The sequence below is a fragment of the Salvelinus alpinus genome, chromosome 2, assembly GCF_045679555.1.
Source record: "Salvelinus alpinus chromosome 2, SLU_Salpinus.1, whole genome shotgun sequence".
NCBI classification, from domain to species: domain Eukaryota; kingdom Metazoa; phylum Chordata; class Actinopteri; order Salmoniformes; family Salmonidae; genus Salvelinus; species Salvelinus alpinus.
In genome coordinates this window covers 63,963,217-64,105,656 of record NC_092087.1, presented here as the reverse complement: position 1 = coordinate 64,105,656, position 142,440 = coordinate 63,963,217, and the positions used below count along the sequence as shown (strand labels likewise).

General features: G+C 42.8%; 8 protein-coding genes and 2 long non-coding RNA genes across 15 annotated transcripts in view; 5 read left to right on the top strand and 5 right to left on the bottom strand.

The window, feature by feature from the left end:
- The window catches only part of LOC139566490 (apoptosis-stimulating of p53 protein 2-like), a 50,136-nt gene extending 44 nt beyond the window's left edge, over positions 1–50,092 (top strand). Inside the window, exons 1-18 of one of the 3 annotated variants that reach the window (XM_071387766.1) lie at positions 1–554; positions 22,820–22,967; positions 23,513–23,626; positions 29,145–29,221; positions 29,324–29,425; positions 30,314–30,485; positions 31,079–31,260; positions 32,779–32,943; positions 33,592–33,805; positions 34,031–34,156; positions 34,553–34,668; positions 35,333–35,687; positions 35,961–36,718; positions 43,258–43,395; positions 43,934–44,067; positions 44,460–44,626; positions 44,858–45,057; positions 47,897–50,092. The exon at positions 1–554 is cut by the window's left edge and continues 44 nt beyond it. In XM_071387766.1, coding sequence (XP_071243867.1) covers positions 528–554; positions 22,820–22,967; positions 23,513–23,626; positions 29,145–29,221; positions 29,324–29,425; positions 30,314–30,485; positions 31,079–31,260; positions 32,779–32,943; positions 33,592–33,805; positions 34,031–34,156; positions 34,553–34,668; positions 35,333–35,687; positions 35,961–36,718; positions 43,258–43,395; positions 43,934–44,067; positions 44,460–44,626; positions 44,858–45,057; positions 47,897–47,938 — 3,237 coding nt within the window. In that variant the 5' untranslated portion in view covers positions 1–527 and the 3' untranslated portion in view covers positions 47,939–50,092. Of the gene's footprint in view, positions 555–6,720; positions 6,825–22,819; positions 22,968–23,512; positions 23,627–29,144; positions 29,222–29,323; positions 29,426–30,313; positions 30,486–31,078; positions 31,261–32,778; positions 32,944–33,591; positions 33,806–34,030; positions 34,157–34,546; positions 34,669–35,332; positions 35,688–35,960; positions 36,719–43,257; positions 43,396–43,933; positions 44,068–44,459; positions 44,627–44,857; positions 45,058–47,896 lie in introns of those variants that run through there. The other 2 variants (XM_071387756.1, XM_071387774.1) reach the window with 2 other exon arrangements.
- On the bottom strand, positions 50,093–60,207 carry gtpbp2b (GTP binding protein 2b). Its single transcript, XM_071387788.1, has 12 exons — positions 59,387–60,207; positions 58,852–58,878; positions 58,495–58,679; positions 58,173–58,284; positions 57,580–57,777; positions 57,148–57,322; positions 56,551–56,770; positions 55,545–55,680; positions 54,218–54,276; positions 53,639–53,810; positions 52,905–53,069; positions 50,093–52,294 (listed from the first exon to the last, which is right to left on the bottom strand). The coding sequence occupies exons 1-12, from the start codon at positions 59,600–59,602 to the stop codon at positions 52,100–52,102; spliced, it is 1,860 nt and encodes a 619-aa protein (XP_071243889.1). The 5' UTR covers positions 59,603–60,207; the 3' UTR covers positions 50,093–52,099.
- A 1,192-nt stretch (positions 60,208–61,399) lies between these two features.
- Positions 61,400–63,867, top strand: LOC139566489 (uncharacterized). Its single transcript, XR_011673122.1, has 2 exons — positions 61,400–61,740; positions 62,206–63,867. It is a non-coding gene; the product is annotated as an uncharacterized lncRNA (long non-coding RNA).
- Positions 63,868–65,495: 1,628 nt separating this feature from the next.
- Positions 65,496–94,598, bottom strand: LOC139566484 (zinc finger protein 271-like). 2 transcript variants are annotated; one of them, XM_071387731.1, is made up of 4 exons: positions 94,001–94,574; positions 66,467–66,663; positions 66,121–66,240; positions 65,496–65,847 (listed from the first exon to the last, which is right to left on the bottom strand). In XM_071387731.1, exons 1-4 carry the CDS (start codon positions 94,278–94,280, stop codon positions 65,761–65,763), a joined length of 684 nt encoding a protein of 227 aa, XP_071243832.1. In that variant the 5' UTR covers positions 94,281–94,574; the 3' UTR covers positions 65,496–65,760. The 2 variants fall into 2 exon arrangements, with proteins under 2 accessions (XP_071243832.1, XP_071243822.1); XM_071387721.1 differs by lacking the exons at positions 65,496–65,847; positions 66,121–66,240; positions 66,467–66,663 and adding an exon at positions 85,059–86,801 and having other exon boundaries at positions 94,001–94,598.
- A 2,719-nt stretch (positions 94,599–97,317) lies between these two features.
- Positions 97,318–101,159, top strand: rbbp9 (retinoblastoma binding protein 9). Its single transcript, XM_071387677.1, has 5 exons — positions 97,318–97,544; positions 99,140–99,182; positions 99,277–99,382; positions 99,484–99,569; positions 100,561–101,159. The coding sequence occupies exons 1-5, from the start codon at positions 97,449–97,451 to the stop codon at positions 100,782–100,784; spliced, it is 555 nt and encodes a 184-aa protein (XP_071243778.1). The 5' UTR covers positions 97,318–97,448; the 3' UTR covers positions 100,785–101,159.
- A 1,045-nt stretch (positions 101,160–102,204) lies between these two features.
- polr3f (polymerase (RNA) III (DNA directed) polypeptide F) lies at positions 102,205–107,827 on the bottom strand. The gene is made up of 9 exons (XM_071387666.1): positions 107,644–107,827; positions 107,065–107,182; positions 106,843–106,910; positions 106,676–106,743; positions 106,185–106,297; positions 105,863–106,006; positions 105,379–105,486; positions 104,776–104,967; positions 102,205–102,403 (listed from the first exon to the last, which is right to left on the bottom strand). The coding sequence occupies exons 1-9, from the start codon at positions 107,697–107,699 to the stop codon at positions 102,326–102,328; spliced, it is 945 nt and encodes a 314-aa protein (XP_071243767.1). The 5' UTR covers positions 107,700–107,827; the 3' UTR covers positions 102,205–102,325.
- Positions 107,828–107,900: 73 nt separating this feature from the next.
- Positions 107,901–121,817, top strand: dzank1 (double zinc ribbon and ankyrin repeat domains 1). Of its 2 annotated transcripts, none has more exons than XM_071387655.1 (21): positions 107,901–108,253; positions 108,359–108,475; positions 108,658–108,811; positions 109,072–109,201; positions 109,586–109,634; positions 110,122–110,228; positions 110,642–110,724; positions 110,844–110,961; positions 111,387–111,500; positions 111,760–111,852; positions 112,819–112,941; positions 113,202–113,366; positions 113,853–114,096; positions 114,707–114,810; positions 117,749–117,832; positions 118,062–118,170; positions 118,618–118,712; positions 119,156–119,239; positions 119,515–119,642; positions 119,931–120,005; positions 120,353–121,817. In XM_071387655.1, exons 2-21 carry the CDS (start codon positions 108,367–108,369, stop codon positions 120,519–120,521), a joined length of 2,337 nt encoding a protein of 778 aa, XP_071243756.1. In that variant the 5' UTR covers positions 107,901–108,253; positions 108,359–108,366; the 3' UTR covers positions 120,522–121,817. The 2 variants fall into 2 exon arrangements, with proteins under 2 accessions (XP_071243756.1, XP_071243746.1); XM_071387645.1 differs by having other exon boundaries at positions 107,902–108,253; positions 118,053–118,170.
- Positions 121,818–121,948: 131 nt separating this feature from the next.
- LOC139566451 (cysteine-rich protein 2-binding protein-like) lies at positions 121,949–129,568 on the bottom strand. The gene is made up of 10 exons (XM_071387632.1): positions 129,310–129,568; positions 128,862–128,983; positions 128,411–128,532; positions 127,985–128,166; positions 127,190–127,615; positions 126,179–126,777; positions 125,770–125,903; positions 125,076–125,251; positions 123,358–123,548; positions 121,949–122,486 (listed from the first exon to the last, which is right to left on the bottom strand). Exons 1-10 carry the CDS (start codon positions 129,566–129,568, stop codon positions 122,313–122,315), a joined length of 2,385 nt encoding a protein of 794 aa, XP_071243733.1. The 3' UTR covers positions 121,949–122,312.
- On the bottom strand, positions 129,030–131,250 carry pet117 (protein PET117 homolog, mitochondrial). 2 transcript variants are annotated; one of them, XM_071387697.1, is made up of 4 exons: positions 131,157–131,250; positions 130,673–130,903; positions 130,073–130,225; positions 129,030–129,595 (listed from the first exon to the last, which is right to left on the bottom strand). In XM_071387697.1, exons 2-4 carry the CDS (start codon positions 130,766–130,768, stop codon positions 129,590–129,592), a joined length of 255 nt encoding a protein of 84 aa, XP_071243798.1. In that variant the 5' UTR covers positions 130,769–130,903; positions 131,157–131,250; the 3' UTR covers positions 129,030–129,589. The 2 variants fall into 2 exon arrangements, with proteins under 2 accessions (XP_071243798.1, XP_071243788.1); XM_071387687.1 differs by lacking the exon at positions 131,157–131,250 and having other exon boundaries at positions 130,673–130,904.
- Positions 131,251–131,566: 316 nt separating this feature from the next.
- Positions 131,567–132,918, top strand: LOC139566483 (uncharacterized). Its single transcript, XR_011673121.1, has 5 exons — positions 131,567–131,797; positions 131,892–131,962; positions 132,210–132,377; positions 132,531–132,567; positions 132,793–132,918. It is a non-coding gene; the product is annotated as an uncharacterized lncRNA (long non-coding RNA).
- The last annotated feature ends 9,522 nt before the right edge of the window (positions 132,919–142,440 follow it).

Sequence of the window (142,440 nt, the reverse complement as noted above, 5' to 3'; positions counted from 1 at the left end):
GCAGATCGCGTCACTCGATTTTGGGTTGGGTTCCAGTCGTTTGTAAATTCAACTGATAGCTTTCCTAGTGGGCAAATGCCCGTAAAGATACACATTCGTCTAAAAATGTTAGTCTTTAATAGATAGATTAAATATGGATTGAAAATTGGATTTAACAGTGAACGTACAGTAGGCTATTTCTGCCGTTCTATTATTCATGGCTGCACATTTGTACAAAACCTTTGTTGGGCCAAATGGCCATGTCGATTAGGTGTCCACCGGACTAATCCTGAGAAATTATTTCAAGGTATAGATCGTTGTCATTGAGAAGGGCATTGTTACAATACCACTGCAACAGGTCTCCAGTAAAGACAACATCAATAATTGTGGTTTAGGAGAATGTAAATTAGAGAGGCGCTCGTGCGTATAATACACGGGGGCGACAGAAAAAAGGAATAAACTTGATCCGATGTCACTGCTCTGTTGGGTTATCGAATACGTGAGGGATTTGATATCCTCGAATCGAAGATAGGAGTAGCCAACGTTGCATGCGATACGGAGCCAATATGATGCCGGTGAGTTATTGTAACAGACTACATGTTCCTTTGATGTGCGTGTTACGATTAAGATTTTGATTAGACAAGTCAGAATTGTTTAGAATGTGCCCTCACTCTTTAGGCTATGTTTTATGTAGTTCCTCAGCCTATAGCATCTAGTTCTCTATTATATTGAGACAAAGGCAGGATCTCCACGCAAAATCGGAGTAGGTTTTTAGCACACTGACAATCAACATGTTGCTGGCAACAGTGGCATACAGTGTAAACAATAGCAGGTTCTGTAAATACTGTATATTTTTGTCATTTAGCAGACTTATGGGAGCAATTAGGGTTAAGTACCAAGGCAATGTCGACAGATTTTAGACCTAGTCATGTCAGGATTCGAACCAGCAACGTTTCGGCCACTATCCCAACGCGCTTAACCGCTAAGCTACCTGCCGCGCGTGTAGCCTTCAATGAATCACTGGCTGCATTAATGACTTTCAGTAAACCCAGTCTTCCAATCCAGGGTAATAATACAGGACATGATTGTTTGTAACCTTACGTTTGAATACCCCACATCTTGGCCAATTATGGGCTTCCTTGACCAGGGTGTTGTATACAACATTAGCGTGATTAACAATAGTGGAATCAGAGGTTTGCCTTCAAAATAAAAGTCCCCCATTGAAACGGATGAAAACCGATAAACATTGTGGAATCATGCCACAATTGTACTAGATACTGCTAAACAAAGATGGAGTGTTATATAAATTCAACAAAATACAATAACTAGTTAATTTGACACAAAAGTAAAAATCTGTTGAAATTACACTGCGGATGTATAGACTTCAGAATTGCACTGGGGGCATACATATATATTTTTTATTTAACCAGGCAAGTCAGTTAAGAACAAATTCTTATTTACAATAACGGCCTAGGAACAGTGGGTTAACCGCCTTGTTCAGGGGAAGAAAGACAGATTTTTACCTTGTCAGCTCAGGGATTCGATCTAGCAACCTTTCGGTTACTGGTCCAATGCACTAACCACTAGGCTACTTGCTGTAATGTTTGGATTCCAAAGCTATACGATACTACAGATAGCAAGTTAATTATCTCACATCTCGGAAAAGATGTGTAATGTTGTACTTATTGTTGACGAAATTCGTGCTAATGTTAAGTTTTTGAGTTTTTACCGCCCAATAGACTCTCATTCATTCCTTGACTGAGAGCGCTTCTTGTCCCAGAATCGCCCAGAATGCACCTCACGGCCCATTGATGTAGCATGGGCAACGTTTCCCATCTCAAAGTATATCTGCCGTTGCGAATGTCAAACTCCACTCTGTGAGGCACATCGATCTGCAGGTTAAGATTGTAGACTCCTAAATTGATAGTGCAGTTTGTTTAGGCAATTTTTACAGCAAACTAGCATCTTTATATGCTGATATTTCTTTGGTATTATTGTGTGTAGCTACGTTTGCTAGTTAGCTATCTAGCCAGACAGCCAGACCAATAGAGAGCATTGCATTATGGATTTTGTAAACGACTTGAGATGCAACAGATTTCCACAACGATTTTCATTATTGCTACCAACCTTATTATAATGCCAAAATTAGACAGTTGTTCACAAAAATATTGTTCTCACATATTCGTTTATTTAACACTGTAAATGTAAAGGAATGAGTGGTTTGGAGTGGATTTTTCCTTCCAATCTCACCAGTCAACCTACTGTATGTGTATTGAACATGTACAGCCTTACCTATGGATCCTGGGTTCATGAAATGGGGTTCCAGCCTACTCTGTGACACCCATAGATTACAATTATAAAGAGTTTGCACAAATATTAGTGTCGTAGCTCTTAGTGTGGGACTTTATTTTCTCTTGTTTCATCTGTTTGCGTCAGTTTCAGTGGCAGACTTTTATTTTGAAGGCGAACCACCGATTCCACTATTGTTGCTAATGTAGTTCAGAAATTCCGTGTGTTCTCTGAATGTCTAGCTATCAGGTTCTGCTTTCCTTAAATCATATCTCATGACATTTCAGAAATTTAAAGAATGGTTTAAAATCATGCAGCATGCATATGAGGTTAACTGCCAGTTAGGCTACTACACCTTATTTAGCCAGAAAAACTTCAATGGACCACACACAAGTAAAATCACAATTTAAAGGTTTGTGGTTGTCTGACACAAACTAAGTGTATTCTGTCCATACACAACATTGTTGGATGACATGGTGATAATGTTATTGACCATTGCCTTTTTGTGTATGGACAGAATAAAAAAATAAAAAAACAACAGCCTCCCGAGTGGCGCCGTAGTCTAAGACAGTGCTTGAGGGGTCACTACAGCCCCGGGCTGTGTCACAACCGGCCGTGACTGGGAGTCCCACAGGGTGGCGCACAATTGGCCCAGGTTAGGGGAGGATTTGGCTGGCCAGGATTTCCTTGTCCCATCGCGCTCTAGTGACTCCTTGTGGCGGGCCAGCGCCTGCAAGCTGACTTTGGTCTCCTGTTGGACGGTGTTTCCTCCAACACACTGGTGCGGCTGGCTTCTGGTTAAGTTAGCAGTGCGGCTTGGCAGGGTCATGTGTTGGAGGAAGCATGGCTCTCGACCATAGCCGCTCCCGAGTCTGTAGGGGAGTTGCAGCGATGGGACAAGACTGTAACTACCAATTGGGGATAAAAAAAGCACAAAAAAATGTAACTGTTTGTGCCCATTGGGAATAGCCTATTTCACTTATGGAAAGTCATAATTCATCATTACATGCTGACCACACCGCTCGCGTTGCAAAATAAATGTACACATGTTATTCAATCAATGCACCCACACTGCTCGCGCGTGCCAACGAGCGTCTGCGTTGGCAAGCGCTAAAATAGAAGTCAGTTCTATTTGTGACGCTGAACGCGGTGCAAGTCCTGTCTCTCCCATCTCCTCATTGGTTTATAGAAGCAGATACCCACGTGCCATCTCCTCATTGGTTATACCCACGTGGGTGATTTAAATACAAACTGAGGTCGGTCGTCGTCGTGGTTATACTATGGAAGTTAGATGCCAATCGCCATATAAAGTCCAAAGAAGAAAAATCCTGGAAGGAGGAGAGATGACTAGAAATGATTCGGCTGACCGTTTTATGAGTGGATTAATTGTCGGAGTAGAGGACGTTGTGCATTTCAGGTAAAATAGCAACTCAATGTTTATATCCCAGAACAAATTAGCTAGCAACAGCAAGCTAGCTAAATAGGACAAATTAGCTAGCAACTGCAATCAAGCTAGCTAAATTGCCCTAAATGTTTAATGTTTTTCGACCTGTTCCCAAATTAATATAATTGGTTCAGAGCTTGTTTTGATACTTCAACCTGCGTGTCGTGATCGCGTTTGGTGTGGGGGGACAAAATCAATTTGTGCACGATGGCGGACGTGCTCGCCTGGTTTGGGTATGGTGTTAGGCTTTGGTAATTGCGTTTGCAATGGCAAAATAGGGAATAACCTCCACAATCTTGAAGTTTAGCACAATCTGTCAGATTTCCTTCTGTTCAATTCTTATTCAATGAAAAAATCGGCGTTTAGGCCTACGCGTTTTTAGATCATTTATGTTATTAAAGCTACAATCCTTAGATGCTACATAATTTTAAAAAAACGTATATACGCATTGATTCTTATAAGTGATTAACTTATAAGTGATTAGTTCAACTGTCGTACCTCATCAGAATCATATAAGATTGTTTTACTCCAATGTTTGTAAAACACAAATGTGAACAAACACTGGATAGCCTCAACATGGTTAAAACTATCATTTTGATATCATGGGTAGTCAGTCCTTGAATCCATATCTCTGTCTATCATTTCTCCATGCCCATCTGTTAGCTTTTCACCGAAACAGAGACAGGGTGTCCGCTTTGTTATTGTTTCAACTACAGATTCTAGTTTTAAATGTAAAAAAAAAATATATATATATATATATATATATATATATATATATATATATATATATATATATATATATATATATATAAAAAGAAATGTAACAATAGTTTGACAAATCGTTAAGCTTTCAAATGATATCAAACTCAATTGTTGATATTTTTCAGTGATGAAGATATGGATGTCTCATGGTAAAGTATGCAAAAAGGGTCAATTTTGAGCGCCTCTATCTCCTGAATGTTTTGTCATACATGTCCAAAAAGTCACTTTTTGACCACTTCTACCGTGGGAAAACGTGAATGGAAGGTTTCGTTCAAATCAAAAGGAGTGCTGTCAAAAAGTGATTGAATTCATATCGAACATCCCAGCTTACAAAATGTAACCCTTATTGTTTTTTTTTATACAACGGGTGGTTCTAATCTTGAATGGTTATTGGTTAAAACCGCATTCCAGCCGGTGTCTATTTCACAAGTTACCACTGGCTAAATTATATGATATTAAAATGCCTATTTAGTCTGTTCCATCTGACTGCGCAATCCACTGTCTCATCTGCCCAGTCAGGCAATTTATTAACTTGATCTCACTTGGCATTGATACTGGAAAACTTGCCATTGACTCCAGGTAAATGCACATTGGAGTGCAAACTGTTTAGGTACAGAAGTGCAGATAATGCATACTTTGGTTGAGTGCACCCATTCATAGCAGTCTCAGGCCCTTACATCGGGAGTAGAATGTATACCATGCATAGTCATATGAGAGGTAGTGTGAGCCTCAAATCTTACCCCACACCCAGAGCGCGACTGCTGTAACCAGTAAATAAGAATGTGTTCTTAACCGACTTGCCTAGTTAAATAAAGGTAAAATAAATAAAAACACAACCACTCTTGGGTAAGAGACTTACAAGATCCTCTTTGTGTGCAGCAAGAAAGTGTGACAATACAGTTTTATAAACAAATTCAATGTGAAACAAAACACAAACTAATCTTCTTACAAATTTGAACAGGCTTTCCTGCATTGCACTAATCTGTGTCAGTCGTAACCTGGATAGGGTTCTATGTTTAGATTATCCATGAGGTGGGTGCAGGCTTCCCCACACAATGGGCACAATGGTATTCTATTATTAGCTGGTCTGCAGAATGGGAAATCAAGATATTATCTAAGCTCTTGAGTGTGTCACTTGTTTGGCTCTCTTGAGTTCCGGTGTTTCCAAGTGAGGATTTACTGTCCTTATAGACCTTGGACATGGTAGAGTACATGAGTATTACTGTGTAACAATATACCCTAGTGATGATGTGTAACTTAGAGCAAACATGTCATCCTCAACAACCACATCTAAACGTTTTCCCTTTTCTTGTTCAACCAGACACTGATCTTTAAAAATAATCTTGACTAATGAGTGGATGGCATATCTTGACGACAGTTTGAACGTAGTGAAGAAGAAGATTGTTGCCTTATCAGTTGTGTAATTTTGCTTGTTAAACATGGGTTGGAAAGTGGACACAAAACAAGAAGTACAGCTATTTGAAGAACAATGACCCTGCGTTGTTAAACTGTAATGATGGTGAGAAAAATATAATTCAGCATGTCTGTTTGTTCCTCTTGGGAGCCCTATAGTGTTGGCCCAACATCTTGTGTTTCTTTATATAGGTTGAGATCCTGGAAAATTAGTGTTAGCCCTGGTGGAACTCATAAATGTGGTGCTTAGGCTAAATCTATTTCAGGCTGTTCCATCATGTGGTTATGTGAACGGAGAATAGATTTTTACTCAACTTGCAAGGACCTCCTACCTACAAGTGATTATTTAGCATGGTCAGGGGTGATGCAGATAGGAGTAAATAATAGATTAGTTTATAGGCTAGACCTAACTTTGTTTTCTGGTTCCAAATATCATTGATTACCATTGTTAAACTCATCTCACGCCTGAGCTTACAGAGTGCCTTTGCAACTGTTACCACTGTGACCAGTAGCAACCACACAGACAGACACACACACACACACAATCTTTCTGCTGCTACATTTAGGCTATTCATAAATTCATTAGGCGATTATTCAAAAGTACTGCTCCGAGGCTGTGGTGGAGATTTACAATTAAATTTCCCATTGTCCCAAATGCCTATGTCAAAATGTAAACATTTGAGCGACTGGGTTGTGTTTGCTTTCACCCAGTACTGTTTTCCTGCTCCCAGAGTAACGCTCAGCACAGTGGGGGTTGGGAACGGGGGAGGGTTGCTACTGCTACGCTGATTCAATAGTAAAGTCACGTGAGCCTGGCCATATGGCCTGGGTCCAGGCCGCAGCTTAAAAACATTGGGAGCTGACCGGCGGTGGCGGCTCGCAAGCCTATCCCAATCTGTCAACATTTATTAAAGATCCACACAACCACAAGTCAAGGGTTTGTGCTAATATCTTTTTTAAAACATGGAATGGAGAAAATTATAGCGCTTTAACTGAAAAGGTCCCTGTTTCAAGAGGGAACACAACAGTTCTTTGAAGTTGGACTCCGTAGGATGGCTTTGCCCCGATGATGCATGTATCGACAGATGCTCATTTGTTGGATGCTGTTATTGGCATGAATAATTAATGACTCCAGTGGGTTGGATTACTCCTGTAGCTTGTAACTGCCGTCACAGCAAACTTAACTCTCTATTTCCAATTAATTAGCTTTCAATTTGTGTCCGTCATGGTATATCGACATTTCACTCAACCTGTTTAACCAAATGTAATGGTCAGTTGGTCCTATAACAACTTGTGTGTGTCATTTCAACTTGTTCTCTTTCCATGCCTAGCATTTTTAGCACCACGGCACAATAATTCACCAAGAATGAATGTCACAAAAAAGGTTATTTTGATTTCCTCAAGGCGTCTCATGCAAAGTTGTTTTTTGGGAAGAAATTTGCAGGCACAAGAAGGGCTTTGTCAGTAATTAGATTTTGGATTAAGACCACCATCCACGATTCATTTAGTCTATCCCTATCAACAGTGATTTATTCATGATTACATGATAAAATACACAACCTTTTAGGTGAAATTTGTTAAGAGAATGTCTTATAGATTCTCTAGTCCGAGTCATCGTGGTCAAATGCCCGAAGCCTATGTTTATGTCACCTAATATATATAATCATAGCACTTAGCTCATCACCTTATCCTCCACCATCCTCCTTATCCTCCACCAATTAGAATCCCTATTGCTAATGAGGTTTGTTCTCAGTCACACTGATGCGCAATTAATGAGAAGCTTAGCCTAACCGATCTCATTAGATGCACCACACTGTGAAACATTATTATTTATTTTTTTACCACAGACTAGACCTCGCAGGCCAATGTCTGATCGGAGTAGGGCTAAGTTGCCCCAGACACTCATCATGGGTCAGTTTTGCATTTTTAGGATTGGGGGAGGGGATGCTGATCCTAGATATGTACTTAGGGGAAACTTCACCCCCAAGCTGTCTGATCTGTCTGAATAGAAGGGCGATGTTGTGTTATTAGGGCTGCTCCCACATGCGACGTCAAAGTGCTCTGCCTTTCCCCTGTGTGAATCAGGGGAATTGTATTCAATCAAGCCGCCTGCCATACGTGTTAATATAGAATTTATCCATAGAATTAGAATGGATTGTTTTCAATTCTATCGTGGCTTTATTGATACAACTACTGCCTTATTCTGAAAACTGGAATTATCTGTATGTGGGGGCTACCTGGAATACAGTGTAACCTATAGGACAAATTCTCTCACAGGAAATAAAGTATTCTATTCTACTTCTGGTTCTCCAAGATATACAGTGGGGTCTAAAATTATTGACACCCTTGATAAAGTTTAGCAATAATGACTGTATAAAATAATTCGTACTAATACAATTGCTTAGAGAAAGAGATTTTGTTTAACAAGTCATATACTATTTTTAGGTAGGGGTCAAGTTTATTGACACCCCTAAAGATTCTTATAAATAAAAGTAGTCAAAAGTGTAGTATTTGGTCCCATATTCCTAGCACGCAATGACTACATCAAGCTCGTGACTACAAACATGTTGGATGCATTTGCAGTTTGTTTTGGTTGTGTTTCAGATTAGTTTGTGCCCAATAAATGAATGGTAAATCATGTATTGTCACTTTTATTATAAATAAGAATAGAATATGTTTCTAAACAATTCTGCATTAATGTGGATGCTACCATAATTATGGATAATCCTGAATAAATCATGAATAATGAGTGAGAAAATTAGAGGGGCTGGAGGCTGCATTTATTGTAGCTGGGGATTTTAACAAAGCAAATTTGAGATCAATGTTACCTAAATGTTATCTGCATATTGATTGCATGACACAAAGAGCTAATACTCTCAACCACTACCACTCTAACTTCCGCGATGCATACAAAGCCCTCCCCTGCCCTCCCTTCGGTAAATCCGACCACAACGCCATCTTGGTAGTTCCGGCTTATAGGTAGAAACTCAAACAGGATGTACCAGTGACGAGATCCATTCAATGCTGGTCTGACCAATCGGAAGCCACGCTCCAAGATTGTTTTGATCACGCGGACTGGAATATGTTCCAGTCAGCCTCAGAGAACAACATTGATCTATACACTATAAATAAGTGCATTGGTGATGTCGTACCCACTGTGACTGTTAAAACCTACCCTAACCAGAAACTGTGGATGGATGGCGGCATTCGCGAAAAACTGAAAGCGCGATCCACCGCATTTAACCATGGAAAGAGGGCTGGGGATATGGCTGAATATAAACAGTGTAGTTATTCCCTTTTGTAAGGCAATCAAACAAGCGAAATGCCGGTACAGGGTCAAGGTGGAGTCGCAATTCAACGGCTCAGTTATGAGACGTATGTGGCAGGGTCTACACGAAATCACGAACTACAAAAACAAAAACAGCCACGTCACGGATACCGACGTCACGTTTTCAGACAAACTAAACACCTTCTTTGCCCGCTTTGAGGATAATACAGTGCCACTGACATGGCTTGCTTACAAAGGCTGCCCCCCCCCCCCCCCCCCCCTATCTCTCTTTCTCAGTGGCTGACATGAGAAAGACATTTAAACTTGTTAACCCTCGCAAGGCTGCTGGCCCAGACGGCACCCCTAGCCGCGTCCTCAGAGCATGCGCAGACCAGCTGGCTGGTGTGTTTACGGACATATTTAATCGCTCCCTATCCCAATCTGTTGTGTCCATATGTTTCAAGATGGCTACCATTGTTCCTGTACCCAAGAAGGCAAAGATAACTGAACTAAATGACTACTGCCCCGAAGCCCTCACTTCTGTCATCATGAAGTGCTTTGAGAGGCTAGTCAAGGATCATATCACCGGCACCTTACCAGCTACCCCAGACCCACTTCAGTGGACTTTCTGATGGTCCGCCCCCAGGTGGTGAAGGTAGGAAACAACATCTCCACACTGACCCTCAACACTGGGGCCCCGGAAGGGTGTGTGCTCAACCCTCTCCTGTACTCCCGGTTCTCCCACGACTGCGTGGCCATGCACGCCTCTAACTCAATCATCAAGTTTGCAGACGACACAACAGTAGTGGACTTGATCACCAACAACGACGAGACAGCCTACAGGGAGGAGGTGGGGGCACTCGGAGTGTGGTTTCAGCAAAACACCCTCTCACTCAACGTCAACAAAACAAAGGAGATGATCGTGGACTTCAGGAAACAGCAGAGGGAGCACCCCCCTATCCACATCGAAGGGTCAGTAGTGGAGAAGGTGGAAAGTTTTATGTTCCTGGGCGTACATATCACAGACAAACTGAAATGGTCCACCCACACAGACAGTGTGGTGAAGAAGGCACAACAATGCCTCTTCAACCTCAGGCTGAAGAAATTTGGCTTGTCACCCAAAACCCTGACAAATTTTTACAGATGCACAATCAAGAGCATCCTGTCTGGCTGTAGCACAGCCTGGTATGGCAACTGCACCGCCCTCACCCGCAAGGCTCTCCAGAGGGTGGTGCTGTCTGCACAACGCATCACTGGGGGCAAACTACCTGCCCTCCATGACATCTACAGCACCCGATGTCACAGGAAGGCCAAAAAGATCATCAAGGACAACAACCACCCGAGCCACTGCATGTTCACACCGCTATCATCCAGAAGGCGAGGTCAGTACAGCTGCATCAAAGCTGGGACAGAGAGATTGAGAAACAGCTTCTATCTCAAGGCCATCTGACTGCTAAACAGCAATCACTAACTCAGAGAGGCTGCTGCCCATATTGTGACCCAATCACCGGACACGTTAACAAATGGATCACTAGTTACTTTAAACAATGCCACTTTAAATAATGCCGCTTTAATAATGTTTCATATCTTACATTACTCATATCACATGTATATACTGTATTTTATACCATCTACTGCACCTAGATTTGTGTGTATTACAGTAGAAGTCGGAAGTTTACATACACTTAGGTTGGAGTCATTAAAACTCGTTTTTCAACCACTCCACAAATTTCTTGTTATCAAACTATAGTTTTGGGAAGTCAGTTAGGACATCTACTTTGTGCATGACCCAAGTAATTTTTCCAACAATTGTTTACAGACAGATTATTTCACTTATAATTCTCTATCACAATTCCAGTGGTTCAGAAGTTTACATACACTCGGTTGACTGTGCCTTTAAATAGCTTGGAAAATTCCAGAAAAGGATGTCATGCCATTAGAAGCTTCTGATAGGCTAATTGACATCATTTGAGTCAATTGGAGCTGTACCCGTGTATGTATTTCAAGGCCTATCTTCAAATTCAGTGCCTCTTTGCTTGACATCATGGGGAAATCAAAAGAAATCAGCCAAGACCTCAGACTTTTTTTTTGTAGACCTCCACAAGTCTGGTTCATCCTTGGGAGCAATTTCCAAATGCCTGAAGGTACCACGTTCATCTGTACAAACAATAGTACGCAAGTATAAACACCATGGGACCAGGCAGCCGTCATACCGCTCAGGAAGGAGATGTGTTCTGTCTCCTAGACATGAAGGTACTTTGGTGCGAAAAGTGCAAATCTATCCCAGAACAACAGCAAAGGACCTTGTGAAGATGCTGGAGGACACAGGTACAAAAGTATCTATATCCACAGTAAAACGAGTCCTATATCGACATAACCTGAAAAGCAGCTCAGCAAGGAAGAAGCCACTGCTCCAAAACCGCCATAAAAATGCCAGACTACGGTTTGCAACTGTACATGGGGACAAATATCATACTTTTTGGAGAAATGTCCTCTGGTTTGATGAAACAAAAATAGAACTGTTTGGCCATAATTACCATCGTTATGTTTGGAGGAAAAAGGGGAGGCTTGCAAGCCAAAGAACACCATCCCAACCGTGAAGCACGGGTGTGGCAGCATCATGTTGTGGGGGTGCTTTGCTGCAGGAGGGACTGGTGCACTTCACAAAATGGATGGCATCATGAGGAAAGGAAAATTATGTGGATATATTGAAGCAACATCTCAAGACATCAGTCAGGAAGTTAAAGCTTGGTTGTAAATGGGTCTTCCAAATGGACAATGACCCCAAGTATACTTCCAAAGTTGTTGCAAAATGGCTTAAGGACAACAAAGTCAAGGTATTGGAGTGGCCATCACAAAGCCCTGACCTCAATCCTATAGAAGCTTTGTGGGCAGAACTGAAAAAGCAAGGATCCCACAAACCTGACTCTGTTACACCAGCTCTGTCAGGAGGAATAGGCCAAAATTCACCCATCTTATTGTGGGAAGATTGTGGAAGGCTACCTGAAACGTTTGACCCAAGTTAAACAATTTAAAGGCAATGCTACCAAATACTAATTGAGTGCATGTAAACTTCTGACCCACTGGGAATGTGATGAAAGAAATTAAAGCTGAAATAAATCATTCTCTCTACTATTATTCTGACATTTCACATTTTTAAATAAAGTGGTGATCCTAACTAACCTAAGACAGGGAATTTTTACTAGGATTAAATGTCAGGTATTGTGAGAAACTGAGTTTAAATGTATTTGGCTAAGGTGTATGTAAACTTCCGACTTCAACTGTCGGTAGTTGTTGGGAATTGTTTGATATTACTGCACCGTTGGAACTAGAAGCACAAGCATTTCACTACACTCGTGTTAACATCTGCTAACAATGTGTATTCTCACCCGGCGCCGAAAAGAGATGGCTGCCTCGCTTCGTGTTCCTTGGAAAATATGCAGTATTTTGTTTTTTTACGTGTTATTTCTTACATCGGTACCCCGGGTAATCTTAGGTTTCATTACATACAGTCGGGAGGAACTACTGAATATACGATTAACGTCAACTCATCATCGTTCCTACCAGGAATATGACTTTCCCGAAACGGATCCAGTGTTTTGCCTTCCACACAATACAATGGATCTGATCCCAGCCGGCGACCCTGTGCGACGCCGAAAAAGGGGAAAACGTGGCGGTCTCGTGGTCAGGCTTCGGAGACGGGCACATCGCGCTCCACTCCCTAGCATACTACTCGCCAATGTCCAGTCTCTTGACAATAAGGTTGATGAAATCCGAGCACGGGTAGCATTCCAGAGAGACATCAGGGATTGCAACGTGCTCTGCTTCACGGAAACATGGCTAACTCAAGGGACGCTAACGGAGTCGGTGCAGCCAGCTGGTTTCTTCATGCATCGCGCCGACAGAAACAAACATCTTTCCGGTAAGAAGAGGGGCGGGGGGGTATGCCTTATGATTAACGAGAAGTGGTGTGATCATCATAACAACACACAAGAACTCAAGTCGTTCTGTTCACCTGATCTAGAACTCCTCACAATCAAATGCCGACCGCATTATCTACCAAGGGAATTCTCGTCAATCATAATCACAGCCGTATACATTCCCCCCCAAGCAGACACATCGATGGCCCTGAACGAACTTTATCTGACTCTTTGTAAACTGGAAACCACACACCCTGAGGCTGCATTCATCGTAGCTGGGGATTTTAACAAGGCTAATCTAAAAACAAAACTCCCTAAATTCTATCAGCATATCGATTGTGCTACCAGGGCTGGAAAAACACTAGACCATTGTTATACTAATTTCCGCGACGCTTATAAGGCCCTCCCCCGCCCCCCTTTCGGAAAAGCTGACCACGACTCCATTTTGTTGATTCCAGCCTACAAACAAAAACTCAAACAACAAGCTCCCGCGCTCAGGTCTGTTCAACGCTGGTCCGACCAATCTGAATCCACGCTTCAAGACTGCTTCGATCACGCAGATTGGAATATGTTCCGCATCGCGTCCAACAACAATATTGACGAATATGCTGATTCGGTGAGCGAGTTCATTAGGAAGTGCATTGACGATGTCGTACCCACAGCAACGATAAAAACATTCCCAAACCAGAAACCGTGGATTGACGGCAGCATTCGCGTGAAACTGAAAGCGCGAACCACTGCTTTTAACCAGGGCAAGGTGACCGGAAGCATGACCGAATACAAACAGTGTAGCTATTCTCTCCGCAAGGCAATCAAACAGGCCAAGTCTCAGTACAGAGACAAAATCGAGTCGAAATTCAACAGCTCAGACACAAGAGGTATGTGGCAGGGTCTACAGTCAATCACGGATTACAAAAAGAAAATCCGCCCCGTCGAGGACCAGGATGTCTTGCTCCCAGACAGGCTAAACAACTTTTTTGCCCGCTTTGAGGACAATACAGTGCCACTGACACGGCCCCCTACCAAAACCTGCGGGCTCTCCTTCACTGCAGCCGAGGTGAGTAAAACATTTAAACGTGTTAACCCTCGCAAGGCTGCAGGCCCAGACGGCATTCCCAGCCGCGTCCTCAGAGCATGCGCAGACCAGCTGGCTGGTGTGTTTACGGACATATTCAATCAATCCTTATCCCAGTCTGCTGTTCCCACATGCTTCAAGAGGGCCACCATTGTTCCTGTTCCCAAGAAAGCTAAGGTAACTGAGCTAAACGACTACCGCCCCGTAGCACTCACTTCCGTCATCATGAAGTGCTTTGAGAGACTAGTCAAGGACCATATCACCTCCACCCTACCGGACACCCTAGACCCACTCCAATTTGCTTACCGACCCAATAGGTCCACAGACGACGCAATCGCAACCACACTGCACACTGCCCTAACCCATCTGGACAAGAGGAATACCCATGTGAGAATGCTGTTCATCGATTACAGCTCAGCATTTAACACCATAGTACCCTCCAAACTCGTCATCAAGCTCGAGACCCTGGGTCTCGACCCCGCCCTGTGCAACTGGGTCCTGGACTTCCTGACGGGCCGCCCCCAGGTGGTGAGGGTAGGTAACAACATCTCCACCCCGCTGATCCTCAACACTGGGGCCCCACAAGGGTGCGTTCTGAGCCCTCTCCTGTACTCCCTGTTCACCCACGACTGCGTGGCCATGCACGCCTCCAACTCAATCATCAAGTTTGCGGATGACACTACAGTGGTAGGCTTGATCACCAACAACGACGAGACGGCCTACAGGGAGGAGGTGAGGGCCCTCGGAGTGTGGTGTCAGGAAAATAACCTCATACTCAACGTCAACAAAACAAAGGAGATGATTGTGGACTTCAGGAAACAGCAGAGGGAGCACCCCCCTATCCACATCGACGGGTCAGTAGTGGAGAAGGTGGAAAGTTTTAAGTTCCTCGGTGTACACATCACGGACAAACTGAACTGGTCCACCCACACAGACAGCGTTGTGAAGAAGGCGCAGCAGCGCCTCTTCAACCTCAGGAGGCTGAAGAAATTCGGCTTGTCACCAAAAGCACTCACAAACTTCTACAGATGCACAATCGAGAGCATCCTGTCGGGCTGTATCACCGCCTGGTACGGCAACTGCTCCGCCCACAACCGTAAGGCTCTCCAGAGGGTAGTGAGGTCTGCAGAACGCATCACCAGGGGCAAACTACCTGCCCTCCAGGACACCTACACCACCCGATGTCACAGGAAGGCCATAAAGATCATCAAGGACAACAACCACCCAAGCCACTGCCTGTTCACCCCGCTATCATCCAGAAGGCGAGGTCAGTACAGGTGCATCAAAGCAGGGACCGAGAGACTGAAAAACAGCTTCTATCTCAAGGCCATCAGACTGTTAAACAGCCACCACTAACATTTAGCGGCCGCTGCCAACATACTGACTCAACTCCAGCCACTTTAAAAATGGGAATTGATGGAAATTATGTAAAAATGTACCACTAGCCACTTTAAGCAATGCCACTTAATACAATGTTTACATACCCTACATTACCCATCTCATATGTATATATACTGTACTCTATATCATCTACTGCATCTTGCCATCTTTATGCAATACATGTACCACTAGCCACTTTAAACTATGCCACTTTATGTTTACATACCCTACAGTACTCATCTCATATGTATATACCGTACTCTATACCATCTACTGCATCTGCCATGCCGTTCTGTACCACCACTCATCCATATATCTTTATGTACATATTCTTTATCCCCTTACACTTGTGTGTGTGTGTAAGGTAGTAGTGTGGAATTGTTAGGTTAGATTACTGTTGGTTATTACTGCATTGTCGGAACTAGAAGCACAAGCATTTCGCTACACTCGCATTAACATCTGCTAACCATGTGTATGTGACTAATAAAATTTGATTTGATTTGATTTGTATGTGACCAATAAGATTTTATTTTGATTTGATTATTCAGAATCTTGGTAGCATCCACGCTAATGTAAAAGTGTTTAGAAACATATTATATTGTTATTTACAATAAAAGTGACTCTAAAATGACACAATACATTTATGACTGTTTTGCTTTTTTTCTCTCAATTTCATTACGATCTTGTCTCATCGCTGCAACTCCCCAACGGGCTTGGTAGAGGTGAAGGTCGAGTCAGGTGTCCTCCGAAACATGACCCGCCAAACCACGCACCTTAACACACGCCTGCTCAACCCGGAAGCCAGCTGCACCAATGTTTCGGAGGAAACACAGCTCTACTGACGACCGAAGTCAGCCTGCAGGCGCCCGGCCTGCCACAAGAAGTCGCTAGAGCGCGATGAGCCAAGTAATGCCGCCCCCCCCCCCGGCCTAACCCAGACGACGCTGGGCCAATTGTGCGCTGCCCTATGTGACTCCCAGTCACGGCTGGTTGTGACACAGCCTGGGATCGAAGCCGGGTCTGTAGTGACGCCTCAAGCACTGCGATGCAGTGCCTTAGACCGCTGTTCCACTTGGGAGGCCCCACCATTCATTTCTATTGGCCACAAAATAATCTGAAACACAACCAAAACGAACTGCAAATGCATCCAACAACTTTGAAGAGTCACAAGCTTGATGTAGTCATAACTTGCTAGGTATATGGGACCAAGTACTACACTTCTGACTACTTTATTTCTAAAAAATCTTTAGGGGTGTCAATCATTTTAACCCCTACCTTTTTTGAGACTTTTTAAAAAATATTACTTGTTATACAAAATCTCTTTCTTTAAGCAAATGTATACAATTATATAATTTCGCAAAAAAATATTTTGTTGCACACAATATAGCTCAGTATTTGAATTATTTATTTTATACAGTCATTATTGCTCATCTTTATCAAGGGTGTTAATCATTTCAGACCCCACTGTACATACAATATGAGATCAATTGAACGTCTACCGTGGGGGATAGCACAAGGGCTGTCATTGGCGCTCATTCAACAAACAAAAAAAGAAGCCACATTTCCATAATGGCTGAATATTCTCTGAGGGGAAAAGAACATTCCCCTATTCTGTTAAAGGCTTGGTCATCCACTGCAAGGATGCATCCAAAATGGTAACCTTTTCCCTACATAGTGCACTACTATTGACCAGATCCCGATTGGTCCTGGTCAAAAGTATTGCCCTACATAGGAATAGGGTGCAATTTCGGGTGCAGGCCAAGAGCCAGCAATGATAGCTCACCTATACATTTGTGTATGGAAATACAAGTGTGCTACTTTGCATGTAATTTGATATTCGGTCGATTTGTATTCGACAAGTCTTACAAAAGCCATGCATTCAGTGAGTGGTGCCAAGCAAACAGGGACATGCCAAGGAATTAGCGTAAGGCCCCAATGTTCGCGGCCCCTTTTTTTCAGAATTGTAGTTGTAAATAACATAGAATTATCTTTTGCTCATTATTTAATGAGGCTATATTTGGGCATTTTCACAGCATTTTTAGGCCTTTTAGACATCAACTTTTATATGAGCCTTACCAAGTAGGGTGTAGTTAATCTCTGATTGTCCTAGATGGCCTCAAGGCTCACTCAGATCTCCCAATGTGCCTACTGCTTCCCAAAGCCCTTGCCCTATGTGATAAAATGCAGTGAAATAGAAAATGACAGCCTACTTCTCTTCACTTGATCAACCTCTGACACCATGCCCCACTTCTGTACTGGTTGAAGCATGGGCTTCCTTAAGAAATTTTATTTAGTCCAACGTTTTCCTATTACCATTCAATAAATGAATACATTAGTGTAAGTGTGGTTTGGTTGATGAACAGCGTTAGTTTAAATACATTTGCTGTTGAGAAGTGTGCTGTATACAGAGAAACAAGATGGGGTCCACATTTATTTTCAAGCAGCTTTACAAGATACAAATAGGATTCAAATCAGCTATATACTGTTAGAGTGACTGCCTTTAAAAAGCAAAGAATCCCCTTGAAAATCCCCTATGTGGCATTGATAGGAGTCAGAAACAATTATTCTAGTGTTAAAATTGACTACAAAATGTAAATAGGCAAATTTTGGTCATAAAGTCAGTCTCGTCTAAAACTGAGTTTGGAACATTTGTGCGTCACAATGGGTAAATGAAGGTTGGGTTTTGATTTGACGATGTACATTTGCCCACTAACATGGGGTGAACAGCTGCAGTGATTGCTCTCTATCCAATAGCATAGAAGGTGAGAGAGACTGCCCAGCAGCCCGACTTTGTTTACGTAAGACAACACGTCACACATTTTTTGACTTTTTGCTTTAGTTTCAACCTCTCTTTTTTTTTCACCAAACAATATAGCTAGATGTAAAACATCCTCAGCAGAAACGTAAAAATGAAAAATGAAGGAGTGAAATGGGGGACAAACATTAACCAAACGTAGAAGTGGTCAGGAAACACACATCCAAGATGAAATCCCGTTTTTCTGATGAGCAACAGAAAAACACACGTTGAACACGGCTCTTTAAAGACAGACCCTTCAGAGAAACTGGAAAAGTCAGCTGTTCAGAGAGGTATACAGGTGTCACCAGAACATTGAATAAAACAAATAAAAAATGGCAATGGTGAAATGGCAAATAGTTTACCTTACCCCTGGAATTGTATGCAAAAATAGGTAAACATTTATTCATTCTGAAGTTCCTTCCTCACCATAAGTTTTAGGAGAGAAATGCATTTAAAGTGTTGTAGGTAGACTTAGAAAAATTACATTGTCATGCAAAGTGGGGTGACTTCCTGTTTTTAAAGAAACCAACAACAACAAACTCAGAAATAGCCTCTATTTGCCACTCCCCAATGTGTGCATGTCTGAAGGGAGGCCGAAAGTTGGGAAGTAGTAGTCTTTGCGGATGTTAATTATCTTTTTTCTGAAAACAGGAAGTCGCCTGGCTTTGCATGATGATGTCATATGGCGGAGTCTACCTTTTAAAAGGGCACATGGCCATGATGTTATCCAAACTCTAATTGCCAGTCTGTGGATTTCTTGTACTCGTAGCGTGACTAGGACAGAAAGGCAGTCAGTCATATCCCCAGCTGTAGTCAGATCCAGTGCCCAGATTGAGAGCATATTTTAAGAGGACAAAAAAAAGCCTATTTTTAAACCTTTAGTGCACAGCTGCTTCAAACCGGATACTTGAATTGGTGCGTGGAGTGTCAGCTGGCAAGCTTGTGCCACGGTTTCACAAATGTAGGATCAGTCGGCATTACGAGTGGTTTAGCATTGTTACGTGTCTCTCAGCCACTTCTGTTAAATGCCAGATGTTTGTGGCGGATGTGGAAGGCTTTATTATGTTATACTGTTGCCTCGACATAATTATGTTTCTCTCCATAATCCAACTGTGCTTGACATCATAGATTTATCATGAATGGGTTCAGGCTTGAACACCTTTGACAAATTTCAGGAAATTGGTAGCCAGCTCAGTTTGACAAAGAATTTGAAAACCAATCAGATCGATAGCTTAGTAAATTCTAAGTCTCCTGATTTTATATGGATTATCTCCAAATTATAACTGGTTTTAGGCAGAGGCTTCCGGAATGGTAGGTTCTGTAGGTTGTTAGTGGGAACGTAGTGCTGCAGTGGTGGCAGAGTCTACAGGACAGCTTCCATGTTACTCTCAGGATGTGTCCCAAATGGCACCTCATGGGCCCTGGTCAAAAGTAATGCACTAGGGAAAAGGGTGCCCTTTTGTGATGCATCTTCAGTCTAAAGCCCATCTGTTACCTCAGTGGTATAGACCTTTCAGGCCCCATGCCAGTCCACCACTACGAAGCAAGTCAATGATCGCTTCTTGCATCCTCTATACCTTTGGGCAGCGGAGTGTGTTTGGCTTGGCCTGCTATTTATGGTGCGAAGAAATTGCTGACTTGCACTTGGCTCTATAACCCTTTATTGTCCCCCATATACAGTTGTCACAGTGGCTGGCTGCAGCGTTTGCGCATTTGAAATGAAACCATTGACCTATGTAGAATCTTGTGAAAGGTCAAATTCACAGAGCCTGCCCCCTTTTCTCGAGGACCAGTGTCCTTGATAGTGTTGCCTCTTCATCATGTTTTCATTTTCAGAGATTGGAGCTGGGCTCTATTGGAATTTGAGACCCAGTTTTTTTCTTTGAAAAAATGTTCAGAACTGCATTCGCCCCTTTATAATTCCAGAGGGGGTTCTGGAGTAGTTCCCAGACTGTCCCCATTCTGTCTTTGGGCTGGCTCACTCCAGATGTTGAAGCAACGCCATTATTATTCGTGGAATTCCCTGTGGTAATTTCTAAGTTAAAGGACCCATAAGCACAACATGTGAAGTTCATAGGACCATGTCAAATTGGGAGACAAATGAAAGCCACGAGTCTATTTTTGAGAAATTAAGGCATATATGCGTTTCAACCATTTTCCATTCTCAAAATTAGGAATAAACTAATTGTCAAACAGATGGAAAAGGGATCTTAGAAAACATCCACCAGAAAGTCTTAAAAGGTATTAGAAATGCATCAAAACACAATAATGTTGAATTAGACCCCTGCCAACTGATATCAACACAAAAATATAAATGCAACAGGCAACAATTTGAATGATTTTCTGAGTTACAGTTCATAAAAGGAAATCAGTCAATTGAAATACATTTCTTAGGCCCTAATCTATGGATTTCACATGACTGGGCAGGGGCACAGCCATGGGTGGGCCTGGGAGGGCATAGGCTTTATTACAGACAGAAATACCTGTTGTTTAATAATGATTATGCTGTTTAATCAGCTTGTTGATATGCCATACCTGTCAGGTGGATGGATTATATTGGCAAATGAGAAATGCTCACTAACAGGAATGTAAACAAATTTGTACACACAATTTGAGAGGACAACATATTTTTGTGCATATGTTACATTTATGGGATCTTTTATTTCTGCTCATGAAACATGGGACCAACACTTTACATGTTGTGTTTATTTTTGTTCAGTGTAGTTTAGGATAACCTTTTCTGTCTTCTGTAAATTTAAGAAACATTGCCATGTGCTTTAAAATCCCGTTACCAAAAACCCACATGTCTTTAAGATATTTTCTAATTTCTCTCCCTCATGAGCAGGGACAGATTAAGAAATCATAGGCTTTGTTTTTTATATAGTTAATTAGTGTTTTTACTGATATCAATTTTGTTTCATGAATTATTAAGGGAATGAAACTCAATTCTGTTACCAAATCGGTAACATAATTTCAGAAAAATTGGTAACTACAATGGGAAATCATAGTAGTCACAAACAACAGTTGCTACTGTTCTCCCTTTTGCTGGCGTACTATTATGTTCATTTGATAAATGTTTTCCTTTCTCCTTCTGTCGTCTGGTTGTCAGAGAAAGAGGGTGAAAAGTCGGGACAACCTCTCTTCTCTCTATTCTCTATCTCTAATTAACGTAACCTCTCCCGGCTCTTACTGACACCTACCCATGAGCCCCCCTCTCTTTAAATTATTTATTTGGTCAGTCCGCCCTGGCCTTGATTTCAACGTTCACAGACGTCATTTCTTGGTCCGGACCAGCCTTCATTTCAACTTCCACAGACGTCTGGACCGGACCAAACATAGATGTTCAGATTTGGTACCGACACCTATGTTTCATAAATTTGGACACCACGGTACAGTAAACAAAAGTAGAGAATAATTCAGCATAGTACAGTAAGTAAAAGTAGAATATAGTTCAGTAGAGTAAGGTACATTACACTATAATGTACTATACTCTACTGAACTATATTTACTGTTCTGTGTGATACTGTACTCTACATATCTCTACTGTGCTGTACTTTGATGTCCAAACGTGTGAAAAATAGACGTCTTTGATTGGTTCAGATTTGTTGCGGACCAACCACATTTGGTCTTGTTTGGTGGTGGAGCTCAATAAAATAATAGCCAGTGTGTAGAATAATACCTCCATATGCAAACGAGGATATTGCACCTTCGTATACGTATTTAGGATGAATGACATTCATATCCAAAATTATGCATTTCTGTGTAGTATAGATCAAGAACCCATGATGAAATTCTGTTGCCTCAATTCTGTTACCGGGTGTAAATCCACTTCACTTACTGTAGATCAATAACCAAAATAGATTTTTTTCAAACTCAAGGTGCTATGTCATAGCTGACACCCCATTCTTTCTGCAGACATCTCTGAATCTTAATTCGGTGCAGATTCTTTAAGTGTTTGGAAATGTGGTCACATCAACTGAGGGAGATTTAACTGAAATTCTGTTACCAAACTTTGCATCTGCACCAATTCTTTCAGTAAATGTATTTTTTTTTATGTTCATTGTAAATTGTTGAAAGTAGTCCTTGTGCATAGAGTTGTATGGTTTGTAAACTTTTAAATCAATGTTTTTTGTTTGGCATACATTTTAAGTAAAAAATATGAGTCTCAGCACAATTCCGTTACCGTGGAATTGACCCTATTAGAAAAAAGTCCACACTGACAAATGACCCCCTGTAAGATTTTTGGAACCAAAATAGACATTGACCATCTGTTTGTTTTCGAATAGAACAGGTACCTAATGTGCTACTTATTCTGTTCTCACTATTTTTGCAAGTGCCCCACTGCGATGGATTTTTCTGTATTGGCTCAGTCTTTGTCTGGGGTTGGACCCAGATGTTCTATAACAGGGTTTCTCATTCTATCATATTGTACACAGCACCAATGTCTAGTAACACTGTTCTAATTGTCTATTTTTCACTGTCTGTGTCTTAGATGTTCCTCACCGTGTACCTCAGCAACAACGACCAGCATTTCACAGAGGTGCCCGTTACCCCGGAAACCCTGTGTCGTGATGTGGTGGAGCTGTGCAAGGAGCCCGGAGAGGGAGAATGCTACCTAGCTGAAATGTGGCGAGGCTCAGGTGAGTTTCAGAACGGTTCTCACTCGGTCTTCTCAATTGTATACCTTTTAAACTTGACGTAAAGTGCAAACTACTTAAGGATGAAGTTTATTGGACAGTAAAAAGAGACAGTAAAGTAAGTAGGAGAGGTGTGCTAGAAGGGCACGGGCCCTTCACTGTAGTCATGTGTGAGACTGTGGTATTACTGCCAGACCAGCCAGGACACTTCCTGGTTAACTTTTAACGGCATTGTTTACTCTAGGTTTATGTTATGGAGGGCTGCACTCATCAAAGTGTTGAACTGAATGAAACCAATCGAAGGCCAAAGTTTTCAGTGGTGGGTAGGAGGAACCAAAAAAAACAACTGTTCCATTTCACTCCCTAGCCCCTACAGCTTCGGTGTTCACTAATCTTAAAAGTGACGTAATAGGTGAAAGCAGTACCACTATCCCGTCAGATGTGAACACCTGAAGGGTAAAGGTTGGGGTAAGAGGCAAGGGACCAAAATGGAACCGTGCCTTGGACTCAAGAACCGCTCACTCAGGCATCTTTCTTTGTCACACCAGAGCGTGCCATTAGTGACGGAGAGCGAATGCTGGACGTGCTCCAGCGTTGGGGACAGCAGAGGGGGGAGGTTCGCTTCCTCCTGCGCCACGAACGGGCACCCTGCAGAGAGTCAGGTGAGAGCCACAAACACACATTTATCAATGCCCATCCCCCACCAGTACCCTGGATGGTAAATAGTGTGTTAACTGAATGTGTCAAGTGTAGCCTGAAAAATGGGGAAGCCTGGGTAGGCAGGTGTGTTTACTGGCTGTTATGTGTGTGGTGTACACAATGTTCTATTCGTCCTATGTTCCGTTACAGTTGAGCCAAAGTTCATACTTATTCTAACTGGCAGACACATTTCATTGTCCCCATTGTTGGGATGATGAATTTCAATACAATTGTTACCATATTAGAGTTGCTACATGGCCACAATTGGATTTGAACTATGTCACACGTGAAGTAAAAACTCAAAATGATCAAGAATAAATGTGTGATAAGATTGTAGATCTTCCTGTTATTTGGTGAGGCATGCGGTTTTGACCATGGCACAATGCCAAGCATTCCAAACATTGCTGAGGTAATTAAAATCTCTGTGATGTCTTGCGGCTGCTGGGAACATAGTTATTTAACAGGGTACACTCTCATTTTATGTCTTGCCTGCATTCTCTCAGGCCTATGAAAAGTGGCCTATGCGCCCTGGCCAATGTAGTGCACTATAAGGAATAGAATGCTATTCATGATGCAGCCTGTGTGTGTGATGATGATATGCCACGGGCACTGTCTGTGACGAACCTAAGCAATGCCATGCCACCCTGTGTGCCACATGGCCCACACATACTAAGACTTAAATCTTTCTGCCAGGCATTTACTTTTCAGCCATCCTTAATCCTTTGTTTGCTACTTTTGCGTTTTCTTCTATATTTTGTATATTTTACCATAACCCAGTGGCACTATTGTCACAGCATCCGTTGTGGTTGTTGGTTGTAAAAACACAATCCAGTTTTTGAACACACCCCCATATGATGTAGAATATAGAACACTTTAACACACTTTAAAGGTGCTGCACATAGGATTTGTATTTTATTTTTGCATTGTAATTTCAGAATATGTCCATAATATATCTGCAGTAATAGTGTAATGATAGTGTTTCGCAGTATTACTGACCCGCCAGTGTTGTGATTGGCTGTGATTAGGGTTGCACATTTTGGGGAATATTCAGAGGTGGAAACTTTCTGTGGGAATTAATGGGAATATATGGGAATTAATGGAAATATATGCAATTTAATACTAATACCATTTAAATGTAGATGTTTTTTTGCATTGGATATATTTACCATATCATATGGAGACAGAAACATAAACCTTTTACCTTATCATAAGTAGACATAATTGCAAATGATTCAATCCTTCCAATAGAAATAAAAAAAACAATTTAGTTACGAATTGAACTTTAATTAAATGAGTAGACTCTTCACATGGAATAATTTCACTGAACAACAAAAGAAAGGGAATATTGAATGATCCCCAATGATCCATCACATCTCCCATAATGTTTTCAACATACATCTGTATGTTTTGGTTGTCTTCCTCTCAGGCTTCCATGTCTTCTCCCTGGACCTCCTCAATGTCCGCCTCTTGAACATCAGACACTGAGGCCTCATCTTCACTGTCACGTTCCAACCTTGTTGTGGATGGCTCGTTGTCAGGCTCAAAAAGCCTCAAATTTGCCCGGATGGCCACCAATTTTTCAACCCTTGTATTGGTCAGCCTGTTGCGTGCTTTGGTGTGTGTGTTCTCAAACAAGGACCAGTTGCGCTCTGAGGCGGCTGATGTTGGTGGGATTTGGAGGATGATGGAGGCAACAGGGGAAAGAGTCTCAGATCTACAAAGTCCCTTCCTCCAGGTGGCTGATGAGATATGTTGGCACGACTGCCATATTGCATCTCCATCCCAAAGCCCTTTCTTGGAAGTGTACTTCGCCAGACTGCCAATAACCTTGCCCTCATCCAGGCCAAGGTGGCGAGACACGGTAGTGATGACACCATAGGCCTTGTTGATCTCTGCACCAGACAGGATGCTCTTGCAAGCATACTTGGGGTCCAACATGTACGCTGCAACGTGTATGGGCTTCAGGCAGAATGCTTCACGCTTTTTAATGTATTTCAGAACTGCAGTTTCCTCTGCTTGGAGCAACAGTGAAGTGGGCAGGGTAGCACGGATTTCTTCTCTTACATCTGCAAGCAGAGTCTGAACATCAGACAGGATGGCATTGTCTCCCTCAATCTGTGCAATTGCTATAGGTTTCAGGAGTTTCAGGCTGCTTACCACTCTCTCCCAAAATACATAATCCAGGAGGATCCTCTTGATGGGGCTGTACATATCGGCAGACTGTGATATGGCCATTTCTTGGAAAAACTCCTTCCCCTCCAAGAGACTGTCAAACATGATGACAACACCACCCCAATGGGTGTTGCTGGGCAGCTTCAATGTGGTGCTCTTATTCTTCTCACTTTGCTTGGTGAGGTAGATTGCTGCTATATGATATATATATATATAGATTTTTATGATATATGATGACCCTTCACATACCTAACCATTTCATTGGCTCTCTTGTAGAGTATATCCATTGTTTTCAGTGCCATGATGTCCTTGAGGAGCAGATTCAATGAGTGAGCAGCACAGCCAATGGGTGTAATGTGAGGGTAGGACTCCTCCACTTTAGAACAAGCAGCCTTCATGTTGGCAGCATTGTCTGTCACCAGTGCAAATACCTTCTGTGGTCCAAGGTCATTGATGACTGCCCTCAGCTCATCTGCAATGTAGAGACTGGTGTGTCTGTTGTGTCTGTGCTCTTGTAGAATACTGGTTGAGGGGTGGAGATTATGTAGTTCATTATTCCTTGCCCACGAACATTCAACCACCCATCAGAGATGATTGCAATACAGTCTGCTTTCTCTATGAATTGCTTGACCTTCACTTGAACTCTGTTGAACTCTGCATCCAGCAAATGAGTAGATAAAGCATGTCTGGTTGGAGGGGTGTATGCTGGGCGAAGAACATTCAGAAATCTCTTCCAATACACATTGCCTGTGAGCATCAGAGGTGAACCAGTTGCATAAACAGCATTTCTCTGACTACGTTCCTCCATTTAGTCTTAAAAACTTTTTATATCGAGAAGGTGTCTGATTCATCATTTTCACCTCGAATAGAAGTAGAGGGACTTTTGTCAGAGGTTGCTTTTTGTGAGCGCTGAGGGAACTTTATGCACTTGGCCAGATGATTCTGCATCTTTGTTGCATTCTTCACATATGATTTGGCACAGTACACTGCTTTTCCTTCTACATTAGCTGCAGTGAAATGTCTCCACACATCAGATAGTGCCCGTGGAATTTTCTGGGAAAGATTAGAAAAGAATTGTAAAAAAAACAACAAATAGAATTCCATGTACAGATATGTAGTTAAGCAGTTAGATTAAACAACTCCTTTGTAAGATAAATGTTTTAAAATTAAACATTTATGGAAAAAGGTGAATTAATACTCCTCAGTTAAAACCCACATGGTAGCAAAAACTAACTAGCAGAAATTGTTAACATGTTAGAAATGATTTAAACACTCTTTGCTGTAGGCAACTATTTACTAGTTAACAAAAAATCATGTATGTCAAAATATATTCACCCTACCCAGTATTGTAATCAAAACTTACCAGAAAGCAAGTATTCCTTGGCTCAGACAGTGTAGTAGTGCGGGCTCAATAGCATCTCATTAGTGTGCAAGATCTTGAGAATCAGCTGTACATTTGATTGAAGAGTGCACTGTGCATGCAGAGGGTTGCAATTCCATTGACTTGGGGATAGTTTAACCAAAATATGCCACAAACCAAAATATGCCACAAGACCTAGAATTGCCTTATGTGTATCCCACAAAAAAGGTTCACTGTTATAAGCAAGCTTTTTGATGAATTTAAGCAAAATTGCCAAAATTTACCGGAAGGTTTCCGACCCTTTGCAACCCTAACTGTGATATTCGCTTATTGATTTCTCCTGACAGGGTGGCATCTGTTGACAAAATGGGAAAGCTGTTTTGATTTTGTGGCTGTGTTTAGGGGAAATCAGGTCAAGCGGCCAATGTAGAAATTGCTCTGTCATTTCCTGGGTGCTAAAGTTCTACACTGTTCACTCAATTTCAGTTTATGTGAGAAAACAAGCACTGAATAGTGTAGGGAATCACTGTACCATCCATTTCATAACAAAAAATAAATTTCATAACAAAAAATCTAGTTTTTACAGCAGTTTGAAGCTGGTGGACCACGACCGAAAGTAAAAGGCTCAAGCGCGAGTCTCCACCATGTTACGGGGGAGGGGGGATATTTGTTTTGAATACAGCTTAGTGCTGTTGCAATTCACCTAGCTTCCACATGTGGAAGCACCTTTTTAACAACTGCACCTTGTAGTCTTAGGTAGCATGCTAACCGTTAACCGCCCTCTCAGCTGGGGTGTATTCATTATGGATACCATTTAAGAACCATACGGAAGCAAACAGAGTAAAAACATATTTTTATTGGACAAATTCAGGTAGGTCCCTCCCCGTTTTTGTTCCGTTTGCTTCCATTTAAGAACCGCTTTGCAACAGAATTGGTGTCATGAACACGCCCATTTTCATGGTTAAAGTGAGCCCATAGGGAACAGTACACTTTACTTTCATTGCTGTGATTTAGGTTTTGTGCTTGTTATTTTTTCTGTGAATATCTGTGTTGCGTTTTCATGAGACGATTAGCCATGGTCATGTTATTTTCAATGGTACCACTATGTGATGCCCCCTCATAACTTAGTCCTTTATGTTACTTGAAAACAACAGAAAGCCCTTTCTTTCTTAACCCAAGGCTCTCTGTTCATTTGAGAACCTTTGTGTAGGTCCATGAGTTTGGGTTTCTAGTTGCTTGGAATGACGGGCCCCCTACGCAGGACTAAGCCGTATTACGCAACAGAGCAGTGCAAGGGATATCACAGCACAAAGGCTTTATAATTTGTTCTCGGGACACGATTGTAGTCAATTACAACCAGTCTGGCTCGGCTCCCTGTTTTGCTTGTGCTGTTATTACCATATAAGGTGTAGGATTTGGGTTGTATAAACTAATAAGCCTGAGTTGTGGCCCCCCAAAGAGTTTATTAAAGGGATCAGCCTTGTTGTTCGGCCTTTTTTGGTTACCCATATAAGCTGTTCGCAAAACAGCATTGCGTAACCGTCAGACACTGGCACGGGAAGAGCAACTGTGTGGACGAGGCTTGGTTCTTTGGCTGCTCCACCAGTTATTACATAATGAGCAGTTCTACAACTCATGCTTGTCCTTTTCATCCCGTATCTTCAGAGTATGACCCCTATTCATGGTGCCGTGCTCGGGTCTTGTGTCGGTTTTCCGGGTCATGTTTGTTCCGTCTTTGATCATAAACAGACTGTAGTACACAAACAAATTGGAGCTCCCTTTTAACAGTGATTCCTCCGGATGTGGAATATTCCCCAAATAGCAATTAGCTTCTCACCGCTTTATGCTTCCCATGATCAGTTGTGAAGCAAATGCATGTCCCTCTCCAACAGTTAGATACAAACACACACACACACACTCACAAGACCGCTGTATTTTGTCTTGTATAGGCGGATCAAGGGTTTCCGATCACTCAGCCAAAAGGAACATGGTCATGGTCCCTGTGGACCGATGCATGGAAAATGGGGTGAGTGGAAAAAAATTGTACTACCTTAAAAATGAAGGAAGGTGGAAGCCGATGGTTTAATGGTGTGGTGTGACACGTTCTTTGTCATTATTGACCCCCCAGGTGGCACCGCCTCGCATGGACATCACCCTCTCGGAGCTGCAGGAGATGGCGTCACGGCAACAGCAGCAGATCAATTCGCAGCAGCAGCTCCTGGCCTCAAAGGTAGGGCAAGACATTGGCCATGTTGGAGAGTATGATACATTGTGGGTAAATTGTGACTTGGCTATAAATAATATTCAGTAGTTATTTATGAATCAAGGGGATTTGTAGATCAGTGCAGTCGATGTCAAACAAGCCCATTGACTCGTAACATGTAATTCTTCACCTTGTCTCATGCCGAGGCCAGCGTGAGGCAGATAGGTCTGTATGGCAGGGCTCTAGATGAGACAATGTCCAATAAAAAAAGTTGTTTCTTTCCCTTTCTTACCAATGCTTATTAGCTTGACATAGGCTTCCAGTTGAATAGGCCCGCTCTAGCGTCTGGTTCCTCTCAAGGTTTCTTCCTGGACAGTTCTTCTTCACACTCTGCCTTCTCTTTATTAAGCTCTATTAATAAAGGCAAGTCTTTTTCTTTAAAGACATGGGAAGGTCTGTGTGACCTCCTACACCGAGTTAGAAGTTTACAAAGGCTACAATAGAGAATGCTAACCTCTCGCCATTACCGGTAACAGTGAAGGTTAGCATTGTACATTTGAGTCATTAAGCTGACGCTCTTATCCAGAGCGAGGGGGGTATGTATCATCTTTGTGCTTCTCCATATGAATGTATAAGTGTTCAGAAACATCTTCTATTCTCACATGCACTAAAAGTGACTCCAAAATGACAATACATTATTCAGTATTTAGATACTATTGGGCAAGACATGATACAAAAGACATCCAAAAAATAAACTGCAAATGCAGAGTTTGTATATAGTCACAAACATGATGTAGTCATTGTGTGCCAGGGATATGGAACCAAATACTACTACTTTGACTACTTTAATACACTGTGGGTATTATTAAAAACTTTAATCTGAACTTGAAAGTGTTTTCTTGTTTGGTCGGCTAGGAGCAGCGTCTGCTCTACCTGAGGCTGCAAGAGCAGCGGCAGCAGCAGGCGTCAGAGCAGGAGAGACTACGTCAGCTCCGTGAGAACGCCGAGAACCAGGAGACCAAGCTGCGGCGGGTGCGGGCCCTCAAGGGTCAAGTGGAGCAGAAACGCCAAAGCAACAGCAAACTGGGTCAGTGCCAAGGGGAGCGGGAGGAGTCGAGGACAATCGATGAAGAGGGGTTTGGGGAAGGAGCTGAGTAGGGCTTTCTGGGTAGCATGTTTTTTTCCCCAACTTGACACACTCGACATTGCTTCGCACGAAATGCCACTGTTTTAGCTGGTTGGCTTAGGCCTACATCGTACACCCAGCGAACTACTTTTGGTTCAAAAGGAGATTCCAGGTTTTAGTTTCCAAAATATTATTTTGTCCAGTTTTCTGTGTATTCTGAGAATGTACACCTGACAGTTATGGGAACGTTGTGTATTAAGGTTATTTCTTTGGACATCAAAAAACTATTGAACCCGAAGGTGCAATTAGGGGGAATGTTAGCTAAAACATTTCTCAATAATTAAAAACAAAATCTGCCATACCAGATGTTCACAGAACATGTTTAGGTTTAAGATAAAATCTTGACGTTAACGGAACATTTCGATTTTGGTTTGAACTAACACATCATTAGCACTCTCTAAATGTTACTTTTCAAATTTGACTAACAATCGTGTGTGTGTGTGCGTGCTTGCATGTGTTTGTTGATTTGCGCGTGTGTGTGCCTGGCCGTATAGTGGAGGAGATAGAGCAGATGAACGGGCTGTTTCAGAGTAAGCAGCGCGAGCTCCTGGTGGCCGTCTCCAGAGTGGAGGAGCTGAGCAGGCAGCTGGAGACCCTGAAAAGCGTCAAGATGGAGTCCTCTCGTGACGGCCCGAGCTCCGCCGGCGAGCTGGAGCGTCTTTACAAGGAGCTGCAGGTAAGAAAAGATCAGATTTGTCTGCTTCCACAGAAGTTTAATTTTGCAGCATTTACAGGTAGACTCTGCAAAATAACATCATGAACACAGCGGGACAACAAACATACACTATATGACCAAAAGTATGTGGACACCTGCATGTCGAACATCTCATTCCAAAATCATGGTCATTAATATGGAGTTGGTCCCCCCCCTTTGCTGCTATAACAGCCTCCACTCTTCTGTGAAGGCTTTCCACTAGATGTTGGAAGATTGCTGTGGGGACTTGCTTCCATTCAGCCACAAGAGTTCAGGCACTGATTCAACATTAGTGAGGTCAGGCACTGATGTTGGGCGATTAGGCCTGGCTCGCAGTCGACATTCCAATTCCCAAAGGTGTTCGATGGAGTTGAGGTCAGGGCTCTGTGCAGGCCAGTCAAGTTCTTCCACACCAATCTCGACAAACCATTTCTGTATGGTCCTTGCATTGTTCATGGGGGATTTGTCATGCTGAAACAGGAAAGGGCCTTCCCCAAACTGTTGCCACAAAGTTGGAAGCACAGAATCGTCTAGAATGTCATTGTATGCTGTAGCGTTAAGATTTCCCTTCACTGGAACTAAGGGGCCTAGCCCAAACCATGAAAAAGAGCCCCAGACCATTATTCCTCCTCCACCAAACTTTACAGTTGGCACTATGCATTCGGGCAGGTAGCGTTCTCCTGGCATCTGCCAAACCCAGATTCGTTGATCGGACTGCCAGATGGTGAAGCGTGATTCATCACTCCAGAGAATGCGTTTCCACTGCTCCAGATACCAATGGCAGCGAGCTTTATACTACTCCAGCCGACGCTTGGCATTGCGTATGGTGATCTTAAGCTTGTGTGCGACTGCTTGGCCATGGAAACCTATTTCTTGAAGCTCCTAACGAGCAGTTCTTGTGCTGACGTTGCTTCCAGAGGAAGTTTGGAACTTGGTAGTGAGTGTTGCAACCAAGGACGGTTGATTTTTACGCACTACGCGCTTCAGCACTCGGTGGTCCCGTTCTGTGAGCTTGTGTGGCCTACCACTTCGAAGCTGAGCCGTTGTTGCTCCTAGACGTTTCCACTTTGCAGTAACAGCACCTTACAGTTGACCAGGGCAGCTCTAGCAGTGCAGAAATTTGACAAAATCACTTTTTGGAAAGGTGGCATCCTATTGCGATGCCACGTTGAAAGTCACTGAGCTCTTCAGTAAGGCTATTCTACTGCCAATGTTTGTCTATGGAGATTGCATGGCTGTGTGCTCGGTTTTATACACCTGTCAGCAACGGGTGTGGCTGAAATAGCCGGATCCACTCATTTGAACGGGTGTCCACATACTTTTGTATATATAGTGTATATCCCAGAATAAAACTGCTGTGTCTGACGTTTTCTTAGAGCTTTTCTTAGAACTCAGTAGAGCTTGGTTTGCCTCGGCTTAGTTCGGCTCAGTAGTGGGAAAAGCTCTATACACACACGAAGCTGACTCTAGCTCTTTCTCACTTCTCCTCCCGATTTTAAGCTGAGGAATAAGCTGAACCAGGACCAGAATGCCAAGCTGCAACAGCAGCGTGAGAGCCTGAGCAAGCGCAACCTGGAGGTGGCCACCATGGACAAGCGAGTGGCCGAACTCCGTGAACGCCTGTGGAAGAAGAAGGCAGCGCTGCAGCAGAAGGAGAACCTGCCTGTGAGTCAAGACGAGGTTCAAAGTTAAAAAGCTTTATTGTTCCCTTAAGGCAGTGTTCATCAGACCCCATCAGCCCCACATTTATTGGAACTAAGCTGAGGAGTGGGGCCAGGGAAATGTATCACCAATTCCTAGACAGAACAGTCCATGAGATCAATGTGATGTGTGCAGGAGTAATCTTTTACTCCTGTGTCCCTACATCAGGGATTGGCAACTTTGATGGGGGTGGGGGCCACAGAAAATCTGAATTTATCACGAGGGTCCACAGTGGCTGAAGTGTCTGAGTACCCAAATCCATACTTTTGGGGGCACTTGTGACATTTTGTTGCCCCCCCCCCACCATGCAAGTAAAAAGTTTTAGCAGCCCCCTTGACAGCAGAGAGAATAAAAAAAAATACCTCTCAGCAGTAAGTTGAGACCCTGACTGAGTTCCTAAAAACTTGGTTTTGTTATTATTATTATTATTATTAATATTTTTTTTAATGGAAAATGATCCGCGGGCCTACAAAACCGCGGGCCACCCATCCCTGGCCTACATAGCGTGACATTACATATTATAAGACTCATAATAAGATATTATTAAGGCTCATACTAATATAGCATCATACCTGATAACTTTAGATAAAGTGTTACCCAAACATTCTCCAGGTCCCCACAAAGAGCCAGGCCCTGCAGCCATGTGGCCCCTCCAGGGTGGCGGCCGTGGGCCCTTACATCCTGTCCTCCACCGCGGCCCCAGGGCTTCCGGTGCCCAGCCGACAGGAGCTCCTGATCAAGCCTGCCTACCCCGACGGCACCACCACCTTACCAATGCCAGACTCCTCCATGAAGGCCCCTCCTAGACCGCTTAAACCCTACTCAGGTAAAAATGTTGTTTCGTTATGGATCATTTTACTTTGTGTGTGTGTGTTCAATTGCGATTGTGTGTGTGTGTGTGTGCGCACACTTGTGTTTGTGCAAGTGAATGCGTTGGCCGTGTGTTACTGTGGATGTGTGTAACTGTGCAGTAGTAGATTGTGTACATCTATTTGCCTTTTGCAATTCATGTGCTCTTTCCATGTGTTAACACTTCTCCACGCTCTGACAGGTTTCCAGTCATCCAAGATGTCCAAGCTGTCCGACTGGTCCAGCTCCAGTGCGGAGTCCAGCGGCAGTCATCATGGCATGTCCTCTACTCTGCCTCGCATGTCCAGCCTCTCCTCACAGGGCTCAGGTATCTTCTTTCGACTTGGCTAGGAACCAGGGTTGGGGTCAGTTCCACTGCATGAATCCTGATAGAAAAGAATGGGCAATTTTGAATTAAAGAAGGGAATTCTTCCTTAGGCCATATTATTTCGAAATGAATGTCAGGTCACCCCCTGAGATATAGCATAGTGTTTTATTAAACTGATGCTGGGAATATATTCAAAATAAAGACTGGCTCCAGGTTACACTGATTTTGATGTGTTTATGATTCGGACCATCTTGGTAATGTTCGGTTAACGTTCTTATGTGGATGTCATATGGTTTGGATAATGTTCTAATATGACATGGATGTTATATGGTTTTGATCATGTAAATGTCATATGGTTCAGATAATGTTCTGATGTGGTTTCCTCTGTAGTTGCAGGAGATGCTGAGACCCTCAAGGACCAAAAGGGGCGTCACATTTCTATGTTTGACACCCCGCCTCCCGTCGCCTCACGGAACTATCAGAGCAGCGAGGACCTCTTGAGGGATGCCCAGGTACTGCACTGATTTTCAGAAGCATTTTAGGAACCTTTCATTTTATTTTATATATAACTAGGCAAGTCAGTTAAGAACAAATTCTTATTTACAATGATGGCCAAACCCCAGACAACGTTGGGTCAGTTGTGCGCCACCCTATTGGACTCCCAATCACGGCCGGATGTGATACAGCCTGGATACAGCCTGGAACCAGGGACTGTAGTGATGCCTCTTGCACTGAGATGCAGTGCCTTAGACCGCTGCGCCACTCGGGAGCCCATACAGTATCCACAGAGGCTCGAGGGTCATGCAGTATACTTAAAGTATGCTCCCTTGCTATGTTTCTCCCTACCGAACTTCCTTTCTTGCTAGAAATGATCACAGACCCACAGAGAATGTGGACAGAGAGATATAGATTATTCCACTCTCCATTGTTTAGCTTTTTCCAAAAATAACTGATTAGTCAATGAAGCAGCTTCAATGTATTTTTGATATACAGGGTTGCATTGTTTTTTAGTTGGAGATTTGATTCCTTCATGGCCCACATATTTAATACTGGATATGTGTGTGAACTGTCAGTTGCATTGGATAAAACCAGCTGTTAACTGACATTTTGTTGCAGTTATATTACTATGCATTTCATTTTCATCATATTATGTATGTTACGGTCTTGTCTCAATAGGCTGGTGGTAAGGCTCTCGGCAAGGTGCCACCTCCTATCCCTACCAAGCCCCCGACCTTCGGCAAACCGCCCTACAGCACGGGCACCTTCCCGGGCAAGGCAAAACCGTCTGCCTCCCTCCATTTGTGTGCACCTCCGCCCATCCCCATCCACAGCCACACCCTGCCTCTGCCCCCCAAGCAGGAGGCTCCTCCGGCGGCCACGGTGCGCCCCTTCACCCCCGATCCTCCAGAGTCCACAGTGGCAGTGCCTGTCCTCCAGAAGCCACAGACGGTGGCGGCCTCCTCCATCTACTCCATGTACACCCAACAGCCCAGGACAGGCGGGGGCACTCTGACACGCACGCAGCCCAGAGGTGAGAGAAGGCGCCATGGGCTACTGTAGTGTCTTGGCTACTCCTGTGACTCCTGGATCTTTACTCTGTTACTAAACTGAGTAATTTGTTAAAATCATTCTGCATTTTCTATTGTTTTGCAATATACCTGCCTTAAATGTCCCTACTTACAGCCTTAGACTCTTTTAAAAGATGTAATGGGGATTGTGTTAGCGTGCTAGATTGTTTTATTGCTATGAAGCAGCTTGCTTGATCCCATTCACACGCATTGACCATTCACTCCTTCTCTGATAGTGTATGGAAAGCCAGTCATCCCAGGCAGTGGGGGGCAGCAGTCGCTCCTTCAGGACTCCATCTATTCGGGGGCCGGCGATTTCGAAGTGGACCAGGGGGGTCCCGGTCTGGCGCCTCCGGTCCCCGAGAACCAGGGGGGCCAGGAGACAGAGCGGGCCCCTCGTCCCCTCAGCCCCACCAAGCTCCTCCCCTTCATCTCGCACCCCCACCGGCACCCTAGCGACGCCGACCTGGAGGCCCTGCGCCGCCGGCTGCACCATGCCCCGCGGCCCCTCAAGAAGCGCAGCTCCATTACAGAGCCTGAGGGCCCCGCGGGGCCCAACATCCAGAAGCTGCTCTACCAGAAGACCACACTGGCCGCCATGGAGACTGTTGTGGCGTCTCCCTACGAGGGTGAAGGTGGAGGAACATGGAAGGAGGGCACCAGTGCCGTTGGAGCCCCAGACCGCACTGGTACGTCCCAAGTTTTTGCCGCCGCAGCGTCCCTCGCTGGGACAGAGGAAGACGCACAAGTGCCTCAGCCTTCCCGCTCGCCCATCCCAGAGCCCTCTTCCTCCTCCAGCCACACACTGCCCCAGTCGCTGGAGGAAGAAGAGCCAGAGCCCTACCCCCCGCCCCCCCATCACACAGAAGCATACCTGGAGGAGTACCCTCCCTACCCGCCCCCTCCATACCCCAGCTCGGGGGAGCAGGACCTGGGGGAGGACACCCTCAGCATGCAGGCTCCGGAGGTCACGGGACAAGTCACTCTGCCACCGGTATGTAGCCACACCCACACTTTATGTCCAAATACCCCATACTAGCATACTACATAGTATGAATTCATGTTTTAGCCAAACATACTAAACTGGTGTGCTGGTGTGGATATTGGGGTACGTGGATGGTGAGATATTTGGTATTGGGAAACCATTTCGATTGATGTATTGTTTGTGTGACATATATAATATACAATTGAAGTCGGAAGTTTAAATACACTCAACCACTCCACAGATTTCTTGTTAACAAACTATAGTTTTGGCAAGTTGGTTAGGACATCTACTTTGTGCATGACACAAGTAATTTGTCCAACAATTGTTTACAGACAGATTATTTCACTTATAATTCACTGTATCACAATTCCAGTGGGTCAGAAGTTTACATTCACTAAGTTGACTGTGCCTTTAAACAGCTTGGAAAATTCCAGAAAATGATGTCATGGCTTTAGAAGCTTCTGATTGGCTAATTGACATCATTTGAGTCAATTGGAGGTGAACCTGTGGATATATTTCAAGGCTTACCTTCAAACTCAGTGCGTGCCTCTTTGCTTAACATCATGAGAAAATCAAAAGAAATCAGCCAAGACCTCAGGAAAAAAATTGTAGACCTCCACAAGTCTGGTTCATCCTTGGGAGCAATTTCCAAACGCCTGAAGGTACCACATTCATCAGTACAAACAATAGTATGCAAGTATAAACACCATGGGACAATGCAGCCATCATACCGCTCAGGAAGGAGGTTCTGGGCTCTGTCTCCTAGAGATGAACGTCGTACTTAGGTGCGAAAAGTGCAAATCTATCCCAGAACAACAGCAAAGGACCTTGTGAAAATGCTGGATGAAACAGGTACAAAGGTATCTATATCCACAGTAAAACGAGTCCTATCTCGACATAACCTGAACGGCCGCTCAGCAAGGAAGAAGCCACTGCTCCAAAACCACCATAAAAAAAGCCAGACTACGGTTTGCAACTGCACATGGCGACAAAGATTGTACTTTTTGGAGAAATGTCCTCTGGTCTGATGAAACAAAAATAGAACTGTTTGGCCATAATGACCATTGTTATGTTTGGAGGAAAAAGGGGATGCTTGCAAGCCAAAGAACACCATCCCAACCGTGAAGCACGGGTGTGGCAGCATCATGTTGTGGGGGTGCTTTGCTGCAGGAGGGACTGGTGCACTTCACAAAATATATGGCATCATGAGGGAGGAAAATTATGTGGATATATTGAAGCAACATCTCAAGACATCAGTCAGGAAGTTAAAGCTTGATCGCAGATGGGTCTTCCAAATGTACAATGACCCCAAGCATACTTCCAAAGTTGTGACAAAATGGCTTAAGGACAACAAAGTCAAGGTATTGGAGTGGTCATCACAAAGCCCTGATCTCAATCCCATAGAAAATTTGTGGGCAGAACTGAAAAAGTGTGTGTGAGCAAGGAGGCCTACAAACCTGACTAAGTTACACCAGCTCTGTCAGGAGGAATGGGCCAAAATTCACCCAACTTATTTTGGGAAGCTTGTGGAAGGCTACCCAAAACAATTGACCCAAGTTAAACAATCAAAAGGCAATGCTACCAAATACTAATTGAGTGTATGTAAACTTCTGACCCACTGGGAATGTGATGAAAGAAATAAAAGCTGAAATAAATCATTCTCTCTACTATTATTCTGACATTTCACATTCCTAAAATAAAGTGGTGATCGTAACTGACCTAAGACAGGGAATTTTTACTAGGATTAAATGTCAGGAATTGTGGAAAGCTGAGTTTAATTGGTTTTGGCTAAGGTGTATGTAAACTTCTGACTTCAACTGTATACGCCCACCTGAGGATCTGTCTTTTTCAGCCATCTGTGTTTGAAGGGTGTAAAATCCACTTGTCACTAGGGCTGTTGCGGTGACCATATTGCCTCCACACCGGCAGTCATGAGTCATGACGGCAGTAAAATTCCATGTGACCGTTGAGTCATTGTAATCTCCTCTTATGCACTCTGGACATGCGTTGGTAGCACCCAACTCACTAACGACCATCAAGTCCTAATGGCCTGGTACTCAGCGCTCTGTTGTTCCTCTAACCACTCTGACATCAATGGAAAATCACATCAAAACAGTATCATTCTTTTAAAACTCACCTCACTGTGATGATCAATTTGAAGAAGTTCAACAACAGGTCAAATTGACTGGAAAACATGGTCATTCTGGATATCATTTCAAAGCCTAACACAACAAAATTGACAGCGCTTTCTGAGGTGATGATTATTTCAAAACCCCCGTACGCATATGAGAGCTTATGTACAGTTGAAGTCGGAAGTATAATACAGTGAATTATAAGTGAAATAATCTGTCTGTAAACAATTGTTGAAAAAATTACTTGTCATGCACAAAGTAAATGTCCTAACCGACTTGCCAAAACTATAGTTTGTTAACAAGAAATTTGTAGAGTGGTTGAAAAACGAGTTTTAATGACTCCAATCTAAGTGTATTTAAACTTCCGACTTCGACTGTAGACTCATAACCTTTATATGAACCCAAGCCCCCCCCCCCAAAAAAAATAATGAATTTAAATAATGGTTGTGTCATTCTGTAATACATAGCCTATCGCATATTACACATGGCACAAAAACCTTTAAAAGGAAATGATTTAAGCTGTCTTTGGTATATAATTGGTCTAGCTAGCCTATACTACAAAATTAAACATATTCAAGTAATCCCCTTTGAGTGTGGACTGTATTATTATGCATACTGGAAGGACTGGTTACCTTTATTCCAAACTCCAAACGTTCTATCCATGAGTCTGGGAGAGAACGTATCGGCCTAGACGATGCTATTGGTTCATAGATTGAGCTGTGCAGCTTACAGATTTAACCTTCTCTTTATAGAGAATTTGTATTTGATTTTGAATAGCCTAGTAATAGTGCTTTTATTTTTAATAGGACATAATTAAAAGGCTGACACATTAACTTTAGCTACAGAATATCTCACCACTGCGTTTCCATCTCCCCTCATTCCTTTCTCGAGCGTGCAGAGAGGGGCTGTCAACAGAAATGTGTTTAGTGTGAAAACATGTTACTATCTATGTTCCTGAACATGTTTCCCAAATGAAGGCACAGGGTTGGAGAGCTCATGGCATACAGAGTTTGGGTGGAATATTACCTGTTGCGCAGCGAGAGGCTGCATACTCCTCAAATAGTGGTTGATGCGTGGACTGAAATAAGTGTTATGAGCCCAGACTTTTCTATATGCAGTCCCGTGTGAAAGCAGAGTTTTGATGGTTGCCACTAAAAATAGGAGGTTCCCAGCTGCTACTATATCTATTTTCAGCTGCTCATATTAAGCACATGCTCCACCATAAATCCAGAGTAGCCTACCCGCCCGCCATAGCAGGAAAGCGGCCTACATTCACTATTAGAGTGCAAATGTTTTTTCCCCTGCCCCTGTACCTGGCAATTTGGGGCCATTCTAAATCTAAACTCATTTTACATACAGTACCAGTCAAAAGTTTTGACACCTACTCACCTATTCATTCCAGGGTTTCTCTTTATTTTTACTATTTTCTACATTGTAGAATAATAGTGAAGACATCAAAACGATGAAATCATGCAGTAACCAAAAAAGTGTTAATCAATTTGAAATTTTCCTCATTGACTGACCTTCATGAACTTTCAAAGTTCTTGAAATTTAAAGTAATGATTTCTCTTTGCTTATTTGAGCTGTTCTTGCATAAATATGGACTTTTCATCAAATAGCCCTATCTTCTGTATACCACCCTTACATGTCACAACACAACTGATTGACTCTGTTAGTGTTCGTAGAGTTTCTTAATTAGAACCTATGAAAGCATAACCAAGTTTAATTCTTCCAAGATGATCAATACAGCTGCATTAGACAAAACATGTTTCCACCAACACAAGTGTGTGTATGTATGTATGTATATATATATATATATATATATTACTCCAATTTAGATGCACTCCTCCTTCTCTCCAACCCTTACATCTGTTATGGTTCGACAGGAAGACAAAGTGATGGGGTAATAAACCGCTCCTCCTCCCTTAAGGTGACCTGACTTCAATCCCCTTGATGCCTAATCCAAAGCTCTCCACCTGTATCACCTATAGCACTCCCGTGACTGCCTCCCCTCTACCCAGCACATTCCAAAGCCATCTGGGTCCTACAGATAACCATTAACTTCTGATGTAAAAACCAGTCTCTATCACTCCTCAGATACTATAGTATTACTCCTGATGTATCATGTCTCTCGTATAACAATGTTCCAAGTTTAACCCAGAATCTAACAGCTCATACGCATTAAGGAAGAAAGAGATAGATACCACAAATTAACTTTTAATAAGGCACACCTGTTAATTGAAATGCATTCCAGGTGACTACCTCATGAAGCTGGTTGAGAGAATGAGTGCAAAGCTGTCATCAAGGCAAAGGGTGACTACTTTGAAGAATCTCAAACACTTTTTTGGTTACTACATGATTCCATATGTGTTATTTCATAGTTTTGATGTCTTCACTATTATTCTACAATGTAGAAAATAGTAAACATAAAGAAAAGCCCTGGAATGAGTATGTGTGTCTAAACTTTTGTGACTGGTACTGTATTAGTAAAGACTAGATTAAATTGAGAATAGTCTGGTGGGTGAAAATATGATCACTTGATGACAGAACAGCATGTGCAGTCTGAGGCAAGGAACAGAGTGCAAGCATTATTTGCAACTTTTCAAATCATCAATAGCCTATCATGCAGCCCATCTATGTTTTGGTTGCTAAGACATTCTAAGGTTTGTATCATTCACAACTAAAGTGACCAAATAACTCTAAATCTAGTGCATAGGACCTGTTTCAAATTCACTTCTACGCTCAACATAGCCACTTCATATGCGCGGAATACGAAGAATATCATTTCTATTTGATTTATTTTGTTAAGTTACAGCCTTATTCTAAAATGGATTTCTCTTTTTTTTTTCAATCTACACGTAGTACTCCATAATGACAATGCAAAAACAGTTTTTTTAGACATTTCTGCAAAAAAAAAAAAAAAAAAAAATTAAAAAAGATATTCCACAGAATGTGGAAAAAGTCAAGGGGTCTGAATACTTTCCGAAGGCACTGTAAGTTAAATTATATTCTTCTTACTATAAAATCATGTAATACTGTGTAAAATAATAGCACGGGAATTATAAGCATATCTTGTTTTCTAAATGACAGCCTATGGCGCATAGCCAGATAACATACATAGACCAACTCATTCTGTTCTTCTGAAATACATTTTCTTCATAATCATATCATCTTTAAGGCCTACCTAAAATAAATAATGGATTTATTGTGATGGTGTGTATTAAATGGATTTATTAGACTTTTAAAAATGTAGACGTTCCAAAGGCGCGCATCAGCGGCTTGTATGCTTGGAGACCTGGAGATACTAAACTTGTTTGTTAATTAACTATCAATTACCGTGAGACCTGCAGACTTTTGCATGACAATAACTGGCTCACAACATTTCGTGACCGCCACAGCCCTACTTGTCACTTAAATCTCATTGGATTGATTGATTTCATTTTACTCCTGCAACTCCTTCATACTCTTGCTTGTGCCTGTAGTTTTTTCTTGTTAACATTACGACCGTGGAAATGTTTGTAATGACCTGTCAAACACACCCTGGTAATGGCTGAAATGGGCTCAATGGAATACATTGGCTTTCTGTTGACTCTATAAGAACACTAAAGCTTAGTCTGGGATTTAACACACCGTCTCAACACTTACATCACAATAAAGAGAAGAAATATAACTTTATTTTGAAGGGTGTTAATTTTTTGTGGAATTAAAGTAATCATTTAATGCAGTTGGGGGGTAAAAAATAAAGTTAAAAGGAAAGCAAATAAGATGCACTGAAATGAAAGCAACTTCCGAAAATGAACATTTGGATTCTTGTGATTATGTTCGATCTCGCAAGCAATGGAAAGAATGTTTAGATGGGTGCATTCTAAAGCCAAGCGTGTTGATTTTTTTATACGAGGGTATCCTGCTATTGACACACTTGTTGAACTATGCAAGAGTGCGTGACAACCGTAATTAATGAAGCAGTCTTTACAGTGCAGGTAGGCTAGACTGAGCAAGTGTTTGGTGGTTTCAGCCCTGTTCCACCCCTTTATGTTAATGTTACATATTTGCAAGTACACCCAGTGTATTTATGCAAATGATGCACATCATATAATTTTTTAACATATCCCCCCAAAAATACCTGATACAATAACAATGTATATTGGACAAATTGAATAACTGAACTGCATTCATTATTTGTCCAAGCCAGTAAAATGATTTATGTGCTTTAATTCAGTCAATATCTGATGGATAATAGAAATTCAACAAAGTTTAGAGGATCTTCATCCATTGTCCAACTGTTACATTTATTAGAATTCATTTTAAAACCTTTTAGCAATTTCGATGACCATAGCTAACAGATGTCACTGCATTATATTGTAATTGTGAAACACCTACAGCCCTCACTCCTCTCCTCCTACTCCCCTCCTGCAGGGCAAGAGGACCAACCTGCGGAAGGTCGACTCGGAGCGCATCGACCACGGCATGCGGGTCAAGTTCAACCCCCTGGCCCTGCTGCTGGACTCATCTCTGGAGGGCGAGTATGATCTGGTGCAGAGGGTCATCTATGACGTGAGTAGTCCCTCTCCTTTTAATTGAAGAGATAGTGTTGGGAAGATAAGTAGGGTGGGGAGTCAAAGGGCTGTTGGCCGGATTCGAACTCAGTGATGTGAGGTTTACATCATTAGCCCTGCTAATTTCAATGTCAATACCACAGACTGGATAACCTCAGACGACTCTTCCAAGCAGACGTCCCATAAGCAAAGGCTTTGCAATGCCGCTGCAAGTACTACTTAAGTAGCACTCTTAAGCAACTACAAACGCTGGTCTACGTCCGTCAAAACGCTTAGCTTAGAAGTTGCCCTTAAGCGCAGTTATAGGACCTGCTAAAACCTACCCAAATCCTAACCTCAACCATGTTGCACTTAGGCACAGATCAAAGATCAGATAAACCCTCCCCAAATCCTAACCTCAACCATGTTGCACTTAGGCACAGATTTAAGATCAGCTAATCCCTCCCCAAATCCTAACATCAACCGTAAGGGGTAAAGACGGATAACTGACCTTGTCTAGGAAATGTCTTGAAGCCTATTAACTTTGTGCCTTATAGGTGGATGACCCCAGCCTGCCCAATGACGAGGGCATCACAGCCCTGCACAACGCCGTCTGCGCCGGCCACACCGAGATCGTTAAGTTCCTGGTGCAGTTTGGCGTGAATGCCAACGCCGCCGACAGCGATGGCTGGTGAGCCATTGTCACTTTACAGTGGCCATTGTCACGTTACAGTTGCCGTTGTCCCTTTACAGTAACTTTACAGTGGTTGTTGTTACTTTATTGTAGCCAATGTGACTTTACAGTAGCTTTATCAAAGCTGTTGCCACCCCCAGCAACCAGTAGCACATCACATCCAATGTGTTCATGTGGCTGATGTTATCCAGTCGCCCACTATTACTAAAGAGTTATTCTCTTTTTATTTCTCCCTTCCTTCACTCCCCCACTCTCCCTCACCCATCATCTTGCTCTCCCACCTTGTTCCCTCTCTTATCTCTTTCTCCTCTACCCTCCTCTCTACCTCCCTTCCTTTCTTCCGTCCCTACCTCACTCTACCTCTCCGTGTCTGTCTGTCTCTCTCCCAGGACTCCACTGCACTGCGCGGCCTCCTGTAACAACGTGCAGGTGTGTAAGTTCCTGGTGGAGTCCGGGGCTGCTGTGTTCGCCACCACCTACAGTGACATGCAGACAGCGGCAGACAAGTGCGAGGAGATGGAGGAGGGCTACGCACAGTGCTCCCAGTTCCTCTACGGTGAGACCGCTAGTGTACTCTGACTGGAGACAAAGCACAAACCATTATTTGCTCAAAACACTGTGTGCCTATTTTTCTTTTTCCGTTTTGCACTCGACGCCGCTTCTTTACAAAATGTAGCTACCCTCACCTACTCTAACTAACGTTCGGCCTTCCATAACATGTTTTAGCGGAAATAGAATTATAACAGCTTGTTCCTGACGAGGTGGGTGTGACTTTGTGTTGATGCAGGTGTACAGGAGAAGATAGGCATCATGAACCGTGGGGTGGTGTACGCCCTGTGGGACTACGAGGCCGAGGAGGACGACGAGCTGGCCTTCCAGGAAGGCGACTGCATGACGGTGCTGCGGCGCGAGGACAAGGACGAGAGAGAGTGGTGGTGGGCCCGCTGTGGAGACAGAGAGGGCTACATTCCAAGGAACCTGCTAGGGGTGAGCAGGAGAGAGGGGAGGGACACTAGCCTGGCCACACATATGCTCCACCCCTAGTTCCTAAGCCCTAGGCACTCCTGTAGATCTGAAATGATGGGATCGGTGTAAGAAATGTGGCAAAAATCATAGGCAGGGTGAAGAGCAGTCAATTTGGAATTCAGCAGTAGTGTCTGTCTGGGGGCTGCAGCTCCATATTGTATTCAGAGCAGTGGTTTAGTATATGAAAAGTGGACATACACATATCCATTGGTTTTGATCAGGGGCCATTTCCACAAAGCGTCTAAAAGGAGGAATGCTGATCTAGGATCTGTCCATATACCGTAAAACTTCCATTAACCGCAAAGCCTCCAACAAACGCCTGTCTCTTCTAATGGCCGAGCATCGCTAAATAAATGCCAGTCTCTATTAAATGTAGGGTCAAACAGGGTAATTACCAGTAGGTTATGCATGCACGCATTTTCTCGCACTGCTCCACTGGAATTTCACAGCATCTCTACCAAAGAGTTCAGAATTGTTTTTCAAACCCCTTGTGCTGGATGATTGATCCCAACCTGCCAAAATGCAATAATTCTGTCTGTGTTAGCCAGCGAAAAAAACTGACCACCGTGTTTTTTTAGTTTAACCTTTATTTAACTAGGCAAGTCAGTTAAGAACAAATTCTTATTTAGAATGACGGCCTACATAGAGGTTGGATATTCGACAGACATTCGGCTCTATGGGGCTAGCAAGAGATATACAGTACCAGTCAAAAGTTTGGACACACCTACTCATTCAAGGGTTTTTCTTTATTTTTACTATTTCCTACATTGTAGAATAATAGTGAAGACATCAAAACTATGAAATAACACATATGGAATCATGTAGTAACCAAAAAAGTTTATTTTATATTAGAGATTCTTCAAAGTAGCCACCATTTGACTTGAATGTAGCTTTGCACAGTCTTGGCATTCTCTCAACCAGCTTCACCTGGAATGTTTTTCCAACGGTCTTGAAGGAGTTCCCAGCCCTCCATTACTCTCCTTGGTCAAATAGCCTTTACACAGCCTGGAGGTATGTTGTGTCATTGTCCTGTTGTAAAACAAATGATAGTCCCACTAAGCGCAAAACAGATGGGATGGCGTATCGCTGCAGAATGCTGTGGTAGCCATGCTGGTTAAGTGTGCCTTGAATTCTAAATAAATCACAGACAGTGTCACCATCACACTTCCTCCCTCATGCTTCACGGTGGAAACCACACATGTGGAGATCATCCGTTCACCTACTCTGCGTCTCACAAAGACACGGCGGTTGGAACAAAAAATCTCACATTTGGACTCATCAAACCAAAGGACAGTTTTCCACCGGTCTAATGTCCATTGCTTGTGTTTCTTGGCCCAAGCAAGTCTCTTCTTATTATTGCTGCCCTTTAGTAGTGGTTTCTTTGCAGCAATTCAACCATGAAGGCCTGATTCACAGTCTCCTCTGAACAGTTGATGTTGAGATGTCTGTTACTTGAACTCTGTGAAGCATTTATTTGGGCTGCAATTTCGGAGGCTGGTAACTCTAACGAACTTATCCTCTGCAGCAGAGGTACCTCTGGGTCTTCCTTTCCTGTGGCGGTCCTCATGAGAGTCAGTTTCATCATAGTGCTTGATGGGTTTTGCGACTGCACTTGAAGAAACTTTCAAAGTTCTTGAAATTTAAAGTAATGATGGACTGTCTTTTCTGTTTGCTTATTTGAGCTGTTCTTGCCATAATATGGCCTTGTCTTTTACCAAATAGGGATATCTTCTGTATACCACCACACCCTTGTCACAACACAGCTGATTGGCTCAAATGCATTAAGAAGAAAATAAATTCCTCAAATTCACTTAACAAGGCACACCTGTTAATTTAAATGCATTCCAGGTGGCTACTTTGAAGAATCTCAAACACTTTTTTGGTTACTACATGATTCCATATGTGTTATTTCATAGTTTTGACGTCTTCACTGTTATTCTACAATGTAGAAAATTGTAAAAATAAAGAAAAACTCTGGAATGAGTAGGTGTGTTCAAACTTTTGACTGGTACTGTATATCCAACTTCCAACCTCAAACTAACTGTACTACAATCCACTTTGCTGCTTTTGTAGCCTAACATTTGCAGTGTGTTCTAAATGTAAGTGTCTTAATTAGCAAACAGGACTGTCGGTGAACTTATTAACTGACAGCAGCTTATTTATCAACTTACAGAGCTGGAAACCTGATTTATAACAGTGTGAGCTCTGCGTTTTAAGCAAATAAACGCCTGGGCGCTTAAAGTTATCCATTATGGCAAATTAAATATCAAAAGTCCTACTCTGAGATGTTGTGAATACTGGCCCCGGTGCTAGAGGTCAAAGAATATGTTCAGTGAAAACTCGGGGCGCAACTTAAACTGAGCGGTCCTGTAGGCTATTTGGAGTGTTTATCCGATTGGGGAAAAGATATATATAATAATAATTATGTCACCCCCAATTCTAAAACCGAAGTTGTTCCCCTGGGGAAAAGTATAAAAGTGCAACTTTCAATCTATTTGGGGAAGAAATTACCCTTGAGGGTCTACTTCTCTGATTAGAAGACTGGTGAAGGCCTAACATTTCTTAAGTCACGCATGCCTTGTAAAGACCTACCAGCTCCTTGCGTAACCCCCTTGACAAAAACTTTTCTGCCATTATCTGGCAAGGATTAATAGATTTCTTTAACTAGTGGGGGAAATCCTGTCACTTAAGAAAATTATGTAATAATGCTGAATCTAAATTGAGACCATCTAAATGAGAATCTCAGCCCCCTGCTTACCATAGTTTTATGATCTTTAAAATGGTATTTTCTTCTTCTTAGCTGTATCTGAGGATCAAGCCACGGCAGAGGAGCTTGGCTTAAATTATATCGGCTCACGTTCCACCCTACTCGCTGAAAACTACTCCGACTTGAAGAAGTTGAAGACCAAGAAGTTACTTTAGAAAGGCGAATGAAGAACTTAAAAAGTCCAGCACTACATTTCACGCTTTCTGGTCTTTTGGATGTCAAAGTCAAGCATTACACTTCAATCTTTTGGTCTTTTGAACCTGTCTGTGAATGACCATATCATGCTAAATGGTTTTCAACCTATGTATGGATAATATACACATGGTCATGCTGTTTCCTTTTCACTGCAGGAATGTATACACCGTGCAACATGTCATGGAGACTTCTGAACAGTGTTTTTTGTAGACGTGTGATTTTCTGAGCAGAATCAATTTGTAAGGGTTTGTAACTGTGGCAGTTGGAAATGTAAAGCTTTTTCTATGTCATGGCATTTTTCATAATCTTACTATCAGGTTATCACAAACGATCTGGCTGTGGGTATACAGTGCCTTCCGAAAGTATTCATACCCCTTGACTTATTCCACATTTTGTGTTACAGCCTGAATTCAAAATTGATTACATTTGTTTATTTCTCACCCATCTACACACAATACCCCATAATGACAGTGAGAACTTTTTTGAAAATGAAATATCAAATTAACATAAGTATTCACACCACTGAGTCAATACATGAAATAATCACCTTTTGCAGCGATTACAGCTGAGTCTTTCTGGGTAAGTCTCTTAAGAGCTTTGCACACCTGGGTTGTACAATATTTGCACATTATTATTTAAAAAATTCTTCAAGTTCTGTCTAATTGGTTGATCATTTGTAGACAGCCATTATCAATTCTTGCCATAGATTTTGAATCCGATTTCTGTCAACTGTAACTAGGCCACTCAGGAACATTTGATGTTGTCTTCGTAACCAACTCCAGTGTATATTTGGCCTTGTATTTTAGGTTTTTGTCATGTTAAAAGGTCAATTTGTCTCCCAGCGTCTGTTGGAAAGCAGACTCAACCAGGGTTTCCTCTAGGATTTTGCCTGTGCTTAGCTCTATTCTGTTTATTTTTTACTTCCTAGTCTTTGCCGATGACAAGCATACCTATAACATGACGCAGCCACCACCATGCTTGAAAATATGAAGTGGTACTCAGTGATGTGTTGGATTTTCCCCAAACCTAACGATTTGTATTCAGTACATAAAGTTCATTGCTTTGCCACACAAAAGAAAATCTACTTATTTAGGCTTGCATACTTATTGACTCACGACATTTCAGCTTTTCATTTAATTTGTAAAAAATAAATAAAAATATAGACTGACATTATGGGGTTTTGTGTGTGTGTGTGCGCTAGTGACACAAAATCTGTTTTAATCCATTTTAAATTCAAGCTGTAACACAACAATGTGGATAAAGTCAAGGGGTGTGATCACTTTCTAAAGGCACTGTAGTTCCACCTAGATTTGAAGCTCTAATGTTGTGGCTGAGTTACTTTGTTTTCCTATGAATGTCTATTTTTCAATGTTTTTGTAGAACATTTTGTGTGTAAGTACTGTATGTAGCCTGGCATGCTGTGCTAGTAATGAATGTTGAATAGCACAAGCTTCAAGGGTCTCGCTCAACATCACCTCCTTATCCAATCCTTCATATCTTAAAGGGCTGCTCAACGTTATTTCCGGAGAGGTACCGTCCTGTATGTTTTCGCTCCAACCATAATCTAGCCCATCCTATTTATAACAATTAGGTGGTTGATAAGCTGAATCAGGTTAGTCACAACTGCGGTTGGAGCGAAAACATAAATGAGGGTAGCTCTCCAGGAACAGGGTTGGTCAGCCCTGCACCAGACAGAATATGACCAGCATTTTTTGGTTACACGTTATAACTTTCATGATTAAGCCATTATAATCCTTTATAAATGCCTAATAATTTCAATGTAAATAGTCATATTAATAGTATGTAGACCCTTTAACTATTTATACATGTTTAGCCTATTCATGAAAGTCATTTATAAAAGTGTAAACACATTTTATTAATGGAATTGAGTAATTTAAACCAGTGACATTTCAAAACTTTGCTTTTAGCTAAGCTGCAAAATCCACATTAAAATGTGTTCTGTGAACAATCTGTGTTGACCATCAAGCCAAATAAGTTCAGCTTTTAAAAAGTCAATAAAAATATGCAAAAATATTTGTCTTTTGATGTTTTTATGGGGAAAGAAAGTGTCACGATAAAACATGTTTAATATTATTTACACAACCTTGATGCAATTCATACACATACTGCAAACTTGCCACGTGTCTCAACCAAAGAAGCTAATAATACCTGTAATATTATATTTAATATATAATCTAAAAGAAAAGTGCTCTGCATGCTTTCTGTACTAAATTGGTATATTTCTTATGACAGTAAACATATAAGATACTGTAAAGATCAGCTGACACTTGAATAAGCGGCATACATCAGTGGTCACTAAGACCTCAATATGCATCAACACCAGGATAAATTGAATCCCATGTTTCACTACCGCACACCTTAAAGCTCTCCCGGACTAGATTCGGTAACCTCTGGCGCACACAAACATGCAGAAGCTATTCCAAAAATACAAAGTGCAAAATCGACAACTCTCACAAAAATGTTTGTGCTTCAAAATGGTATTTAGAAGTGGATGTACATTACATTCAATGCTTTAGTTATAATTGCACACAACCTCGTAAAGGGTGAGGGATAAAGTCTAGAGTTCAATAAATATTTGTCATTTAGGAGTCCATTTAGTCTGATTTTTAGATTTTCACAAGTCCCTATTAAGCATGCAGACTCCAAATGGGTATATAGCTGCACAAAGCTGCCTTGTACACAGACAAGCCTGAAGCTATGACATATACACAGCATTGGGTTCAATGGGTTGAAGTAACAGGGTAACAAAAGCGGCGTCTCTACTATGAAAAACATCACATCACTTAATACTTGCCCCTACATTTCTTTCAGAACGGGTTTGCAATGCAACATTCACTTGACTACGCCAAGCATCTTGACTCGGCTCATTCTCAACCCTCACACATTATTGCTGCCCTACACAGACTTAGTTGAATTTAACATTTAGAAAATTAGCATGGCAGCATTTACGGTTGCCACTTATTTGCGTCACCAAAATGGGCAGCACGTAGTCTACTTTTCCTTAATACTAATCAAGACGAATGAAGTGCAGAGAGTAAACCACAATATTTTAGAAAAAGTATGGAAGGAAACTTGCATTCAGAAGCATGGTAAAAGAGCTCTTCCTTTTGCAGACAGGACCATCACTGGTTGACTTCCCTGCTTTCCACATGCTAACTGATACAACCTGTTTACACTAGCATTGCTACATGCTCCAAAAATGCTAGCCATTCTGCACATTGCTAAATAACAAGCTAACAAACGTAAAAACGACAACACCTTAGGTCAGGGTTTCCCAAACTCCCCCCACGGGTGTACGCTTTGTTTTTTGCCCTAACACTACACAGCTGATTCAAATAATCAAAGCTTGATGATGAGTTGTTTAATTGAATCAGCTGTGTATTGCTAGGGCAAAAACCTTAGCGTGCACCCCGTGGAGGGGTGGGGAGGACCGAGTTTGGGAAACCCTGCCTTAGGTAAGTCGACAATGAGCTAAAACTTTTAAAAAGCCAACTATCCCTTTAAACCTCCAAAGGATGGGTATGCTGAGTATGTTCCACATCGTCTAGTCCAAGTAAAACAGGGAGAGCATGCATTTGATCTATTGTATCTGGTGTTTGGAGCCAGAGAGGGATGGGAATGGTTCCTTCAAGCAATCCACAGCAGATTAGATGAAAGTTTAGCCTGCCTTCGAAGAGGTAACCCAGCTTCGACTAAAGACGCTGACCTTTGCCTGAACCCACACTCATCAAAGCGTTGCCCCAGAATCCACCACTGAGAAGGATCAAGGGTTTCAATAGGGCTTTACATCTCTACATGGCACGAAGGGCAGATGAGGAAAGTACAGTACAGACACACTTAGATACAAACAAATGGTGATTACAATACCAGTGTGTGGTTCAATACCAATCTACTGGGATGACGTCCGGTGCCGGCAGTTCACACAAACTTACTCAGAGAGAGCGGAGGGGGAGGGGGGGGGGAGGGGGCATGTTCACGAGAGCTTATCATTTCCTCTCCTTCCCTCCTTTCTCCTCCTCTCTATTTCTCTATCTCCCTCTGGTTCTGGTCGTGGATCTGGTTTTGGTCATGCGAGTCGGGCAGGAGGCTGGTGACGTGGCCGATGCCCTTGGTCACGCCCTCCCTGAAGAGCAGCTTGGCGCCCATGCGGAGGTACTCGGGGTGTTTGATGAAGCGGAAGCCGACCACGGCCCTCTCTCCTGTGCGCAGCTCCTCCTGGTGGTGAAAACAGGGAAGGGCACACAAAACGGTTCGTGTTGACTCGTAAAGCAGCAGGGCCACAATCAGTAGGTAGACGTTGTGGAACGTTGCGGATAGAAATGTCATGGATAGAGCTGACCTGATTCCTCTTCCTCTACATGGCAGAGTGGCATGTTTGTTCTATATAATAAAATCTCTATCTGAACATTGCACAAGGTTTCATTTCTGGTATAAAAAAAAATATTGACCTTGTACAAACTTGTCTAAATACTACAATGTATGAAGGATGCTGTATAAAAGAAAAAGGAGTGTATACTTATGCAATAAGGCCCGAGGGGGTGTGGTATATGGCCAGTATATCACGGCTAAGGGCTGTTCTTATGTACGACGCAACGCAGAGTGCCTGGATACAGCCCTTAACCGTGGTATATTGGCCATATACCACAAACCCCTGAGGTGCCTTATTGCTATTATATATTGGTTACCAACGTAATTAGAGCAGTTAAAATAAATGTTTTGTCATACCCGTGGTATACGGTCTGATATACCATGGCTGTCAGCCAATCAGTCAATAAGCATTCAGGACTCTAACTACCCAGTTTATAACTATTATTACTAAACTAACCTTTCCATGCAGGCACTCCACGGTGGCCGTCTGTCTTACGTTCCCCACATGCACGGTCACTTGGAAGCCCCGACGGAATGTTTTGGCGTGGAAGAGAAGGACGATGGCCGCCTCAAACTGCCAGCAGATGGTGGGGTTCATCTTCGGGCTGACCATCACCATACCCTATTCAACACACACGCACACACACATGCACCAATAAGTACTTTGGGAGATGGGAAAGGAACAACTATTGTGGAAGTGATTTTATAACAACAGTAACACTGCATTCTGACTACATATGATTTGTGAGTTGTTTGTGCGTGTATGTGTGTATGTGTGTTGTGAGTGCATGGGCATGGGCATTGTATCAGATTGTTCCAAGGACCAAAATGTGTTTTTCACTGATAGCTATCAATTTTTAAAATAACTTTATTTATAGAAGAGATGTTTTTTTCCCATGAGGGAAGTTCTTCAAAAAGAAACTAACAAAAACAAAGTTGGCTACCTCCTACCTATACTTGAGATTTCACACGTAACACACAAAACAGAGGACAGATGACAGTATCATAACCATGAGCAGTTTGTGCAGTCGTCCTGTTTCCAAATGTGACCCTGCAATGTTCAGTCATATTAAGGGATGTGATTGGCAGAACATATAAAATGGGAGGGGAAACTACAAGTATCTTATAGATAAAAGTCATGAAAATTCACATCTGGGCACATGTGGTTGTGTTGTGGCTGAGCCCTCTGACCTTGCGGAGCAGCGAGCGGTCAAAGTTGCCGAGGGCCAGTGTGGCGGCTTGGCCGGCTCTCAGCACCCTGCAGGCCGAGCGGTTCCTATGGATGCTGCCCACCTTCAGCCTCAGGAAACGGCCCTCGTCCGTAGGGCCAACCACCAGCCTCTCCCCCTCGCGACACACCCCACTGTCCGCGGGACAACGGGAGGAAAAACATATTATGATATGTCATAATATGTCTATTGGTTTTTGATTAGCTAAAAGCTTAATTGAGCAAATCCTCTAAAAGTATCTTTAAAAAAAGCTCAACAAAGTCACCTATCGATGTGAACATGATGCGTGAAAATGGATAATAATCGGTACCATGACATGAATGGGATTTGTACCACAAATGCTAAAACGTTAGCACTTGGAAACTGTGCCAGGGAAACTAAACCAAAGCAGGATTGCTGTCAGACATTGTCCATAGACAGCTTACAGGGTAAGGAGACCAATATGTCATTTTGTAATTTGGGTGAACAATCCCTAGAACAGCGCTAAATAAATCCATTATCATTAATTCATGAGTATCAATATGACTTATGGCCAACTGACCTGTAGAGAGTTCCTCCCACCACTGTCCCCACATCTGGCACGGTATAGATCTCATCTACCTATATTCACAAGCAGAGGAATTAGGAAGTCTATTTTGCAAGCGTTGACGCAGAATAAGGGTGCGAATCTGAATGTGTGAAAGTACACGTTCACATCTCGTATGTATGCAATGTATGTGTGGGTGTATGTTTTGTTACGCGTGTGCATGAATGCATGTATGCATGTATGCGTTTGGATGGGTTTGTAAAGAGTGTGTGTAGGTGGGTAATATACACTGCTCAAAAAAATAAAGGGAACACTTAAACAACACAATGTAACTCCAAGTCAATCACACTTCTGTGAAATCAAACTGTCCACTTAGGAAGCAACACTGATTGACAATAAATTTCACATGCTGTTGTGCAAATGGAATAGACAAAAGGTGGAAATTATAGGCAATTAGCAAGACACCCCCAATAAAGGAGTGGTTCTGCAGGTGGTGACCACAGACCACTTCTCAGTTCCTATGCTTCCTGGCTGATGTTTTGGTCACTTTTGAATGCTGGCGGTGCTTTCACTCTAGTGGTAGCATGAGACGGAGTCTACAACCCACACAAGTGGCTCAGGTAGTGCAGCTCATCCAGGATGGCACATCAATGCGAGCTGTGGCAAGAAGGTTTGCTGTGTCTGTCAGCGTAGTGTCCAGAGCATGGAGGCGCTACCAGGAGACAGGCCAGTACATCAGGAGACGTGGAGGAGGCCGTAGGAGGGCAACAACCCAGCAGCAGGACCGCTACCTCCGCCTTTGTGCAAGGAGGAGCACTGCCAGAGCCCTGCAAAATGACCTCCAGCAGGCCACAAATGTGCATGTGTCAGCATATGGTCTCACAAGGGGTCTGAGGATCTCATCTCGGTACCTAATGGCAGTCAGGCTACCTCTGGCGAGCACATGGAGGGCTGTGCGGCCCCACAAAGAAATGCCACCCCACACCATGACTGACCCACCGCCAAACCGGTCATGCTGGAGGATGTTGCAGGCAGCAGAACGTTCTCCACGGCGTCTCCAAAATCTGTCACGTCTGTCACATGTGCTCATGTGCTCAGTGTGAACCTGCTTTCATCTGTGAAGAGCACAGGGCGCCAGTGGCGAATTTGCCAATCTTGGTGTTCTCTGGCAAATGCCAAACGTCCTGCACGGTGTTGGGCTGTAAGCACAACCCCCACCTGTGGACGTCGGGCCCTCATACCACCCTCATGGAGTCTGTTTCTGACCGTTTGAGCAGACACATGCACATTTGTGTATCCGTTAATGTGTCTGGGTGCGTGTGTGCATACGCAGGTGTAGTACCTGGAACTCAGTGAGTTGCTGCATGAGCTCCTCCTGCTCCTTGCTGTTGCTGAGAGGAGGCAGGATGTTGAAGAAGACCTTAAGCAGGTCCAGACTCTCTCCAGACACGCTGGACAGGGTGAAGATAGGTGTGATGCTACGGCATAAAGAGTGGGCATGAGGTGACTTTTACAACCAGTATATAACCTAAGCATAACGTCAGAAAAGGTGTCGTAATGGTGTAATTTAGGGTAAAGAAATTGGCTTGGGTGATCGTAACGTCATTCTCTGGATGTCAACTGGTTTTCTGGTTGAGGAGACATCAGATAACCAGATTACAACCAGGTAAAGACATGCTTTTCATGGCTACATCAAGTCATAAAGATGTCATATTTTGGACGTTATCTGGTCAGATAACCAAATAACAACCAGATAGACATATTTTAATGGTTGCTCAAAAGATGTCTAAAAAACTGCTCACCTGGTTATCTGACTTCCATAAAATTAGTTTACACTTGGGAAAATTGCGTCATTATGATGTCCCATGCCAAATTCTGCCCACTAAGACAGTTAGTCCCTTGATTTTTAAATGGGTGTATACACCCAACTAGGGCTGGGAATTGCCAGGGACCTCACAATATGATATTATCATGATACTTTGGTGCCAATACAATATGTTTTGCGATTCTCACAATTCTATATGTATTGCGATTTGATGTTCCAAACATATTGCTCACCATATGTCTGCTGCAGAGGGACAAGCGAGAGCCATGAGAAAACAAGTTTTGATCAATCATGGAAATAAAAGTGCTGAAAACAAATTGGCTCCCTATTTAAAAAGAAGATGGTGAACAAAAAAGGAAAAATACTGGAGTTTTGGTGCAGCTATCGCAAAAGATTATATTGAGATATTATCAAAACAATACGATATATCGTCAAAAAAGGCCAAAGGCCTATGTGGTGTATATTGGGTTCTGAATCTCAATTCTAGTTCCCTTCTAGATCTTCTCTCCTTTTCAGCAGCTACCTGGAGGATTGAGCGAACTGCTGGGCGGCTGTGACGGCGTCATCCGGGCTGGCCACCACCATCGGCACTTTGTTACAGCCAGGCAGCTTGAGGACATGCTCCAGCTGGCGTACTGTGCGCTCCACCGTGCCCTTGGCGCACAGGTCCACCTTGCTGACCACGATAAAGATGGGTACCTTTAGTGCCATGGCCAGGCCCAGGTGCTCCCGGGTGGTGCCAGCTAAGGGGGAGAAAATAGTATCTGGTTGGGTCAGTGGTAGGGTTGCAAAACTCCCAGTAATTTACCAAAGTTACCAGACTTCAGAAATGTTGGTAACTTTGGTAATTTATACTTGAGTAGAAAAAAATGGTGTCCATGTTGTCCATGAGTTTCTAGTAAATAGACCATATGGTTCAGGAGAAGATTTATGGAAAAACATCTAGTCAACAATGACCTCATTTGCAATTAACGCCCTCTTTGTAACACTAAGTACTCACATACTGTAAGTAGTCAAACGCACATCACTTTTCATAGCTTGCTGGGCCAAACAAATCTTGTAGAAGTTAAAAAGGCCGGCACAATCTACACTGTTATTATAGCTATATGATCGGGCTTACCTATGCCTGTGTTGGCGCTGACCACAAGCATGGCGAAGTCTGGGCAGTAGCTGGTGAGGCCAAAGATGGTGGTTTTCAGGTACTTGTGGTGGCCGGCCAGGTCAATGAAGGTGATCATCTTAGAAGAGCTCTCACAAATCTCCTCGGCTGTACGGGAGTCACTGTAGTTCACCACCTTCAAAAGCCACATGAGAGGAAGTTCGATTAACTTGTGTGTTGTTACACTGTTTTTATGGGTTCGTAAAAATGGAAGGTGTTCAAAACATTTGTGTGCTGTTACACAGTTTTTGGTGTTATTACACTTTTTTGCAATATCAGTGTAGTTTTTGAGGAATAAGTTGTTTTTGTTTTTTAATAGTCTTTGCTCAAAGGAACTCATGCGTGTTTATCCTTCCTTCTTTATCTTGTCACCTATAAGACGCTGTTACCCACCTCCCCTTTGCTATTGAAGCCCAAAATCTCAAAGCTGATGCTTGATGTCCTGCCCGTTTGGATCTCATGAAGGTGCCTGAAGAGGTTGAGGCGTGCCCGGCCTCGCCCGTTGTCCAGCTCGCCTTGCGTCAGCACGCCCAACAGTGTGGACTTCCCTGAGTCCACGTTTCCCAGTACCGCCACACGCAGGTCCAAGAACTGCTCTCATACACACACAAGAGACACTGCAGTGAAATTACAGCAGATTGACGTGGCAGAAATCCTTCATTGTATGTACAGCTTACCATTGACCATTGATTGAGTGCAAAACAAGAGAGTCACTCTCCTTTTGCATTTGAATGCTTAATTGACAAACAGAAAATAAACAATGGGAGATAGGTGAGGAGACAGTGAGAAGTGAATTGAACCACAGACTCCAGTGGGGAGTTGCATATGTGCAAGGAGCCAGGAGTGTTACAACTGGACCACGTCTCAGCACACAGTCAGCCCTTCTACTCTACTTCACTCTGTAGTCCATAGGCTAGCCTTACTTTTGAGATTTGTAATTTGGGTGAATTGTCTCTTAAATAAGTCAAGGTGCTGTTTAATCTCACCTGTTGGTCGTCTGGAACTTTTCGGACAAGAACCTCTGCGATTTTCCGGCAGTTTCTGTCCGAGTCGTAATCCACCTCTCTTTCTCGTAGAAGTGTGATGTCAGCACCAACCCTGGTGAGGCAGAGATAGCACATTTATAACCAATACCTACCAAACTGAGGGGCAACTGTTAAATACAGTAACAATGACAAACTGTCAAATTAGACATTTATAAACTAGTTTCTTCAAGAATCAATGGGTATAATTGAAATGACCATGGAGCTGAAGAAAGTATCCCAGATTGTGCCTTTGGTGATGTTTGCAAACAAGGTAGTGACATACTTCTCTGCCATCCTCCGTAGGGTCTTCAGCGAGGCTCTCATGTCTCCCTCTGACAGTCCGACAAGCAGGCCATTGTCTTCCACCCCAATCTGATACACCGCCTCGCCCCGTCCCTCTTGAAGACGCCATTTTAACTGGGTGGCCAGGTGCTCAAAGCGATATTGTGTGGGGTTCACCAGCTTCAGCTGCAGTGAAGGTAGAGCACGGGACAGCACTTCACCACCAAGAAGTGTCCAACAGGTGAACCTCGTGTTTGAGAGCATGCATTCATATACATGGATGTGTTTTGACTTTTGATTACTAGCTACAGGTGAAAGGGAAGACGACATGCAAAAAGAAAGAAATGTATACCAGTACCTTATATTCAATGTTTCCCTCTTCAGCCTGAGAGAAACAGAGGGAAGGACATGTTTTGAAAAGGTGTGCCCGTACTGTATTTTGACAGACAAGCACACACCCCTGTTGACTAATGTACTTCTGAATAAAAACGACCCACACCACAGCAAGCTATCACTACAGTATTTTACATCTATGCACCACCAGGGAAACAATTTATCTTGCTACATCATGGAGCTGCCAAGCGGCTCTCTTGCAGCTAGTCACAACATTGTTACGTGCGAACGCCAGCTGTTGTTGTCAACAAACAAACAAATGTCCATTCCCTGCTTATAACAACGTTACATATGGACAAAAAGTTTCTTACCATGGAAAAAGCTCAGACGACAGCATCTGCCAAATGCTAGCTAAAATAATGTCATAATTTGTAAATAGCTAGGCTCTGGCTAGTCTAGCATTGGATAATATCGCTAGCTAGCTAACTAACATGAACTTGATAGCAAGCTCCAGCTAGCAGTAGCTGTACATCTGCTACAGTAGTAGCTAGCCAACTTACCTCCGGTGGTAAATATGGTGGGGTTTTGTTGGTCTTTGTCTTTTTATTCCTTCGTCTCTTTCTTCTTTTCCCTTTTTTTGAACGCGTTTTTTTGGACGTCATCCTTCTCCCATTACCTGAACTGGGACCTTGCAAATTTGATCTAACGTTAGGCAAATTTGATCTAACGTTAGCGATTGTACCAACGCCGGTCCCGCCTGATATTCGCGCATCCATCACGGGAATGAACTAGCTATCGCGAATCCACACTGTTTTTGTCAGTAAGAATATAACGGACTTAAAGTTGTACGTCTGCAAATGAATCAATACAAATACATATGGGCTCAGAGTGGGTAGCTAACGCAATCGGTCCAACTGAGGCTGGCCTTCTCTCCATCACTTGCCTTCTACTATTCCAGGGTTCCCCAACTGGCGGCCCGCGGCCCGATTTATATTATTTATGTTACAAATGTTATATTATTATTATTTGTTCAAATTGTTGGACATACAATACTTAAAACATCAGGAAATCAGCTTCAAGTGATTTTAATTTTGGAATTCTGTTCCCAAATTACCACACATAATAAAGAGGTAACTTGATCTCAAACAAACTTAAGAAAGGTTTGAAATTATTCATTTTTTTTTTTGTAAAATATGATAGATGCTTGGGCTTCTTGCAGTCAATTTGCAGTCTACAAATTATATTCTGGTCACCGACTATGAACAAAAATCGTCCCGCTGCTAAATCTTGCGGACCGTTAAAATAGGTTGACGATGCTGCCTCAAGCGAGCCTCCACCACTAGTATCCGTGTGATCTGGGGTTTTCTGTCAGGGTTTGCAAAAGTTACCAGAATCACAAAGTCCAAATTGGCTATATAGTAAAATATTATGACCCTTTTATTATGTGGTTTTCGGTCTTCATTTAAGATTAGGCATAAGGATTGCAGTGTCGTTAAGGTTAGGTTTAAAATGCAAATTTAAGAAGATAAATTGTACAAATAGGCGGGGTTTATGACTTTGTGGCTGTGGTAACTAGTGACGACCAGAAGGGAGGACCTCACGGATCGCTTCCTGAACCAACGGGTCAGGTCAGAGATACTTTTGAGGAGATGGGAAACTCCATTGCGTACGTTTCCCGTGCTAAGGCAATGGGTCATAAGGTGCATTCTGGGTGATTCAAGGGATAATAAGAGCTCTCCTCCAAGGAGTGAATGGGAGTCAATTGGGAGCTCAAAAACCCAACATTAGCATGAATTTTGTCAACAAGAAGTACAACATTAGAAATATTTTCCAAGATGTGAGATAATTAACTTACTATCTGTAATATTGTATAGCTTTGGAATCGTGACATTAGATACTTTCGAGGAAAATAGGCACGTTTCTCGACTCTTTAAAAAATATATATATATATTTTATTAACAATAAATCAATACAGAAAGTACATAAGGGAACACAAGTGTATATAGATTATATATAATGGACAGTCGAGCTAGGGGGTACAATATCACATTACAATTACACAAGGACCTTAAGGGACATACATACACTTACAATTCTAACAGCTTTTTTGTTAGTAGAGTATTTAACTGTCTTAAAATACAGTTTAATTTCTTTTTGTAGGGTAAGAAGCACGTTTCTCGACTCATACCCTGAAGAAGGGATTGCGTGGCGATTAGTTTAGCAACCGCGTGACGCAGCATGATAACGTGAACGCGATTGGTCGACAGTCTGTTGGGTGGGGTGTTTGCACCTACAGTTTTGCTTCTGTACTGCAGTTTGACTGACGTCCGGTCCAGAAAGACAATTTCTATAGACTGCCAGAGTCCGATTTGAAAATTCCTAATAAGACATTTCAGTCACCACCTTTGTGCACAAAACATCCATTGAATTATTCAAATAATTGTCGCTTAGGCAGAATTTTTCTCCATCACTCACTGCCGAAGATATGAACATTTTAAATTCATCCAATGCCTGCCATGTTGCGTTGCTCCCTGTGCGCACTGGGTGCTAGTGCGCATGTATGTGATGTTTGCACTGCCGGCCCGCTTGTTAGGCAGCCGCCATAGGGCAGATTGACGAGGGCGCCATTTTCTGAGCTAAACTGACCAAGACGCTCCTGACGCCGCCCTTTGATAAACAGTGCCCACCTTGTCAAAGACAAGGGACAAAATATTTGGTGCGGGTTCAGACTGGCTTTGATTTGGGCCAAGGATTAAATTACTTATTTTCAACTTTCATTTAGAACCAAAATTGAGCCTGATTTCAACATCCGGGGATCTCGCCTATGGTGGCAGAATGGCAAGGATCGGCCGTGGATGTTTGTCTGTGTAAACCGGATGTTACTTAGACGGTCCACGAATCTGCTTATACTAACGTGAGTAGATCACCAATATCGGTCAGACATGTTGGATGCAGTCTCCAGTTCTTTATACCTCAGTGTGTGGACCCAGCACTGGAAGTCAGGTGGGAAGAGCCTCCAGCTAATTGAACTGGGTCATGTGCATGATGGCACACAAAGGAAAACATTTATAAAACTTTGCAATGGAAAACAAACGTGTGTTTCTTATTGACAAGTCCAGGTAGTTGCCCTCCCTGTGTCAGTCACTTTTCTTCTATTTGGTGCCAAATGAACACAACCCTCCTTGATAGCAATGGTCGCCTGAGCCAGGCACTGCACAAATTCATTCATTTGTTTTCATAATAAGCAAGAGTTAATGCCCAGCTGTTAGATAGTTGAGATTATTTATAGATTACAGTTAAATCAATTGTGTAAGATTTTTATCATAAAACATAAATATTTGGTTGGGTGCAAGTTATAATACAAAATCTTTGTCCACAGGCACCATGGTCATGATATATTGGAAAACCTGGCCACTCACGGCGAAATCGCTGAAATGTGGGATAAATTTGCTCCGAAGAAAGAGCGAGAATCCCTGAGGGAGGTCATCAGCAACCTCAAAGCAATGGCTGACCAGTGACACGAGCTTACCAGACGAGCTAAATGCCTTTTATGCTCGCTTCGAGGCAAGCAACACTGAAGCATCCACGAGAGCACCAGCTGTTCTGGATGACTGTGTGATAACGCTCTCTGTAGTTGTGAGCAAGACCTTTAAACAGGTCAACATTCACAAAGCCCCGTGCCAGATGGATTACCAGGACGTGTACTCAAAGCATGCGCAGACAAACTGGCAAGTGTCTAAACTGACATTTTCAACCTCTCCCTGACTGAGTCTGTAATACCTACATGTTTCAAGCAGACCACCATAGTCCCTGTGCCCAAGGAAGCGAAGGTAACCTGCCTAAATGATTACTGCCCAGTAGCACTCACGTCGGTAGCTATGAAGTGCTTTGAAAGGCTGGTCATGGCTCACATCAACAGCCTCCTCCCGGGTAACCTAGACCCACTCCAATTTGCATACCACCCCAACAGATTCACAGATGACGCAATCTCAATCGCACTCCACACTGCCCTTTCCCACCTGGGCAAAAGTAACACCTATGTGAGAATGCTATTCATGGACTAAAGCTCAGCATTCAACACCATAGTGCCCACAAAGTTCAGCACTAAGCTAAGGACACTGGGACTAAACACCTCCCTCTGCAACTGGATCCTGGTTTTCTGACGGGCCACCCCCAGGTGGTAAGGGTAGGAAACAACACGTCTGCCAGGCTGATCCTTAACACTGGGGCCCCTCAGGGGTGTGTACTTAGTCCCCTCCTGTACTCCCTGTTCACCCACGACAGCGTGGCCAAACACGACTCCAACACCATCATTAGGTTTGCTGACGACACAACAGTGGTAGTGCCATACCGCCTGGTATGGCAACTGCTCGGCATCTGACCGTAAGGCGCTACAGAGGGTAGTGTGTACGGCCCAGTACATCACTGGGGCCAAGCTTCCTGCAATCCAGGACCTATATAATAGGAGGTGTCAGAGGAAAGCCCATAAAATTGTCAGACTCCAGTCACCCAAGTCATAGACTGTTTTCTCTGCTACCGCACGACAAGCGGTACCGGAGCGCCAAGTCTAGGACCAAAAGGCTCCTTAACAGCTTCTACCCCAAGCCATAAGACTGCTGACCAACTAATCAAATGGCCACCGGACTATTACATTGACCCCCCCATTTGTTTTGTACATTGTTGCTACTCCCTGTCTATTATCTTTGCATAGTCACTTCACCCCTACCTACATGTACAAATTACCTCTAACCTGTACCCCTAAATATTGACTCGGGACCGGTACCCCCTGTATATAGCCTCGTTATTGTTTTATTATTTTTTACTTTAGTTTATTTGGTAAATATTTTCTTAACTCTTCTTGAACTGCACTGTTAGTTAACCGCTTGTAAGTAAGCATTTCACGGTAAGCTCTACACTTGTTGTATTCGGCGCATGTGACAAATAAAGTTTGATTCGATTTTTTATTTGACCCCTTAAAACAACACATTTCACTGCACCTATCCAGTGGTGGGAAATACTTAAATAAAAATACTTCAAAGTACTACTTAAGTCGTTTTGGTGGGTATCTGTACTTTACTATTAATATGTTTGACAACTTTTAATTTTACTTCACTACATTCCTAAAGAAAACAATGTACTTTTTACTCCATACATTTTCCCTGACACTCAAAAGTACTTGTTACATTTTGAATGCTTAGCAGGACAGGAAAAAGGTCCAATTCACACACTTATCAAGAGAATATTCCTGGTCATCTCTACTGCTTCTAATCTGGCGGACTCACTAAACACAAATGCTTCATTTGTAATTTATATCTGAGTGGTGGAATGTGTCCCTGGCTATCGGCAAAAAAAAAACATGAACATTGTGTCATCTGGTTTGTTTAATATAAGCAATTTGAAATTATTTATACTTTTACTTTTAATCTTGATACTTAAGTATATTTAAAACCAAATACTTTTCGACTTTTACTCAAATAGTATTTTACTGGGTGACTTTCACTTTTACTTGAGTCATTTTCTATTAAGGTATCTTTACTTTTACAGAAGTATGACAATTGGGTACCTTTTCCACCACTGTATCTATCTTCTGTGTGACAATAAAAATGTACCTTCTCTCCGGATTAGTGGGCGAAGTAGGCCTACATCAAATTAGCATTTTCCAAACTTTACTATAGCAATACCCTTTTCACTTCCAAAAGCCTGAGCAAAATTCCTAATATTTTCAGAACACAGCATCAAGGGTGTTGACTCACTACGAATTTGACCAAATCATCTTTGCGTCTTTAAGCTTTACTGACTCCTTGTCCAAGTCCTGAATCCCCAATAAGGCAATATGAACCACATTCAAAGCACTAAATGACCTTGCCCCAAAGTTCCTGTCTGATCTACCAGCCCAATAGTGATCTACTGAAATTGTACTCATCAACTCAGGGGGGCGCTCAGATCATCAAGCATTGAACCTCTTGCACCCTGCTATCGCCCCCTTCCCTGTGACACTGTTGAGTAATGTAATTATCTCTGAACCCTCCACTCTCTCCCTGAGCCCATGTCCAAGACAGACCAGCAACACCAGCAGAGCTACAGCACCCCTCATTCTAAAAGAACACCTCTACTGAAATGATGTAGTCTAGGGCTCAGTGCCCTTTCTTATACATACACAACTTGGGTAATGACTGCATGAGAATTTAACACGTCTGTGACAGAAAGAACACTCTGAGAGAACATTGCCGAAGATGACCTCATGTCTCTTATATCTGATGTTCCTTACAGCGGTGGAAGAAGTGCACCTGTGTTTGGTCTCTCCCCTTCCTGCGCTGACCTGTGTGGCAGGCTGGCAGCCTTTATGGCTTAGTCATCCAAAGTAAACAAAGGGAAGCAAGACAACGTTCAAACACATTGACAAGTGTTGCTTCCAGTGCTCATAAAGGTAGACTTACATGGTAATGAAGAATGGCTTTTCTGTATATAGGGCATGCAAGCTATGTGTATTGTGTAATCGTGTAGTATGTGTAATAGTTTCTCTGCTATTCTAAATGTGAACATTTATAGGCCTACATCAAAGGCACTTTTTAAAACCATGGGGAAATAAAGTATACCAATGTGTTCCTACTACTAAGAAATATGACAAATTAAAAATAAATTAAATCAAGTAAAAAACAACACCAAAACTCCCTTTTTAAAGTAATGTATTAACCTCTTAATTAATCAGTAGAACTTGACTGTGGTGGCCATGGGATTATTGGAGATGTATAACAGGTAAAACGTACTAAAGGAGTTCAAAGACTGTGAATCAAAGTTTAAATGTCAAGCTTCAAATATTGTGTTTGTGTTGACAATAAAATGCTTTTAAAGAATTGTAGATGTATGGTGGTGATGCAGCAGCAGGGTTAGTTCATTCCAGAATGCTTTGACAAACTTAAATTCAAAGTCCATGTCAATTACACTGGTCCACCAGAAGGTAGCTTGGAGTTGGAAAGGCAGAATGTGGGACCTCAAGCACGACAAAATGGCAGATCATAGTCTGAAAAGAGAGAGACAGACATCATCAGATACTTGAATATTTTAGGGCCAGTTTCCTTGGCCCGGATGAGCTTATTCCTGGACCAAAAAGCATGCTCAAAGTAGAATTTCCACTGAAAGTGCTTTTTAGTCCAGGACTAGGTTTAATCTTGGTCTGGGAAACTGGCGAATACTGTGTATATGATCAGAGCTCAGGTAATCGTATTAATATATACTGTAGGCTAACTATTTACTTCAAGGTGAATGGTGATTTAGCAGGTAAATTATACATTACGTTGAGATCCAGTGAATTCTGCAGGCTGCAATCAGCCAAGTTTACATTGGCTTCGTTCTTACACACAGTCTCTCCCACTTTGACTGTCATGGTGTACTTCACCCGAGCAGGAGGGTAAATCTAAAAGTCAACAGAAATATTTACATAAGGTGAATACGTTAATCTACGTGTGTACTTTAAATATTCTCATTCAAGTCTAGTGCCAAATCCGAGGACATAATTACAATTTTAGTTCAATTAGTGATTAAGTATTTTTTTCAGTTCAGTTAGTTCTGAAGAATTTATAACTATTATAAAACAAACAATATTTTACTGCAAGTGGTGTGCAAGTGTGCAGTCTACAGACCTGTGGCGTGGCAGATAGAATGTCGACGACCTTGTACGCAAAAGCATATTTGTCCATGCGATTATGGAAGTCAATGGCAAAGTTGGCTGCCTCTGAGGCATAGGAGTACTGTCCGGAATTGTCCCCCAACTCACAAGAGATCATGGTGAGGGCCGCAAGAATTGTGCACAAAGCATTCATCTCTGTACCATTCAAGTCTGTGGAAGAAAGAGAGCATATCTTTTACATATTTTGCCATTAGAGATTTGTTCTATTTTTCATTCTTTAAGATAGCATAAAAGGCCAACTAAGCATATTAGAGGCATCAGGACTAGCTACCCTTCAGGTTTTGAAACAGCACGTATTGAACAATAGAGCGGGTTGAGAACAGAGCGGGTTGAGAACTTCAATATATGAATATCGTCTGAGAGTTCAGCATATTTTATGATAAAACGACATTGTAAAAATGTGTGCAGTACGTTGAGCACTATAATCAGCAAAATACTCAGCCCGGATAAGACATCCCTGAATTATGAGGCACATGATTGCAGGTGGTAAGGTTGTTGGATATAATGCCAGTCAAAACCAGACCTAGGCATTATACAAACAAGCTGGCATTTAGAAACTGGCATGACATATCCTATATTTGCTGTGTAATATATTTTCTGTGTCAAATAATAACATTGTTTAGAAATGTCCTAACAGAAACCATATGCTACTGTACATCTAGATACATTAAGCTGACACATTTGCCTTGAGAAGAAGAGAGACTTTAAAACAGGAAAAACATGCTCACCTGCAAGCTGCCTGAATGCTGAGTCATCTTCTAGCAGCTATTCTAGTTTACCCTGGAGAGGATATGCTGTCCTCCTCTTTGCTCAATGCGAAACATAGCATCAGTGACTCCCTTCCACTTTCACATCTATTGTGTTCAAGCTGGCCCTGAATTCCAATGATTAATCATTACCACAGAGGTGATTCACCGCTACTGCTGCAGCTTCAGCAGACTGCAACTTGTTTCTGTCTGCTTCCCTTGACCAGTTTGCATCGAGAGAGAGAAAGCAGAACAACACATTTCTTGCTGGATGATGCCTCAGGAGTCATTTATTTACTGTATAACCCAACGCAGTTACTTTCTGTCCTCATGGTTAGGTTTCACAAAACCAGGAAGTGACCTTTGACAGTATACAGGTGAGCTCAGTGAGCTCAGTGGAAACCACTCCTACTCCTCAGAACAAACAGTTATAACTTATACTGACACTCCGCTGCTCAGACTGTGAGTTTGTGTATCAACATGGCAGAGGCCATAGACTTGATCCGTTTTTCAATCTATCTGGATCTACTGGGGTGGCAGGTTAGAGCTCTAGAGTATTGGGCCAGTAACCAAAAGGTTGCTGGATCGAATCCCAGGCTGAAAAGGTAAAAATCTGTCTTTCTGCCCCTGAACAAGGCAGTTAACCCACTGTTCCCCGGTAGCCCGTCATTGTAAATAAGAATTTGTTCTTAACTGACTTGCCTAGCTAAATAAAGGTTCAATTAAACAATGTAAAAATACTGAAGGATCCAGTGACCATTCCCCGTGGATACAGCTTACTTGAAGGGTCGGTCCACTTAGATAATTGAAGTAGAAATTCTGCACCAATATTTAGCTTTTAAAAGCCCACATGGAAAACTCAGAAAATCTGCATTTTGACATGTCCCTCCTCATTTTTTTTTTCTTCTCACAGACAGCGTCATTGAGATTGAGTTTATTTTTACAGGGACAGTGCACAGTAATCAAAGTTTCAGTAAAAGTGCCGGTTTTAGCCAGCCGGCTAATTTTCAACCGCAGTCCCTGGGCAGGTTATTAAAAACAATTGGTAGTGGTAGTTTTGGTAGTGGCGCAATGAATAATTATAGCTAGTTGGCTAAGCTTTGATCAGCATGGGTATCCGAAAATAGCTGGGCACTGCCAAGAGCAATAAAAAACTGAGGAACACCATGTCGAGACCGATGCTGAGCTCACCTAGCAGCCTGCTAGCCCGACCACAGAGATTGAGGAGCCTAGCAGCCAATGCAATACCCACCCTTCCCCACGTGTTGCCTGCTGACCAACAAGATCAAGAAGAGCCATGGCCTAGCACCAGCAGCACGAGAGTATGATCACAACAAGCACCTGCACCTCTGTTACTCCAGCCACTAGCACCTCACTACCTCGGTGATGAGGAGCCAGTACAGGTTTGTTTTGACACTTACTCAAGACTTTTTCAATGAGTGTAGCTCCCAGTACAATTTCTTTAGGAAACCCACGATAGCTGCACAATACACTGAGAAAGAATGTAAAAGACTTCTTGATCAGAGATAGACTGGCCACGGTGTCAGTCATTTTGAAATCAAGTGACAATATCACAGAGACGCTGGGTGAAATCAAATCTACTCGCGCATATGGCACAGATGTGAGACTTGAGGCCACAGGCTTATTGAAAGCAGCGACAGAGCCGAGTTTTTTAAGTTGACTCACAAAATTCTGGGGCTCCTCGACCTTCCTAACAAGTTACTGCAGTATGAAGCTATTGATCTGCACACCGGTGTCAAACTTCTCCGCAGTATGTATGAGTGTGCTGACAAATCCTTGGGAGGCATGCCAGGAGGCACAAGCACACCAGCTCCAAGCAAACGACAGAGCCTCACGAGTAAAACTCTGCAAGAGTATGTAGTTAAAAGAACACTGGATCAGCATGATAGAGAAGAGAGGGAGTGTAAATGACTGTTTTTGAGCACTTTAGATGAAGTGCTGGGGGAAATGTCATCACGATTTAGCGAAGGAAATAGTCAACTGGTGGGAAGCTCTATGTGCCATGGATCCTGAGAACCCAAACTGTTTGGATGTGAACATGGTCGAGCCATTGTTGGATCTAACCAAAACTGAAACAGTGGAAGAGGAGTTTATTGTGGCTTGCACATTCTTGTAAAGTGAAATCGCAACCACAGCCAGCAACAAAACAAATGTACCACACTCAGTGTTCTTCAGAGATATTGCGGGCCTTTGTCAGTAATGCAGACAGCACTATTGGTACTGCACATGGAATAACATGTGGGGGCATTTACAGCAATGTGTAAAATTCCTTCTCCATCATAAAGAACGTATTCAGTGAACACAGACACAGCTTGTTCAGCTGGCATTTGAGAGGGAACTGACAACAACATTTTGCCAGGAAGGAGAATGGAATCAGAAACTTCTCATGATGTTCAGCACATCATCGAGGAGGCTGCAGCTCTTATAAATGGTAAGTTACAACCTTCATGGCCCTGGCCGCCATGCCAGAAATGAATAATTCATTGGTTTTCCCTCATGGAAGCCTGGTTGTTTGACATATTTTTGTATGTAATGTATAGTTACTTTAGGTCTTTGCTTCTTACTTCAATGCATGTTAGATTTATCTGTGATTTTTAATGTCATTGCTTGCTTTTGCAGCTCTAATTGCTGTTGATAGATAAACTATTCTTAACCTTACAGCATACGATGACATTCTAGACGATTCTGTGCTATCAACTTTGTGGCAAGAGTTTGGGGAAGGCCCTTTCCTCTTTCAGCATGACAATGCCCCCGTGCCGAAAGCGAGGTCCATACAGAAATGGTTTGTTGAGACTGGCCTGCACAACTTGACTGTCCTGCACAGAGCCCTGACCAAAACCCCATCAAACACCTTTGGGATGAATTGGAATGGCGACTGTGAGCCAGGCCTAATCGCCCAACATCAGTGCCCGATCAATGTTCCAAAACCTAGTGGAAAACCTTCCCAGAAGAGTGGAGGTGGTTATATCAGCAAATGTGGCACCAACTCCATATTAATGCCATGTAATGAGATGTTCGACGAGCAGGTGTCCACATACTTTTGGTCATGTTGTGTACTATGGGGGAGACGCACTCTCGCAACTTCGGTTGAAGGATATACAATCCCGCTGGAAGTCCCGCCTTCCACAGGTGATAAGCGTCAGGCTCGGATTCATTCCTTCAATTATTCCGCTATTCACCTCGGTGTGAAAAGGAACTATTCACGCCACTAAAACAAATAATTGGAAAAGTGTTTCACATTGCGCCAACTTAAACTTTCCCGGAGTGGTAGAGTGTGCTCACCCCCTGGACGTTGTGTGCTGAATTTTGTACTTGTACTCATAATCATTCTAATCACGAAGAATTAGTTATTCTTCAATTTGCTGGTGCAATGAGTAAGATGGCTAAGAGAACGACCAAGATGCCGAGTCAAGCTGGGTCCGGGGTGGAGATCAACCCCAAGTCATGCGGTTATAGTATTTCTCTGAAAGATGTGTGCATTGTCACGTACTGCGTACAAACTCCCTGGAAAGACATGTAGCATTCTTAAGGAAGCTTGGAATTACTGATGGCGACTTTCCTTTCCCGGATGCCGGTACGAACATAGACAGGGCTCTAACTCCCCTAGCTCCACAATGAGATAGGGTGCAGGAGCCTGCCAACTTAGTGGAGGGTGTTAGCCAGCCTGCCAACTTAGTGGAGTCTGCCACTAGCACAGTCAGTGTAATCAGCTCAGCTATCCCCATTGAGACCGTGTCTGTGCCTCAATCTAGGTTAGGCAAAACTTAACATGGCGGTGTTCGCCTTAACAATCTCACTGGAATAAAGACCTCCTCCATTCCTGCCATTATTGAAAGAGATTGTGATATCTCACATCTCAAAATAGGGCTACTTAAAGTTAGATCCCTCACTTCCAAGGCAGAATAAGAGAGATAAAGAATAAGAGATAAAAGTAACAAGTAATTAAAGAGCAGCAGTAAAAAGTAACAATATATACAGGGGGGTGCCGGTATACAGAGTCAATGTGCGGCAGCACTGGTTAGTTGAGGTAGTATGGACATGTAGGTAGAGTTAATTAAAGTGGCTACGCATAGATGACAACAGAGAGTGACAGTGGTGTGGTGGTGGGGGCAATGCGAATAGTCTTGGTAGCCATTTGACTAGATGTTCAGGAGTCTTATGGCTTGGGGGTAGAAGCTGTTTAGAAGTCCTTTGGACCTAGACTTGGCGCTCCGGTACCGCTTGCCGTGTGGTAGCAGGGAGAACAGTCTATGACTAGGGTGGCTGGAGTCTTTGACAATTTTTAGGGCCTTTCTCTGATACCGCCTGGTATAAAGGTCCTGGATGGCAGGAAGCTTGGCCCCAGTGATGTACTGGGCTGTTCGCACTACCCTCTGTAGTGCCTTGTGGTCAGAGGCCGAGCAGTTGCCATACCAGGCAGTGATGCAACCAGTTAGGATGCTCTCGATGGTGCAGCTGTAGAACCTTTTGAGGATCTGAGGACCCATGCCAAATCTTTTCAGTCTCCTGAGGGGGAATAGGTTTTGTCGTGCCCGCTTCATGACTATCATGGTGTGCTTATACCATGTTAGTTTGTTGGTGATGTGGACATCAAGGAACCTGAAGCTCTCAACCTGCTCCACTGCAGCCCTGTCGATGAGAAGGGGGGCATGCTCGGTCCTCTTTTTCCTGTAGTCCACAATCATCTCCTTTGTTTTGATCACATTGACGGAGAGGCTGTTGTCCTGGCACCACACTGCCAGGTCTCTGACCTCCTCCCTATAGGCTGTCTCGTTGTTGTCGGTGATCAGGCCTACCACTGTTGGGTCATCGGCAAATCTAATGATGGTGTTGGAGTCGTGCATGGTCGTGCAGTCATGAGTGAACAGGGAGTACAGGAGGGGCTCCCCTGAGGGGCCCCTGTGTTGAGGATCAGCGTGGCACATGTGTTGTTACCTACCTTTACCACCTGGGAGCGGCATGTCAGGAAGTCCAGGATCCAGTTGCAGAGGGAGGTGTTTAGTCCCAGGGTCCTTAGCTTATTGATGAGCTTTGAGGGCACAGTGGTGTTGAACGCTGTCAATGAATAGCATTCTCACATAGGTGTTCCTTTTGTCCAGGTGGGAAAGGGCAGTGTGGAGTGCAATAGAGACTGCATCATCTGTGGATCTGTTGGGGCGGTATGCAAATTGGAGTGTGTCTAGGGTTTCTGGGATGATGGTGTTGATGTGAGCCATGACCAGCCTTACAAGGCACTTCATGGATACAGACGTGAGTGCTACGGGTTGGTAGTCATTTAGGCAGGTTACCTTAGTGTTCTTGGGCACAGGCACTATGGTGGTCTGCTTAAAACATGTTGGTATTACAGACTCGGACAGGGAGTGGTTGAAAATGTCAGTGAAGACACTTGCTAGTTGGTCAGCGCATGCTCGCAGTACACGTCCTGGTAATCCGTCTGGCCCTGCGGCCTTGTGAATGTTGACCTGTCTAAAGGTTTTACTCACATCGGCTGCGGAGTGCGTGATCACACAGTCTTCCGGTACAGCTGGTGCTCTCATGTCTGTTTCAGTGTTATTTGCCTCGAAGCGAGCTTAGAAGTAGTTTAGCTAGTCCGTAGGCTTGTGCCACTGGGAAGCTCTCGGCTGTGCTTCCCTTTGTAGTCTGTCATGGTTTACAGGCCTTGCCACATCCGACAAGCATTAGAGCCGGTGTAGTACAGCTTGATCTTAGTCCTTTATTGACGCTTTGCCTGTTTGATGGTTCGTCGAAGGGCAGAGCGGGATTTCTTATAAGCTTCCAGGTTAAAGTCCCGCTCCCTGAAAGTGGCAGCTCTAGCCTTTAGCTCAGTGCGGATGCTGCCTGTAATCCATGGCTTCTGGTTGGGGTATGTACGTACGGGTCACTGTGGGGACGATGTCATCGATACACTTATTGATGAAGCCAATGACATATGTGGTGTACTCCTCAATGCCATTGAAGGAATCCCAGAACCTATTCCAGTCTGTGCTAGCAAAACAGTCCTGTAGCTCAGCATATGATTAATCTGACCACTTTTTTATTGATCTAGTCACTGGTGCTTCCTGCTTTAATGTTTGCTTGTAAGCAGGAATCAGGAGGATGGCAATATGGTCAGATTTGCCAAATGGAAGGAGAGGGAGAGCTTTGTATGCGTCTCTGTGTGTGGAGTAAAGGTGGTCCAGAGCTCTTTTCCCTCAGGTTGCACATTTGGCATGCTGATAGAAATTTGGTAAAACTGATTTAAGTTTCCCTGCATTAAAGTCCCCGGCTACTAGGAACGCGGCCTCTGGGTGAGTGTTTTCTTGTTTTCTTATGGCGGAATACACCTCATTCAATGCAATCTTAATGCCAGCCTCTGACTGTGGTGGTAAGTAAACAACTACAAGGAATAAAGCTTATCATGAGATACTCTACCTCAGGCGAGCAATAGCTCAAGACTTCCTTAGATTTCGTGCACCAGCTGTTGTTTATAAAAATACATAGACCGCCGCCCCTTGTCTTACCAGACGCCGCTGTTCTATCCTGCCGGTACATCGTATAACCAGCCAGCTGTATGTTGATATTGTCGTCATTCAGCCACGACTCCGTGAAGCATAAGATGTTACAGTTTTTAATGTCCCGTTGGTAGTTTAATCTTCCCAATAACTCGTCCATTTTATTGTCCAAAGATTGCATGTTTGCAAGCAGAATTGAGGGGAGTGGGGGTTTATTTGATCGTCTCTGACTCCCCAGAAGGCAACCTGCCCTCCGGCCTCTCTTTCTCTGCCTCCTCTTCACGCAGATTACTGGGGTCGGGCCTGTTTTTAGTTTTTCCCTCGCTCAACTTTTTCACCCCGAACGCTTTATCTGGGCGTGGTTCGTCAGGACCTCCACCAGCCGAAGTTAAGTAGTAACATTAACATGATGCCTTCTAATTGCAGTCAATGTCCTCATAATATACAGGAGAATGATCACCTTATGGCGAGGATAGCTGTGCTGCAAGCCCAGCTTCAGACACAATCGTTAGGTAAGGGTAAGCACAGATAATAGTTTAAATCCACTCGCACAGGCCCCGCAGCCGGACAATTTTCTCATGGCTTCTGGAAGGAAATGCTGTAGTGTAGGAATGCTCCACCGGTGTCGCTCACTCAGCCGACAGAAACTTTCAGCCGGTTCTCCGGTTCTCCACCGGTGTCGCTCCCCATTAAGCAACGGGTCGGAGTCAGAGGCCAAGCCTTCTCTGTTCTCTACTCCTCCGGGGTCTGAGACGCCGAAGCCTCCCACCATTAGCTCTGACAAATTGAAAACTCAAGTCATTGGCGACTCCATTATTAGACTTAAAACGAATCATCCAGCGATCATACACTGTTTACCAGGGGGCAGGGCTACCGACATTAAGGCTAATCTGAAGATGGTGCTGGCTAAAGCTAAAACGGGCGGGTGTAGAGAGTATAGGGATATTGTAATCCACGTCGGCACCAACAATGTTAGGATGAAACAGTCAGAGGTAACCAAGCGCAACATAGCTTCAGCGTGTAAATCAGCTAGAAAGATGTGTCGGCATCGAGTAATTGTCTCTGGCCCCCACCCAGTTAGGGGGAGTGATGAGCTCTACAGCAGAGTCTCACAACTCAATCGCTGGTTGAAAACTGTTTTGTGCCCCAACCAAGATAGAATTTGTAGATAATTGGCCCTCTTTCTGGGACTCATCCACAAACAGGACCAAGCCTGGCCTGTTCAGGAGTGACGGACTCCATCCTAACTGGAGGAGTGCTCTCATCTTATCTACGAACATAGACAGGGCTCTAACTCCCCTAGCTCCACAATGAGATAGGGTGCAGGACAGGCAGCAGGCTGTTAGCCAGCCTGCCAGCTTAGTGGAGCCTGCCACTAGCACAGTCAGTGTAGTCAGCTCAGCTATCTCCATTGAGACCGTGTCTGTGCCTCAATCTAGGTTAGGCAAAACTAAACATGGCGGTGTTCGCTTTAGCAATCTCACTGGAATAAAGACCTCCTCCATTCCTGCCATTATTGAAAGAGATTGTGATATCTCACATCTCAAAATAGGGCTACTTAATGTTAGATCCCTCACTTCCAAGGCAGTTACAGTCAATGAACTAATCACTGATCATAATCTTGATGTGATTGGCCTGACTGAAACATGGCTTAAGCCTGATGAATTTACTGTGTTAAATGAGGCCTCACCTCCTGGTTATACTAGTGACCATATCCCCCGCGCATCCCGCAAAGGCAGAGGTGTTGCTAACATTGACGATAGCAAATTTCAATTTACCAACAAAAAAACACTGTGTTTTGTCTTTTGAGCTTCTTGTCATGAAATCTATGCAGCCTACTCAATCACGTTTTATAGCTACTGTTTACAGGCCTCCAGGGCAATATACAGCGTTCCTCACTGAGTTCCCTGAATTCCTATCGGACCTTGTAGTCATGGCAGATAATATTCACATTTTTGGTGACTTTAATATTTACATGGAAAAGTCCACAGACCCACTCCAAAAGGCTTTCGGAGCCTTCATCGACTCAGTGGGTTTTGTCCGAAATATCTCCGGACCTACTCACTACCACAGTCATACTCTGGACCTAGTTTTGTCCTGTGGAATAAATTTGTGGATTTGAATGTTTTTCCTCATAATCCTGGAGTATCGGACAACCATTTTATTACGTTTGCAATCGCAACAAATAATCTGCTTAGACCCCAACCAAGGATCATCAAAAGCCGTGCTATAAATTCTCCCCTTGGGTTATGCCGTGGGGGTGATCTTTGTGAGCGATACTCGGCCTCGTCTCAGGATGGTAAGTTGGTGGTTGGAGAAATCCCTCGAGTGGTGTGGGGGCTGTGCTTTGGCAAAGTGGTTGGGGTTATATCCTGCCTGTTTGGCCCTGTCTGGGGGTATCGTCGGTCGGGGCCACAGTGTCTCCCGACCCCTCCTATCTCAGCCTCCAGTATTTATGCTCCAATAGTTTATGTGTCGGGGGGCTAGGGTCAGTCTGTTATATCCGGAGTATTTCTCCTGTCTTATCCTGTGTCCTGTGTGAATTTAAGTATGCTCTCTCTAATTCACTCTCTCTTTTTCTCTCTTTCTCGGAGGACCTGGGCCCTAGGGCCTCAGGACTACCTGGCCTGATGACTCCTTGCTGTCCCCAGTCCACCTGGCCGTGCTGCTGCTCCAGTTTCAACTGTTCTGCCTGCGGCTATGGAACCATGCTACCTGTCCCAGACCTGCTGTTTTCAACTCTCTAGAGACAGCAGGAGCGGTAGAGATACTCTGAATGATCGGCTATGAAAAGCCAACTGACATTTACTCCTGAGGTGCTGACCTGTTGCACCCTTTACAACTACTGTGATTATTATTATTTGACCCTGTTGGTCATCTATGAACATTTGAACATCTTGGCCATATTCTGTTATAATCTCCACCCGACACAGCCAGAAGAGGACTGGCCACCCCTCATAGCCTGGTTCATCTCTATGTTTAATCCTATGTTCCGGCCTTTCTAAGGAGTTTTTCCTAGCCCCCAAGCTTCTACACCTGCATTGCTTGCTGTTTGGGGTTTTAGGATGGGTTTCTGTACAGCACTTGGTGACATCAGCTGATTTAAGAAGGGCTTTATAAATACATTTGATTGACTGACCATCTCGTCGACTGTTCCCGAAGCCTCAGTGACCATTTTGAGAGCGGAAATTTCCTCCAGTCTCCAGAATCAGGCAATCTAAGTGGTTCCTATGTCGAAGATCCGGGACGGCTGGTACATGTGGTATTTCCTGATTACGAAAAGTTACGTAGCTTTGTGTCCCATTCTAGACCAACAGTTGAAATCGGAAAGTCATTCAAACTCGTTTTTCAACCACTCCACAAATTTCTTGTTAACAAACTATAGTTTTGGCAAGTCGTTAGGACATCTACTTTGTGCATGACAAATGATTTTTCCAACAATTGTTTACAGACTATTTCACTTATAATTCACTGTATCACAATTCCGGGTGTCAGAAGTTTACATACACTAAGTTGACTGTGCCTTTAGAAAGAAATTGTGGACCTCCAAAAGTCTGGTTCATCCTTGGGAGCAATTTACAAACGCCTGAAGGTACCACGTTCATTTGTACAAACAATAGTACGCAAGTATAAACACCATGGGACCACGCAGCCGTCACACCGCTCAGGAAGGAGACGCATTCTGTCTCCTAGAGATGAACGTACTTTGGTGCGAAAAGTGCAAATCAATCCCAGAACAACAGCAAAGGACCTTGTGAAGATGCTGGAGGAAACAGGTAAAAAAGTATCTATATCCACAGTAAAACGAGTCCTACATCGACATAACCTGAAAGGCCACTCAGCAAGGAAGAAGCCACTGCTCCAAAACCGCCATAAAAAAGCCAGACTACTGTTTGCAACTGCACATGGGGACAAAGATCGCACTTTTTGGAGAAATGTCCTGTGGTCTGATGAAACAAAAATAGAACTGTTCGGCCATAATGAACATCGTTATGTTTGGAGGAAAAAGGGGGAGGCTTGCAAGCCGAAGAACACCATCCCAACCGTGAAGCACAGGGATGGCAGCATCATGTTGAGGGGTGCTTTGCTGCAGGAGGGACTGGTGCACTTCACAAAATAGATGGCATCATGAGGAAGACAACCAAGCACTCTAGGTGATCCTGGGTAAAGATTGCCACTTCCCACCTTTGGAAGATCTGTCTTGCAGAAAAAGGCTATAGCCAGAAAGGTTAACATCAGTATTCAAAACACTCTTTCTTATTAACCACGTCTCAGTAATGACCAACACATCTGGATTGGAGCTGTAAACCCACACTTTCAATTGATCCATTTTAGGTAATACACTTCTAGTGTTAATGTGCAGAAAATCCAGGATTTTACGAGAGCAGTAATCAGTGAAGCAGATATCAGATATATCAGAATTGATATCATAATTGGGGCTAGCAACAGTAGATGGGCCAGGGTGTACATGCACATTTCCAGATATCATCAACAGTAATACAATCCAGGCATGACAGAAGACAGGGAGAGCTCTGCAGTGTTGATTTATGACATTTGAATGTGCATTAGATGGCAACAAGATCATATTGTACAGACATTTCATCAGGTAACATGAATCCAAAGCCGGCGAGAGGGGGTTAGTCTGTGTAACCAATTGAGAGTCCCGAGTGGGGGAACAAACATAGTCTGTCCCACGGTTGGGTAAACAAGAAAGTTCATAGTCAACAAAGCATGCAGGAGTCATGAGGCAAATAGCAAAATGCACAATAAAAAATTATGACTTGGGGCTAGCCATTGTAAGTTCAGAGTCACTCGCCCCAACAGTGCCTGTGTCCTGGAGTTGAGCGAAAGCTCGGGAGAGAGGGGGGAGTGTGGTGGGGGTACCTGTACCAGACAGGGGGAGACAAGCCAAGGCAGACGGTGCACAGATCGCCATGTGGAATCCAAGCAGCAGTGCAGCAGGCAACAGGAGTAGATGTCACACCCACTTGGGAGAAGCTTTTATTTCTGGAGGCAGATTTCTTGTAGAAAATGCCAGTGGATGATCTCTGAACAGCGGGAGAGGGCTTCAAAGGCCTCTGGATTTGGGTGGATAGCCTGTGAGACTCCTGCCATTTGTTGGCCTCGAAGGATTCAACACCTCAGTGCTAATTGAAGTTGTATCTGGTCTGTCTCAGTCCAGGTTGGATGGTGTCCTGAAGTCTCCGCGGTTTGTTTGCCAGAGCACCCTCTGTATAGCTTGGAAAAAGGCATCTTTGGTAGTAGTAATTTTTGGGTGGTCCTTTGCATGGTGTGATGTAAGTTTCCTTTACAATCAGTCTTCCAGATAGATGACACAGGGACCTTGGTATAAAACTCTTTAGTAATAAATTGCAATTGCAGAGATTCACATACAGAATACCTCAGTAGTCTATAGTAAAGATCTGTGTGACGAAACAGGAGACAACACTCTTTATACAACCTACCTTAACATTGTTGCATTGGATTAGATACAAAGTATCTAAGATGAGAAAAACATGTCTAGACTATCTCGGCCTTGAGGCTGCGTGACTATCAGCAGGTGCAGGCAGTTCTCAGCCTGAGAACTAAAGCAGTACATCTCCATTTACCCAGTACTTTTCCATCAATGCGCATTGCAAGCATACAAAGGTTATCACATATATACAGTAATCATGGCATTGGTGTAGCCCCACACCTGACACTCAGGGTAACCCCCAACATAATCCTTCCAGGTAATTTTGTCCAAAATTAGTTTGTAGGTTTGGGGTTTTGATCGTGAGTGAAGGTTATGCTGTGGAGGGAAGCATCCTGTATATGTCCCGGCCGAAAAATCCAAGTTTATCTAACTCCAAATCTATGTTATTGTAAAAAATATTTTGAAAAATGCAGAGCTCACATGCAGCTGTGTCTCTCTCTCCCCCTTTATGGCCTTAATGATGCGGCCTTCGCCTCGAAAGTCATGGCTATGTCCTACAGGTCTTTAGGTTTTAAACTATGTCCCTTTTCGCCTCCTCCGTTTGCTTCTGAAGAGCAACAGAGGTTACATGCCCTGTGTCCGGTGTGAGCTTTATGCACATACATTGAAGGACCCAGGATATTCAGTTATGTGACCAGCTTTTTGTCTGTTTTGATAATTCAGTTTGTGGCAGAGCGCACTCTAAGCAGCGTCTCTCCCACTGGATTGTGGAGGCTATTTCCCAGGCATATAACAGCAAGGGACAAGAGTTACCTAGCGTTGTACACGCCCACTGCACCAGGGGACTGGCAGCGTCTTGGGCATTGTTTAAAGGGTTGACTATAGGAGATATTTGTGCTATGGTGAGTTGGCCATCACCACACACTTCTGTGAGGTTTTATGGCTTGGATGTCATTGCTCCCAGTGTAGCCCACAGCGTGCTTATTGATGGGACTGGGGAAAGTCACTAGGCAGCACGCCGTGAGGTCAGGTCTGGGTTGTCCGCCATGGGCTGTTTCTCGTTGGGTTTGGCTTGGGGCGTGATTATACTTCCTCATAGTATGTTGTACAGAAGTAGACTGACTGAAATGGAACATAACATTATGACTATAACTACTATTCCCTGAAGAAGGGAAACGAGGTACAATGCCTGTTTGGCGCCGCACCGCCCGTTCCTGGTCCCGGTGAAGAGCGGTATTAAATTGAAGGAATGATTCTGAGCCTCACGGTTATCACCTGTGGAAGGCGAGACTTCCAGCAAGGCGCAGGTTTCATTGGCCTTGTCAGGCGTGATTGTATATCTTTCATCCGAAGTTGCGAGTGTGTGACTCCCCCATAGTATGTTGTACCTCGTTTCCCTCCTTCAGGGAACAGTAGTTATAGTCATAATGTTATTGTGTACCATATAGGCCTACATTTTTGTACATTTTGTATGTCGTAGTAGTATAGGACCAATACCGTGTGTAGCCTCCAAAAAGAAGCAGGCAAACGTTCACTCTTATCATTCATTTGCATTCCACAGTCGTTGTGTGATAGGCTACTGTAAAAGTGATGTGAATACTATGAAAACAACACATAGCCAACTTTTTCGCCTCTTCCCTGTTCTCTTGCTATAGTGTGTGTGTGTGTGTGTGTGTGTGTGTGTGTGTGTGTGTGTGTGTTGCTTTCTGAATGGGCATTTACTCAAATTGGCTATTGTCATGTAGGAAATTTCACATCAGCTATGAATATACACTTGTTTGAGTTAGTTTGCTTTTCTGAAACTTTCCCACAGAAAATATTGCGCACCTGGAGAAGTGGCGGCTTGGCTTACTGTAGGTTACGCTCATTGCGTAGTCACAAATTTGACAGAAATGTAGCCTAGAGTTATAATTATTGAAGTTGAAGCTATGAAGCCTGTAAGAATCTTTGATAGCCTAGTGGTGCTCATTCTGTCGAGCTGATCTGTGAGTGTTGGTCGGCGCAAATTACGTCTACAGCGGCTACTGCTGCATTTTGGATACACCTGTATGTCGTAGTGAAGCGCGTATCTTTCTTGTGTTATTATAACTATGTTTCTACTGGTGTCTTCGCCCAAGATATTAGTTACCATTGCCCAGTTGTTTGTGTTAGAGATGTGAGAATACAAAAATCTAAGCCCCCTGTCATCACAAAACTTCTGTGAACAAGCTTTTTTATTTTTTTACATTATCTTTACTTTAGTGGCCTTGATTGTATTTCAGCTATCCCTGAAGCTGATTTAGCTTTCAGCCTTTTTTGCAGATGTCTTCACTACTATTGTGGATAATCATGCTCCATTCATAAAATTAAGAGTTAAAGGTAGATCGAATGCCTGTTACACTCCGGGTTTATCAGGTCATTCATAAAAGACATGATGCTTGGGTCAAGGCCAGGAACACAGGCTTAGGCACGGACTGGCAAGCTTTTAAGAAACTGAGGAATCATTGTGTAAGACAAATCAGAAAGGCTAAATCTGATTATTATGTAACCGCTCTTTCGGATTGTAATAGGAGCCCGGCTAAATTCTGGAAAACTGTCAAATCCCTGAATGGTTCTTCCTCCTAACTGCCATAAATTAATTCAGACATGGGACTCCTCACAGAAAAAAATGCCATCATTGACTCCTTTACTGTATCACCATTTTATTTCAGCGGGCTCTCTCTTTGAAAGAACTTCTAAGCCTATTCACAATGATATTGGGCTGGATGCTGATAGGGGACGCTTGCTGAATGATCAGAGAAATTACAGTAAAAGCTTTTCTCTTAGGCTATTTACAGAAAAAGTCCTGGATGCTTTGCTAGCTTAGACAACAAGAACTCCACAGGGGCCAACCAATTGGATCCCGGTCTGCTTAAGTGTGCAGCGCCCATCATTGTTGGCTCAATAACCCAAATTTTTATTCAACATTGTTATCAGGAAATATTCAAACATTTTGGAAATCAGCTCGTGCTGCCACTCCATAAGGGCGGGGATAGTAGTTATCTGAATAATTATCGCCCCATTTCAAGGCTTCCTTGTCTAGCTAAGATTCTTGAATCCTTGGTAAAATGTCAAACTTTAATATTTTTACAAATGTATTTTGAAGATAAACCAGTCTGGGTTTAGGCCTGGCCATTGCACTATTACATCAACCACTTCATGTGTTTATGATCTTGTCAATGCTTTTGTTTGTGGACCTGTCCAAAGCTTTCAATACTGTTGATAATGCTATTTTATTGAATGGAGCAGCTGCCTCTACTCTTAAACCCTTGGATGTTGTTTTTCATGGCGCCCTTCATTTTTATCACAGGCGACAGTTGTATTACCCATCACTGTATTCTTTACCGAAAGGTTGGCTGGACCTCTTTGAAGTCACATAGATCACATCATTACGCTCTTTTTTCCCCCACAAAGCCCTGCTCAACAAACTTCTGACTTACCTAACATCACTGTTAAGATAAAAAAATTGGTTGGTTAACTCTGGAGACTCCTTTGGTGTCCAGAGAGTTAGGTAAATCAGCCTTTAATTTCCTTGCTCCTTACGTGTGGAATGATCTACAATACACTTTAAAATTGGAGGAATTGGTGCCTATGGCATTTCAGACGGTCGTTAGGGGACCTTTTTCTTGAACAATGTGTCCGTTTATGATTTTCTTATGCTTTTTGTTTATTGTTGTGTATAATAACGTGTATTTTATTGTGTAAATCAATGTGTAGTTTGTGTTTATTGTATTTCGATGTGTATTGTGGTGCTATACAGGGCTCATCTGGAAAAGAGACCGTGGTCTCAGCATTGACTCCCTGTCAAAATAAAGGTTAAATAAATATAAAACAACGGTTGTTGTACATACATTTTGCACATTTGAACAGCAGTAGGATCAATCAACCTTGTTATATTAGGGCTCTAAAGCAATACTAGTTGTGCCCCCCCCCCAACAATAGCAAGCATCAACCTATATCACAAGTGTTGAAAAATGCCTGAGGCCATTTATTGATAAAAACTATTTAAAGCAATGCTGAAAAAACAGACTACTACAATGTTTCAACAACTTTAACCTAACATAGCAGCTGTAAAATAAACGCCCGAGCGGGGTCGGAGACACTGCAACCATCAGATTTTCGGGCTTTAGCCTATTCTCTGTTTTTCCCCTGAAAACCGGATGCTTCTGGTTTCCTTGACCCCACTGAGAGTGAAACAACCCCGCCACACACAAAGACACAGTTGGAGTCGGAAGTTTACATACACATAGGTTGGAGTCATTAAAACTCGTTTTTCAACCACTCCACAAATTTCTTGTTAACAAACTATAGTTTTGGCAAGTCGGTTAGGACATCTACTTTGCGCATGACACAAATATTTTTCCAACAATTGTTTACAGACAGATTATTTCACTGTATCACAATTCCAGTGGGTCAGAAGTTTACATACACTAAGTTGACTGTGCCTTTAAACAGCTTGGAAAATTCCAGAAAATTATGTCATGGCTTTAGAAGCTTCTGATAGGCTAATTGACATGATTTGAGTCAATTGGAGGTGTACCTGTGGATGTATTTCAAGGCCTACCTTCAAACTAAGTGCCTCTTTGCTTGACATCATGGGAAAATCAAAGGAAATCATCCAAGACCTCAGGAAAAAAATGTAGACCTCCACAAGTCTGGTTCATTCTTGGGAGCAATTTCCAAACGCCTGAAGGTACCACGTTGATCTGTACAAACAATAGCACGCAAGTATAAACACCATGGGACCACGCAGCCGTCACACCGCTCAGGAAGGAGACGCGTTCTGTCTCCTAGAGATTAACGTACTTTGGTGCGAAAAGTGCAAATCAATCCCAGAACAACAGCAAAGGACCTTGTCAAGATGCTGGAGGAAACGGGTACAAAAGTATCTATATCCACAGTAAAACGAGTCCTATATCGACATAAGCTGAAAGACCGCTCAGCAAGGAAGAAGCCACTGCTCCAAAACCGCCATAAAAAAGCCAGACTACGGTTTGCAACTGCACATGGGGACAAAGATAGTACTTTTTGGAGAAAAGTCATCTCGAGCCGAAGAACACCATTCCAACCGTAAAGCACGGGGGTGGCAGCATCATGTTGTTGGGGTGCTTTGCTGCAGGAGGGACTGGTGCACTTCACAAAATAGATAGCATCATGAGGATGGAAAATGATGTGGATATATTGAAGCAACATCTCAAGATATCAGTCAGGAAGTTAAAGCTTGGTCGCAAATGGGTCTTCCAAATGGACAATGATACTTCCAAAGTTGTGGCAAAATGGCTTAAGGACAACACTGTCAAGGTATTGGAGTGGCCATCAAAAAGCCCTGACCTCAATCCCATAGAAGATTTGTGGGCAGAACTGAACAAGCGTGTGCGAGCAAGGAGGCCTACAAACCTGACTCAGTAACACCAGCTCTGTCAGGAGGAATAGGCCAAAATTCACCCAATTTATTGTGGGAAGCTTGTGGAAGGCTACCCGAAACGTTTGACCCAAGTTAAACAATTTAAAGACAAAGCTACCAAATACTAATTGAGTGTATGTAAACTTCTGACCTACTGGGAATGTGATGAAAGAAATAAAAGCTGAAATAAATCATTTTCTCTATTATTAGTCTGACATTTCACATTATTAAAATAAAGTGGTGATCCTAACTGACCTAAGACAATTAATTTTTACTAGGATTAAATATCAGGAATTGTGAAATACTGAGTTTAAAATGTATTTGGCTAAGGTGTATGTAAACTTCCGACTTCAACTGTACATACACAGTTTATTACCCAATGTGCAATATATTGTAACTCTTAAAGGCTGACAAGTTTTGAGAGGGCTGGCACTTTGTTAACCCTGCATTAGATCACACCGATGAAGGCCACAATGACGCACTTTAAGAAAGCTTAAGGTAGCAAAACTCCCACTAGTCACAGCAAGGCATGGCTTCTCTCCTATGTGTGTCCACTGGTCTACCATCAACTTGCTTGAGCTAACAAAAGTGGGAAGGTTACCCACAATTGTTCTGTTTTCTCTTGTGTTCAGCCAGGCTTCTTGACTGAGTGAATTTCTTCCCACACTGATCACAACAATAAGGCTTTTCTCCAGTGTGCGTTCGCTGATGTGATTTCAGCTGCTGAGATTGAGCAAATCCCTTCCCGCAGTCAGAGCAGTGGTAAGGCTTCTCTCCTGTGTGTATTCTTTTGTGCTTAACCAGGGTTCCTGACTGAGTGAATCTCTTCCCACACTGATCACAACCATAAGGCTTCTCTCCGGTGTGTATTCGTTGGTGAACTATTAAATCTTTAGAAGAAGTACAGCTCATCCCACAGTCTGAGCAGTGGTAAGGCTTTTCTCCAGTGTGTATTCTCTTATGTTTTACCAGGGTTCCTGACTGAGTGAATCTCTTCCCGCAGTCAGAACAGTGATAAGGCTTCTCTCCCGTGTGTGTTCTCTGGTGTATGGTCAAGGTTTTTGAGAAACTAAAGCACATCCCACAGTCAGAGCAGTAGTAAGGCTTCTCTCCTGTGTGTGTTCGCTGGTGCGTGTTAAGGTTGCTTGCCTGAGTAAAACTCATCCCACAGTCAGAGCAGTGGTAAGGCTTCTCTCCTGTGTGTATTCTTTGGTGCGATTTTAAATGCGCCAACCTAACGAAACACTTCCCACACTCAGAGCAATGGAAAGGCCTCTCTCCAGTGTGGGTTTGCTTGTGTTTAACCAGGGATCCTGAATGAACAAATCTCTTCCCACATTCATCACAGCCATAAGGCTTCTCTCCTGTATGTATTCTCTGATGTGCTGCCAGGTGGCTTGAGTTATTAAAGCTCATCCCGCAGTCTGAGCAGTGGTAAGGCTTCTCCCCTGTGTGTATTCTCTTGTGTATAGCCTGATGTGCTGACTGAGTGAATGTCTTTCCACATTGATCACAGTTAAAAGGTTTTTCTGCTCTGTGTATTCTCTGGTGTACCATCAATCCATCTAATCTAGCAAAACTCTTCCCACAGTCAGAGCAGCTGTAAGGTTTCTCTCCTGTGTGTGTTCGCTGGTGAATTTTTAATTCCCCAGAAGTAGTAAAATTCATTCCGCAATCTGAGCAGTGGTGAAGCTTCTGTCCTGAGTGTCTCCGCTGATGTGATTTCAGGTTGCTTGGCTGATTAAAACTCTTCCCACAGACGGGGCAGTGGTAAGGTTTCTCTCCAGTATGTATTCGCTGATGATTTATCAGGGAGTTAAATGTAGTAAAACTCTTCCCACATTGATCACATTTGTAAGACTTCTTTCCTGTGTGCCCCAGTTGGTGTCTTTTCAAATTACCTGACAGCGCAAACTTCATCCCACAGTCAGAGCAGTGGTAAGGTTTTGAACCTGTGTGTACTCTCTGGTGCAATTGTAATGACTGTGACGTTGAAAAGCTCTTTCCACAATGAGAGCAGTGGTAAAGCTTTTCTCCTGTGTGTATACTCTTATGCCTTTTCAGGTCCACTAAACAAGTAAAACTATTTCCGCAGTGGGAGCATTGATGTGGTCTGGCTGGTTTGGGCTTCTCTACGTCTGCTTCCTCTGAAGGACTCTTCCCACTCTCAGCGCGAGAGTCTGGTCTCTCTCCTGCCAAAGACAAACACAGAATTCCGTTAAACAGCGAGACCTGAATGAAACCTCCACATGATAGATCCGTCTTCCTATTAGGTTCAATCCAAATCAGATCCCTCAATAACCTGTCTTTTCAGAACTATTAGGTTCATTTTTTTTGTTGAGATTTCATAAACAAATGATGTAGAGCTTCAAATCTAATCCTTCTCTCATGAAATGTCATGTATTTAGGCTGAGCAGAAATGGATATGGAGAACTACAATATTTAAATCAACGGCATAGGACGCATTTGATCCATTGTTAATATTTTGTTGGTAGCCCTCTTTGATGGTATAGGCAAAACATCTTATTTATTTTTATGTTTTTATTTCAACTTTATTTAACCAGGAAAGTCAGTTAAGAACAAATTCTTATTTACAATGACGGCCTACCAAAAAGCAAAAGGCCTCCTGCGGGGATGGGGGCTGGGATTAAAAACAAAAATAAATGAAATAAAAATATAGGACAAAACACACATCACGACAAGAGAGACAACACGACATAAAGAGACCTAAGACAACAACATAGCATGGCAGCAACACATGACAACACAGCATGGTAGCAACCCAACAACAACATGGTAGTGTCGTGTCTTTCGTATCATTATATGTGAAAACTTACTTTATCAATTCAATTCTCTGTAATTATCATTAGGTGATTAAACTAATCATTTAAATTTTATTAACTAGGAAGTCGGGGCACCACGGAAAATGTTAAGATTAACAAGCTATACGTTTCTGAATATAACTCTTCAGATATTTTAATATCTGATAAAAATAGTTTTCTAGTAATGAATTATTATTATTACCTTCGTCAGTCTCATCTGAACATCATAAATTGTTGGTTATCTGCACGAACACAGCGTCTGCTATGAATCATCCATACACCAATTGGCTCAGTTATTTATTTACTAACTAACTAAATAATCACAGAAATACACAAACAAATAACAAAGATATTGTTTACTAAAAATGATAGGAAAGAGACCCTAGTGGGCTAAACCAATATGAGTGCTTGGTGGACAAGGGGAAAGGGGTGGGAATGACAAAGAGCGAAAAAGACAAATGGATTCTTTACACACAGTTTATAATTATATACAATGAAATGCTAATCCTCATTCAAGAATAATTGCAAGTATATATTTACAGTTGAAGTCGGAAGTTTATATACACCTTATATTTACAGTTGAAGTCGGAAGTTTACATACACCTTCGCCAAATACATTTAAACTCAGTATTTCACAAATCCTGACATTTCATCCTAGTAAAAATGTCCTGTCTTAGGTCAGTTAGGATCACCATTTTATTTTAAGAATGTTAGAATAACAATAATAGAGAGAATGATTTATTTCAGCTTTTATTTCTTTCATCACATTTCCAGTGGGTCAGAAGTTTACATGCACTCAATTAGTATTTGGTAGCATTGCCTTTAAATTGTTTAACTTGGGTCAAACGTTTCAGGTAGCCTTCCACAAGCTTTCCACAAAAGTAGGTTGAATTTTGGCCCATTCCTCCTAACAGACCTGGTGTAACTGAGTCAGGTTTGTAGGCCTCCTTGCTCGCACATGCCTTTTCAGTTCTGCCCACAAATGTTCTATAGGATTGAAGTTAGGGGTTTGTGATGGCCACTCCAATACCTTGACTTTGTTGTCCTTAAGCCATTTTGCCACAACTTTGGAAGTATGCTTGGGGTCATTGTCCATTTGGAAGACCCATTTGCGACCAATTTTTTACTTCCTGACTGATGTCTTGAGATGTTGTTTCAATATATCCACATCATTTTCCATCCTCATGATGCCATCTATTTTGTGAAGTGCACCAGTCCCTCCTGCAGCAAAGCACCCCCACAACATGACGCTGCCACCCCGTGCTTCACGGTTGGGATGGTGTTCTTCGGCTTGCAAGCATCCCCCTTTTTCCTCCAAACATAACAATGGTCATTATGGCCAAACAGTTCTATTTTTGTTTCATCAGACCAGAGGACATTTCTCCAAAAAAGTACGATCTTTGTGCAGTTGCAAACCATAGTCTGGCTTTTTTATGGGGGTTTTGAAACAGTGGCTTCTTCCGTGCTGAGCGGCCTTTCAGGTTATGTCGATATAGGACTCGTTTTACTGTGGATATAGATACTTTTGTACCCGTTTCCCCCAGCATCCTCACAAGGTCCTTTGCTGTTGTTCTGTGATTGATTTGTATTTTTCGCATCAAAGTACGTTCATCTCTAGGAGACAGAACGCGTCTCCTTCCTGAGCGCGTCTCCTCTCCTTCCTTGCATACTATTGTTTGTACATATAAAACGCGGTACATTATGGCGTTTGGAAATTGCTCACTAGGATGAACCAGACTTGTGGAGGTCTATAATATTTTCTGAGGTCTTGGCTGATTTCTTTTGATTTTCCCATGATGTCAAGAAAAGAGGCACTGAGTTTGAAGGTAGGCTTGAAATACATCCACAGGTACACCTCCAATTGACTCAAATGATGTCAATTAGCCTATCAGAAGCTTCTAAAGCCATGACATCATTTTCTGGAATTTTCCAAGCTGTTTAAAGGCACAGTCAACTTAGTGTATGTAAACTTCCGACCCACTAGAATTGTGATACAGTGAATTATAAGTGAAATAATCTGTCTGTAAACAATTGTTGGAAACATTACTTGTGTCATGCACACGGTAGATGTCCTAACCGACTTGCCAAAACTATAATTAGTTAACAAGAAATTTGGGCAGTGGTTGAAAAACTAGTTTTAACGACTCCAACCTAAGTGTAGGTACATTTCCGACTTCAACTGTACGCCGTATGTCATTGTTGTCTTCTCTTTTGGAATCCGGTCTGTCTGCTGGAGAGTTCAGAGTCTCTCTGGTTGCGTTTCGCCGAAGATCAAAGTATTTTGTGGTTAGAATGGATACTTCAGAGTACCATTCAGAAATGTCCTCATAGAATAGATGTTTCGGGCGGTTGTCTGTATTCTCGTCCTCGGTTTACATAATTTATAGCTGCAGACTAGTAATTTGTGTCTAAGATTTGCTCCTATTCTGTAGGGATCGATAGTCTCAGAGTATAACCATTTCCAGCCGTGTATCCAATGCTCCACGTGGAATAGTCTTGTCCTTTGGTAGAGTCACACACCATCGTCACCCGGCATGTTTTGGTCTCAGAAATTCAACCATTTGCAACCTCAGCTCACGCTGGGGTTTGCTTAGTCTTAAGTGAATTTCATCAGGAGTGGGTTTTATATGTAACGGTAGAAAAGGGCAGTCCATGACGCCAAATGTGATGTCTGGACTCACGGGGCTGTGGCCACTGACTAGTTCATCTTTATATGAAAATCCATACTCTCATTTAGACAGTTAATATCACATTACATCTTTTCACAAATAGTTTCATGCTTAATCACATATTTTCACAATATTTAGATGTAAACCAGACAGCTGGGAAATGTACACTTCAAGAGATACTGTTATGTGTGTTTCCTGTACTTCATGAGATCACCAAATGAAACACACTCGTCACAACTGTCCCTTAAGTGTCCACGGACTATTCCCACATTCTCATAAACATATATATATATATTTTTTAATTCTCCCATTTTGTTGATTTAGGCATCTCCAAGTGAAGTCCATCGTTCTCTCTCTGCGCTCTCAATTTCTGTATGACCAGGGGGGAAGAGTCTCCGCCAGGAATTTATGACCGGAGATAACAGAACCTGAGTGTAAGAGAAAGTGAGGGGGGGGGGCGTTCTACACCCAGAAAGGGCCACGTCATGACAGTAGCAACACAACACGGCAGCAGCACAACATGGTAGCAGCACAACCATTGTTGGGCATAGACAACAGCACAAAGGGCAAGAAGGTAGAGACAACAATACATCACACAAAGCTGCCACAACTGTCAGTAAGTGTGTCCATGATTATGTCCTTCAATGAAGAGATTGAGATAAAACTGTCAAGTTTGAGTGTTTGTTGCAGCTCGTTCCAGTCACAGGCTGCAGCGAACTGAAAAGACGAGCGACCAAGGGATGCGTGTGATTTGGGGACTTTTAACAGAATGTGACTGCCAGAACGGGTGTTGTATATGGAGGATGAGTGCTGCAGTAGATATCTCAGATAGGGGGGAGTGAGGCCTAAGAGGGTTTTATAAATAAGCATCAACCAGTGGGTCTTGCGACGGGTATACAGAGATGACCAGTTCACAGAAGAGTATAAAGTACAGTGATATATCCTATAAGAAGCATTGGTGGCAAATCTGATGGCCGAATGGTAAAGAACATGTAGCTGCTCGAGAGCACCCTAACCTGCCGATCTATAAATTACATCTCCGTAATCTAGCATGGGTAGGATGGTCATCTGAATCAGGGTTAGTTTGGCAGCTGGGGTGAAAGAGGAGCGATTACGATAGAGGAAACCAAGTATAGATTTAACTCTAGCCTGCAGCTTTGATATGTGCTGAGAAAAGGACAATGTACCATCAGCCATACTCCCAACTTGTATGAGGTGACTACCTCAAGCTCTAAACCCTCAGTGGTAGTAATCACACCTTTGGGGAGAGGGGCATTCTTCTTACCAAACCCCATTACCTTTGTTTTGGAGGTGTTCAGAACAAGGTTATGGGCAGAGAAAGCTTGTTGGACACTAAGAAAGCTTTGTTGTAGAGCATTTAACATAAAATCCAGGGGTGGCCAGTTGAGTATAAGACTGTATCATCTGTATATAAATGCACGAGAGCTTCCTACTGCCTGAGCTATGTTGTTAATGTAAATTAAGAAGCGCGTGGGGCCTAGGATCAAGCCTTGGGGTACACCCTTGTGACAGGCAGTGGCTGAGTCAACAGATGTTCTGGCTTTATACACTCTTTGAGAGAGGTCGTTAGCATACCAGAGACACCAATACTCCTTAGCCAGCCCACAAGAATGGAATGGTCTACCGTATCAAACGCTTTGGCCAAGTCAATAAAAATAGCAGCACAACATTGCTCAGAATCAAGGGCAATGGTGACATCATTGAGATTGCAGTGACACATCCATAACCTGAGCGGAAACCATATTGCATACCAGAGAAAATACTATAGACATCAAGAAAGCCAGTCAGTTGATTATTGACAAGTTTTTCCAACACTTTTGATAAACAGGGCAAAATAGAAATAGGCCTATAACATTTAGGATCAGCTTCATCTCCCACTTTAAATAAAGGACTAACCGTGGCTGCCTTCCAAGCAATGGGAACCTCCCCAGAGAGGAGAGACAGGTTAAAAAGGTCAGAGATAGGCTTGGTGATTATAATGGCAGCAACCTTAAAGAAGAAAGTTTAATCTGACCCAGATGTTTTTTTAGGGTCAATTTTAGGGAGCTCCATTTGCACCTCGGACTCAGTAAATGTCTGCAGGGAGAAACGTTGAAGCGGGGCAGGGGGAAAAAAGGGAGGAGCATCGGGGCTAGTCGCATTAGAAGGGGTGGGAGATCAAGAAATGTTGGACGGGCAAGGAGGCATGGCTGAGTCAAATAGGAATCCTGACTTAATGAAGTGGTGATTAAAGAGCTCAGCCATGTGCTTATTGTCAGTAACAACCACATCAACTTTCAGGGACATGGGCAGCTGTGAGGAGGGTTTATTCTCCAGGTCTAACTGTTTTCCAAATGTATTGGGGTTAAACCCAGAGAGAGAACTGCTCCTTAAAGTAACTCACTTTGGCCTTCCGGATAGCCTGAGTGCATTTATTTCTCATTTGCCTGAACGAGAGCCAGTCAGCCTGAGTTTCCGTTTGCCGAGGCTTTTACCAAATGCAATTCTTGAGGTGGAGTAACTCTGCAAGATCACGGTCGAACAGGCTGATCCTGTTTTTAATTCTCATTTTCTTTATGAGGGTGTGTTTCTTAACAAGATCACTGAAGATATCAAAAAAAGAAGGTCCAAGCTTCTTCGACAGAGGGGATCAGGCTGATTCTATTCTAATTTACAGAGGCCAGGTTATGAAGGAAGGCTTGCTCATTAAAGTTTTCTAGCAAGCGTGTATGACAAATCAGGACAGGACATTTCACAAAGCAGCCATTACGAACACAGGCTGTAAAACAGTGATCACTAAGGTCATTACAGAAACACCAGACTGGTACCTATCAGGATTATTTGTGAGGATAACATCGAGGAAAGTAGCCTTTTCTGGGTGTTTGGAGTCATACCTTGTAGGATTGGTAATAATCTGAGAAAGATTTAGGGAGTCCCATTGCTTTAGGACTTTGTCAGGTGGTTTAAGTATGTCCCAGTTTAGGTCACCTAGCAGGACAAATTCAGACTTAATGTAAGGGGCCAGGAGAGAGATTAGAGCAGGTAGGGTACAGGCCGGTGCTGATGGAGGACGATAACACCCGCAACAGTCAACAATGAGCTATTTGAAAGTTTAATGCTTAAAACCAGCAAATCAAATTGTATGGGGACAGACTTGGTGGAGACAACCGAGCACTCTAGGTGATACTGGGTAAAGATTGCCATTTCCTACCTTTGGAAGATCTGTCTTGCAGAAAAAGGTTATAGCCAGAAAGGTTAACATCAGTATTCAAAACACTCTTTCTTAACCACGTCTCAGTAATGACCAACATCTGGTTTGGAGCTGTGAACCCACACTTCCAATTGATACATTTTAGGTAATAAGCTTCTAGTGTTAATGTGCAGAAAACCCAGGCTTTTACGAGAGCAGAAATCAGTGAAACAGATATCAGAGCACAAGTCAGAATTGGGCTAGCAACAGTAGATGGGCCAGGGTGTACATGCACATACAAGGTTTACATACAATCAAGGCACGGCAGAGGACAGGGAGAGCTCTGCAGTGTTGATTTATGGCATTTGAATGTGCATTAGGATCATATTATACAGCAATTTCATCAGGTAACATGAATCCAAAGCCGGCGAGAGGTGGTTAGAATAGGATGGGAGGCTAAAAGTCTGTGTAACCAATTGAGAGTCCCGAGTGTGGGAACAAACATAGTCTGTCCCACGGTAGGGTAAACAAGAAAGTTCATAGTCAACAAAGTACGTGGAGTCATGAGGCAAATAGCAAAATGCACAAGAGTGTGGATTTAACAATTTCTGCAGTACAGAACAACATATTCAAGTGTAGAACTTCAGTGGGATGTCACTTTAAAATCACACATCAGTTTAAGACTCTCCCCGTTTTAATACTGTACTCACTGGTGTTAAGATCTCCAGTCTCCTCTTTGTCACCCTTCTCCTCTTCTTTCAATGAGACAGTCATCTCACCCTCCTCTTTCACACCAACCACTGTATCCTCCTCATTCTCTTCCTCCTCTTTCATTCTGAAAGCTTCTTCCTCTTCTTTCATTGTTAATTCTTCAAAAAATGTTTTTACTGTGACAGCCTCCTCTTCCTTCTCCTTTTTCACGAGAACGTCTGTCTCTGTCCAGTAGACATCCTCTTCTTTAGCAGGGGGGGAGTAGCTCAGTGAGCTCATGGTCGGAGATGTTAGCTAACTAGTTAGCTATCTAGCTATCATTAGCAACTTGGCTAGTGCTAATCTAGTTTGAAGATAACCTATAGGTGTCTGCCAGCTTGCTGATTAATATGAACATATGAAATCACGAGGTAACTATGATAAAAGTGTATTTAAAACACAGCGACTAGTATACCGAAATGGTCTAAAAAGCTTAAATGTTTCGGCAATGTCGGATAGCAGCAAGCTACCGAGGTGGGATCTGTTGTTGTATTCGAAACAGCCAAAAGAACAGTGCAGTCCACTACTAGACACACATCGCCATCTGCTGACTGGAGTGCATAACGCAGTTGAGGAAAATCGTTTTATTTTCAGACAGAAAAGTATATTGCTTTCAAATACTTATTTTTCTAAGATTAATATGACATTATGAAGCATACTCCGTACATATAGGCAAATATGCAGTTGTTGATTAATGCAAATTCGATTGATACATTTAAACACACATTACATTGTTAAAACATATGAAATTAATATAAGATGATGATTTAAAAAAAATATCTATATATATTATTTCACCTTTATTTAACCAGGTAGGCTAGTTGAGAACAAGTTCTCATTTGCAACTGCGACCTGGCCAAGATAAAGCATTGCAAATTCGACACATACAAAAACAGAGTTACACATGGAATAAACAAAACATACAGTCAATAATACAGTAGAAAAATAAGTCTATATACAATGTGAGCAAATGAGGTGAGATAAGGGAGGTAAAAGCAAAAAAAGGCCATGGTGGCAAAGTAAATCCAATGTAGCAAGTAAAACACTGGAATGGTAGATTTGCAGTGGAAGAATGTGCAAAGTAGAAATAGAAATAGTGAGGTGCAAAGGAGCAAAATAAATAAATAAATACAGTGGGGGAAGAGGTAGTTGTTGGGCTAAATTATAGATGGGCTATGTACAGGTGCAGTAATCTGTGAGTTGCTCTGACAGCTGGTGCTTAAAGCTAGTGAGGGAGATAAGTGTTTCCAGCTTCAGAGATTTTTGCAGTTCGTTCCAGTCGTGGGCAGCAGAGAACTGGAAGGAAAGACGACCAAAGGAGGAATTGGCTTTGGGGGTGACCAGTGAGATATACCTACTGGAGTGCGTGCTACGAGTGGGTGCTGCTATGGTGACCATTGAGCTGAGATAAGGCGGGGCTTAACCTAGCAGAGACTTGTAGATAACCTGTAGCCAGTGGGTTTGGCGACGAGTATGAAGCGAGGGCCAACCAACGAGAGCTGATACATCAAATATGATGAAAAAAAGGTATATATATTCACCTCTATTTTCTAATTTGTAAGTGTGTATATAGCTAATAAGGCATTTATTATGTGTTATTAGTAGACCTTAATTAAGTGTTTCTTATTCAAACATTATAAGTAATGTATTTATTGGTCAATCCGTAATAACCTCATAGCCATAATAAAGGCGTACTAATAGTTAATAAAGGGCAAGTTACACAAGAAACAGACTCTTAGTATGTTGTCTCTATGTTGGATTAATAAGGGCATAGTACCTTAAGATGTGTTCCCTATAAAAAATGTGACCATATTTGTACTTTTATTTAAATACAGGGGCGGCAGGTAGCCTTGTGGTTAGAGCGTTGGACTAGTAACCAAAAGGTTGCAAGATCGAATCCCTGAGCTGACAAGGTAAAAAAATCTGTTGTTAAAAAGTCCAAATGTGACACAAACAATTAGCAACTAAACTTCCATATGAATAGCTGACTTACAGCACTTTTTAGTTTATTTGAACCTATACCAATGTATTCTGGATCTACTGTATGACTACCATAATGTATGGTTGAAATATTTGGTAATTTGCGATGGAATTATATAATTATTTTGTCATTTGACGGAAAGAGGATTTATCTTTGTATCTGTGCCATAATTGCGTCTGTGACAGCATGGGCAGCGCCATTGAGTCTCCATTTTAAAGGCCCAGTGCAGACAAAAAATGTGATTACCTATGTTTTATATACATTTCCACACTATGAGGTTGGAATAATACTGTGACATTGTAAAAATTAGGATAATGCCCGTTTAGTGTAAGAGCTGTTTGAAAAGACAACTTAAAATTTCTGTCCGTTTTGGTGGGATGTGGTTTTGGCATCACCAGGCAGTAAATTAGTTAATAGACCTCTCCAATTTGAAAGAGTTCCAAACCTCTCTGCCAATAACAGCTGGTTTTCAGTTTCCCCCTCCCCACTCAGAGTCCTAGCAAAAATATTTGCTTGAGAAATTGCTCTTTGCTAAGAAGTTGTTTCTTTTTGACCATTTTATTTGAAAACACTCACAGTACGGTACTTAATTGTTGCCTAGAAATGATTGGCCCACTTTCTTCTTATTTTGTGTTTGAAAAAAGTGTAACGCTAATATTGGTGATTTAAGCCCACCTGCAGTACTGGAGTCCTGAACCAAATCTTGTGTGGCATTAATTTATTGTGGCCCCAAGATGGCGGTGATATAGCTTACATCCATTTACAAACCATAGCACACCATTTGAAGATTAAGACGATGCTTGGATCAATGGCTGATCGCTCCCAACCAGTTGACTACTTCAAAATGAAGGGGTTCGATTAATGCCCCAGACCGTTGATTGCATTGGTTTCAGAACCGGGCTGCCTTCCAGGGGTGATCCATGTTCCCCATTTTGGCCGACGGCGGAGTCGGCCAAAAACAAAAGTGACGAAGGTTAAGCGTGTGGAGTAATGCAAAAGTAATTGCTTTATCTGCCTTCCCAATGAAAACTAGTTTAAAAATTAGAACATATATTTTATGGAAAAGATATGTTGTATGTTTCTGAACGATCCACCATGCTGCCATGTTGACAACATGACCGCACAGATTACTGTTTGATTTGAGAAGGGTGCTCCTCCCTCGCTGCTTTTGCCCGTTCAGTTCACGGGCAATAGTCTGGTGCACTTAGTCGAACTCCCTCAATGGTGGAAGCCCTCAATGGCCATGTACATGCTAAAACTGGTTAAGTCCTCTAATATTTCTATGGTCTATCTGGAACACAACCATTCGCTGCGCAAAATTGACTCACTCGAACATGCACTGATGAGCGTCATATGACTACTCACAGTCAGCATTGTTTAGGGAAGTGTATTCAAACATCGACAGAAGACAACGTGGATAAGAGAAAATGCCACTGACGAAAGCGATAATTGTCCCAGGAAATGGAGCTGGAGATGTAGAGCGGTCCAATTGGTATGGATGGGCCAAAAAACAGATAAATAAGGTGCGCACTGTTAAAGTATGCGAAAGTCTAAGAGCTTGCGCCCGCATGCTCCCAACAAGGGATGTGCGAACTGTGGCTCCTATGATTTTGACAACTGTTTCATATATTGGTTACTCTGCTTGTTACATACATTTTTGGACTTTTAGAGTAATGATATGTAGACATCAAGAAGAATATAACTTATAAATGCCTCATGTACTTTAAACGGTAGGAACCACTTGTTTTACTTTTGCCAGAAGATACCTGACCCTACCTTTACACTGAGCTCATGGGCGTCCGAACGCAATCATGGTTACATTAAGACAGCATTGTGCCAGTGCGAGATATGGTACATAGAGAAGATTTAAATACTTACATTTTCCTGAAAAACTGCCCTTTTCATCCTCATGCTAGCCAGCAGTAGCCACAGCAGCAATTATGGAATGACAAGGTGGCTTTGTCTAGGGGAGTTGGGATTAAAACATTTATAATAATCAAATTCACACATGCGTATTAATACACACCAAATAATGAATTATTATATTCAGTGACAGATGACCACAAATGCCTATATTTCTCACATATCACATTATAAACTAGCCTAGATTCCTCAGATATCACATTATAAGCTAGCTCTATACAGAGCCCTGCATTTTGGATGGAGGATATCCTCCATACAGAATTCTAATTGACAAGTGCAATGCATGGAAGAGATATGGTCTATGATTGTTCTGGAAATTATTCCATAGAAACTTCATTTGGAGGAAGAATGTTTGATATGCTTTTTACATTTGTATCCCAAATCATTTCTGAGAATTATATGATGGAAGAGTATGATGGCGTATGTCCTAGATTTTGAAATAAAATGTTTCACCTGAATTTATTCAACATTAAAAATGTGAATATCTCAAAAGTACCCTTTTTGATTTTGTACATTTTTAGACATTGTTTAAAACAATATACTTTACAAGTATATCACATGTCCAGTGGGTGCTCTGCTACTTTTGAAGTTATGACACTTTGAATGGGGAAAATGAATTCAAAGGTAAATTCCTGGTGATTTGCTGAAATATGATAGGTCATTAACCAATGTCAATTAGATGTATAAAATGGGTCATATCTTTATAAGTAGCAAAGCACCCACTCTGGAAATGTGACGTGTTTGAAGAGTATATTGTTTCAAACAAAAAATAAGCTATATTAAAAAGGGTACTTTTGAGATATTCATATTTCCAATGTTGAATAAATTAATGTGAAAAATTGCGTTTCAGAATTTCGACAAACTCCATATTTTAGAGCACACTATAAGGAGTATAATGAAACCAAGATGTCTGTATCATGTGCAGTTCACCGATCATAGGGTCTTACGAGAGGTATAGGTCTAAAAAGGGCCTAAAATTGCCACTATCTTCATCATAATTTTCTCAGAAATGGTTTGTGATGCAAATGTAAAAATCATAACATCCTTACTACCAAAGAAGATTCTATGTGAGAATTGCCATAACGATCTGAAATACCAAACATGTTTTGGGCTATCCTGGCGTGGAATCGCCCATTTTCAACCTTTACTTACTGATACTTCATTTGGTATTAATAGTTAACTTGCTGTCCTATAGATTCCAGATATGACCTGCCTGTTGAGCAACATGCCTGACCCAGGTATGTAGAAGGAAGTTCAGTATTTAAACCCATTCATTTTGGGCCTCCAATGTCATTACTGTGAGGTGCTAGTACTGTATTTTTCTTTTTCTAGTGACAGCCAGAGAGAGCATATGGTTGCCATTCATTCAGGAGGAGCTCCAATGTGATGAGGAGACTGTCATCATTGGCCACAGCTCTGGGGCAGCTGCAGCCATGAGGTAGGATCGTGATTACAAAGAATTTGAGGATATTCCTCATGCAAACTCTTCCTTTTTGTTTGTTGGAAAGTTACTATACCTAACTTTGTGGTACCATGCAGGTATGCAGAAACACACAACGTGTTTGGCCTCATTCTGGTGGGTGCCTATACTTCTGACCTGGGAGATGAGAATGAGAGAGAGAGTGGTGAGTTTACAGATTACTTACCAGTGTCAGTTCCAATTAACTACAACAACCACTTTTCTAATTGGATTCGGGTTGGATTAAATATTTGAATTGGGTATTTCAATTCTGATCATTCGGTGTGTAGTGATGAAAATCTGGATAATCTTGATCTCACTAGAAGGGTAGATTTAGAAAGGTGAAAGGCATTACAATAGTGGAATTTCAGAGAAATAAAAAAGGTTTCATTAAATATTTCCATTATGTTAAATTGACTGGAGTATAGGTATGTGGTCAGTTGTTGTATTGAGCAGTGTCAAATAAAAGCATGTACTTACAAGTGATACGAGAAGCAAGCTCCATAATTTATATGAATATCTTTATTCATGTAGTTTAGTCATCTGTAGTAACATTGCCTGTTCAGTACATGGCAAGGTGTAGGCCTATTCAAAGCACTGAAAATACAGATTCTGTGATGTTGAGATTTTAATGTCTGGATCAGAATAACCCTATCCAATCATTTTCTGGCTCCAAATCACCCAGGTTGATCTGATCCTGGAAAGCAAAATAGGGGGTTACAGAATCCAGATCATTCTGATTCTGAAAAACTGGGCCCAGGTGTTTAGCCTAGTGTTAATTTCTGAATTGGGATACAAGAGCGCCACAGAAAAGCTGCAGTCAAGTGTCCCTAAATCCAGTTTAATGTAAATCACCACTCGTTTATCCATCCCCCACCTCAAGTCACTGAAACAGTGGCTGCATCCCAGTATGACTATATTGCAGTCGGGTTGTTTAGATTATCATATCGTAAAGTAATTGCTTTAATGTACAACTCCATTTCCTCATTTGTAGAGATGAGACCAATCAGATCTGTATCCGATCCCTGCAAATGTGGAAGTAGTGTTTGACATTGCAGAGACCCCATCAATATAATTTATTGATCTGATAGTATGCGACTGCAATGTAGGCAGTTTGGAACACACCGTTATGTCTCCCTGTGTATCTCTTCACTCAGGATATTTTAGCCGGCCATGGGAGTGGGAGCAAATGAGAAGAAACGTTGGGCACATCGTTCAGTTTGGCTCCACGGATGACCCCTTCCTGCCTTGGGAGGAGCAGCAAGCTGTGGCCGAGGGCCTGGGCGCGGTGCTGCACAAATACACAGACCGAGGACACTTCCAGAACACACAATTCCCTGAGCTCATTGACGCAGTGCGAAAGCTGAGGGCAGCTGCTTAAAAAGCAGCAGAGATGTCCGCCATTGGAATATGACACGCAATGAGGACAATAGCCCAATTACGAATATCTGTTTAGTTGCTCCCTTCACTCGGTGTCCCTCTGGGGAATCCTCATGTGGACCCTTATGATTACGATATGATGGAGATTCCAATTTAGCAAGTGTAGTTCACAATGTCATCAATGTGCTTATGTTTTGCTCCATTACTTTGAGTGCTCTACGGAAGACTCGCCAGTTTTGATTCACCTGTTTCCAGCAGTTTGTTGAAAGAGTTCAGCAAATATTAAGATTCACCCACAAATGCGCATTTTACTGACAGCCGTGAGTTTCCATCAAACTGGCTTCTTGCAAATAAAATGCTGTGCGAAAAGACAGAAGTCATTTGTGTTTCCATCCCTTAACTATGTTGATGGTTTTGGCACAAAAACTCAAACAGGATTTACAGACAAACATTAGGGTAATCGCTTGCACAGGCTAACATTGAACTCCGGTATAAAAACACATGCTATTGGGACCCTTCAATCCAACATTGCCAAACAGGAATAAAACTGATTACAGTGATCTAGTGTACCCAAATGATCTACATCATACCACTCATTTTCTTCAATCATTTCTTTAATCACATAAGGCCTTCAGACATGAAGGAACATACCAGTCAGCCTTACCAGATCCCTGATAGCATACCCCTCTACCCTTTTTCCAATCACCAAGCCAAAACCCCTCTGAGATACTTCATATTCCCAACAATCTTCCAAAATTACAAGCGTGGGATTGTCTGAAGCACTACCCTTCAATCTGTAAGCAAGGGCTTTGCCTCGAGTGATCTGTTCTTGCAGACACATTACACTAACAGCTTTAGATTGAGGTGTTTGGCTGAGAGTTTCCGTTTAAGGGGGTAGAGACTTTGCTAGTGGCTTCTCTCTTACATCTCTCCCCAGAATCTAATCGAGCATCTGACACAATTACGCAAGATTTTGCTGATAATTCAAAGTTTTACCTGCAATTGTGATTTACTTTTAATTAAATGCCCTATAGTTGCTATAGATGCTAAGAAGGCTCATCATCAATATGATTTAACAATCTGATATCTACATAACTGCAATGTAGGCAGCTGTAAAATTGCTATGGGTAATATTCACATTGGCACAAGGGGTTTAAAAATGTGTCTGACAAAAAGCTTTAGGCTTTTTATAATATAACAATGCTGTGTTATATCATGTGTGCTGAAGAAGTTAAACAATTTCTATGTTTATTTCCAGAGCAAAAGGAATGCTTTTGCAAAACTTGTCCATCTTCACCACTTTCATGAGTGCCACATAAATAAAGGTTAAATTAAACATTTTATTTAAAAAATTATAGATAAATGTAGCGGCAGGACACAATTGAGCCTGTTACATTCCCAAGGAGAGTAGACGTTCTCAGTCAGTCTTAAAATATTTATTAAGCCCTGTATGAATAAAAATATCTTCAGGTTGCTAGAAGAAAAAAAATTACATGAAACTTTTCCACAGAGGAAAAAAAACTAAACAAGCTAAGTCACTGATCAAATGTCCAGCCACTCTGCCATATACACACAGTTAGAGGGGGATATCTCGCCTCCTTCATGACAATCATCAAACACCTAAGAGAAGAGAGAAATAGATTTAGTAGAGATTAGGGGTGGCAGGTAGCCTAGTGGTTAGAGCGTTGGGCCAGTAAGCGAAAGGTTGCGGGATCGAATCGCCGAGTTGACAAGATAAAAAATCTGTCGTTTTGTCCCTGAACCCACTGTTCCCAGATAGGCCATCATTGTAAATAAGAATTTGTTCTTATCTGACTTGCCTGGTTAAATTTAAAAAAAAAGTACACTCTTGCATCACCATACTTACTTGACCTTTTTCTAGCATTTCCTGCTGGCTATCTGGCTACAGGTAAAGTACTTTGAATAGAAATAGTAAAACATTTAGGATCAGAACTCTGCAGGTCTGCTTTCTTTCTGCCCAGCCCAAGGTCAAAACATGCCTTTCTAGTATTTGACGAGTGACCGGGCACTCCAATGTCCACACTAGCATACCACTTACGGCCAAACTATACAGGGTATGTGTGTTTATGTGTCTCTGAAGCATTCTCAACTGATAAAGTGGCTGGCTCTTTTGATTTGTGCCGCCGTTTGCTGCTTTTGGTGTAGCAAACTATAAACAACGCTAATGAAGGAAAACGCAACACTGGTGATGTAGTTTCAGTGTTAGTATACACCAGTGGTCACCAACCTTTTCTGAGTCAAGATCACTTTCGCAGTCAAAAAGCAAGCTGAGATCTATTCCTCAGATGTTTGTTTTTTACATTAACCTCACACAAACAGTTTTGTAATAATGAGGTTTGGGCAGTAGGCCTAATACATTATCACAGCATATTGGCTATATGATTGGCCTGCCAATACTGTTAATCAGACTATATTATATTTCAAAACTCGAGCTTTGATAACAAAAGAGATCAGTTGGTTTAGCACTTGTGAGGCACTGTGGAGCATGAATTGAAATAATTTGCTTTTTAATTTTACTGGACTGGTGGTACCTGCATCCGATGGTCAACGAGATCAAATCACGACGTCAGTGATCTTCAGGTCGAAAAGTCGGAGCTCAAGAAAGGCGCCCGAGTTTCCGACTTGGAATTCCGAGTTGGATGACCGTTCAAAACGATTTTCCCCAACCTCCTGCTCTCTCATTCCTTTCCTCCGGTGAGACTGACCAGAGAGAGGGGACACAGTCTTCCACCTGATGGCAAAACTCAAGTCGCACCGCATCTGCCTCATGCACAAATTCATGTTGTTCCTATGACCAGAGAAAGTTAAATATTCCATCATCTTAAAATCGACACGACGAGCTGCTAATAATAATAATAATAAAATGCAGGACTATCAATACTTGGCTACTCATTCATTGCAGCTGCAGCCCGAGCGAAAGTATCGAGAAGCGCGTTTTGTAATAGTGTTGAATAAAAACTTAAACATGAACTCACTCATAAAAACAGCAGCTCTTTGCTGAATTCGTTGACAGTCTCTCTGTGGTCATGGTTTTAAATGTGATTCAATATTACGAAGGCTAGCAGCCTATTAAACTTGGCTGTGGCCAGGGTCATGGAAGCTCTGTAGCCACGGTGATTTGAGCTATCCGATTGGGCAGTGCAGTAGGTACACTCGATTTAGTCACAGATTTGCCGGTCCGCCGGGTAGGCGGAGTTTGTCTCATGGGAACACTTTGCTTACCCGGTGCACAGGACCTTTGAATCAAGTGCACCTACCGGCAACAGCTCAACACAATTTAAAAAAAGGAGCGCAGGCCTTTATCGTTCGTTGGCTTTTCTACAGAAATATTTGGCTATCGACTAGGAATGCCGTGAAGATCGACCGGTTGGTGACCACTGGTATACACAGTGTACAGGAACACCTTAACATTGATGCACCCCCCTTTTGCCCTCAGAACAGCCTCAATTCATCTGAACATGGACTCTACAAGGTGTCAAGACCATTCCACAGAGGCCCATGCTTCCCACAGTTGTGTCAACTTGACTGGATGTCCTTTGGGTGGTGGACCCTTCTTAATACACACAGGAAACTGTTGAGCGAGTAAAACCTAGCAGCGTTGCAGTTCTTAACACAAACCGGTGCGCCTGGCACCTACTACCATACCCTGTTCAAAGGCACTTACATTTTTTGTCTTGCCATTCACCCTCTGAATGGCACACACACAATCCATGTCTCAATTGTCTCAAGGCTTAAAAATCCTTCTTTAACCTGTCTCCTCCCCTTCATTTACACTGATTGAAGTGGATTTAACAAGTCACATCAATAAGGATCATAGCTTTCACCTGGACAGTCGGTCACGGAAAAGGTGTTCCTAATATTTTGTGCACTCAGTGTATGTCCCCAATGCGATGTTTAATACCAAGTGATATGCTGGTATGGATATTGAAACGGAGCCACTTGGCTGCTGTTGCCTGTGAAGGGGGGCTCACCGGACAGAGGCCACAGGGCGCTTTGACCAGGCCCGTGGGCTGGATGATGGGGTTGACCCCTCTGTACAGCTTCATCTGGCCGTCCACACTGCCCACAGTGCCCTCCTTGGCCGCGATGATGGTCAACTCCACCTTGCCGTCGTAGATGAGTGTGTTCAGAATAGTCTCAATGTCCTCCATAGACAGGTCCACCTGTACACAAAGTGCAATATTCAGACTTACAACCTCCATAGGAAATACATAGCAACTGTATGCTAAAAAGGTGAGACAGTTGTTACATTTGACTCCCTCACATTGTACCCTTTTCACCTTATTTGTACAGAGTACCAACCATACTTTGTTGGCTCTGATATTTTCTTTTTGCATGGACCTTTCTAGACCATTTCCTGCAACTATAGCATATTCATAACCAGGCCAGTGCAGACAGTACAGCTCTGTTTGGTCAATAGTGTGAAAATAGTACTAAGTATGGACAAATATGCCCCGGTCCTGACCAACCAGTGGAGGATTCCACCCTGGTCTTGACAACTATGGCCGTTACCTGTAAAAACGTGACAAAATTGCAGTCAAAACCAAACAGAATGTAGCCAGCAGCAGTCTCACCTTGCTGATGCCAAGTTCACAAATATACTTCCACACTTCGTGAGAGTTGGCAAAGGAACTGTTTCTTTGCACCATGGGGTTCTGCTTGCTGTCCCTCGCCACCTCGGCCTAGAGGGTGACAAACAAACCAACATGACCGTAGAAATTATGTCTTAGTAAACTCTTGGTTACCAGATAGCTTATAACTAAGAGCCAGAGTCGTTTCTGGCTATGTCAACCAGCCCTGCGTTTAGAATTGGAAGAATTGTAGGATGCATTCCAAAACAAATGCAAGTGCCCCAGAAGCCGTAAAGTTTTTCTTCATGGCATAATCTATTAGGTTGAAGCATGCTTTGCACGGTTCCCAACGTTGATGTGCTCATATAAAATCAGTGTAATTAGTAGCTTATTTCCAAACATTTTCAGTACAGAACACACCCTTTTAATTTATGTGACTTGTCCATCGTAAGACAGTTGTCCCACTCCCATTCAGTGGAACCCTCACCTTACTCTGAAGGAATTTGAAACACTGCTGATTGAGAACCTCCACAAACTCAGACTCAAAGTCCTGGTCACTGTACCAGGCTCCCCCAGTCACCGAGCGGTCTGGCTGCAGGTTGTATAGCATGTAAACCTTCTTCTTTGACGCCTGGACAAACAACAACAATAACTCATTATAAGTGAGACTAAACAATTATACAGAGTTTGGATAGCATGACTGCTGATGCATTCATATTATTAAGTGGTGCTTTTCTTGATTCAATTATTTATCGCTGGTTTTTAAAACATGCATTTCAGAATATTTTAGTGTTTGAAGCTCGACTCACAGCCACTGATTTCACAGCCTTGATCAGCTTCTTGCTCTCTAGGTTCTTGAGGATCTTGTTGATCTCTGTCAGAGGAAGGTTGCTCTTATATCTAATGTCCCTGCTCCAGATCCCTGTGTAAAAGCAAGAGGATAGTTCATAAATATACAAAAAGAAAGAACATTTCACAAAGAAATACACTAATGGAAAATAATGTGGTTGTGGATACTGTGAAGTGTCAAGTGTGAAGTGTCAAGTGTGAACTGGGTGAGTTGGCCAGGTTTGAATGAACTTGATGGCCCCATCCAAAGACAACTCCCATCTCTTACCCCATAGCACTTGGGTAGATCTGAGAGGATTGGATAGATGTAAACAATATGGGGAAAATGTCACCAAGCCTAGTCATCTAGACTAGCTTATACCTATCCAATTCTGTCTGATCTACCCAAGTAGGCTACCTAAGGGGACAGGGGCTAGGGGTTGTCTGGACAGGACCCCTCTGAAATTCCTACCTTTGTTCCCTGCATCCTCAATGACCTGATACACCAGCTTCTCTTGATTGTCAGAGCCTTTCATTTTGCTTTGGGACATAATAAAACACAGTTAAAGTCACCAATCATCCAAAAATAAAAGGCTTCCTTAAAAAAAAACATTGTTAAATGACGATGCTGACATTTACCCTGCTGTTTGGGCATCCTTCATGCGGTATAGAAGTCCTGAGCTGTTTCGTAGAAGGTCCAACTGACCCTGTGTGCACAAAAACAAACTTGTTTACAATATTCTTATCCTCAGCATTGCGCTATCAACCAGAACTATTGAGCCTATTGGCATCACAATTTCATAAGGAGTCGTTAAGAGAGCAGAAACGGACTGGCACCACGGCTACACCTGTGCCACTTACCAATGACAGTAGTCTGTTGATGGCCATGGCTCTCTGTTGACCCTCCAAATGAGGCATGTCATTCTGGATCACCTGGTCTGTTATTCCATGAGGGAACTGTTGACAGAGTGCCTTTATCCTTTATAATAGTGGAGAACATTAACGTTAGTTAGGAACCTAGGTAGTCAGGACATCAGATTTACTATAAGTTCAACTATAAATCTCTTACTGCTTATTCAGAAATAATGATTGACGTAGCTAGATAGCTAGTCTAACTAGTAGATGACGAGCATTACAGTAGCTAGTTCATGTATTATACAGTAGTTAGCTACATGAATCAAACTGTCATTGTCAAACTTGTGGGTCTAGGAGTTTAGGATTAAAAACATGGCTGAATTAATTGAAACGCCTTCTTTAGCAGCTTTGTTTAGTTGTATAAGGCATATTTAAAAGTAGCTAATGTTAAGTCCCTTGGTCTAAGTCTTGCTAGCTACTATAGTTGGTCAAATGTAGCCCATTTGAGCAAGTGAAAATAGACAGCTACCTAGCTAACTAGGTTGCGAGCTAGCCTATGCTAGGGACTTCTTGATAGCGACAAACCTGTTTTCAATGTCTACAGGATCTGTGGATTCTTTCTTAACTTTAACATCCGCCATCGTGGAGAATTGTAAAATATTGTATGTTTGTTTGTTTGTTTAGTTAGTTAGGTAGCTAGCTAGGAATGCAATTAATCAACATTTGAACATGTGACTTTGGGTCCAAGTCGCATTCGGTTGGCTATATAGAAGGACAGAAATTGCCTGTAGAAAATACTTTTCACTGTAGTTAAATTAATTTATAATTAGATTTCTTTTCTCAGCCTATTGTCATCAGTATTTTTGAATTTAGTGAGTGATAGCAAAGCAGTCGGTGCATTTTGTAACAATAACAAAGATGCTTAGATAATGGTTGACTTGAATATAATGAAAGAGCCTGCAAGACATGCATAGAACGCAGTGAATTACATTTCTATGGCGCGAGCATTCAAAGTTCAACAAGTATTTCAGGAATTGCAAAATTATAACTAATATAATGAAAGTTGAGAATAAACAATGAAAACATTGTGAATCCTGCCATTGGCTGTGGTGGTTGCTAAGGAGTATGTTTCTCCGTTGCTGCTTCGAATAGGCATTGAAACATCAGTGGTCACTGATCAACGCATCTATATCAGGTAGAAAAACGCCTTTATCCCGCTTAAACATTTTATAATAAAACATGTGACTTTTGCAATGGACTGATGAAAAGGTTGTTATAGCCGAATGCATTTTTATTATAGGACCGAATATGGCAGCCGGTTGCATTGTGGTGCCTCTCATCATACCGATTCGAATCCCCCCTCCTGGTAAAGCCAAGCATGAGATAGACACCACAACTCCTGTTGAGCTCAAATCAGGTGAAAACATGCGTGTATCCATAATGTGTGGATGTTGCTAGAGTAAACATTAATATATATTATGTACCACTTTTATGTTTGAACATTGTTTCATTTTTAAAAATGAGATCCACAATGCACTGATAGATAACATCTGCCCTAGATTCAAAGGTTTTTGACAAACAACATATATTGCTGCCTAGATACCCCAGATGTCACTATCTACTACACTCTGGATGGTACTAAACCAGAGGTGACGAAGAGACCAGGGTTTGGAGAGAACAGCACTTTGAAGTATAGCGGACCAATACGCTTACCTGAGGGCAAAGTGTCAGTCAAAGCTCTGGCTATCACCAGGTTGGATTGTGAAAGGATTCTACAAAAATATATCACACAAAGACATTTATTGTTTCATTGCCATTCAGTCTTGGGTCAAATATTATTTCGTTTTCCCTGTACAATTGAATCAACATAATAGTCCCAAAAGTGCAAACTCCCAAGCAAAATCAAGGGTACCCTAAATGCTTATTTGACTGAGGTCTGGTGCTGTTATGTTATAATAATTGCTATTATGGATAATTGATGACTGCAACTGACCTTATGTTTATCTGCCTTAGGGATGGTCGAGAGAGTGCCATTGTCACCAAGCTATTTCTGGTGGAGTATGTGCCCTCAAACGAGCCACCTTCCATTGAGGACAAGGAAGATCACTTTCTGAAGGAGTATGAACGAGACCTCCCTAGACAGGTATAGTCAGGCATATTTGCATGCTAACACTTCATTTCAATGTTGTGTGAAGTTTGACATGTAACGACAGCTTATGACAAGATATGTCACATTGCCAGTCTGCATTAAATTCGCTATGAATCTCTAAAACTTTACTAAAATGTCATGCTTCTTCACAGATTTTCTGGGGAAGCCTAGCAATGACGTGACATAACTGACACAACTGTTATTGCATGTTAGGCTACATCAAGCGCTAAGGCATTCTCATGAAAACTGTATGCATTACAATGATGGAGCATTCAAACAAATGTGTTGTCATCTGCATCAATATGTGTTCTGAACAAGCTGAGGGGAAGCTGAGTATACTGTTACTGTGGGTCTATTGTATTGTACTGTTTCTCACAGGAGATGGGGACAGCGAACGGCTCTGGAGATGCCTCACTGAAGCTTCAAGGTATGTCTAATTGAATAACTTTTACTGATGAGCAATTTACACTGCCTAAACAACGTCACAAAGATAGCTCAATACCAATTTCCCTAAAGGGCTATTTCCCTCTTCCCTATAAAAATATTTGTGTTTACTTGACCATACAACTGTCATACTGTAATGTAAGTACTAAATATCATATTCATGTGCAATGTGAAACACTGTTATAAACTCAATATCAGCATTTCGAAATGCTTGTCTCAATAAGTGCAAGCTGCTGTGTCAGTGCATACCATAGAATTGGGAATTAGAATAGGATCTCAATGGTGCGAACACTGTCAAACGGACATTTACTATATATATGGAGATTCATATAATACTTATAAACCTTATAACTGTCATAAGCTATCAATAATATCCTTTATAATATGAAGTGGATTCTTGATAGTTTATGAATGTTATGCAGTGTAAGAGCGTGTACGTTTTGGTAATAGGTAATGTGTGTCCTCTTTAGTGCCAAAGACCTACCGGCCCCCTAAAGGTCCACGGTTCCTCAGCAGCCGTCTAGGGCTTGTGTCCCCTGCTCCGGAGCCCATGTCTTCACATCGTTCTCAGACACTGGTACATTCACCAAAAATATATTGTGAATATTATTTAAGCAGTAAGGCCCGAGGGAGTGTGTTATATGGCCAATATACCACGGCTAGGGGCTGTTCTTAGGCACGACCCAACGCAGAGCCCTTAGGGCTCGAACCACCCGGTTTATAATTATATTTATATTATCAATTATATTATATCATTATTACGGGGATGATGGTGACTGGTTGTAATATGGTCAATTATCAGAATCTGCTAAGCGTTAACAAATACATTGTGACCCATGCGGGAATCAAACCCACAACCCTGGTGTTCCAAGTTAGCCTATTGTCATTGTCATACCATGCATAGATGGTATGACAATCATATGAGCAAATACAGCTCCTTACTTAGAACGCCACAGAACATTCATTATTTGGTGTTAAATGGTCTTTCAGAATGCAAGCTTGGAAGACAGTCCCTTCAAAAACCTAACCAGCACTCAAATGTCAAGGATCCAAAGGGAGACAGACTTTCTGAGGTGAGTGAATAGAAAGCGAGAGAGCGAGAAAGAAAGAGAAAAAGCATGAGACAAAGATGCAGAGAGATTGTTTCTAATGGAGAAGCGAATGATCTCTCGCAACTTCTACCTTTCCCCAGGTGTGCGAAGTGCTTGAGCCATCGCCCCTCAGACCCCTTTGCCCGCTTTTGTCTGCAGTGTGGCACCGCTGTGCTGCCTGTGCCAGGCCAGAGGCTGCCACCCACAGAGGGTGGACAGGTATCACCCCAGTCCTAAAACCACCTTCTACTATTGAAACTGCTACTATTGTTAACATTTTGTTGATGGCCTACTCTTTGATTGTATGCACATTTTACAGTGTGGCATTTAACATTAGGTTAATTTGACTGTGTTTGTTTTAAGATGCAGAAAAATGCCACCACAAAATAATATGATTTCAGGGAAAATCACAAAAAGGATTTGGATATACTTTTGAATATTGCAGTATATAGCTGCAAAATTGAAATGCAGTTTAGTGTTATTCAGTGTTTTCAGTAGTTTTCCCCCCTTAAGTCACCCAAGGATAACAGGTCTGTATGTTCATTCAGGCCTTTCAATTCAATGTTCAATTTGGCCTGTGTGTTCATTCTGGCATTTCAATTCAATGTTTACCAGCCCAGGTTTGGGTTTTCTTTTGTTTTTAGATGGGCTTGTGTGTCCACTGTAAAACAATGGTGCCTGTCAACACCCCCACATGTGTGGTATGTGAGGCCCCCATGAGCCCCCAGCTCCAGCCTCAGGCCAGCTTAAGACTCCAGGTAGATATCAAGTTTACTGCCACAAACACTCCGCTTTCAAACACCTTGTGACTTTGCACATATACACGTTTGAATATAGATTACTTTATTTGCAGGTGTGTTAACATTTACCTTTTCAATCCAAAGCAGTGTAAATGGATAGTTTTTTTCACTTGCACTCTGTGTGTGCGTGTGCGTGTGTGTGTGTGTGTGTGTGTGTGTGTGTGTGTGTGTGTGTGTGTGTACACCTGTCCACTCGCTTCCTTTTTCTGTGCTGTAGAACAAGGTGATCTGTCCGTCATGTGGAACTGGAAACCCTCCGCATATCTCAAATTGTGTCACCTGTGAAACTAAACTACTGCAGCCACCCACTGTAAGAGTTCATTGATTGTATTATAGTAGCCTAATTATCCTTATTAGGCTTAGTTTAGACTTGTATAAATGCCTAGGTTTTTGTTGTAGTATGAAATTAGTCAGAAAGCAAGCAAACTACAAAGAAATGTAACCAAGTTGAATTGGGTAAACTCACTTCTCAAGTTGAAAAACCTCCACCCGCAGCATATAATTACAAGCCTTTCAAGGGTGCAGCTAGTGTTTCAAGAGGGCGTTTACATTAGTTTGCGAGACATAAGATTTTCGTGATAGCCTAGCGGTTAGAGCGTTGGACCAGTAACCGAAAGGTTGCTGCCTGGTTTGAATATCCGAGCCAACAAGGTGAAAAATCTGTTGATGTGCCCTTGAGCAAGGCACTTAACCCTAATTTGCTCCAGGGTCGCCGTTGTACTATGGCTGACCCTATAAAACAACACATTTCACTGCACCTATCCGGTGTATGTGACAATAAAACATATATACTGTACATATATACTTTAGTTATTGTATAATATGCTCCAGATAGCCAGTTTAATGTAACTACACTTCAAATATTTTATAGTTGAATATCACACTTACCTTCTGAGAAGTATCTCTCTCAACATATTAAGAGCGTGAACTACCACGAGGAGTTTATACAACCAGGTTTCTCCCATTCCGCTCCTACTATTACTAGTACGTAGCCACTGGGTCTGCAGGCTTTTGTTCCATCCCATCACTAACACACCTGTTTCAAATAATGATCTAGTCATGGTTTCAGTTTGGACAACTGGTGTCAGTGGTGTTAGTGATGGGCTGGAACGAAAGCCTGCACATCCACTAGCTCTCCAGCACCCACCATGTGAGAGACGTAGTGACTCTTGTGCATGATCAGATGTTGGTCTACATGTTGTGATTGTACACATTAGATTTTATTTCTTGAGAAGTCAAGGTGCTACCGTAGGTTTTTTGACATTTTTCTGTCTAGGCTGATTTGGGTGGTCAGAGTGCCCCGCCACTTCCATCTGGAGCAGGCAAGATGATGTCCTGTTCTAAGTGCAGCCGGGTCAACCACTCGGATGCGCGCTTCTGTGACTGGTGCGGTTCCAAGGTAAGCATACTACTTGCCCCAACCATCTGTTCCTCCATCCATTCAACCTTCCATCCATTTCACTAAAACAGAATGTTGAAAGCAGCAATGAGACTGGTTCCACCAGGTTAACATTAGCCTCTAGCAATTTAAACTTCTTCCACTACCATAAACATACTTTTAGACAGCTGAAGCAAGCACGCACATTTTCTTCACAAAGTGTACCTTTCATCCTCTGTTCATTTCATTCTCTGTTGTAAACTGGTGCCCCTCCCTGCCAGCCTGGCCATTCAGTCAGCTGTTTGATCTGCTCCCGGTGCGGAGCGAGCAGCCACCCCTATGCCAACTTCTGTGGCTCCTGTGGGGTGTTTCTGGAGGGGCCACCTAGGGGGGAGTCACGTGCCAGCCTTGCCTATTCCATGGGGGGGAAACTGGAGTTGGAGCGAGTACGTCCCTCACCTTGCCATATTTACTCATATCTAAACAGGGTTGGGGGGTCAATTTCATTTCAATTCAGTCAATTCAGGAAGTAAACTTAAATTCCAATTCCATATTCTTCTCACAGAGAATCATTGAGGGAAATTGGAATTTCAGTTTACTTCCTGAATTGAAATGATATTGAGCCCCTCCCTGATTCTAATAACCCTTGTTAAAAGGGCACACGTGTGTGCACGCACTCTTAGTCACTAAATGTGATACAGTGGTACATTCTCTGAGTGTTTTGTGAGAGCCATCCTTCCCACAATTAAATAAATAAACATTTCTCTCCATTTCTATCTTTCTCAATCTCTCCTTATTTCTCATCTTCTTCCCCCTCTTTCTTTCTTTCTTTCTTTCTTTCTTTCTTTCTTTCTTTCTTTCTTTCTTTCTTTCTTTCTTTCTTTCTTTCTTTCTTTCTTTCTTTCTTTCTTTCTTTCTCCCTCTCTCAACAGATGTCCACTCACACCTCTGACGGTGCCACTGCCAACTGGCAGGCTGTGCCCTCCTCCGTTTCCCCCGGTGTGGCGTTGGCCCCGGCACCAGCACGGGCGGACCAGCAGACTCAGACGGTGGGCTTGTTCTACCCGTCGGGCACTGAAGTCCACAGGAAGGGCCAGCAGGTGGCGCTGGAGCTGAGGAGACAGGAGCAGATGAGGGACCGCAGACCACTGCTCACAGCTATAAGCCCAGGCAGAGGTGACCGCTTGCCAGTGCCTAAATAACGGCTAACCGGTGTAGGGTGAAGTTGCCCCTGGATGCTGATCTTGGGTCAATTTAGCATTTTCCCCAATAATGGTTGAGGTTAGGATTGGGGGAGAGGAAGTTGATCCTAGATCTGTTCCTAGGGGAAATGTTATCCTAGAGCACTACTAACCCTAATGTAGCGATAGAGGGAGAAAAGCCGCAGTGAAGCTTGAACTGGCGACCATGTGGTTACAGGGCAAAAGCACAGGGCGAGAGCATTTATTTGTGCCCCAAAAGCCCAGGCCTCCCAGCAGAGTTAGTAAGACTCTGCCACAGAGCTGACCACTTTCTCAATCAATCACATTTCTTTTATGAAGCCCTTTTCACATCAGCAGTTGTCACAAAGTGCTATACAGATACCCAGCCTAGAACCCCAACGAGCAAGCAATGCAAATGCAGAAGCACGGTGGCTAGGAAAAACTCCCATGGAAAGGCAGGAACCTCTTCTACTGTTTTATTGCTTGCACCACGAAGTAGTAAAATAAATGCTGGGGACTCTTTTTTTAGAAACTGTCTCTGACACTTTCGTTCTCCATTTTATCGCTCTCTCACTCTTCTCTAGGGTACTGGAGGAAGCAGCTGGACCATGTGTGTGCTCACCTGCGCAGCTACACTCAGAACAACACTGAGTTTCGGGCTCTCATAGGGGAGCCTCGCATGGGCCGGGTATGACCAGCCTCTCTCATAACTAATCCGGGCTATCATCTTGGTAATACTTTACTGAAAACAAACAGATACAGAATGTTTTATTAGCTTGTATGAACCTGTGTGTACAGTTGAAGTCGGAAGTTTACATACACCTTAGCCAAATACATTTAAACTCAGTTTTCACAATTCTTGACATTTAATCCCAGTAAAGATTCGCTGTATTAGGTCAGTTAGGATCACCACTTTATTTTAAGAATGTGAAATATCAGAATAATAGTAGAGAGAAGGATTTATTTCAGCTTGTATTTCTTTCATCACATTCCCAGTGGGTCAGAAGTTTACATACACTCAATTAGTATTTGGTAGCCAAAAAGAAAGGAGGACCAAGGCACTCTTCATATAATTAATTAAAATGCCTTTATTAGTATGGCATGTTCAATAGAAACAAAGTTTTTTTTAAACCGACGCGTTTCGGCGGAGTACTCCCTGACGAAGGCCATGCAGCCGAAACGCGTCGGTTTTTAAAAAGACCAATTTACCCCTTTTACCAAAGAGCACCTTCTATCTACCAAAATATACTATAGTGTACCTTAGTAGCGCTTCCCTTCCTCCTCTTTCTACTAGTATTTAGCATTGCCTAAATTGTTTAACTTGGGTCAAACGTTTCGGGTAGCCTTCCACAAGCTTCCCACAATAAATTGGGTGAATTTGGGCCATTCCTCCTGACAGAGCTGGTGTAACTGAGTCAGGTTTGTAGGCCTCCTTGCTCGCACATGCTTTTTCAGTTCTGCCCACAGATTTTCTATAGGATTGAGGTCAGGGCATTGTGATGGCCACTCCAATACCTTGACTTTGTTGTCCTTAAGCCATTTTGCCACAACTTTGGAAGTATGCTTGGGGTCATTGTCCATTTGGAAGACCCATTTGCGACCAAGCTTTAACTTCCTGACTGATGTCTTGAGATGTTGCTTCAATATATCTACATAATTTCCCTTCCTATTTGTGAAGTGCACCAGTCCCTCCAGTCCCTCCTGCAGCAAAGCACCCCCACAACATGATGCTGCCACCCCCGTGCTTCACGGTTGGGATGGTGTTCTTCGGCTTGCAAGCCTCCCCCCTTTTCCTCCAAACACAACGATGGTCATTATGGCCAAACAGTTCTATTTTTGTTTCATCAGACCGGACATTTCTCCAAAAAGTACGATCTTTTAGCCATGTGCAGTTGCAAACCGTAGTCTGGCTTTTTTGTGGCGGTTTTGGAGCAGTGGCTTCTTCCTTGCTGAGCGGCCTTTCAGGTTATGTCAATATAGGACTCGTTTTACTGTGGATATAGATACTTTTGTACCTGTTTCCTCCAGAATCTTCACATGGTCTTTTGCTGTTATTCTGGGATTGATTTGCACTTTTCGCACCAAAGTACGTTCATCTCTAGGAGACAGAACGCGTCTCCTTCCTGATCGGTATGGCGGCTGCGTGGTCCCATTGTGTTTATACTTGCGACCTATTGTTTCTACAGATGAAGTATGATACCTTCAGGCGTTTGGAAATTGCTCCCAAGGCTGAACCAGACTTGTGGAGGTCTACAATTTTTTTCTGAGGTCTTGGCTGATTTCTTTTGATTTTCCCATGATGTCAAACAAAGAGGCACTGAGTTTGAAGGTAGGCCTTGAAATACATCCACAGGTACACCTCCAATTGACTCAAATTATGTCAATTAGCCTATCAGAAGCTTCTAAAGCCATGACATCATTTTCTGGAATTTTCCAAGCTGTTTAAAGGCACAGTCAACTTAGTGTATGTAAACTTCTGACCCACTGGAATTGTGATACAGTGAATTATAAGTGAAATAATGTCTGTAAACAATTGTTGGAAAAATTACTTGTCATGCACAAAGTAGATGTCCTAACCGACTTGCCAAAACTATAGTTTGTTAACAAGAAATCTGTGGAGTGGTTGAAAAACAAGTTTTAATGACTCCAACCTAAGTGTATGTAAACTTCCCACATCAACTGTATTTCTATAACTGTAAGTTAGACAGGATCATCATAAGATCATTAGTGTCACTAAGACGTTAAAAAAGAGTGTTGGCCTCCCGAGTGGCGCAGCCGTCTAAGGCACTGCTTTGAAGTGCTAGCTGCGTTACTGCAGATCCTGGTTTGATCCAGGCTGTGTCGCAGTGTACATCGTTTCCTCCGACACATTGGTGCGGCTGGCTTCAGGGTTAAGCGTGCATTGTGTCAAGCAGTGCGACTTGACGGGGTTGTGTTTTGGAGGACGCACGGCTCTCGACCTTTGCCTCTCCCGAGTCCGTACGGGAGTTGCAGCGATGGGACAAGACTGTAATTGGACTGTAATTGGTGCATTGGGGGGTGGGGAATGGAATTAATTGTATTTTTAATTTATTTTTCTTCCTGGGGGGGGACTGTGGGAGGGGTCTTAAATGGTTGAGGGACAGCTATTGGGGAACTGTGGGGGGATCTTGGAGGGTTCGGGTTCACGTTTTTTGGCCTGGTGGTAGATTGGTCAACATGCCCTTGAGCAGGGCATTGACCCTGGATGCTTCTGTGTATCGCTCTGAATGGGAATCTGTTGGATGACTGGTATGATGTAGTTATTGAGCGGCTTCACTGCAAGTATATTGTATGTTTCGAATATTCAATTCAAAAAATATGTTTTTTAAATAAAAATTTTTTTTTTTTAAAGACTAACTACCAATTGGATATGACAAAATTGTGTGGGGGGGTGTCATAGATGTTTATGACAAGTCTTACAACACACTATATCTGTAAGGTGTTATCATTATCTGGAACCTAACACTATCTGTAGCATTGGTTCCAATTCATGCAAATGTCCCTAAGAAGGTATTCATAAAAGTATTCCTTATCCCCAGGACAATAGGGAAAAATGATCTTTGATGTATGTTCATGTGCTTCTTGTTTTTTTCCCCTCGGTTCAGATGGTTTCAGCTGTGATCCAGGAGGACAACTATGAAGTCAGTTTGAGGATCAACTTTGTCTCCGCTGGACTTGAAAAAACTAAGGTCTTTCATTTTTGCTATGCTATGACACTTTGAAATGGACACATTTAAATGGACATTTCTGTTATACATTGTAACATGTCACCAGTCAATCACTTTTAATTTGCTAAACATTATGGGATTCCTTGTCCTGTGTAAAATCTTTCCTTTAGTAAATTCTTCTTTGTCTTGTCTGGAGCATATTTCAGGCCAAACATAAGGCCCACAACAAATATTTTATTAGTCCTGTCAGGTAGACGGGACTGAGAAGCCCCTTATCCTATCAGAGAACCAGAACCTCAGCAGTGTGACGGAAGGCATGAGCGGCCTATCAGCCAGACAGACCAGCCTGGGTGAGAAAGGTAAACCTACCTACTTTTTATTTCAACTTGAGATATTAATACCATCTACTGTCTATCTTATACTTATATCTCGGGGACAGACTACGTTTCTGTTTAGGGGGGTGGAGACTTCGTTAGTACCTTTCTCTCAACCTCTCCTGCCAGACCCTAATTGAGCATCTGACGCAATATTTTATTTATTCAGAGACTTTAGAGGATTTTTTTACAAGAGACTTACTAAATTTACATGCCTGACCCCCATCGCATTGGGGTATGTGTAGACCAATACACCAGAATCCGACACTACATGCTTGACTTTTAAGCCAGAATACTACCCTTAGTTATTCGTTGACATCTCAGAAGTATTGGTTTATTATTTGTTTTAGACCATTCTTTATATTCATGTGAATTTATTTTAGGTACAGTTTTATGTATATTCATGTTGTCTGGCTGTGATGTTGCTGTTAGGGAGTGAGAACGCTACCTCAAAGTCTGCAGCTTCCAGGAGAACAGTGAAAAACCTCAGTCAGAGCTGGACCTCTGACGTTGCACAGAAACCGCCTGTGAGTTGGACTTTTTCTTAGCTGAGGCTTTGGCTCGGACTTGGAACAACCCAGAAACAACCCCAAGCCCTTGTGGAGATCTGAGAGGATCACATATGGTCCACCCGGCTCTCCAATAGGCTTGGTAGGACTTTAGGCATATTGCTTTTCCCTGTCAAATCCTTTCAGATCGCCACAGGTACCGAGGGTTTAAGGGATTGGGGTTGTTTCTGGACCGAACCATAGCTTTATACTTTTGTTTACAGTCGTTTGTGCCCTTGGAAAAGTGCAAACTTTCCGCAGTGCAGTTCAGTTTAATCCAACTGCATTATTTCACGGGCATGATCTGTTTCAATGCACACATTCACAATAGTGCTAGGTCACTGCATATCTAACTGTAAGTGAATGGTGTTAATGTCCAATGACTTAATTTGTTATGACAATAATTTATTTATATTTCCAAGCCATCCAAAGACAGTCTGCTTCTGAGGGAAGTTGGTCCAGACGGGAGGGGGGAGATCTCTGTGGTCCAGCAACTGCTTGATGAGGTAACTTAATCAAAGCTGGTAAAAGGAATGTTCATATTGAGATGCTAGTTAAGATTCTGTCTCGAAGGACCATGAAATAACTACACCGACTGATATAGCCGAACCGAACTGTACTACGCTGACCTGGTTGCACAGATTCCAGAGTTTCTGGAATCTTGTTACATCCATGTGAAAGGAATATCAGAGCCAGCACTGCAGCTTTCGGGTCGGCATGGTAAAAAAATTAAATCTAATTTTATGCTTGTAATGCCCCTAACATTGCGATGTTGTGCCAGGGTGCAGATCCCTCATGCCAGGGGTGCGACGGACACCCTGCCCTGGTTGTTGCTGTGCTGCACGAGCACCACGAGGTTCTCCCTGTGCTGGTACAAAGGGGAGCTGACGTCAACCGGCAGTCTGGACCGTAAGTACAGTGCTAACGGATTAAAGTAATTCAGATTTTTATTCAGATTCCCCCGGAGAATCTTGTCGGAAGTTGTCTCCCGAAGTGCTACACAAAAACTCCACGCAAACTAAGCTCCGTCTGCGTAGTGTGTAGCAGCCTTTACATGTGCATGAGCTGCATCCAACCATTAATCGCACCGGTATAAATGTCATGCTGAAAATAATCTGAGGTGTTGGACCTGGGATTCTCGTTCCTGTGTCTTTCCACTTTAAAAAAGGTTAAGTTTCTCTCTTTCTTCTTTCATAGGGTGAACAACACCGCTCTGCATGAGGCTGCTGCTCTTGGGAGTAAGGGCTTACAGTGTGCAGAGACACTATTAGGGTAAGAGACTACCAGCTATATACTTTATATCTGCATGCTCCGGTTTAGTGCACGTAGGACAGCCCCAAGCCATTGCATAGCCCATATCAGGAATTTACTATTTCCAAAATACTGTACATCAGGGTTTCCCATACTCGGTCCTTGGGCCACATTTTGTTTTTTGCCCTAACACTACACAGCTGATTCAAATAATCAAAGCTTGATGATGAGTTGGTTATTTGAATCAGCTGTGTAGTGCTAGGGCAAAAAACTAAATGTGCCCCCAGGTTGGGCCCCTGGCCAGATTTTGGGAAACCCTGCTGTACATAACCAGGGTCAATTAATTTATCCCATCCCAATCCTTCCAGATGCAACGCCAGCATTCGGAAGAAGAACGACAGAGGTCTGACGGCCTATGACTTGGCGGTCACTTCAGATTGCAGCCCTTTGGTGTCTCTACTAGCTGCTAAGATGGGTCAGGGCATGCTAGACAGACTGGTCAAACCTAGGACTCACCCAAGCCTAGATGCATTCTGATGACAGAGAGAATTGTGTGCGGCCCCCAAATGGCACCCTAAAGTGCACTGCTATGGGCCCTGCTCAACAGTAGTGCACTAAATAGGCAACAGGGTCCCATTTGCGATGTAACCTTTTCTCCATGGTGGCCTTATTTTCTGAATTGACCATTCATCAATTATCTTGAATCTCTGTTAATTATAATTTCCAGAAATTGGATTGATAAGGAATTTACCCCAACCTTATGTACTGTAGTGCTACAAACATTTGAGGAAAAACACCCATTTCTTGTAAATTGCTAATACTAACAAAACAATCGAACCAATGCCTTCACTGACAGATTTGAATACAGATGCGCAATATAGAACTTGATAATAATAATGGTACACATACTATAGCTATAGTAACCAACACTAGTTCTAAGAGGCATGTACACTGAGGTCCAAAAGTATTTGGACAGTGACCCATTTTTTGTTGTTTTGGCTCTGTACTCCAGCGCTTTGCAATAAAACAATAACTTATGTTTAAGTGCAGACGGTCCGCTTTAATTTTAGGGTATTTTCATCCATAGAAATTACATCACTTTTTGTAAATAGTCCCCTCAGTTTAAGGAACCAAAAGTATTTGGACAAATACACTTAATCAGAAAGTATTCATACCTGTTGACTTATTCCAAATGTTGTTGTTACACTCAGAATTTAAAATAGATTACATATTTTTCTCTTACCCATCTATAAACAATACCTCATAATTACAAAGTGAAAACATGTTTTTAGAAATGGTTTATTGAAAAATATACACAGAAGTATCTCATTTACATAAGTATTCAGGAACATACACTATCTTCTTGGTAAGCAACTCCAGTGTAGATTCGGACTTGTGTTTTAGGTTATTGTCCTGCTGAAAGGTAAATTCATGTCCCAGTGTCTGGTGTAAAGCAGACTGAACCAAGTTTTCCTCTAGGATTTTACCTGTGCTTAGCTTCATTCCATTTTTTATTTAACTTGAAAATCCCCAGTCCGTAATGATAACAAGCATACCCATAACATGATGCAGCCACCACTATGCTTAAAAATATGGAGAGTGGTACTCAGTCATGTGTTGTATTTGCCCGAAACATAATACTTTGTATTCAGAACAAAAAATGTATTGCTTTGCCACATTTTTTGCTGTATACTTTTTTTTATTCTGTACAGGCATCCTTTTCACTCTAGAAATTACAGTACTTTTACTCCGTAATACTAACATAATTGACAAACAGTTCACCCGATATGGATGACAATACCCTCAAATTAAAGCTGACAGTCTACACTTTAACCTTATAGTCATTGTATCATTTCAAATCCAAAGTGCTGGAATACAGAACCAAAACATTTGTCACTGTCCAAATACTTTTGGATCTCACTATACAGTATATTCCAGCAAGCAAATGAAGACAGAATTCGGAATGTGAATGATTTTTTTCTTTATATAATTGCCACTTGGGCTGCAGAATTATTCAGAAATGCGAGTGTACAAAATTACAATAAAATATCATCCTTCAGTCTCTTCTGTGGACCAACAAAAAATACACCTCACCATAGGTTCATACAATGGCTACACTGAATAGCACAGGCACTTCCAGATTAATTTTTTACTCCTTCTGACTGATTGCCTGTATAGAAATACAAACCCTACAACAGACAACGACAATTTGACTAGTACACTCAATATGGCTACCAGTTCACCAATGGAACATTAATTTACTTGGGACTGTCCATTCTAGTAATTATATTTCTATGGCTTGAATACTGGCCTGTCCCGTTTCCTGTCTCACCGCCGTAGCCGCAGGAAGAAGGCGTGTCGGCACTCCTTGCTGTCCAGCGGGTAGTATTTGTCGTAAAAGTCCAAGATGTACTCCTCAGTCTTAAAGCCGAACTTCTGGTATAGGAGCATGGCAGGGTTACTGGCCGAGACGTGTAGAGTGACATCTTTTCCCATGCAGGTCTGTGGGGGAAAAGAGAACCTTGCCTGAAAAGACATCTTCCCTTTTTTCAACCACTTAACCTGTGCGGTTGTAGATCGATCCAAACAATTTAAGTTCATTTTACGGTCATTTATTTATAGGTATTTATAGCAGTCTTGAGCTAACTTGACTAAATCTAATGTAGCCGTAGGGTCAAGTTAGTTCTGGTCTAAAAAGCACTAAGCGCCAGTAGTGTACAAAACACCTTCCTAATATTGAGCTGCACCCCCTTTTGGCCTCAGAACAGCCTCAATTCGTTGGGGCATGGTCTCTTTGAGGTGTCAAAAGTGTTCCACAGGGATGCTGGCCCATGTTGACTCCAATGCTTCAATGTTGTGTCAAGTTGGCTGAATGTCCTTAAGGTGGTGGACCATCCTTGATACACATGGGAAACTGTTGAGCATGAAAAATCCAGCAGCGTTGCAGTTCTTGACACACTCAAACTGGTGCGCCTGGCACCTACGACTATACCCCGTTCAAAGGCACTTAAATCTTGCCCATTCACTCTCAATGGCACACATACACAATCCATGTCTCAAGGCTTAAAAATCCTCCTTTGACCTCCTTCCCTTCATCTACACTAATTGAAGTGGATTTAACAGGTGACATCCTTAAGGGATCATAGCATTCACCTGGTCAGTCTGTCATGGAAAGAGCAGGTGTTCCTAATGATTTGTTCACTTAGTGTATATTACAATGGCATGTATATGATGGCAGTATGGCTCTATACAATGTGGCTTAGAGTCTCTATAAAAGCTGTGCTTCACCACTTTTTATGTAGACAATAGTATAGTGACCCTTTAATTGCTGCTTGCAACTGTAGTATTGTTGTTTTTAGTTATGATACCATACCTGAATGAGATGGTAGATCATGAATGTAGCGATTCCAGCCCTCCTCCACTCGGGATGCACCAGCAGGAAGGAGATGTAGGCCTCGTTGTACTTCACGTCCGGCACCATGAACCCAAAGCCGATCACCACCTTCTTATAAAGGACCACGACGCTGAAGTCTGGGTACTGGAGACACTCGGAGAGATCCACGCCTGATAAGAGAGCCAGAGAGAAAATCAGCCATCAATCTAAAACTTTGAGGGGAATATTTTAAAGTAGAATAAATATGCACAATGTTGTATGCTTCCATGTGATTTATTTTACAAGGACAATATTTCCATCTGCATTCACACGAACATATTTAAAAGAATATTACACTTTCAACACTTTAAATCAATGTTTGTCAGACATTTTATAAGTAGTCTAATGTCAAGATGACTCCAAGTCCCACAACATGGTTTGTGAAGATCCAGCAATATGCCTCAGCCCCAAATGAATGTCCCTTTTAAGTTCCCAGTCTGAAATAGGGCGGGGAGACATGGCCAAAATATCATTTCAAGGTATTTTTCAAATTTTGGACCGTATTTTATGTTTTTGATTAATAAAAGTTATACATTTGCTTCATGAGTAGTGCGTGGCACCACATATTCTAAATTATTTCAATGGGTCTATCTCCATTCGAATTGTTTTATACTGTTCAATTCAACCAAAAATAATTTCCTGCATTTCCTACCCTCATTTGAGATCCTTTCCACTCTGCCACGATATGGGCAAAAATACTATGCCATATTTTTAACCAAATGTTGCAATTGCGATTTAGATCAAAACACTTGGGTGAACTTTTGGAATCATGTAAATATGTTTATTATAATTCTATAGTTACAATATAAATAATAGTGGGCACTTTGAATACAGTTGTTTGACATGACAACGAGTGAAAATGCCATTTACGAGTTATTGTGACATGGTAGGAAAATAACTAAGTGATGTTCAGTGTTTCCTAGGGGACCCTATAATCTTTGGCTACATTAAATCTTTATTCAAATAGCCAACATATTCATGCGTTGCCTATTCCTCTTTGATTTAAAGATAATGTTGCACAAACATGCAGATTTAAGCCTCCACCAGTACTGGTATCAGGCTGTATTAGCTACGTTTGCTCTGACTCAGGACTTTTATTAGCTAGTTAGCTAGCGATTAGCATTAGTTGCTAACACGATTTAGCTTAACTTGCTAAGAAAATACAAACTAGCTGTTTGCAGATTGTAGGAACACAAACTAATATTGTAATTATAGAACACTTGTGGATTTATATTAAGATCAAAGAGGAAACATCGTTGTCATCAACATGTTGCATGTGCTGCATTGACCATGCAGACTGAACGAAAGTGTCTCGTGGTCAAGCAACAACAAATGCGCTCCTTGAATGACGGGTTGGGACTAGGTCTGTGTGGAAAGCAGCATGGAGAGAGAGAGAGAGAGAGAGAGAGAGGGATGACTCAAGTAGCGGAGTAAACTATAAAAATGGACGTTACACACAGCGTATCACATTTAACAAACCAAACATTCAAATACCGTTATATAAGGTAAAGTAAAAACCCAAACCGGTATGCGCATAAATACCGGTATCTAGTAAAATATGGTATAATGCCCAGCCCTAGTCTGAAATGTAAAAATTATCAAGTAAAATAAAAAATAAAAATCCAAACATGATAGCATGGCCCTGTTCAGTCTCCTACCTGGCCAGAAGATGTCGTGGCACATGGAGTTAACGGAGGGGATGTGGTTGGGCCGGACGTAACAGTAGTCGATGGGGGCCTCTGGATCTGGGTCCCAGAGGGGGTCCTTCCTGTGGGGGTAGGCACGGATCTCCGCCAACATCTTCAGCTTCATAGGCTTGTTCTCGTAGTCCCTCCTGGTGATGGATTCATTAGTGCACACCGTAGCAAAACGTTTTGCAATGGAAAACATTCCGCAACAAAAACAAGTTTCTTATTGGAGAAGTTCAAATTGTCACTCTCCGTTTCAGTCCATTTTCTTTCTCGATTTGGTGTCTAGTGAATATGACCCAGGAGATTGGATAGAAAACAAATGCCATGAATAGAGGCAACATGATATTTTTATTTGTGTGTCAGAGAGGAATGACTATTCTTCACAATGCATTTCAATCTGAACGTAATAAAGATATTGGGCACATTCAGGGGCACGTTCAGGAGGGCTACATACTGCACGTAACAGAGAAAAACGGCATGAATAGAGCCACAATAATATTGGTTCCTTCCATGCTGTGATTGTTATACCTCACCTTGAGTATCAGGGTTTAATTACAGGTTAATGTCATAGGTCAGGTGGTCACAAATGTCTCTTATCATATTAGGGGTATAAGGCTGCATGTGGTGTGCCTCATGAAGGAGGTAAGGGCGTGTGGCATACCTTATGAAGGGTTTGAGAGTGCGGGAGGTGTACGGGCTCTTGATGCCCTGGTCTATGCTGGCGTCCAAGCCCATGATCCGGTGCCAGAAGGACACTGTGGGCTGGTGGTACCCTCTTCTGCTGGACACCGTTGTCTAAAAGGGATCAAATGCATTCCATAGACGTGTGATCAAAGCAAAAGATGTATCACGCATGTGATGTAATGTGTTTGGAAATATTCCAACCATTCCTCTCATTCTCGTTATTCTAGTTCGTGACCGCTCATAACAAATCAGAATTTAATCGCAATAATAAATGCCACAAAGCAGACTTTTTATCGAAAGCGACCAAGAGTACAGAGAGTGCATACATTTGTGTGTGTGATCTGTGAACGAATTTGCCATCTGTGCTTGTGGTAGTGAAGGTGTACCTGGAAGCGGTCAAGGATTCGGAGATCCTGGCTGGTGGTGCGGTACTTCCCCGTGCCGGAGCCCCCGTAGTGGCCCTGTCCCCCCTCCTGGGCCCCGTACACCCCTCCCACCAGACTGAGGGTGGCGCTGACCGCCTGATCGATGTCCAACAGGGGGAGCCCTCTCTGGCGTTTGGCCTGCCTCACCAGTAGCTTCCTGTGCAGCCGCTTGGCCTGCGCAGTCACTGCCAGCGCCTGCGGACAGGCCTCCAGGCGCCGCAGCAGCACACGCTCTTCATAAAGGCTGAGGGGGGCAAACCGGGGCTCTGAGGGAGGCAAACCCTCCCCCTTCTCTGTTAGGACTCCCCTCCTCCTCTCCCCGCCACCCCATGCCCCCCTGGCCACGTTGGATTGGCCTTTGCCGTGCCCCCTTCTCTCGTCGTCTTCATCGTCCCGGTCACGGCCCTCCTCTTCATCACTCTCTGCTTCCTGCTTGATGTGCGCTCCTGGTCGCAGCTTCTTGCGAACGACAAGGGTGCCAGTGCCCAGGGACATGCTGGGTGAGGGGATGTACTCAATGCCGGGATCGATGAAGCCTTCGCCGTCTAGCTCCTCGTCATCTGGAGTTTCAAATCAGAAATGGGAAATATTAACAATACATTCTGTGAGATTTCCAGCCATTCACTGATCATTTCAACTAATTTAGTTTTTGAGGAATATGATTTCTGAAACGTTGTTCTCACAGAAAGTAATTTATTCCTATAGCACTACAGACAGATACTGTATATCCTAGAAATAAATTGATATTGGCATGGAATGCACCTTGGAATATTGCTCCATTGTTGACGTTTTTTTGTTGATTGGCACACCCACGAATCTTACATTGTGGTATTAAATGCTATCTGACACCATTTCTCATCTTGCCCCTGTGGGACAAATTTGGACTGCTTACCACTAAAACAGTAACTGTATTTTGAATGGTTCCTTTCATTTTCTATCTAGACTAAAAATTCCAAGATCAAGACTTCTTACCGTGAAAGAGCGCCATTGGTGGCATGACGTCAGGGATGAGGTCAGCCTCCGACAGCAGGCTGGGCGTGGCTGAGTGGGAGGCGGGGGTGCCGGGTGCAGAGAAGTCTGGAGAGGGCGACGGCGAGGGGCTGGTGAGTGGCGTTCGGTCCGAGGAGCTCATTGAGGAGAAGTCCACCACCTCGCCTTTCTCCAGGACAAAGTCGGGTCGCCTCCCACCGCCACGGCCGCTGAACTTGACAGGCGTGGAGGAGGTGCTGCGATCCATGTACCCCGCCGCCTCCTTCTGCGCCCGCCGGATGTCCTTGGCCTCGTGGGTGCGTGAGCGCTTTTCTTTCAGCTGCATGGCACTCTCCACCGGATTACGGCCCACACGCTTCCGTAAGCCCTCCACCGTGATGATGGGCTCCAGGGTTGGCTTGGAGGCGGCTGAGAAAGTAACAAACGCCAGCTAAGCAAAAATGGTTAAACAAAAAGGGCTCTAAATGCTCAATCAAAAACACATGCATGTACAGTCGCCTGGAGGGGTGAATTTATTTGGACTCCACTTCAACAGTAGCTGGTTATCCCTCAAAAACAAGTAATTGATTCGCACAACAGACTTTGCACAATTCTGCAAACTGCTTAGGGTTAACTACCTCTAACAATAATTTAACATTTGTAATATCCCTGTCATTTTTAAAGTCATGTCCCCCCTTGACTTTTCTTAAATAAGTCTATTTAACACACAAAATAATCCTTTGGTTGTGTCTGAAAATGTGAAAACTTAATGTTATTTATGAGTGTTCCGCAGTTCACCTTTAGACTTTAGGTAGGCCACCGAGGACTTGTCCCCATCTGGGCGCAGGGTGGGTGGACGGTTCTGCACCAGCTTCCACCAGCCTGGCTCGCCAAACTCCTGGGCCCCTGAGCGGAAGAACGTGGGGCTCCCCACCGACAAACAGCCCGCCACCGTGCTCCACCACGTGGAAGTCTTCTTCCTGCAGGTGAAGGTGATGCATCAAAAACTCTATCCATTTACAAAACACTAGACTTGTAAAGAATAACTCAAACATAGCTCTTCTTTCCACAAAAGTTGGGTAAAGTTCCAAATATGTCCACTCTTGATATTCTGATAATTGACTGAACAATTCAGGTTTTCTGTTGACATTTTTAGGGTTGTATGCAAACTGTTATCAAAACCTTACCAACTGACAACCAAATTAAGGTTGTTTTCTTTCTAACCTGGTGCCCAGTAGGAAGGTCCAGTGTCTCCCAATAAAGGCACAGATGTCCTCCTTCCATCTAAAGTAGCCTTGACGCCCCGTGCCCTCCAACGAAAGGTTGTACATGGCCAACATAACAACCTGAAATAAAACAGAAAACACACTGAACTGCAGTGAAAACCAGGAAAATAATATATGACATTCGTTCAGTACTCATTTCAGAGGGCTGTTGCCCAGAACAAATATAATCAATGAAAAAGTCTACAGCAATATACAATATATAGTACTCTGCAATTTTATACTTGGTCATACTTTAGATAAGGATCTTGACCCATATATTTAGCCCCATATGTTTGTATTATTAAGGTGTTCCTCATTTGACCCTATTCATGTTATTATCTTACGTAAGCTGCACTGCAAATCAGTTCTTTATTGTAAACTGCCAAAGTGCTTCATTGTGGCACATGTACCTGTTGCCAGGTGAGTCTCATCCTCTCAAAGGTCTCCTTGACATCTTCTGTACAGTCATAGCAGGTGAACTTGAAGAAGTTGTCTCCTTTCAGGTAGCTGGGTTGCTCTCCGTGCAGCTGTGCTGAATGGTGCGGAGGAGAATAAAAAGACTGCTAAGAGACAAGGCATTCTGTTCATTTCATTCTCATTCTTTATTTGAAAAGCATGTACGGTGCAACAGGACACGACATGACATCCAAATACGGAACAGCAGCCCTTTATAATATCTATGGATGAACAGATAAGGCCAACCCCACTGAAATTACAGAGCAAATAACAGCGTAAAATATACTCTGTCCAAATTGTAGTGACAAATTTGCAAGTGTTAAGTGATATTGAGAAAGAACGATGCCCCGTCGCAGGGAGAGGTCGCTCTCCCCCCCAGGGGCTGCCTGGCCCTCCTCTCACCGATGGGGATCCACTTGTGGCACTTGTCACAGTAGAAGGCCATGTCCTCGTTCCAGCCACCCTCGGCATCCTCCCCCAGATCGCTGTTGAGCGAGTCACCGCTCTGGTCGTGCGAGAGGTCCACCGAGGCCTGGTCTTCCGACTCCACGATGAGCAGCGTCTCGCCCTCCACCTCACCCTCCTCCAGCCCCTCCGAGGCAGAGGTGCACATGGCCTCATCTTCCACTTGGCCCCTCTGCTCACCACCGCTTTCCATCATAACCAGGTGGAGTCAGACAGTCTACTCCTGGGTAGATAGAGTGAAGAGTTTTAGTTTTACCAGCCACAATTGGGTAAGGACATTTTCAAATAAAAGCAGTATGATTCAGGGATTCCTTATTCTATGAGAGAAATCATAACGTTGCCTACTACCTAACTAAACACTATGTATAGCCTACCTTTAGGGAACGAACTGCATGCCACGCATTGCCCTATATGTTTTTCAAAACCAGTGACAATCAATAGCTATCCAGAAGGGTGGCAATGGCTTCTGCAGTGTCAGCTAGTTTACATTTTCTCCAAACCCGTAATTGATAAATCATTGGCCAGAGAATCTACAAAGATGTCTATTGTAAAAGGCAATTTGCATAAAGACAGCCCAGCCCAGTTCGAAAACAAACTATGGTGTACTACATTGCTTTATCAATATTTCAACACGTACATTAACCATACTACACTACACGTGGCTACATAACAATTGTGAAGGCTGTCAAAGAAGTTATGCCTGGGGTTGATCGGAGCCCTGCTGCCCAGATTCTCTCCTGTCGCGCTCTGCCTTGAGCTCCTTGGTCAGACTTCTTTGTTGCTCGAGCACTCGCAGGTTCTCTCTCTTCCTCTCCAAACGTTCAATGTCTCTAAGTACTCCCGCATGAAGTCTCTGATGAAGAACAAACAAAAAAAAACACTGTAAAAGCTGTCTAAAATTATGGCTAGAGGTGTTGTTTACCTCATGGTCCCAGTTTTGCTTGAGATGCACTCCTGCAACGGTGCTCACCGTAAGTATCACAGAAACGCCCAGTACAACTTTAGAGGTTGTAGACATAGCTAGCTATCTAGTATTGCATGTAGCCATCTACCGTTAGCTGTATGCTAGCAGAACAGTATGAAAATGCTAACTCTAGTTAGGTAACATTGGCTAAAGGTAATGTTTCTGCTTACAACTTTCTCAATGTAGCTAGCTAATTTGCAACGGACTTTTGAATGGGCCACATTGTACCCTACTATGACTTCTTGCTAGTTAACGTTATCTAGGAATTGGAGTGTACAGTAATTGAGCTGGTCCGTAGGCTAGCTAGTAGTTAGCTAGCTAACGTTAATTGTTTACCTCTTGGTCCCAGTTTTGCTTGAGATGCACTCCTGCAACGGTGCTCACCGTAAGTATCACAGAAATGCCCAGTACAACTTTAGAGGTTGTAGACATAGCTAGCTATCTAGTATTGCATGTAGTTTGGAGACAAAGGGAATTGCTAAACTAGGAGTTGGATAACGTTAGCACAGGACATCTCAATTATGTGTCGAGGTCGACGAGTTTAGGCTGTAGATTGGAGTACCGAATCTGGAGAAAGTCGAACACATCGATTTAAGACTTTCTAAACATTTATGCAATTAATAATTTGCAAATATTCTGGACATAAAACACGAATTAAGTCATGCAAAATATCATACAAAATGTGTTGTCTTCAATATAAGTTGCATAAGTGGCTAAATGTGATCCACACTGGCTTTGAGTAAGGCCTGTGTGTCTATATTACGCGGATGACTCTATACACGTCAGCCACTACAGTGACTGAAATTACTGCAACACTTACCAAAAAGCTGCAGTTAGTTTCGGGAATGGGTCGCAAGGAATAAATTAGTCCTAAATATTTCCAAAACTAAAAACATTGTATTTGGGACAAATCGTAATGAATAATGTGGAAGTTGAGGTGACTAAACTGCGTGGAGTAACCATGGATTGTATACTGTCTTAGTCAAAACATATTGATACAACAGTAGCTGAGATGGGGAGAAGTCTGTCCATAATAAAGCACTGCTCTGCCTTCTTAACAACACTATCAACAAGGTAGGTCCTACCGGCCCTGGTTTTGTCGCACCTGGGCCCTGTTTCAGAAAGCAGGTTTAACAAACTCTGAGTTTAAACCTGAACTCTGAGCTGTCAAACTCTGAGTTTTCGGTTTCAGACAGCTGATATCAATTAGTTCAATCAACTCTGAGTTAAATTAACCCTGAGTAAAGCATGTGCATGAGGAGATAAAAAGCCGATAACATGATTCATCATCACAACAGGAGAAAAAATGTCTCGAACCTCCTACTTCTCCCTAGTGGAGTTATAAATATTAATGAATGCATATGCAGATTATGAATATATATTTAAGAAAAAAAGCAATACAGTAGCAGCAGCAAAAGAACGTGAGCTGGCGTGGCAGAAAATTGCTGACCGAGTCAATGCGTGAGTATTAATTGGAGAAAAAAAAATGCATCTCGAGTGTCCCACTTTTCAACATTTTATATAGTGTGTGTGTGTGTGTTTAATATTTATGCAGGTGCAACCCAACAGGCAGAAAACGTACTTGGCATCAACTGAAGATGAAATCTAAAAATATACTTCAAACAGGTAAGGTATAATTTCATTACAAGCAATTGTGATGATTAGCCTACCCTACCGAATTAAACAGCATCCAGTGGCTACATTCAACATGTGATATATTTAAGTAGTTAGTGAAATTTTTCTAAGCAAAAAAAAGTTACATTTTGCAGCCATCCCAACACTGCCACTATTTTAATATTGTCTATTTGAAAGTAATGCCTAAATTCCTTCATACATACAAGTCTCCAAATGTTGTGCTTACTGGACATTATAGCCAATAGAAAAAAGGCTGAGGGCTGAAAAAAAGGTGGGGTCCACCACCACTCCGAAGCTAAAGAGATGGCCCTCAGTCAAAACAGTGGGTGACCTATTGCTAAAGGAATCTCTGGATGAACCTCATCTGACCCAACCACCCCCCAGGACACAAGGGCCTACATAAGAGGTTAGTTATTCAAATTAATAATCTATGTACATTCATCCTTTTGCCACAGTGTTACCTCAGTGATTCCCACCCATCCATCTTAGACACTACTTGGCACACTGATTTTCTTGTAGCGGTATAATTATTTGTAATTGACTGCTGTTACTTTTTCAGATTCTTAGTTGTCCTTCAGACATCAATCTATTTTAAGGTAACTCCGAGTTATATATTTGAAATTGGGATGTGGCCTGCACACTGTTGTAAAAACAAAATTCAAATTAGTTGGGGCGCTTTTCTGGGTAAAGTTATTTAACTGTCTAATTTTCATCTTCTACCAGCTACTGATGGTGTAATCTGTCTGGTGGAGCCTTCTGCCATAACAGATTTTTCATAATGGGTTAGAGTAGAACACCAACATTGTTCATTTTCATTACAGGAGGATGATGAAGACACCTTGTCAGCTGCCACAGTGGGAAGCTACAGAGATGCCTATTGAGGTCAAAAATAACAACTAACAGTTGATGATAGTGTTGTACCATAATAAAACTTGCAAATTTTTCTCTAACAGAGCAATGCTGGAAATTACAATGAGGAGGAGGGTCCATCCACCTCCACAGTACAACTTACCTCAGTAAGATGTTGTTCTGCATTGGCCCATGACTTACAATGAAACTAGGTAGACCTGGCACTGTGAAATTCAATGTCATTTTTTTGTGTTCCTATAGTTCCCTGTGAAACAGCTGTACTTAGAGAAACAATTTTTAAAATGTCATTTAGAAATTGACCACATAAGGCTGCAGATACAAAAAAAATTGAAATACAACAGCTGGAACATCAGTTAAAGGTGGGTGAGGTGCCCACAGGTGGATGATTTTACTTGGTTGAACAACATAAATATTAACTACTGTACTGCATTTGCACTGGCAGGAAATAAAGACGCCTTCATAAAAAGAAAGGCATTGTCTTTATTTGACACTGGGGAGGTGATGGGTCAATCAGAAATTATGGTAGCATATTGTGTCTCTGATACTTTGTGTCTCTGCTCTTCCATCTGGTGCTTCAGCGGGGTGGTCAGGCTCATTATCAGGATCGTTCACTGGTTGAGTAGGACATTGTTCTCTAATTGTGGCAATGTTGTGGAGAATCACACATGCCACAATAATGTCACATGCCCTTTCTGGGGTGACCCTGAGATTACGAAGGCACTGAAACCGGGCCTTGAGCATCCCAATGGTCATCTCTACCCTGGCTTATGTCCTGCAGTGAGCCAAGTTATAATGTTGCTGCGGGCCGGGCTCAGGATCAGGGTAAGGGGTCAGCAAATAGGGCTGGCAGCGGTACCCTCGGTCACCGAGCAGGTAACCATCGAACTCTCCTATGATATTACGAGTATACAGTTTACATTTTCAGTTGCAATAGGTGGAAAGAAAATGTTGATTATAGTAGGATATAGCTATATATATAAACTCATCATGGGCAAATCTAGCGCTCAGTGTACACTCACAGAAAATTTGCGAGTCATGCACAGACCCAGGTCACTTTGCTTCCACATTGCTGATGATGTGGGCTGCATCACATATGATCTTCACAGTGCAGAACAGTAATTAGCTGCAGTAGCTGTATTGTGAAGTATCTGTCATTTGGAATGCTAAAGGCTAGTATTTAGGCCTACCTGCACATTAATGCTGTGGAAAGACTTCTTATTTGCATCATTTACTGAAGGAGCTGTGATAGGAATATGAGTGCCATCTATGCAGTCAATCACACATGGAAGTCCTAAAAAATATAAAATTAACTGATTAGTGCTTCATACTAAATAAATAATTGAGTAGACTGACACCTGCAATTTTGTGGAATTCTTTGAGTCTTGTGGGTCTGTGACTTGGGAACACCACAAAAGTGTACAGTAAACGTTTCAGTGCAATTCACATTTCTGACAGCCCGACAGACGGTTGCCTTGGAAATATGCTCAGCGTCACCGATGTTATATAGAAAACTCGTTGGCAAAAAAATCCGAAGTGCAACACAAAGAATGTGTTCCGAACTGAGAGCATGTCCACGATGTGTCATATGAACGATATGAGGGCTGAGAATATTGTTCAAATGAATGATCAATTGTGCAGAAAAACGGAAACGCTCAAATAGATAATCATCGGGGAATGATAAAACATCCAAGCGGGGTCTGATCACCCTTTCCCGACTGCGATTTCTGCGGTGTATTTGTGCTTAAATATCAACTGGCTCTTCAAGAAAAAGACACACCCTTACACCTTCAGTCTGCAGGCTTCAGCTAAAGAGGAGAAACTCAGGGTTAGTTGAAGAAAACCTGCCAGCGAGCAGATTAGCTTCACGGAGTATGTTGCCATAGTAACTGACTCAGAGTTAAGCTGAACTGGCTTTGTGAAACCGAAAACCCAGAGTTTCCTTCAACTCTGAGTCAACTAACTCTGAGTATACACTCATCCCGCTTTCTGAAACAGGGCCCAGATCAGAGCGCACAAGCCCCGCGTGTGCACATTTGTTGATATTCTTTGCTAGTTAACGAGTTATTAGCCCAGTTATAGATAAGTATAGGTCAGCAATGGGGAGTTACTGCTTCCTACAAAATGTGTAGGCTACATTTCAAGCTGTCTTTGAAAAGCCAGTCAGGTAAAACGCTCATGTCTTAATTAAAGGAGCAGTGTTGTATTTTGAAACAGGCTTGAATATGCAAATAAGCCAATAGGCAGAGGGGTAGCCTACTGTACATTGGTTAATTCTCTGTATGGTAATAATATAGATATTTTTTTTGTAAAGGGGTTTCTTACATCATACAACACAATACAATTTACAGTCACCTATTTGGCCCATGGTGTCACAGACCAAGTAAACATCATTAATTAAAGCCCTTCATAATGTAAAAACTTTTATAAAAGCTATTTCCATGTAAAAATGTTATGTGATTTGCTCCATTGGTTTTGTTGGTAGGCCTACATTATGCTCAAATAACCACAATAGCCTATTGGCTACTGTCTAAAACTGTGTTCACTGTAAACGTGTGCCGAAAGAAGCACAAAGTTCTCACAATGTTCAAGTTTCCGCTCACAAGACCTCAAATTTGGCTCTTGCCTATCACTGCCCCTATCCCATGAGCTTCTAGTGGTATATGTAACCACAGGAGCTCCCCTTTCTGCACATTATGTAACATTACATAATAATGTACATAAAACACAGCAGTGGCAACTCACTTTCGGGGAAAAGTTGAAGAATGTACAGCACCTCCCCTATCTAACAATGTTCATTCATGCACTCAGCCGTCCAGAATATCCAATACTGCTCTGACTGAATTTTGAAAGGATAGGTCTGAGATGCAATTTTTGTTTACCTCATTTTACCTATAATTCAGTTTTCTGCTTGAATGTGTCTGTAATGTATCCCACATACCCCTCCCTCCCCTCAATGTGTCTTGAGCTAAAACCCCAAGTGGATGTTTCAGCACAGTGCACAATGTTCCAAATCACACTACTACAGGAACTCAGCATTTTCCTGAAAGAGTATACTTTTTGCTTGCAAAGACTGATGTTGCAGCATCTAATAATTATTTATCAGAAATTGATGTTTTATTATTATTATTTTTTGCTTCAGGATGACTTTGGTAAATATTGTTTTTGGTATTTTGGATGTAGCCCAATTGATAGATGGAATCACTGAATCACACTTTGAGTGTACTACTTAAGTTCATAACAAATAAGAAAGCTTCTCATTGCTAAAGTGCTTCATACAGAAACTAAATGAACCGTTCTCTCTGCTATTGTTGCATTTGTTGGTAAAAGATTAAGTTTGATCTAATATTCAAAAAGGATTGCGAAGCAGTCACTAAGTAGACAGTTTACTAAGATTACACCAGACCTTAAACTTTCTCTTGTCTTGACAAGCCTTTGGCATGTTAGGGCAATTTATGTACCAGAGGTTTGCTCACCTTTGCTTTTGTGTGTTGGTGGGGGTAACTTTTCCCTTGCGTTATCCACGCCTGTGACATCTAAAGCAAATAGTCAGACTTCCCAAATATATTTGACCGCCCCCAACTATATTTCTCTTCTATTTAACTTCCTAAAAGTGCATTTACCAGATGTCACATTTCCCATGAGCCTCAGGGATTTGGGTCATGTTTATGAGGGCATGCAATTGAATGCTCTTTAAAACATTTTGCAACAGAAAATGAGCGTTTCCGTTTTCTTCCATTTGGTGCATAATGAACATGACCCAGGTCTGCATGCAGTGTACTGTATACAGAGCCAAAATCCTGCCTCATATTTGGGATTTCTGGCTGACGTTTCACCGGTTTATCAACAGTATTTGGTCATTGTGTTCTTGGCACATGTTTGCACTATGCAAACTTCTGCTCTTTTGGCAGGATATCACTTAGGAGTGGGCGAACTTGATTACAAACCTACTCCAAATTTCCACTGTTGCAAATGTTTTTTAAATAATGACACTACAAAATAGGCCTACTTCTTTTCTCATGATTCCATTCAATACTAACCCGCAATATATACATTTCTATGTGATTTTTTTTTGGTATGTGGTTCTTTTGGCATCCATCTGCACCCACCAAAAATTATAGAAACTAGTAGGAGTCTCCAATAGGTTTTTCAAGCAAACATTTAATGTCCCATGGTGTATGTAGCCTCTGGGCAAATAAAAAAAAAGTCCTTTGTCCTCCTCAGAAATGTGAAATAGAAATGATCTTCCCAATGATCTGTTTTCCCATGTTCTATTAGAGAAATGTGTTGGGTCTATTCCTGAGTATGTGAGGTCTACGTGCCGAATCAGTTCATAATTATTGCATAAACATTTCAATTAACTGCAGACCACACTTGTTCAGGACACAACTGTTTTTCTTAAGTTTTTCCCTGGATGTTTACTGTAAAACAACTTTTGAAAACCTTTAGATGACCCACAGTCCCTCAAACAGTGTATTTCTCACTCTGCCTCTCCTTCAGGTTCATTTTAACAACAATGAAAATCTACCTCTTTATCAGTGTAAATACAGATTCTCTTCTAAAGTGGAATGACAGTCTGAGGTGCAAAGGTTTACCAGTTCTGCAGGGAGGAGAAGAGAGAGAGCGCAAAAGAGGGAGGAGGAAAAGGTCCCACAAACATGTTTGTTTTTTCACCCCCCTGAACATCACATATACCCCAGTAGGGCACTGGCACGTCATCCACACTATGGCCCCGGGGAGGCCCAGGGAGGGAGCTAGGCTGTGTCAATGTACTCAGCACAAGGGTAGGTCTGTATGCCAGGCCTGTTCCATGTATAGTAATGGCCTCTTTACACTACTATGACGACACAAACTAGGTCCAGGAGAGATACTTGTGTAGTGTAAAGAGACAGATCTAGATTGTGAACAGAAAAGTTGCAAATCTGATGTTGAAGAGAGATAGATCTCACTAGACATGTTTTACTAAAGTACATTTAACTATTTAAAAACTTTAACTTCTTACACACAACATGACCAAAAGTATGTCGACACCTGCTTGTCAAACATCTGGGTTCCAAAATCATGGGCATTAATATTAAGTTGGTCCTCCCTTTGCTGCTATAATAGCCTCCACTCTTCTGGGAAGGCTTTCCACTAAATGTTGGAACATTGCTGCGGGGACTTGCTTCCATTCAGTTACAAGAGCTCTAGTGAGGTCGGGCACTGATGTTCGGCGATAAGGCCTGGCTCGCAGTTGGTGTTCCAATTCATCCCAAAGGTGTACGATGGGGTTGAGGTCGGGGCTCTGTGCAGGCCAATCAAGTTCTTCCACACCGATCTCGACAAACCATTTCTGTGTGGATCTCGCTTTGTGCATGGGAGCATTGTCATGCTGAAACAGGAAAGGGCCTTCCCCAAACTGTTGCCACAAAGTTGGAAGCACAGAATCGTCTAGAGTGTCGTTGTATGCTGTAGCATCCCTTTGTTAGAACTAAGGGGCCTAGCCCGAGCCATGAAAAACAGCCCCAGACCATTATTCCTCCTCCACCAAACTTTACAGTTGGCACTATGCATTGGGGCAGGTAGCGTTCTCCTGGCATACGTCAAACCCAGATTCGTACGTTGGACTGCCAGATGGTGAAGTGTGATTCATCCCTCCAGAGACGTGTTTCCACTGCTCCAGAGTCAAACGGCAGGTAGCCTAATGGTTAGAGCGTTGGGCCAGTAACCAAAAGGTTGCTGGATCGAATCCCTGAGCTGACAAGGTAAAAATCTGTCGTTCTGCCCCTGAGCAAGGCAGTTAATCCACTGTTCCCCGGGCGCCGAAGACGTGGATCAGTCTCAAAGTGGTAGGCCACACAAGCTCACAGAACGGGACCGCTAAACTGCCTCTGGAAGCAACGTCAGCAGAAGAACTGTTCATCGGGAGCTTTGTGAAATGGATTTCCATGGCCGAGCAGCCGGACACAAGCCTAAGATCACCATAAGCAAGTGGTTTAAAGCTCGCTGCCATTGGGAAAGGGGGATACCTAGTCAGATGTACAACTGAATGCATTCAACTGAAATGTGTCTTCCTCATTTAACCCAACCCCTCTGAATCAGAGAGATGCGGGGGCTGCCATAATCGACATCCGTTGTTGCTCGTAGATGTTTCCACTTCACAATAACAGCACTTACAGTTGACTGAGGCATAGACATTTTACTAACTGTAAAGGTGGCATCCTATGACGGTGCTATATTGAAAGGCACTGAGCTCTTCAGTAAGGCATTTCTACTACCAATGTTGGTTCTATGGAGATTGTATGGCTGTGTGCTCGATTTTATACATTGGTCAGCAAAGGGTGTGGCTGAAACAGCCAAATCCACTAATTTGAAGGCGTGTCCACATACTTTTGTATATGTAGTGTATATAGTACATTTACATTTACATTTAAGTCATTTAGCAGACGCTCTTATCCAGAGCGACTTACAAATTGGTGCATTCACCTTATGATATCCAGTGGAACAACCACTTTACAATAGTGCATCTAACTCTTTTAAGGGGGGGGGTTAGAAGGATTACTTTATCCTATCCTAGGTATTCCTTAAAGAGGTGGGGTTTCAGGTGTCTCCGGAAGGTGGTGATTGACTCCGCTGACCTGGCGTCGTGAGGGAGTTTGTTCCACCATTGGGGTGCCAGAGCAGCGAACAGTTTTGACTGGGCTGAGCGGGAACTGTACTTCCTCAGAGGTAGGGAGGCGAGCAGGCCAGAGGTGGATGAACGCAGTGCCCTTGTTTGGGTGTAGGGCCTGATCAGAGCCTGAAGGTACGGAGGTGCCGTTCCCCTCACAGCTCCGTAGGCAAGCACCATGGTCTTGTAGCGGATGCGAGCTTCAACTGGAAGCCAGTGGAGAGAGCGGAGGAGCGGGGTGACGTGAGAGAACTTGGGAAAGTTGAACACCAGACGGGCTGCGGCGTTCTGGATGAGTTGTAGGGGTTTAATGGCACAGGCAGGGAGCCCAGCCAACAGCGAGTTGCAGTAATCCAGACGGGAGATGACAAGTGCCTGGATTAGGACCTGCGCCGCTTCCTGCGTGAGGCAGGGTCGTACTCTGCGAATGTTGTAGAGCATGAACCTACAGGAACGGGTCACCGCCTTGATGTTAGTTGAGAACGACAGGGTGTTGTCCAGGATCACGCCAAGGTTCTTAGCACTCTGGGAGGACACAATGGAGTTGTCAACCGTGATGGCGAGATCATGGAACGGGCAGTCCTTCCCCGGGAGGAAGAGCAGCTCCGTCTTGCCGAGGTTCAGCTTGAGGTGGTGATCCGTCATCCACACTGATATGTCTGCCAGACATGCAGAGATGCGATTCACCACCTGGTTATCAGAGGGGGGAAAGGAGAAGATTAATTGTGTGTCGTCTGCATAGCAATGATAGGAGAGACCATGTGAGGATATGACAGAGCCAAGTGACTTGGTGTATAGCGAGAATAGGAGAGGGCCTAGAACAGAGCCCTGGGGGACACCAGTGGTGAGAGCACGTGGTGCGGAGACAGATTCTCGCCACGCCACCTGGTAGGAGTGACCTGTCAGGTAGGACGCGATCCAAGCGTGGGCCGCGCCGGAGATGCCCAGCTCGGAGAGGGTGGAGAGGAGGATCTGATGGTTCACAGTATCAAAGGCAGCCGATAGGTCTAGAAGGATGAGAGCAGAGGAGAGAGAGTTAGCTTTAGCAGTGCGGAGCGCCTCCGTGACACAGAGAAGAGCAGTCTCAGTTGAATGACTAGTCTTGAAACCTGACTGATTTGGATCAAGAAGGTCATTCTGAGAGAGATAGTAGGAGAGCTGGCCAAGGACGGCACGTTCAAGAGTTTTGGAGAGAAAAGAAAGAAGGGATACTGGTCTGTAGTTGTTGACATCGGAGGGATCGAGTGTAGGTTTTTTCAGAAGGGGTGCAACTCTCGCTCTCTTGAAGACGGAAGGGACGTAGCCAGCGGTCAAGGATGAGTTGATGAGCGAAGTGAGGTAAGGGAGAAGGTCTCCGGAAATGGTCTGGAGAAGAGAGGAGGGGATAGGGTCAAGCGGGCAGGTTGTTGGGCGGCCGGCCGTCACAAGACGCGAGATTTCATCTGGAGAGAGAGGGGAGAAAGAGGTCAAAGCACAGGGTAGGGCAGTGTGAGCAGAACCAGCGGTGTCGTTTGACTTAGCAAACGAGGATCGGATGTCGTCGACCTTCTTTTCAAAATGGTTGACGAAGTCATCAGCAGAGAGGGAGGAGGGGGGAGAAGGGGGAGGAGGATTCAGGAGGGAGGAGAAGGTGGCAAAGAGCTTCCTAGGGTTAGAGGCAGATGCTTGGAATTTAGAGTGGTAGAAATTGGCTTTAGCAGCAGAGACAGAAGAGGAGAATGTAGAGAGGAGGGAGTGAAAGGATGCCAGGTCCGCAGGGAGGCGAGTTTTCCTCCATTTCCGCTCGGCTGCCCGGAGCCCTGTTCTGTGAGCTCGCAATGAGTCGTCGAGCCACGGAGCAGGAGGGGAGGACCGAGCCTGCCTGGAGGATAGGGGACATAGAGAGTCAAAGGATGCAGAAAGGGAGGAGAGGAGGGTTGAGGAGGCAGAATCAGGAGATAGGTTGGAGAAGGTTTGAGCAGAGGGAAGAGATGATAGGATGGAAGAGGAGAGAGTAGCGGGGGAGAGAGAGCGAAGGTTGGGACGGCGCGATACCATCCGAGTAGGGGCAGTGTGGGAAGTGTTGGATGAGAGCGAGAGGGAAAAGGATACAAGGTAGTGGTCGGAGACTTGGAGGGGAGTTGCAATGGGATTAGTGGAAGAACAGCATCTAGTAAAGATGAGGTCAAGCGTATTGCCTGCCTTGTGAGTAGGGGGGGAAGGTGAGAGGGTGAGGTCAAAAGAGGAGAGGAGTGGAAAGAAGGAGGCAGAGAGGAATGAGTCAAAGGTAGACGTGGGGAGGTTAAAGTCACCCAGAACTGTGAGAGGTGAGCCATCCTCAGGAAAGGAACTTATCAGGGCGTCAAGCTCATTGATGAACTCTCCAAGGGAACCTGGAGGGCGATAAATGATAAGGATGTTAAGCTTGAAAGGGCTGGTAACTGTGACAGCATGGAATTCAAAGGAGGCGATAGACAGATGGGTCAGGGGAGAAAGAGAGAATGTCCACTTGGGAGAGATGAGGATCCCAGTGCCACCACCCCGCTGACCAGAAGCTCTCGGGGTGTGCGAGAACACGTGGGCAGACGAGGAGAGAGCAGTAGGAGTAGCAGTGTTATCAGTGGTAATCCATGTTTCCGTCAGTGCCAAGAAGTCGAGGGACTGGAGGGAAGCATAGGCTGAGATGAACTCTGCCTTGTTGGCCGCAGATCGGCAGTTCCAGAGGCTGCCTGAGACCTGGAACTCCACGTGGGTCGTGCGCGCTGGGACCACCAGGTTAGAGTAGCAGCGGCCACGCGGTGTGAAGCGTTTGTATGGTCTGTGCAGAGAGGAGAGAACAGGGATAGACAGACACATAGTTGACAGGCTACAGAAGAGGCTACGCTAATGCAAAGGAGATTGGAATGACAAGTGGACTACACGTCTCGAATGTTCAGAAAGTTAAGCTTACGTTGCAAAAAATCTTATTGACTAA

Coding starts and splice junctions, on each gene's coding strand:
- gtpbp2b (XM_071387788.1), bottom strand. CDS start 59,602: ATGGATGCGCGAATATCAGGCGGGACCGGCGTTGGTACAATCGCTAAC. Junction 57,778..58,172: donor AAGTTCCAGACGACCAACAG/GTGAGATTAAAC, acceptor GTATGAGAGCAG/TTCTTGGACCTGCGTGTGGC. Junction 56,771..57,147: donor CAGCGCCAACACAGGCATAG/GTAAGCCCGATC, acceptor TCTCCCCCTTAG/CTGGCACCACCCGGGAGCAC.
- LOC139566484 (XM_071387721.1), bottom strand. CDS start 94,280: ATGAGCTCACTGAGCTACTCCCCCCCTGCTAAAGAAGAGGATGTCTAC. Junction 86,802..94,000: donor GACTGGAGATCTTAACACCA/GTGAGTACAGTA, acceptor TGTCTTTGGCAG/GAGAGAGACCAGACTCTCGC.
- rbbp9 (XM_071387677.1), top strand. CDS start 97,449: ATGCCACTGACGAAAGCGATAATTGTCCCAGGAAATGGAGCTGGAGAT. Junction 97,545..99,139: donor CCAAAAAACAGATAAATAAG/GTGCGCACTGTT, acceptor GCTGTCCTATAG/ATTCCAGATATGACCTGCCT. Junction 99,383..99,483: donor GGGGCAGCTGCAGCCATGAG/GTAGGATCGTGA, acceptor GGTACCATGCAG/GTATGCAGAAACACACAACG.
- polr3f (XM_071387666.1), bottom strand. CDS start 107,699: ATGGCGGATGTTAAAGTTAAGAAAGAATCCACAGATCCTGTAGACATT. Junction 106,007..106,184: donor AGGCTGTGAAATCAGTGGCT/GTGAGTCGAGCT, acceptor TTGTTTGTCCAG/GCGTCAAAGAAGAAGGTTTA. Junction 105,487..105,862: donor TCAAATTCCTTCAGAGTAAG/GTGAGGGTTCCA, acceptor GTCACCCTCTAG/GCCGAGGTGGCGAGGGACAG.
- dzank1 (XM_071387645.1), top strand. CDS start 108,367: ATGGCAGCCGGTTGCATTGTGGTGCCTCTCATCATACCGATTCGAATC. Junction 108,476..108,657: donor TCCTGTTGAGCTCAAATCAG/GTGAAAACATGC, acceptor ATTGCTGCCTAG/ATACCCCAGATGTCACTATC. Junction 110,725..110,843: donor AGGGAGACAGACTTTCTGAG/GTGAGTGAATAG, acceptor ACCTTTCCCCAG/GTGTGCGAAGTGCTTGAGCC.
- LOC139566451 (XM_071387632.1), bottom strand. CDS start 129,568: ATGATGGAAAGCGGTGGTGAGCAGAGGGGCCAAGTGGAAGATGAGGCC. Junction 128,533..128,861: donor TGAGACTCACCTGGCAACAG/GTACATGTGCCA, acceptor GTTTTATTTCAG/GTTGTTATGTTGGCCATGTA. Junction 127,616..127,984: donor GGCCTACCTAAAGTCTAAAG/GTGAACTGCGGA, acceptor TTACTTTCTCAG/CCGCCTCCAAGCCAACCCTG.
- pet117 (XM_071387697.1), bottom strand. CDS start 130,768: ATGTCTACAACCTCTAAAGTTGTACTGGGCATTTCTGTGATACTTACG. Junction 130,226..130,672: donor AGCAAAACTGGGACCAAGAG/GTAAACAATTAA, acceptor GTTCTTCATCAG/AGACTTCATGCGGGAGTACT.